This window comes from Cervus canadensis, chromosome 22 (assembly GCF_019320065.1).
Source record: "Cervus canadensis isolate Bull #8, Minnesota chromosome 22, ASM1932006v1, whole genome shotgun sequence".
NCBI classification, from domain to species: domain Eukaryota; kingdom Metazoa; phylum Chordata; class Mammalia; order Artiodactyla; family Cervidae; genus Cervus; species Cervus canadensis.
The window spans coordinates 3,039,508-3,182,283 of record NC_057407.1 but is presented as its reverse complement, the minus strand read 5'-3'; the positions used below and the strand labels follow the sequence as shown (position 1 = coordinate 3,182,283).

General features: G+C 49.9%; 3 protein-coding genes across 11 annotated transcripts in view; all 3 read right to left on the bottom strand.

Annotated features, from left to right (window-relative positions):
• FGD5 (FYVE, RhoGEF and PH domain containing 5) overlaps nucleotides 1–10,597 on the bottom strand; it is a 130,983-nt gene extending 120,386 nt beyond the window's left edge. For 3 of the 5 annotated variants that reach the window (XM_043442610.1, XM_043442614.1, XM_043442613.1), the window contains exon 1: nucleotides 10,413–10,596. In XM_043442610.1, the coding sequence (XP_043298545.1) occupies nucleotides 10,413–10,425 (13 nt within the window). In that variant the 5' untranslated portion in view covers nucleotides 10,426–10,596. Of the gene's footprint in view, nucleotides 1–9,312; nucleotides 9,421–10,412 lie in introns of those variants that run through there. The other 2 variants (XM_043442612.1, XM_043442615.1) reach the window with 2 other exon arrangements.
• Nucleotides 10,598–45,199: 34,602 nt separating this feature from the next.
• On the bottom strand, nucleotides 45,200–96,886 carry C22H3orf20 (chromosome 22 C3orf20 homolog). Of its 5 annotated transcripts, XM_043443215.1 has the most exons (17): nucleotides 96,465–96,884; nucleotides 96,242–96,298; nucleotides 95,390–96,040; nucleotides 94,369–94,509; nucleotides 90,206–90,325; nucleotides 80,291–80,435; nucleotides 79,042–79,326; nucleotides 73,249–73,401; nucleotides 72,357–72,477; nucleotides 68,359–68,490; nucleotides 63,506–63,629; nucleotides 61,972–62,224; nucleotides 57,048–57,351; nucleotides 54,899–55,006; nucleotides 53,719–53,861; nucleotides 46,928–47,062; nucleotides 45,200–46,308 (listed from the first exon to the last, which is right to left on the bottom strand). In XM_043443215.1, the coding sequence occupies exons 3-17, from the start codon at nucleotides 95,859–95,861 to the stop codon at nucleotides 46,212–46,214; spliced, it is 2,733 nt and encodes a 910-aa protein (XP_043299150.1). In that variant the 5' UTR covers nucleotides 95,862–96,040; nucleotides 96,242–96,298; nucleotides 96,465–96,884; the 3' UTR covers nucleotides 45,200–46,211. The 5 variants fall into 5 exon arrangements, with proteins under 5 accessions (XP_043299150.1, XP_043299151.1, XP_043299149.1 ...); XM_043443216.1 differs by having other exon boundaries at nucleotides 94,369–94,506; nucleotides 95,390–96,298; nucleotides 96,465–96,886; XM_043443214.1 differs by having other exon boundaries at nucleotides 95,390–96,298.
• Nucleotides 96,887–105,902: 9,016 nt separating this feature from the next.
• CCDC174 (coiled-coil domain containing 174) lies at nucleotides 105,903–125,136 on the bottom strand. The gene is made up of 11 exons (XM_043442801.1): nucleotides 125,001–125,136; nucleotides 122,086–122,190; nucleotides 121,440–121,540; nucleotides 117,110–117,168; nucleotides 114,729–114,906; nucleotides 111,473–111,568; nucleotides 110,639–110,781; nucleotides 110,042–110,136; nucleotides 109,357–109,489; nucleotides 107,498–107,650; nucleotides 105,903–106,215 (listed from the first exon to the last, which is right to left on the bottom strand). Exons 1-11 carry the CDS (start codon nucleotides 125,040–125,042, stop codon nucleotides 105,917–105,919), a joined length of 1,404 nt encoding a protein of 467 aa, XP_043298736.1. The 5' UTR covers nucleotides 125,043–125,136; the 3' UTR covers nucleotides 105,903–105,916.
• Nucleotides 125,137–142,776: the final 17,640 nt, after the last annotated feature.

Genomic DNA, 142,776 nt, shown 5'->3' with positions numbered 1-142,776 from the left:
ATTATCACATAATCAAGGAATCATGTCTGGATCAACATGTAATTGATACACAAAGCTCATTCTGAAGATATCCGACATTCTTTACGATGCTAAGTCCTCGAAATTTAAGGTATATTTCACACTTGCAGCGCGTAACGACTCAGACCAGCCTCGCCGCAGGTGCTCAGGAGCGCACAGGGGTGGCGGCCAGCACAGCTCCGGCTGACTTCAGCCCACCTCCACGGGGACTGTCCCGCTGGCCCCTCCATGCCAGTGTGTGTGTGTGCGTGCATGTGTGCGCGCATGTGTGTGCACGCGTCTGTGCACGCGTCTGTGCGCGCGCGCGTGTGCACATGTGTGTGCGTGTGAGTTCGTGCGTGCGTGTGTCTGCGCGTGTGTGTGCACGCATGTGTGTGCATGCGTGTGTCTGTGTGTGTGCGTGTGTGGGCATGTGTGTGTGTGTGCGCACGCATGCTAAGTTGATTCCATTGTGTCCAACTCTTTGTGACCCCATGGACTGTAGCCCACCAGGGTCCTCTGTCCAGGGGATTCTCCAGCCAAGAATACTAGAGTGGGAAGCCATTCCCTTCTCCAGGGGATCTTCCCGATTCAGGGATCGAACCTGGGTCTCCTGCACTGCAGATTCTTGACCCTCTGAGCCACCAGGGAAGCCCCCGTTTCAGTATATCTGAGGCCAAAGTCAGTGTCGTCTCCCCCAGCTGGCACAACTATGAAAAATTCAGCTGAGGGGCCCCAAAGGAAATAAAAAAAGGCCCTGGATACCAATAATACAGGATTATAAAGCCCACGCACTCTGTTCCTGGAAGGGCCTGACTCCAAAGCCTTTACTTGTGTGCGGCACATAAATCTAGTGAACTTACTGGCGTGGTTTCCCAGGGCACAGCTAACTGGGAGGGGGCAGTGAGACAGGGACACTGTCAGTTTTAAGATGTGGCAGCTGACAGCAAGAAAGGGAGGGAAGAGGCCAAGCGGTCAAGACTTTAAAGGCTTGGGACTTCTCTGGTGGTCCAGCGGCTAAGACTCCACGCTCCCAACGCAGGGGGGCCGGGGTTCCAGCCCTCCTCGGGGAACCAGACCCCACATGCCCTAAGTAAGACCTGGCGCAGCTAAAGAAATAACCATTTTTTAAAAGGTTTTAAAGAGAAAGCATTTACTTCCTCAATGCCCTAACCCACATCTACATTCACATCTACATGCACCAACAACCCAGTAAAGCCGCAGGCATCCAGATAAACATTTCTTCAAGATGAAAGAAGTGACTTTCCAACTCCTTGTTTCTATACACAATCAAATACATCCTAATTTAGAAAAATTTCTGTTCAATTTAGTTTTTTTTTTCAAGCCCGAAATACTTGGAGCTTAAACAGCTAAGCTTCAGCTCTCTGTCAATGTGGCATAACGGTAACAATAATAAGCCTTTGGAGCCTGGTGATCTGGGTTCAAACCCTACCTTTGCCACTTATAAGCTATGAAGCTGAGTCTCAGATTCCTCATCTGTAAAACGGGTACAAGAGGCTGTTATAAAGATCCAAAGATATACGTTAGCAGGACTTTGCTTAGTAGTTCTCCATAACCTGGTGGCTCAGACAGGAAAGGATCTGACTGCAATGCAGGAGATGTGGGTTTGATCCCTGGGTCGGAAAGATCCCCTGAAGAAGGAAATAGCAACGCACTGCAGTACTGTGCCTGGAAAATTCCATGGACAGAGGAGCCTGGCGGGCTACAGTCCGTGAGGTCGCAAAGAGTCAGACATGACCGAGCAACCCTTTTTCACACTATCATTGTTCTAATAAAGCAAGGCTTCCCCTCCTTGCCGCCTTCTCCTGTTGTTAAGTCTGGATCTACACTGACACATGATGTGATAGGGGCTTCACGGTCTCAACATCAGGCGTCAGACACTGGCGTGAAATTATTCTCCGGGGGGTGGGGACTCTCATTTCTCATCTTTAACAGGTGGCATTTCACACAGGCATTACCAGGCCTGCGAGAGGGACAGATCAGCCATGAAAAATGCATCGCTCCCACCCCGCCCCATCCTTCCTACAATCAAGCTATTGATCTGTGGGCACCATCTCCTCGGAAAAAGGTTACAGTGGGCGTCCGAGGCGTGATCCAGCAAGAAAATGCCTTCCCCACGGGAGCCCCGAGGAGTGACAAGTACCCAGCATCCACGTCCTGCTCCCCGCTCTGGAGTTCAGGGCGTTTCACCCCCTTCTCCTCTGAAGTCCAAGGATGGCAGAGTCAGAAGGGCCCCGCCCGACCCCTCATTGAGAGGAGACCGAGGCGCAGGCAGGGCGGGGGACCGGCAGGGGACTCAGCGAGTCCAGAGCAGGGCCTCTGCAGAACGGAGTCTCTTGCTTCCTGGTCCAGCCCCTTGAACCCCTGCTTTCACCCTTTTGCCATCAAGCATTTCTTCGATGGGATCCCCGGTGGCTCAGTGGTAAAGAATCCGCCTGCCAATGCAGGAGACGTGGGTTCAATTCCCGGGTCTGGAAGATCCCCTGGAGGAGATGACAACTCACTCCAGTGTTCTTTGGCTGGAAAATTCCATGAACAGAGGCGCCTGCGTGGCCTTCACGAGTCCACGGGGTCGTGAAGAGTCAGATGCAACTGAGCATCTCTTCCACAGAGCAGACCAGGGCTCCCGGCTTCGAGTGAAGCAGAGAAAGGCAAAACGCGGGGAGACTGAGGCCAGAGAGACCCGGGACAGCGAACCAAGTGAGAAATTCCCATAAGGCTGAGTCAGAAGGACGGAGTGACCACAGAGTGAATGACTGGCTTTCCTTCGCTCCCATCCAGCTCTCTTTAATCCAGGTCCACTACATCAGTATTGATGAAGCATCTAGTATTTTCCAGGCCCTCGTCCAGACTCTCCGCATACATCAATAAACATAACAAAGAGCACATTCCTCCTGGCCCTTACATTCTAGCGGTGGGAGAAGAGCGATAAAAAGCCTAAGTTTGTGATCCATCATATGTTAGATGATCATGAAGTTCACAGGAAAAGATCAGGAGTTAGGAGTTTGGAGGAAAGATAAGAAGTTTGCAACTTCAAACAGACAGACCAGGACGGGTCTCAATGAGAGGATGTCAGAAAAAGGAGAGGGGAGTCAGGACTCACCCAGCGTGTCCAAGGACGTCTGAGCGGTGGGAAGGGAGTGAGGCCGCGAAGGAGGGACAGGAGGTGAGGGCAGAGGGGTCCTGGGGAGAGTGCAGATGACAACCCGGTCCTGAGCAGAAGGCCAAGCCCACTCCAGCTAGTGTGCTGAAAGCGGCAGCCGTGCTGAGCATGAAATCAGGGAGGCCAGGGAGGGGGCACCTGCGATAATGATGCAGGCCAGAGAGGATGGCGGCTTGGGCCAGGCTGCAGCGGAGGAAGTGATCAAAAAAAGAAAAAGAAAAGGATCAGATTCTGAATTTGAAGGTAGAGCTGGTGGGATTTACAGACGGTTCGGATGTGGGGTGTGAGAGAAAGAATAATCACGGGCAACGCGAAGGCTTTGAGTCAGAGCAACCGGCAGGGTGAGGTTGCCAGCAGCTGAACCCGGGAAGGCAGCCGGTGTCGCGGGAGGAAGCCAGAGCTTCAATGTGTGCCTGTTGCGTCCGAGTTCCCCATCACAGCCCTGGAAGGAGCTGTCGGCGGGCTCTTGGATGGACCAGCCTGGATTCCTGGGAGCGGATGGCTGGAGGCAGCCATCACAGAGATGGGATTAGGGCGCGAGCCGGGTAAAATCACCAAGTGACCGCGTGGGGGGGCAGAGAAGAGAGCAGAGCCTGGGATGGAGCCCCACTGGCCCCAAGGACGCGAGAAAGAGCCGGCGAAGGAGACAGGACGCGGGAGGTGAGAAGAGGAAGGAGGTGGCTCCCAGCTCTCCTCCCTCCCAAGGAGGAACCACACAGGGCCCCTGCGTGCAGGGCCGGGTGACCTGGGTCTCAGACCAGTGCTGCCTAGAGAAGGCCCAGGGGACAGATACACCAGAGTGCATGCTGAGGGACGGGGACAACTTTCATAATAAAAAAAATGAAGTTGGATATGATCCAGCAATCCTACGCCCGCACATCCATCTGGAGAAAACCTAATTCTAAAGATACGTGCACCAGAATGTTCACTGCAGCACTAGCTACAACCGCTAAGATGTGGAAGTGACCTAAGAGGGGTGGATACAGAAGCTGTGGTGCGTATATACAATGGAATATTACTCGGCCGAGAAAAGGAATGAAATCATGCCATCCGCAGCAACACGGATGGGCCTAGAGACCAGCACACCGCGTGAAGTACGTGGGACAGGAAGAGGCAAACACTGTATGACATCCAGATCTAAGCTTCCCTTGGGGCTCGCCTGGGAGGGAATCCACCTGCAATGCGGGACACCTGGATTCGATGGAGAAGGGAGAGGCTACCCACTCCAGTATTCGGGCCTGGAGAATTCCAAGGATGGTTGGGTCCATGGGGTCGCAGAGTCAGACACAACTGAGCAACTTTCACTTTCACACTTTCCTCTAAATCTAAAAAAAAAATTATACAAATGAACTTATTTACAAAACAGAAACAGATTCACAGATTTAGGAAAGACATTTATGATTATGGTGGGGGGGGGAGGTGGGGGAGGAATAAATTAAGAATTTGGAATTAAGAGAGACAATGGGCTGGAAGAAGCACAAGCTGGAATCAAGATTGCCATGAGAAATATCAATAACCTCAGATATGCAGATGACACCACCCTTATGTCAGAAAGTTAAGAAGAACTAAAGAGCCTCTTGATGAAAGTACAAGAGGAGAGTGAAAAAGCTGGCTTAAAACTTAACATTTAAAAACCGGAGATCATGGCATCTGGTCCCATCACCTCATGGGAAATAGATGGGGAAACTGGAAACAATGGCGACTTTACTTTTCTGGGCTCCAAAATCACTGCAGATGGTGACTGCAGCCATGAAATTAAAAGACGCTTACTCCTTGGAAGGAAAGTTATGAACAACCTAGAAGCATACTAAAAAGCAGAGACATTACTTTGCCAACAAAGGTCCGTCTAGTCAAGGCTGTGGTTTTTCCAATGGTCATGTATGGACGTGTGAGTTGGACTATAAAGAAAGCTGAGCTCTGAGGAATTGATGCTTTTGAACTGTGGTGTTGGAGAAGACTCTGGAGAGTCCCTTGGACTGCAAGGAGTTCCAACCAGTCCATCCTGAAGGAGATCAGTCCAGGGTGTTCATTGGAAGGACTGAGGTTGAAGCTGAAGTTCCAATACTCTGGCCACCTGATGTGAAGAGCTGACTCATTGGAAAAGACCCTGATGCTGGGAAAGATTGAGGGCAGGAGGAGAAGGGGACACCAGGGGATTAGATAGTTGTATGGCATCACCGACTCGATGGACACGGGTTTGGGTGGACTCCGGGAGTTGGTGATGGACAGGGAGGCCTGGCGTGCTGCGGTTCATGGGGTCGCAAAGAGTCAGAAACGACTGAGCGACTGAACTGAACGACTATGTATAAGAAAGATAATCAACATTAAAAAAAGAAGAAAAAAAAAAAGAAAGATAATCAACAAGGACCTGCTGTACAGCATAGGGAACTCTACTCAAGATTCTGTAATAACCTATATGGGAAGGGAGTCTGAAAAGAATACACACACACACATATGCATATAAATACTCAAACGTGCGCAGTCACTTCAATCACATCTGATTCTTTGCGACCCATGAAGCCTGCCAGGCTCCCCTGTACATGGGCTTTTCCAGGCAAGAATAGTGGATCGGGTTGCCATGCCCGCCTCCATGGGATTTACCCAACTCAGGGATCAAACCACGTCTCCTATGTCTCAGGCAGATTCTTTACCCGCTGAGCCACTGGGGAAGCCCCTATATATATTCCATATATATATATATACACACATATGTATAAATATGGTTGGTCAAAGATGTTATGAAAAAACATGAACGAATTTTTTTGCCAACCCAATATATATATATAACAGAATCATTTTGCTGTACACAAAACACAAAACTGTAAATCAACTCTGCTCCAATATAAAATAAAAATTAAAAAAAAAAAAAAAGAAACCAGGTTAGGTGTTCCAGGCAGAAGGCACAGAAAGTGCAAAGGCCCAGAGGCAGTGAGATGCAAGGCCTTTGGAAGCATGACCAACAGTCCAGTTTGGCTGAGCTTTAGAATATGGCGGGGATGGATTAATAACAGGATAAATCAGAGCAGGGGCTTCCTCCTCTGGGTTCAGTGTAACTTTCTGACTCTCTAGAACCCAGCAGTCATGTATGGATGTGAGAGGTGGACCATATACAAAGCTGAGTGCCAAAGAATGGATACTTTGGAACTGTGGTGTTGGAGAAGACTCTGGAGAGTCCTGTGGGCTGCAAGGAGACCCACCCAGTCTATCCTAAAGGAGATCAGCCCTGAATATTCACTGGAAGGACAGATGCCGAAGCTGAAGCTCCAACACTTGGGCCATCCGATGTGACAAGCCGACTCATCGGAAAAGACACTGAAGCTGGCAAAGACTGAGGGCAGGAGGATAAGGGGGTGACAGAGTATAACATGGTTGGACGTTATCACTGACTCAGTGGACGTGAGTCGGAGCAAATTTCAGGAGATGGTGAAGGACAGGGAAGCCTGGTGTGCTGCAGTCCATGGGGTTGCAGAGTCGGACACGACTGAGCAAGTGAACAACCACAGCAAGAACTGAGCGTGGATGGACCTTCTCTCTCCCCGAAACACACAGCCTGGGGGGCACACCCTCACCACCCTGAGGTACCAATGCCCAAGACCTCCTGGCAATGCGCTACCCCTGAGGATGACCTGAATGCAGAATACCCGTGAGTCAAGATGCCAAGAGTTAACTGAGGGTGGGGGTGGGGAGCCACAGTGACAGGAGGAAGAGATTTTTCACAGCCTCTGGAGATAGAAATCATCCACAGCCAGCCAGCCCCCTGGTACCAGCTTGTATTTTCTCTCTCTATTTTAATTAAATATCTGCCACTCACACATTCATGCTGCTGGTAGCCATTCCCTTCTCCAGGGGATCTTCCCAACCCAAGGATCGAACCCAGATCTCCCACATTGCCGGCAGATTCTTTACCAGCTGAGCCACAAGGGAAGTCCAAGAATACAGGAATGGGTAGCCTATCGCTTCTCCAGGGGATCTTCCCGACCCAGGAATCGAACCGGGGTCTCCTGCATTGCAGGCGGATTCTTTACCAGCTGAGCTATCAGGGAAGCCCCCCTTGTCAGCTATGCAGAGGTTAAATGAGAAGAGGTACTTGGAGGAGCACTGGACTGGAGCTCTGATCTCCATGGCTGCCTCTGCCGTGAGTTGAAGGGACACCTTGGGCAAGGCCCCTCCTTTGCCTGAGCCTCAGTTTCCACATCTGCAGCGTGAGGGGACTGCACCGAACAGTCAGTAAGTGCCTTCTCCTCTGGCCGGCGACAGTCTTTTAAACTTGTGGCTTTTCTGATGACGTTCCCTGACATCCCCAACTTGGGCCCCTGCGTCTGTTGCAACTGCGGTTCACTGTTCTCCCCCTGGAACTCTCATAACCATATGTTCCAAGAGTAATTATCTTCCAATTTCACCTTCCAATTGCATCTGAATTTACATTTCATTCCTGGATGCCTGCTGGAATGTCCAAGTCAAGCCTGATGATTTCTAATGAGGCTGCGGTTAGGTGAGTCCAGCGACCCGTGACGGGTGTGGGACCCACGACCCACGTGGGAAAGGCCTGGCTGGGACAGACCTGACTCCAACCTCAGCTCCGCACACGTCAGCTGTGTGATCTCAGGCACATCACTGTGCCTCTCTGAGCCTCAGTTTCTTTCTAGAGAAAATGGAAGAAATACTCTGCTTTTTTCATAATGCTGTTCCTTGTTGTTCAAGGCAAAAATGTTTGTTCAAGGCAAAAAAACCCACATAAGGTACCTAACAAAGTCAACTGGCAGACATTTCCTGACCACCTACTATGTGTTATGCACCGGATAAATAAAGCAGGCTCTCAAGCTGGACAGTCTGTTTCACCCCTGTCTCAGCTCCTTATTAGGTCAGCAACCACAAAATCCCTGCAGCTCAATTTTCCCATCGATAAAATGAGGATGGCAACAGTACTCAGGATGAAGTTACTGTGAAAACTGATACAAGTATAAAAGACTAAAGACCAGCATCTGCTTCAATATTAACTAGTAATCTGTTAGTTACGTATAATGTGATGGGGGCTTCTCAGATGGCCCAGTGGTAAAGAATCTGTCTGCAATGCAGGACAGTTGGGTTCGATCGCTGGGTCAGGAAGATCCCTGGAGGAGGAAATGGCAACCCACCTGGGTATTCTTGCCTGGGAAATGCCATGGACAGAGTAACCTGGCAGGCTACAGTCCATGGGGTCACAAAGAGTCGGTCGGATACGACCTGGGAACTAAATAACAACAACATACGGTGACAGACACCGTGCTAGGCCGGGGACAAGCTCTGTTTAATTATGAGAACTTAACAACAAAGATCTCATTATCCCCATTTTCAAGATGAAGAAATAGACATTGAGAGGTTAACCAACCTGCTCAAGGTCAAATAACTAGGCATACGGTGGTTATGGGGTTCAGTCCCATGGAGTATGAACCACTCGGCTGCATAATCAAGACATTCAGAGCCAAGCACATACATATCATTACGTGAGATCTATGACTGCCATCACACAGAAAAAGTAACCAGATTTACGCTAGACACAAATTAAAGGATGCTGGAACCCAAGAGTGGTAAGTGCTGAGATTTCCTGAGACCAAACCTGCCGCTCGCTAAGCGTTTTCTGGCTCACTCCAAACCCTGGAGTCTCCGAGAATAGAGGGCTTGCCCAAGTCTCCTGCAGGGAAACGTGGGAAAACCGCACGGGGCTCTCACCATTGTTTTCCAGCGAGTTTTATTAGGCTGTAGGAAAGACTTAGCCTGGCTCTGTCTGCGCTAGATCTAGCAGCAGGCCACCTCCTTCCTAGAAGGATGGGGCTGGCTGGGCACTGGGACCCTGCCCCGGTCTTCTCTCCACTCCACCAAGGTGGCACCCCGCCCCCACCCCCAGCCCCTACCCCCCGCGACCAACACTCACGGAGGGTCCAGCTGTGTGCTGGCCACAGCCGAGCCTGGACACAGGGAGGCGGCCACTGCCTTCCTAAGCCCCCAAGTGTCTCCTTTGTCAGATCAATGAGCCAAACGTCTCCCACCCGCACCTCACTCCTCAGACAAAGATTTTATTCATTAAAAACACTTGAGAAAGGAAAAGCCCACAACGCACAGACGCACACACACACACACTTTTTTACACCCACCCAGGGCAGCAGGATATGGTTCTAAGACAGCCAAAATGGTGGCTTCCTGTTTCTTTAGGGATGTGTGTTTTGGAGTTCGGATTCGGACAAGGGTGTTGGCCGGGGAGGGAGCTGCCTTCTGCTAAATTCTATGAGAAAAAAAAAAATATGAAAAGAGCGATAATCGCTCCTTGGCAGGCAAGTGAAGTTAGCTGGGACGGCTGCCTCCTCGTAAACTCGCCTCTTGGAGGCAACTTTCTGCCCTCCCCGCGGAGGAGTCAGGACACCGAAGAACTGGGGTCCAGGCACCGCCCATCTCTGGGTCTCAGTCAGTGAGTCTGTTAAACGGCACTCCTCGGAGGGGATCGCTCTGTACCGTCGAACGCATTCGGGATTTCACGGACGCCCCGGGCGGGCAGAGGCAGATTCTCAGGGCAGTGACGCGAGGGCTGGGAGGGAACGCCGTCCCCTGGGCGTTCGGTCCCGCCGGCGAGGCACAAAGCGGGGCCCCGGGCCAGGGCCCCGCAGGGGATGGGGGCGCGCCGCTGCGGGGGGCGGGGGCGGGGTGTGATCATTTAGGGCTTTTTAATTCCAAAGGAGAGCGAGCGCCAAGTCTGGGGGGGGGGGGTGTCCAGGAGAGGCGCGAGAGGCCGCCAAGGGCGCGCCGCGCAGAGTGAGGGACCAGGCATAGACCCGGCGTGGGGAAAGCGCGGACGGATCCGGGGGGCCAAGAGGGCCTCTGGGGGGCCAGCGAGAGCCTGAAGGGGACCCCAAGGAGCAGGAGGGAGGATTCAGGGGCGCTACCAAGTCGCTTTTGCGAAGGGAGCGTCTTTCCCCGTCGCGAGGGGACCCCCAAGCCGCGGGCCGCGGTGGGAGCCGGAGGCGGCCTATCGGGGGTGGGGTGCGGCCTCGCCGACACCGAGGAGGCATCCCCGAGGTGGGGCGTCCCGGACGGGACTGAGAGCCCCCGACGCTCTCAGCCTCCTCAGGACCCGCCCGTCCCTCAGCCCAGGCGGAAGGTCGGGGGGTTTCTGGGCAGCTCGCTCCGGAGAGCCTCGCGGGCTCCAACTTGGAGCGCCGGACGGGGCCCCTTGGCGCGCGCGCCCCGCGGAGCCTCCTACCTGCTCTGTTCATCTTCCAGCGCGCGGAGCCCGGGGCCGCCCGTCGGTGCCTCCGTCCGTCCGAGCGCGAGTCCGCGCGCCGCCTCACTCCATGGCCGCCCCGCGGGGCCCGCACCCCCCGCCCCGGCGCCTGCCCCGCCCCCGGCGCGCGCCGGACTCCGCGCGGCGCGCAGGGCCAGTGGGGGCGCGGGGCGCCGGCCTCCGGGGCTGGGCGGGGCCGGGGAGCGGAGCGGGTGCGCGGTCGGGGCGCGGGGGGCGGCGGCGCGCTCACTCAGGCCGCGGCGCGGCGCGCGGGGCCGGGGGGGCGCGAGCCTCGGGGGGCGGGGCCGGGGGCGCGGGCGCGCGGGCGGGGGGCGGTGGCCGGGCCGGCGCGCGGCGTCGTGTCCGCTCCGGGCGCCCGGCTCCGCGCGCGCTGCGCTCTGGCCGCCGGGCTTCTGCCGGTGCCGCCGCTGCGGCCGCTGCGCCTCCGCCCACTCCGAGACGTTTCCTCCCGCTCTCCGAGAGGAAGGCTTTTAAAATTTCTCCTTTCTGCTCCGTCAGGGATCGAGGGAGCCGAGGGGCGAGGCGTCCCCGCGCACATTTAAAGGGGCCGTGGCGTGGGGCCTCGGGGAGCTGCGCGAGGTTCCAGGGAGTAGGACGGGGGGCGTGGTGAAGCGGCGAGTTGGGCTTCTAGGGGGTCCCTTCGCCCAGCGGACCGTCTGTCACTTGATTTTCAACCTCAGGCATTCATTCATTCAGTCCCGGGCCCAGCCCTGGGCCGTGCTGGGCGCAGAACAAGACAACCCAAAATTCTTGCCCCTCGTGGAGCTTAGATGGGAGGTCTGTGGCAACACAAGACAAATAAGCAAAAAACATTTCAGAGAGTTACGAGTGCCTTGAGGGAGATAAACCAGGGACGTGGGGGCAGAACAGGAGCGCGCGAAGTGAGCCGATCAGCGCTGTAATTTTTAAAGTGCGAATTCTTAGGGCCCTCCCCAGACTTACTGACTCAGAAATCCCCTGGTAAGAAATCCTTCTGATGCCAGCTAGCTTGACAACCTCTGGAGGACAGAACAGGTGATCAAGGAAGGCCTCCCCGAGGCAGTGACATGGAAAAGGAGACCCTGTAAGCAGGACCTTTGTCTGCTCGGCGCAAACCGGTCAGCACCTCGCTGGGACCCGGGCCTGGCGCTGGCAGACGTGGATGACGCAAGCCTTTACCCTTGAGCCCCTGTCGGATTGGCCACGCAAACATAGGCATTTTTGTTTCCCTGGACGAGCACTGGTATGAGGACAGGTGTGCGCAGGAACTTGGGGGAACTTAGAGGTGACCCCTGAATGAAGTGGGTACCAGAAAAAAAAAAAAAACACAAAACCTTTCAGATGGAGGGAGTAGCTTGGGCACAGACTTAGAGGTGTGAGAAGGTACCACCTGATGGAAGAGCCAGGAGGGGTTCAGCGAGGCAGGGTGAAGGGGAGGCAGCATCTGTTAAGAGGCACAGACAGTGGGGTGTTTTGAATGTCATACCAAGGCTTCCTTCTATCAGCTGTTGAAAGCTGTCTTGTATATAACTGGCAGTCAACCCTTCCGGAGCACCTACTGTGTGCCCGGCAAAGTGTTAAGGTCTGTATCTGCACGCTGACCCATTTAAGTCTCCCCACAGCCTTACGAAGCTGGTAGCAAAACTCTTCCCATGTTACATTTGAGGAACACGAGTGAGCTAAGAGTTAAAATGAGCTTGTCTGGTGGTTCTTGCCCTGGTTGCTCCATGTCTGCATCTCCGGGGCCCAGCTCAAGCTGCGGCTTGGTCATGGAGTAGTTTGGTTGTGAGCCTTCCGTGTGCCAGAGTGCAGGCCAGCGGCAACCCCGGCGCTCTGTGGAAGGAACTCGGGCGTGGGGCAGCTTGGCAATTTAGCCGGCTTTCCTGGTGGCTCAGAAGGTAAAGAATCCACCTGCAATGCAGGAGACCTGAGTTCAATCCCTGGGTGGGGAAGATCCCCTGGAGAAGGGAACAGCTACCCACTCCAGTATTCTGTCCTGGAGAATCCCATGGGAGAGGAGCCTGGCGGGCTACAGTCCATAAGGTCACAGGAGTTGGACACAACTTAGCAACTAAACCACCAACCACCAGGCAATTTAGCCAGTGTATCCACTATGTCCCTTCCTGTCCCTCATGTGGGGAGTAAAGGCCCAGAAATGACCCCTTGCCAGGGTGATGGCTCCAGAGCACAGCCTATGTCTGCTCTGCTGACCCCTGCAGCCCTGGCGTCTAGTATAGAACCCAGCACTTAGTAGGTCTTCACAAGATATGTGTTGTCCACAAAAATAAAGGCCTGGGACAGAGCTTCAGACAGTTGTTTGGGATTTTCTGGGACTGAAAATGGCAGAGGCTAGAATTTTTGTGACTTTGACCAGCTGTGCTGGGAGCTTGCTTGTGAGGAGGCAGAATTCCAAATGGACATGAAGCTTTTTGCAGCCGTGGCTGTCCTCCCTGAACCAAGATGCCTGTGGCCCAGCCTGTGGTCCAGGTGGTCCCCAGAGAACCAGATACTTAGGTTTCATAGATGAAACACCTCACTGCTCTGAACGACGTCCATGGAGCCCCGCAGCAGCATTCAGGTGCTTCTTAACAATGCAGAGTTTCAGACCCCAGCCCAGCCCCACTGAACCACAGCCTGCATTTTAACAAGCTCTCCAGAGCATCTGTTCATCCCTCTGGAGAAACCCTGCCCTGGAAAACTCAATCCATTACCTTTTGACCAGATGTGCTGCCAAAGTCCAGAGAAGTAGAGAAGACTTCCCCAGGTTCTCATCGCAGGGACAACTTAATTCTCTGACCTCTGTCTCCTTATTAATACATTATCAGAAGGTGGGCAGGTTCGTAGAAATCTGGGGGCCAGCACCCAGCAGAACCCCAGGTGCGTATTGTTGCATAGTCGCTCGGTCGTGTCTGGCTCTTTGCGACCCCGTGGATTGTAGCTCGCCAGGCTCCCCTGCCCATGGGATGCTCCAGGCAGGAATACCGGAGCTGTATACCAACAATGGGTGGCCATTTCCTCCTCCAGGGGACCTTCCTGACCCAGGGATCAAACCCCTACTGCTGAGCCACCAGGGAAGACCCCTGGTGCCTATTAGGTGCTCACTCAAATATACACAACCTGTATGAAGGTGTGATTTGAATTGTTTCATGAGCCAGTTGATGCCTAACACACAGAAGGTGTTCAGTGCACACATAGTGAAGACAGGAATCAATACATGTTTCTCTCAATCACGATAAAAAAAATCTTATATAGTGTTTTCACACTCACCAAGCACGTTCATACACCTAGCCAGGTCTGTAGGGTTTGTTTTTTCCATCTTTTAACCCCACAGTACAGAATCAGATGATGCACACTTTCAGGCAAGGGTTCCAGGGTGTACCTCCCTGTTTCTCCAGATTCAGAAATGAATTTGACCCTTTCAAAGGATGTATTCGCCTCTGAACTGCCACAGAGTCCTTAAGCCTCTGGCCTTTTGTGGGGAAATTCTTTTGCCTCTGAAATGGGAAAGTGATGGCAGTCTTTGTGTTACTTAAGACAGGCTGTTCGTAAACTTTATGGATCCCTGTGTGGAAGCGGTGGAGGTGATGGAGGTGGTGAGGTGTGATGGAGGTGAAGGAGGTGGGGTGAGGGGAGGTCGTGAGGGGCTGGGAGTAGCTGTGAAAGTCATAGCGAGGGTGGAAGGCGTGATGTCGTGGTGTTTCAGGAGGAGATGATGGACGTGGTGGTCCGGAGGGAGGGAGGTGTCCACTTGAATATGGGTGCAGAGGAGGGAGTGGACCAATCACTGCGATATTTGATGCAAGAGGAAAATACGTTTTAAAAGCTGAGATCGTCTCTGAGAACTAGCAGTAAAACCCAAAGGACCAAGGACCCCCCAGGCAGGAGCAGAAGGCTCAGCTGACTCAGTCAACGGCCCCCTTACCCTTCGCTCTAGGGCCTGCGGAAGGGAGAAGGGAGGGCAGGAAGAGACCTTGGTGCTTGGCTAAGACCTTGTCACGACTGTTGAATTTGGGATTTGAGACTAAGCAAAGTCTACTTTAAAAAGATCATAGCACCACAGGCAGTTGGGGGAAAAAAAACCCAACAACCCAGGTCTGAACTTGTTTAGCTGAAACCGCACGGTGGTGAGGAGTGATGGGCTGTGAAGTTGAAATGCTTAGTGCTTTGTTTGCTTTTCCTAATACGAGAAAATGGATGGGAGAGACCAGAGGGCTCTACAAACATCCGGAGCTAATACTGGTGGTTGGACTTGCTTAGTCCGCGTGGAACCGAGCCATAACCGCTCTCAGAGCTCAGGAATGGGGGTGAATGTTGTGTGGCGGTGATGACCACCCTCGCTCTGGTTTTGAGCCTTTCACGCACATATTCTTCCCAGGAACCCTGTAAAGGGTTTATTATCTGTCCATTTCACGCATGGGAAAACCAAGGCCCAGGCTGGCGAACTGACCGGCCCTTTCGGTCCAGCCAGAACTCCCACCGGCTTCACCCTGAGAAATTGTTCTTATCAGGCTGTACTGCTTTCTCTGTGACGGGCACAAAGGCTGCCTAGACTTCACGTTTTGGGAACCGTTCACCATTTTACTTCCTCCTCTCAGCAGACATGAGCCACTCACGGTAGGTGTTATGCCCGCTTGACAGGTTGGGAAACTGAGGCCCAGCGGGAAAAATATGGTGAGTCAGGGGATTCCAAGGCTGGGAGCCACACCCCCTGACCTCCAAGGCCCACGTCGGAACACGGTGGTGCCCTGCACACGACTTAGGTGGCCGTAGATCGAGACCGCTGAAATCCAGCTCCTCGCTCCCGCCTGCCTGCAGCCTCGGCCAAGGGCAGAGCCAGCACCGAAGCTGGGTGTGCAGAAACAGGGAGCACCCAGGCGGTGAGATCTCCAGGTCAAGCGTCCTGGACCGGCGGTAGGGCACGGTGGTCGGGAGCCACGCCGGAGTGACCTGGTGGGGAGGGCAGGTCCCAGCCTCAGCGTCCCCTCTGATATCTGAGGGGTATTTGCTGAGCGCTTAGCTGGTGCACGCAGTAAGTGGCACTAGTGGTAAGGAAGCTGCCTGCCACTGCAGGAGACACAGGAGATGCGGGTTCGACTCCTGGGTGCGGAAGATCCCTTGGAGGAGGGAATGGCAACCATTCCAGGATTCTGGCCTGGAGAATCCCGTGGACAGAGGAGCCTGGGGGCTACAGTCCATGCGGTCGCACAAACTCAGACACGACTGAAGTGACTTTGCACGCACACACCTGAGTCTCTTTACTTATTTGGTGTCTCAGTAGCTCATTTACTTTTCTCAACAAGCCTATGAAGCAGTCAATGTTATGACCCCCGGGTTACGCAGGAGGCCCCCAAGGCCCAGAGAGGCTGAGGCGTTCGCCCGAGGAGGCGCAGCTAGTGAGTCGTGGGGATTGCGCCCTGGCGCAGGGGCCGGCTTTCTTACCCACTTCTGACGCCCTGTCAAGGACATGATGATGGTGTCTGGTCGTAAAAGGAGATAAATTATCTAAAGCATTCAGGAGCGGGGAAGGGGAGACGGGAGGTGCTCCAGAAATGATCATTAATCATTTAGAACGCGTACGACAGAGTTGGTGTCCAAATACTTCCAAACAAAGTACTTGGGGAACGGGGGGCAGGCACGCCCCACAATCAGCGCCAAAGAGGGATGGGAGAGAGCGTTTATTGAGCAGCCTCTGTATACCAGGACGGGTGAGAGGGAGCAACGCGGGGGCCCCCCAGGAGCATGGGGGGTGGGGGGCCGGGGCCCTGCTTCCTGCTCCAGCCCAGGGTTTTGTTTCTGGCCGAGATGGGAAGTCTGGCATAAAGCTGGGGCGTGGGCCAGCCACCTTCACAGCCTTCTCTATAGCAGACACCCCTGGTTTCCCGGGTTCCACGTGGGCAGGCACGCCTTGTGCATGGTATTCAAAAGGAAGTGACGCCGGGCCCTGCCGCCTTTTCGGCCTCTTGGGCTGCCCACCCCATAACCCGGCGGCCTCGACAGTAACTGAGTTGCCTTCTTGGCTCCAGGGGTGGCCAGGTCTGAGCCAGACACCTGCCGGGGGGGACTCGGCTTGGCAAGGCCACCCCTCCCTTCCTGTGCCCCAGAGATCAGCCCGCAACCCCACCCCACTACACCCACCAGGGCTAGGTGTGAACCAGGGAGGAGGGGGCATCCTGAAGGCCCCTAGTTTCACCAGTCACTGACCCTGTGGCCTTGGGGTGGGGGGGACACCTGGACTCCGTACACCTCAATTTTGTCCTCTGTAAAATGGGAACAGTGAGACCTTTCTCTCGGGTCGTGGTGAGGGCTGAAGGATGTGAGTTCCTCTCTCTCTTCCCTTTCCTGTCCTTGAAGAGCTCGCGGTTTGCTCCGAGAAAAGGGCTTGGGTCAGCTCACCGTGACACGGTAGAGCTGGGGGTGAAGGCAGAGGAGTGAGTTGGGCCATGGGGCTAGGGAAGGGCTGGTGACAAGGGGCTGGGCTTTTAAGGTCAAGTGGCATTTATGGCGGAGGGGTAAGTTTGCCATTCCAGGTGGGGATACAGCCTGTGGGGATGCAAGAGGGAGGGCCTGGGGCAAGATCTCCAGTGGCCGGCCAGAGAGTCTGAACTGTACCCTGCAGGTGATGGGAAGCCTTAGAGTATTTACAGGGGAGGGAGGGGGTGACAGGGCCAGACCTGTGTGGTAGCCGGAGTGGGAGAGGAGCCAGAGGGACAAGCGTGGAGGCAGGATGACCCACGGAGGCTGGGAGCAGGGCCCCCAAGAGAGATCAGGCCTAAGTTCATGCATGCCCCTGATTCAAGTTGCAGAGTTCAAATGCATGCAAGGAAGGCTTCCAGGAGGAGGCAGACTTTGCTCTGCACCCTGAAAAAAAAAAAATCACACAAGCAGACAGGAGCAGGAGAGAGCGGCCGCGCGGGGTGGGAGTTGGGACTGGGGGCTCCCGGGAGCCCAGTGGGGCTGATGCGTCTGGGAGGCACGTAGCTGAGGGGGACAGGCAGGGGCCTCGAAGGCCTTTGTCCAGTGGGCCTCTGACGCTCTGAGGACGGGCTGAGCGTGGGGGGGAGCAGAGTCCGGGGCCGGGCAGGGCCACTCAGAGTTTTTATCACCACTGGGTGGGATCCAAGGTCTGTGGAGGAAGTGACCGCCCTCTTCCGGCCAGCCATTTTTTTTTTTTTTTCCTTTCTGCTGCCCCGTTGGCTTTCTCCCGAGGCCGCATTTCCACAACGCCCCTCCTGGCCGGCCGGGTGTGGGCATGGCTCCACCACACACCCAGCGGCCGGGGTGGCCCTGCCCTAGGCTTCCTGCCCCTCTCTGGGCAGGCTGATTGGAGGAAAACAGCCCTCGAGCCTTCTTCAAAACAGGAAACTGCTCTCCCTGCTTCCTGAAGGACAGGAACTGTCCCCATGGCAACCGTGGGACAAAGAGGCCAGGTTAACCCTTCTGAGGTCCGGCCTGACGGGGGCCCCTTCTTCCCAGCCCCTTGTGGGGGTGGCGCTGCGCAGGTCACACCCTCCAAGTCTCACCACCACTCTGGGGCGGGGGTGGGGGGGCAGGGCCCGGACTTCATACCCATTGGATGGATGGCAACGTGGAGGTTATTAACTCCGAGGGCGAGTCAAGTGCAGCGGGGCACAGGGAGGAGTCAGAGGTTGGCCGGCTCCGCTGAAGCCTGGCTCTGGGCCGGCTGGGTTCCTGGGGGTGCGGGGCGGGGGCTGGTGGCTGAGCCTTCGGGCCTCGGTTTCTCTACCCGTGAAACAGGCGACAGCACCCCTGGCGCCCACGCGCTCGGGCCCTTCCAGGCCTCGGGTGTGGCTGCGACAGCACTAACCTCCTGCCTCGCAGGCTGAGTGTGTAGAGGGGGGTGGGGGCGGTCAAGGCCCACACGTCCACGCAGACCTGAGACTCACGGGGAGTGACCGGTGCTGTGGGGGCAGCGGGGTGGCGGCTGTGCCGTCTGGGGACACTGAGGCCCGGGGGAGGGCGAGGGGGCAGCCGGGAGCCAGGTCTGTCCTCAGAGCTGGGCGGTGAGGCAGGCGGGGCACGTCCGCGTGTTTGAAGGTCTGCCTCTGGCTGGAGGGGCCACCCCGAGTAACAGCATTTCCTGGGTGTCCTTGCCCTGGGACCCCAGAGAGCCCTGAGTCTTGGGGAGAGGCCGTCTGCACTGGCGCTGGGGGCAGCCTTCTCCTCGTGGCCCGCCAGGACACACCCGCCCTCCCCGCCTCGCATGCCCGAGGCCTGCTTCGAGGAGGACGCGGTGTGGCATTCGCTGTGACCCCCGGCCCCCGGGCCCCTCCCCACCCCGGCCCCCAGCCCTCACTCCGGCCGCACTGGCCACATGGCCTTCCTCTGCCTCCCAGACCCTGCCTGGCCCCCTCCGGCCCCTGGGACTTCTCCTGCTCTCGAAAGTGCCTCCCCAGGAGGAGGGCACGGCAACCTGCTCCATTATCCATGCCTGGAGAACCCCATGGACAGAGGAGCCCGGTGGGCTGCAGTCCCTGGGGTCGCAAAGAGTCGGACACGACTGAGCGACTCACACGACCACCACCACCACCAACGCGCCTTCCCACATGAAGTGTGTCTCCGTGCTCCTCTCCCCGCGGACCCCTCCCTGTCCTCCCCGCGGGGTCCACACTCTGTTCTGGGGAATGTGCTGCGGGACACAGGGAGCTCGACCCCCGTGACAGCCTCGAGGGGCGGGCTGGGGGCGGGTGGGAGAGGGGCTCAAGACGGCGGGCGCACATGTGCGCCTGTGGCTGACCCACGCTGACCACGGCGGAGACCCAGACGACACTGGAAAGCAGTCGTCCTCCAGTTACAGATAAATAAATATATACATATATATATGTATAGATATATATTTTTAAAGAAATGTGAACGATTTCAGAGTAAGTTAGGATCGGTCCAAGAAAGAATGGCTAGGCTAACCGTAAAAAGAAAATAAAATGCCTTCCTATATCCTCAGCACGGGGCTGGGCGGACCCCCACCCCACCCCCCGCCACCTGTCAGCTCTCCCGTGTCCCCTCTTCACAGGCGCATCCCTCGCTGACCCCGCACCAGGGTCCCGTCTCCGCCCGCACTCACCACGCCTGAGACGGTCTCAGGACCTCGCCTGTCTCCCTACGTGGCGTCCACCTGCCCACCGGGAGCGTCCTGGGACGTCCCCCCGGGAGGACAGGGCGCCTGGGGCGGAGCCTGGCAGGGCCCACGGCGTGCCGCTCCCAAGGGACGACAGCGACAGAGGCCCGCCTTCCCGGGCCCGCTCACCGCCACAGGCTGAAGACGCGTCTCTCACCCGGAAGGCAGCTCTTGGGCAGAGCCGGTGGGAGGCGAGGGGACCTGGGGTTAAACGTCGGCCCTGTAAAGAAGCTGACTTGGTTCAGCAACTGAGTCACCAGGAACAGTATGGGGGCAACCCTGCTGGCTCAGACGGTCAAGAATCCACCCCCAACGCAGGAGACCTGGGTTTGATCCCCGAGTCAGGAAGATCCCCCGGAGAAGGGCACGGCAGCTCACTCCAGTCTTCTCGCCTGGAGAATCCCACGGACGGAGGAGCCTGGCGGGCTACAGTCCACAGGGTCACAAAGAGTCGGACACGACTGAGTGACTAGCGCTTTCATTTTCGCAAGAACTGTGTCGGGGGCTAGTGCACTGGGAGGGAGCTAGCAGTCTCTCCACTTTTCAGGTGAGGAAACCGAGGCTCAGAGAAGCAAAGTCTTGAGCCTGAGACCACACAGCTGGGAGGCGTGGAGTTGAGGGAAACCCGGTGGGCCTCTGCCGTTCCCCTTTCCCCTCCGCACGCTGAAAGGGAAGGTGACTGACTTTCTGAAAAGCCTCCGAGGGTTGGTGCAGGCCACCGCTATGGGCCACGTCACTGGGTTAACACAGGGGAGACACAAACCTCCTGGTCTGAAGTGGTTCTGGGCTGTTCAAGGATGACTTCCAAAACCCCATTCCAGGCCCGGTGAGCTAAGGGTCCCGGGGGTTGAGGCGGAGGGACTTCCTTTTGGGAAACACGGGGCTGTGGCTGTGGAGGCCCCACTGTGAGTTGGAGACCAGGCTGGGAGGAGCACAGGGACCCTTTCCAGACGCAGAGCCTGAGGTTCCAACTGGGTCATCAGACGAGAGCCGGTCCATTAATAACCCAGCAGTGTGCAGGAACGTCAGAGGGGGCAGGGGTGTGTCCAAACCCCGCCCCGGCGCGCTGGGCAAGCCCCCAGGAAGGCCTGCCAAGTGGCCGAGTCCGACCTCCAACCCCCGACGGCCGCCTGCTCCTGACTTGCCCCCTGCGACGGGGAGCTCACATCCTCACAGGGCCGTCGTCCCCTCGCGGGACATCGCTGCAGGACTGAGGTGGAGGTGTCACCTTCCCTGACGGACCAGCGAGGCTGGTGATTGTAAAAGAGGCATTCTGATGAGCTGCAGGGCCTGACTTGGGGTTTATTTTTCCCCGTGGAGCTCCGCAATGGAGCTGCCGAGTCTCTCTGCTGGCCAGTGGCAGAGGCCGGGGGAGACAGCGGCTCTGGAAAGGCCATATGAATTAGCTTAATGAGCACGTGTGCACCTGTGCGGAGGGACCCGGAGGCAATGTGACCCCCTGCCGCTGACATCATCAATTTCTGGGGGGTGAGCCTCTCCTACCAGAAATCCAGACACAGAGAAACAAAGCAGGTTCAGTCTGGGAACACTGTCTCCGGTGTTCAGTCTGTCCCGGCGCTGGGGTCTCCATCCTTCCAGCAGGGGCTGCGGTCAACACACAGGGCGCCCTGCAGGAGATGCCTCCTAGCTGCCCTCCAGCAGGGGGGCTGCCAGCTGGAGCCTGGCCCCCTCCAGTTGAGGGGAGCCCCTTGGCAGGCGGGGGGGACAGCATATGAGGGAGGGGACCTTCCGCACGTGGTCTGGTGGATTCCCGTGATCTCGCCGTGTGAGCCGGGGACAGAGCTCAGACTTTGGAATGTGGGTATGGACCACGCTCTGGGGTCTGAGCCCCAAGGCCCAGCCCACCTCCCAGCTCTGGGCCCCCAGCAAGTCCTTGTCCCACTGGGTGTTCCTCCTCATTTATAAGAGGGGGCACTTCTAGCACCTACCCCACATGCCCACTAGGAGAGGTGAAGCAAGACAATGACCCTGCAGCGCTTAGCCTGGTGCCTGTTAATACATAATAAGTGTATGTTAGATACTGTCCAGGCCAGCAAGGAGAGCCAAGCTGTCCATCCTACAGGAAATCAACCCTGAATATTCGTTGGAAGGACTGATGCTGAAGCTCCAATACATTGGCCACCTGATGCAAAGCACTGACTCACTGGAAAAGACCCTGATGCTGAGAAAGATTGAAGGCAGGAGGAGAAGGGGGCGACAGAGGATGAGATGGTTGGATGGCATCGTCGACTCAAAGGACATGAGTCTGAGCAAAGTCCAGGAGATGGTAACAGAGATGGTGAAGGAACAGGGAAGCCTGGCGTGCTGGAGTCCATGTGGTTGCAGAGTCAGACACGACTAAGCGACTGAACAACGACGACGTTAGATATCATTACTAAGTATTATTAGTGAAGAAGTAGCTGGTGTGGAACAGGCCATCAGTTACGACTTGAGGTCTTTTAGCAGGCAGACACGTGCTTGTGTTTGTGAAGGTCTAATCCATATGCCACTCCTCTCTGACTTAAGAGTTTGACTAATTTTTAGCTATTCATAAACACACTGTGTTCACATTTCACTGGTGAACAGGCAGCAGCATCCAGACCTTGCTCCAGGGTCTGGTCAAACTTACTTTTAAAGGCCGAGGAGGATTTGTCTCTCTCGGGTGCAGACCCCCCCCTCCACCTGCAGAGACTCAGTCCCTCCTCAAACTGGTGGAGCTGTGGTGCTTCACACGTTACGTTTAATCATCACAGGCACTGTGTGTGACAGGTATGTACCCATTTGACAGATGAGGAAACTGAGGCCCGGGGAGTTGCTCAGGAATACAGAAGAGCAGCAGAAGGCTGTGACCCCAGCTGATGCTTTTCCCACGGTCCTATCTCAGGACCTTCCCAAACAAGAGGGAGATAATTTCCCCCTGAACAGTGGCAGGGATGTGGGTTGGAGGGATCCCTTGTGACCAGGGCACACACCTGGGACAGCGGCGGAGCAGTATTTGTAACCGCGGCCTCTCTTCTGACATTCATTTCAACCCTGTGTATCAACACCCTGTCTGTGCCAAGCCGTGGAGGGGACCCTGGGGTCAGACACACTCAGAGCACAAGCAAAAAGCCAGGCCCGGCCATGCAGCTGTGGGGCCCAGAGCAAAACGAGACTGCAGTGCCTCCCGTCCAAACCTCAAGAACTTCACTCGGTGACAGTAGAACACGGGGGTTTAAACCAAGCACGGGCCCTCCTGACCCTGGGTCCCTGCACGCCTGCGAAGGCCACGCGCCCGTGAAGCTGGCCCTGTGCACGCCAGAGCTTCTGGGGCAGCGTCTCCGAGTGCCCGGCCCCCGGCCTGGCAGGGAACGGGAGCCAAGGACACATGGACTGGGCAGGAAGCTCCCGCAGCCTGGTGACGTGGGTGCAGGATCGTGAGCTTGCAGCGGGTGAACCGAGGCTGGGGAAGGCGTCCAGCCCCGCCGGGTCTCACCAGAGCCCGGATCTCGGCCTCCTGCCTGGACTGCTGGCCCACTGTTCCAGGCTGACCCCAATCCTGACCTTTGTTTTCCTGATCCCAGAAAGAAGGGGTAGTGTTTACCATTCGCTGAAGTCTGTTTTATTTTTGTGTTTCCCAATAATTGATTCCAACAGTTCCTACAGACGTCCTGCTGAAGGAAAACATGTTTTGCTCAGGCAACCTTCGACTTCCTCGCGGCGCCTCGGTGGTGGGGGCCCACGGCCACAAGGAAAGCGTGGGGTGACTTTTCCCTTGGTTTTTTTTTTTCCATCTCACTGTCGGGGGACAACAAAACATGTTTTCCTTTTTCTCCAAAGGAAATTGGAACTTTCTTATTGACTATTTGTTGCCCAAAATTCATCTTCCCATTCTTGTAATTATCTTGGACTGGGGGGAGTTACATGAGCAAACTTCAAAATAAAGGACTATCATTTTACTGAAAAGACAACCATTACAGCCGCAATTTTCGTTCACATGAAGCCATCGACGCCTCTGAAATTTGCCTTGGCTTCCTCATCAGAGTCTGTGCACGCTCTTGAAGTGACTTTATTATTCCAAGTTCTCACATTCTCTCATAAGGTTACGTTCTTCAAAGTGCAAGACTGGGGAAATGTTGTCCAATCGCTAAGTCCGGTCCGACTCTGCAAAACCATGGACTGCAGCATGCCAGGCTTTCCAGTCCTTCGCTGTCTCCTGGAGTTTGCTCATATTCATGTCCATTGAGTCAGTGAAACCATCCAACCATCTCATCCTCTGTTGTCCCCTTCTCCTTCTGCCCTCAATCTTTCCCAGCATCAGGGTCTTTTCCAAAGAGTCAGCTCATCACATCAGATGGCCAAAGTTCTAGAGCTCCAGCATCAGGTTGATTTCCTTCAAAATTGACTGTTTGATCTCTTTGCAGTCCAAAGGAGTCTCAAGAGTCTTCTCCAGCGCCCCAGTTCAAAAGCATCAATTCTTTGGCACTCAGCCATCTTTATAGTACAACTCTCACATCCATACACAACTACTGGAAAAACCATAGCTCTGATTAGACCATTGTCAGCAAAGTGATTCACTACTTTTTAACATGCTGTCTAGGTTTGTCATAGCTTTCCTTCCAAGGAGCAAGCATCTTTTAATTTCATGGCTGCAGTCAACTGTCCCCAGTGCCTTTGGAGCCCAAGAAAATAAAATCTGCCATTGTTTCCACTTCTTCCCCATCTCTTTGCCATGAAGTGATGGGACCGGATGCCATGATCTTAGCTTTTTGAATGTTGAGTTTTAAGCCAGCTTTTTCACTCTCCTCTTTCACTGTCATCAAGAGGCTCTTCAGTTCCTCTTCACTTTCTGCCATTAGAGTGGTATCATCTGCATATCTGCGATTGTTGATATTTCTCCCAGCAAACTTGGTTCCAGCTTGTGATTCATCCAGCCCGGCATTTCATATACAGAGAGCCAGTGTTCTGGTCAGGACGGTAGGTGCTCGGAGTTCACTGGCGCAGATTTGCGCGTGTGGTCTGAGGCAGAGGTCAAGGGTCTTTTTTCCTCTATGTGCATGTCCAGCCAATCCAGCAGCATTTATTTAAAATTCCTCATCACATTCCACTCCGCGGCAGGGTCTGTGTGGTTATCAATCTGGCGATTGCAGCGGTGCTGCTCTAGTTCTGCGCTCGCTATTCTTTTCTCTCAGTCCAGCTGTTTGCATTTGTGCCAAGACCCCCTGTCCTAGTCACTACCGTGTCCGCCGAAACTGATAAATCACGGTTGGCTTAATAACTCCTGTACTGCTGAGCACTGGGGTTGTTTCCAATGTTTTATTTTTATGACTTGCTTGTTCTAAGTCATGGTCATAAAGAAAGCAATAATAGCTGAGACCATGTGCCAGACTCTGCTGCAAGTGCTTTCCATATATTAACGCGTTTAATCTCTACAGCTAGCCTTGGAGGGAGGTGCTCTTGTGACCCCCTCTTTGAGAGACGAGGCCCTCGGGGCACAGAGAGGGAAGGCGGGTCTGTGGTCTGGACCCAGGCAGGTAGGCTCTGGGACCTGCACTTTCATCCACTTCCCTCTAGAATCAGAGAGTGGAGGAGAGGGGAGGTGCAGACAGGGAGGAATCAAATGCAGGCTGGAATGCCTTCCTTGGCCAGAGAATTAACGGGGCAGCCCGGTGGCTGTTGAGCCTGAGAGTCCTGGGACACGCCCCCCACAAGGCTGCACCACTCACAGGCTGGGTGACTTGGGGCAAGTGACAATTCCTCTTTAAGCCTCAGTTTTCCTATCTGTAAAATGGAGATACTAGGCCTATTTATCTGGGCTATTGTGGGGCTCACGGGAGTTTCCCTGTCCTGTCTTAACCATCTTAACTGGTGACCCAGGGCCCTCAGTGGCCCCAGAGGGCTCTCCCCAAAGAGGTTTTTGCTTTGCAGGCATCCTGGATTTCCTGTTACCTGGAGCAGCTGAGGGCATGGCCAGTGGCACCCCAGAACCTGCTTCTTGCTGCCTCTCTCTGCATCCGGAGATCTGAAGCTCGGGGTTTTCCTAAGCATCAGCTCCCCAGGGTGGGTGCTATCCTGAGACCGCACCCCCATTCACTGGGTGGCAACTCCTCCCCCTTCAAGGACGGCTCTCCTGACCTGCAGGCCCGAGTGAGATCTGAGGACACTGCCGGCCTCCCGGAGCTGGGAGGAGCTCTGTGAGGCGGAAGCTGACCGTGACTCCACTCAAAGAGCGGGGCACAGGCTCCCGCCAGGTGGAATTTGCGGGATGGATGAATGATCGCATCAAGCAGTCACCAGCGACCAACCACCCTGGCTTGCCTAGGACCGAGGGGGCTTCCTGGGTGGCAGGGTTTCTGGTACGAGAAACACGGATGCCGTGGTGAAACCAGACAAGTCGCTCGCCCTGAGTGACCGCTGAGCGGCAGGCCTCGGGTTCAGCCGTTACCGTCACTGTTGGACCTAATCCTCGTGTCTTAGGTCGGGTCCCCTAGAAGCGAGAGCCCCACGCAGGGATCCACGTGAATTATTGAAGAAGCGCTCTCGGCAGGAGCGAGGGAGGCCGGGGCAAGATGCCAAGCAAGGCTGTGGTCCCCGCTGGAGACTGGCCTCTGCCCGGCCCCTCCCCCTCCCCCCACCCCACCCCCATCCCAGCTCTGGAGCGCCGAGGGCACCGCAGAGGTGGCCCCACCTTGAGGGAAAGGGTCCTGGAAGGGTGGCACCGAGGGCAATGCTCGGGAGAGGGGCAGCTGTCTGCCGTTAGCGGCCAGCATCCCTGCGGCTGGGAGAGGACTGGGGCTTCCTCCTGCAACAGGGCTCAGACCGCGGCCCCCCGTGCCCGCTGCACTTCATCACAACCCTGGAGAGAGGCGAAGGATGGGAACATCCCTGACAACGCTTTTAGCCCCAAACCACTCTGTGCAATGCCATCTGCGGTCCCCCAGCGGCTGCGGGCCGTCTCTCTCCGCCCTCGTCTCAGGGAACGCCCAGGCCCCCACCCCGTCTCCCGTCCCCGCGCTCCGCTGCGTGTCCTCCCGGTCTGCTCCCTCTGCCCGGCCTCCCCTTGGCCGAGCTCTCTCCCCGGCTGCCTCCCGCCCGTCATTCGGGTCTCAGCTCAAGTGCCACCTCCTTGGTGTCCCCCCGACGCCGCTAGTCACTCTCCCCGGTGCAAGTCAGGCTCTTCTCCTCCTGGCACTCACTGCTATCTGAAATGACTCTCTTCCATTTGTGTTCCTCAGCTGCTTCCTATCTGTCTCCATCTCCAAATACAAATTCCCTGAGGGCAGCGACCCTTTCTGTCCATAGGGACTCAATAAATTATCCGTCCAGTGAACGAGCGTGTCCCCACTTTATAGATGACAGATGGCAGCATCTGAAAAGTCACAGGACTTAAACGAAAGGTCACCTGCTGCTGAGCGGCAGAGCCGGAGATTAAAGCGGGCAGACCACAAGGCTGAGCTACCCACCACCAGGCTGTCCCACCTCGCCCACCGAGTGGCCAGTCTGTGACGGTGGAGACGGGTCACACTGTGCAGGCCTGGCCCAGAACACAGCCCGGGAGATGTGTGGGGAGCAGACGAGTGACAGGTCAGTGATGAGAAGCCCTTCCTGCCTCTTGCAAGGGGCAGCGGAGGCTGCCTGCGCTCTGCTTGCCTTTCCTGGGGACTCGGGACTCCCTTCAGCCACACCACCATCCTGCCATCAGAATGCACGGCCGGCTCCGGGCTGGGGTGGCGGCTGCTGTCTGCCGGGTGATCAATGTGAATAATAAACGTTTAGAGTTAATAAGCTCGAGTTAACTTCTCTCGCTTCGGTGACTAATGGGCTTCCCGGAGCCCATAACTCACGCTGTCCACAGGCCTCCCTTCCCTCCGTGGCTGCCCAGCCCCGGCCTGCTGTGAAATGTTGCTGAGGGAGGAGGAGGGACGTGGCTAGGCTGCGGCCTTATTTATGGCTGGGACAGAGGGTTTTCGGGGAGCAGCAGGGTCTTTCTGGCTGGTTTCTGGCTCCAGGAAGATGGTTGGGAGTGGGGGAGGTGGGCAATCAATCTGCCACCAGCGACTGGGGGTCGTGGGTGACGTCTTTCCCCGCCTCGACCTCCTGCTTCTCGTCTGTCAAGGGAGATGGTAATAACCTGGGATGTTCCAAGGATCAGAGATGTGATGGATATAAAAAGTGCTGGACAGTGGGGAGGGCTTGGTCAGTTCTGTTCGCAAATGTGTGAAAAAACCTGAGGGAGAAGAGAAGGCAGTCATGAATAGAGAGTGCAAAGATCTAAAGAGTGGGTCAGACCCACAGTCCCAGATCTCCCGGGGGCTTGCTAGAAATGCAGACTCTTGGGCCCTGCTCCAGACCTGTCAGACCCGAATCTACGCGTTAAGGTCCCCTGTGAATTCTGTTTCCCAAGTTTCAGGTTGGGAATTGCGGGCCTAGACCAGGCATGGTGCCTCAGTATCTGTGGCATCCGTCCACCAGTCCCCTGACAAGAGCAGACATTGCTAATCAATCACAGCGCTCTGGCCAGTGGAGCCTGGAAATGGCCTCAGAATCCCTTTCTCCTCAGCAGCCTCTGCCACTGCTCAGAGCTGGCATGCCAGGGGGGAACCTGAGTACTGTCTTGGTCCCCCAAACGTTTCACTCAGGTTAGGTGAGGCGTGGACACCAGATTACTCCTCGGAGGGTCTGCGGTGAGCCTGGCTCCCAGCTGGGCGGACAGAGGACGACCTCCTGGCCTACTGTCCTTTGTTCATTATGATGACGTGGTAAGAACCACTCAAAATGGCTTTTTTTTTTAAGAAAAAGCGTTGATATTTACTGCTTTAACAATTGGAGCTATAAAAACTTACTGGGAAAGTCAAAACAATACAGAAGTGACATAAAAATACAGTAATCTTGCTCCTAGCAATCCTCTTGCCCTGGGCGGGGGTAAACAATGTTAGCCGTTTGGTGACGAGTTCTTTCCATTTTACTCTTTGCTCTTTCAAAACATGTTTACAAAAATAAGATCACGCCATGTACCTGACTTTGCAACTTGTTTTTTTTGTCCAGTAATATAAACAAGCAGGGTTCCAGGTCCGTACATACGGCTGCCAAATATTTTATAGAATGAATGTCCCAGGATTCCTTTAAGCAGTGCCCGTAGATCAACACGTAGTACACCCCCCTTTTTTGAAACAAATATTCTTGAACATAGCACCTTATGTGTCTGTATGGTTTTGCAGGATAAATTCTCCGAAGTGGAATTGCTGGATCAAAGGGCGCACACATTTTAAACTTTAATAGAAACTGCAGATTATTGTCCCAAAAGATTGTGGCAACTCACGTCCCGCTGGCGGTGTCAAAACTGTCTGACTGCCCCCCACCTTGCTGGCGCTGGAGGTCATCAATATTTAATATTGTTTTCCGATCTGATGGGAGAGAAATGGCTTCTCACTGTTCTTTTTGTTTGCGTCTCTACCATTGCCTGAGGAGCGGCTGTGCATTCATTTATTGGCTATTTGCATTTCTGTAGTGAATGGCCTGATCAGAGTCTTTGCCTGTTTCTCTTCCTTGATTTTTGTTCTGTGTTTTCAGGCACTCTTTGTATGTTACTATTAACTCTTTTTTTCTCATACGTGACCCACCTCTGTGCCAAAAAAAGAATTCCGAAAGAGGAAGCAAGAGGAATAAATGCAAATTCTTACTCTTGGGTCTGCAAACCCCCATGCACCTTGGACATAGGAGGTGGGGCTTCTTGGCTGCTCAATGCCAGCAAGGAGGTGGGCAGTCAGTCTTGACACTGCTGCTGGGAGCGTGATTGGCCACAGCTCAAGAGGAGGTGACAGGGGGATACAGCTTCTAAAACAGCTAAATGGGGACCGAGGTGCACCCAGGGAGAGAGAGGGGGGGTTTAAAACACTGTGCCCGCTTTCGGGGAAGGCACTCAGCTCGGAGCTGCTGGAGAGGGGCGAAGAGGGGGCCAGAGCCCCCATCGCAAGAGGAGCTGACCCTGCGCAGCTGGGAACCGAGCAGGGCTGTCTCAGGACGGAAGGAGCAGACCGGCTTATAGGCCCACCGGCAGAGTGAGGCTGCTCCCCGCTGAGAGGAAGGAGGAATTTTCTCTTTAACTTTCTTTTTCAAATTGTATCTCAAGCACCTCTTGCTTCTTTCCCTGATTTACCTTCTTATGAAAGTGAAAAGGGAAAGCATTCCTCGCTCAGCTGTGTCCGACTCTTTGCCACCCCATGGACTGCAGCCCGCCAGGCTCCTCTGTCCATGGAATCCCCCACATAAGAATTCTAGAGTGGGTAGCTGTTTCCTTCTCCAGGGATCTTCCTGTCCCAAAGATCGAAACTGGGTCTCCTGCATTACAGGCAGCTTCTTTCCCATCTGAGCCACCAGGGAAGCCCCTTCTCATGGTGCTTATGATTTCTACCAGGTTTCCCAGGTGGCGCTAGCGGGAAAGGATCCCCCTGCCAATGTGGGTTGATCCCTGGGTAACATGTCTAGTCAAGGCTATGGTTTTCCCAGTAGTCATGTATGGATGTGAGAGTTGGACTATAAAGAAAGCTGAGCGCAGAAGATTTGATGCTTTTGAACTGTGGTGTTGGAGAAGACTCTTGAGAGTCCCTTGGACTGCAAGGAGATCCAACCAGTCCATCCTAAAGGAGATCAGTCCTGGGTGTTCATTGGAAGGACTGATGCTGAAGCTGAAACTCCAATACTTTGGCTTACCTGATGCAAAGAACCGACTCATTGGAAAAGACCCTGATGCTGGGAAAGATTGAGGGCAGGAGGAGAAGGGGACGACAGAGGATGAGATGGCTGGATGGCATCACTGACTCAATGGACATGAGTTTGGGTAAACTCCAGGAGTTGGTGATGGACAGGGAGGCCTGGCCTGCTGCAGTCCATGGGGTCACAAAGAGTCAGACACGACTGAGCGACTGAACTGAACTGAACTGAACATGCTATAAACATATTCATTTTGTCTATTGTCTGTGTCTCCTCTGTGTCTATTGTCTCCTAGAATGTCAGCTCTCTGAGCACAGACATTTATGTCTATTTTGTTCACCACTGTGTCCCCTCCAGAAGTATTTTTTATTGTTTCTCCAAGCCTGAGTTGTGCAGAAATAGGTTAGTATGACCATAGGTAGTGAGCTCCCCATCAGAAGAGGTGAGCAAGCAGAATCTGCCTGGCCACCTAGCAAGCTTTCTGTGCAGGCGACCCCAGCATTCATGTGTGGTCCTCTCATTAAGGTGAGATCCGAAAGGCCTCTGGATCAACGGGAGGCCTCCTGGGCCTCCCAGGGCCGAGAGGGGCCTGCACCTCAGCCAGCTGGGACAACAGAGCGCTCCAACTGGGTCAGCTTCTGTTTATGTCCTCGTCCTGGCCCATCCTGAGCCTGGCCCCACCCCCGGTCAACCCCAGTCCAACCTCAACTCTACCCTCAGCGTGAGGTCCTCATGTTTTGGAAAATCCACGGGCATCACACCAGACTGAAAATATCTCAGAATATCGCTTTCGACTTCCTCCCGCCCCCGAGGCCCCCGGCCTGGGCGGGCAGCAAGCTTTCCCCCGCTGTTGATTTTCAAGAAAGGCTCTTCCATAGCTGCAACACAGGGAATTTCCAGTATTTTTCTTCCTCTGCTCTATTTTTTTTCCCCCTTGGCCTTCAGACGCTTACATTGTGTTGTCCTGACGCAGCTCAGGCAGTGTTTGGCCCCAGAGGCCTGGGCTGGGTCAGCGAGGCTGGACTAGCAGCCCCGGCTCCTTGGGCGCAGGAACAATGCCTCCATAATTCACTGAAAACTCCCCTCGGATGACTTTTTCCTGTTGCTGATTGTCTCCGCGGTCCAGGCCCGCACAAACTGCTTTTTCCTGCAGCTAAATTTAAAAGAGCCGGACCCTGGAAACAGTGCAACCAGGCTGGCCTCGCCGTGCGGGCAAAGTCGGGGGGAGGCTGGGTGGAAGCGGAGCCTACCACCTGGAACGTACACATGACAGGTGGCCACAGCTCATGATAATTCCATCCTTGGAGCCTCTCAGGCTAGAGTCACAGACCTTGGGGTTCAGAGGAGCCTCTTGGTTCCGCAGCAGTCAGAGAGGCCCCCACGCGCTGTCCCAGAGCAGGGCAGTGGGCAGGGCTGGGGTCCAAGGGGCAGTGCTAGACCCCGGCAGGCCCTGGATTCACAGGTCTCAGGCGGAGTGGAGCACGGGGGCCCGGGCGGCCAGGAGGGGTGAGCCCTCTCCACTGGGGGTGTGCATAAAAAGGGGGCAAGGCACCTACCAGGGAGGCTGCCAAGGGGTGACGGGCCAGGTGGGAGGCAGGGAGCCCAGGGCCCTTCCGGCCTCTGGAGCTCTGGCCTTGACCCTTCTGCACCAGCAGCCTCGGAGGTTCAAGCGGGAGTGGAGACCACAGCGTGGCTTGTGACTTTTTTTTAACATTTATTTATTTGGCTGCGTTGGGTCTTGGTTGCAGCACTGGGGACCCTTCGTTGAGGCGTGCAGGCTCAGAAGTAGGGGTGCACAGGCTGTCGCCTTGCAGCATGTGGGGTCTCAGTTCTCCGATCAGGGATCGATTCTATGGCCCCTGAGTTGCAAGGCGGATTCCTCACCTCTAGGAAAGCCCCAGGCCTGTGACTTTTGACAAGAGGGGAAGCCAAAGTCTCTGGCTTTGATTTCCAGCTCTGCCGTGGACCTGCTGTGTGACCTCAGGCGAGGTTTTCTGCCTCACGGAGCCTCAGTGTCCCTATCATCAAAAGGGGAATCATGGAAGCACCTGCATCATAGGGTTATCAGGAGAAGCAAGCACAAAGTCGTTCAGAATCGTGCCTGACACAGAGTAAATGTGAAAAAAACATGACGACTATCAAGGGATTTCGAGCGGAGCCCTCACCTTTCAGAGGTCAGAAACGCAGCCCTGCGTCCCAAGCGCCGCCCTCTCTGCGACTCACAATAAGTCCCCCACGCCTGGGGACCTGGTTTTGTCCTAAACAGGCTAGATGTGTGGTGGGGCAGCCGCGGGGCTGGCAAGAGGCCCCGCCCCAGCCCCCCGCCTGTTAAGCCCCCTTCCTCCCGCCCCCTTTCCCACGGGGCCCGTCCGTGGGGCCTGGGAGCCCAGCCTGGCACTGGCTCACTCTGCCACCCTGGCTCGCCCGCCCGGCCACCGCGCAGCCCCATCACCTCTCAGGGTTGGGCCCTGTGTCCCGGGGCTGCTGAGGGGCAGAGGGCCACAGACGGCGCCGTGACGCAGCAAGCTCTGGCTCCCCAGCCCTGACGAAGGATCCGGGTGGCCGGCGTGAGGTCAGTGCGAGCGTGGGCAGGTCGGGCCTCGTGGAGACGCCCCCCAGTGGACTGGGGACCACAGGACACCGACCCGAGGTTCTCAGACAGAGAAGAGCCCGCCGAGATCAGAGGGCAGGGAGAAAAGGCGGGATCCCACCGGCTCCCACTTCCTAGAGGAAATGGCCAGGGGATGAGAAACAGGAGGGGACAAATATCACAGACAGAGGCAGACTCAGCGAGTGCCCCAGACAAAATGACAAACCTCTCAGCCACCCTACACACATGCCGATTAAGGGACCTTCCCCAATCGCTGGATACTGATGCATCACCGCCAAGATGTTCGCCACATTTATTTATCAAATCTCTATTTAGTAGACCCATTCACATTTTCAAATCAGTTGGAATGAAGAGAAACTTCGATCACTGTTTGATTTGCCATTCATACGAGGTCACCGCAGACTGCGGAGACGGAACATAGAGTGACCCTGTTAAATTCTAGCCAAACACTGTTGCTTGCAAAGACCTTGAGCTTCAGGCCAAAGTCCCTTGGTTAAGAAGGGAGAAGCAAGTGTGAGAGAGGTGTTAAAGATGGGGTCACCCACTGGACACTGGCCTTGTTGTAATGGGAGGGCGGGAAGGGGAAGGAAGGAGTTGCTTTCCCGCTCTGCGCTCTGCCTGCTTTCACCCAAAATAAACCGCTTATAGCTGGTGACACAGCTGAGAAGCATCCTTGAAAGCACTAGCGAGGTGAGGGCTCCAGTCATCCTCAGGGGGTCCCCTCCTGAACTCCCACCCCACGTGACCAGCAGGCCAGCTTGGGGGAGGGTCCCGGGACTCAGGCTGGGAGAGCCCGGGATCTGAGCACGCCCCAGCTCTCCTTACCTCCTTCACAGCCTGCAGCTCCAGCGCCGTGCAGGCCTCCCGAAAGCTCCTCCTGAGCAGACAGGTCCCCGCGCTCCCTCCTCACCTGCGGAGCTGACGCCCGCCCCTGGACCTGGGAGAGGTGGTGTCAGCCCATTCCCCCAGGCGGCTCCAGGGCACGCTTCCTCACCCTCGCCCCCAGGCAGCCTCTCCTCGGAACGGCACCTCCATCCTTCCAGAACACTGGAGTCACACCTAATCCCCCTCTCCTCTCTGCAGCCCAAACCCAGCCTGTTAGGAAATCCTGTTGGCTTCATCTTCAAAACACATCCATGCTCTCCCAGCCTCCTCCTCGCCCCCAGACTGTTCATCCCAGCACTGGAGGAGGAGGGACTCACGTTAGTATTTCTGGGGGAAATTGTTGCTATTTATTCTTCTGACACTCTCCTCTCCTTCCCTGTTTTATTTTTTTCCTCTTTCCCCTCTGAGTCTCTTTCCCCATTTCCAGCATTTTAATCTCTGTCCTAAGCACAAACTTTGTATTCAAAAGGCTTGAGTTCAGATCCTGGCTCTGCCATTTACTGTGTGACTTTGGGCAAGTTATTTAGCCTTTCGGTGTTTCAATTTCCACTTCTAAAAAACACAGAGACTAGAAAAGTAAAGTCAGAGATACTACCTGAGGTCAATACTTACTTACTCTAAAGCTACTGAGATCGAGACAAGATGGGACTGGCAAAAGAACAGACAGATTGGTGCAACAGAGAGGAGAGCCCGGAACAGACCCACAAAGTATAATCAACTCATCTTCGACGAAAGAGCCAAGGCAACACAGTGGGGGAAAGACAGCCTCTCCAAGAAACAGTGCTGGGACAACTGCACATCTACACACACAGAAAAAAAACTAGACCCAGACCTCACATCCTTCAAGAGAATTAACTCAAAATGGGGATGTCCCTGATGGCCCCGTGACTGAGACTTGATCTGGGTACGATCCCTGGTCACGGGACTAGATTTCACACGCCGCAACTAAAGATACCGCTTGCCACAAGTAAGACCCAGTGCAGCCAAATAAATAAATACACAACAATAAACATTAGAAAAAGGAAGTAACTCACAATGGGTGACTGACCTGCATATAAACTGCCAACTATAAAACTCCTAGAAGGTAACAGAGCGGAAAATCGGGAAGACCTTGGGTGTGGTGAGATCTTTCTAGACACAACAGGAAAGGCAATATTCATGAAAGAAATAACTGATAGGCTAGGTTTCACTCAAATTAAAAACTTCTGCTCTGCAAAAGACAGCGTCAAGACAATGAAAAGGGACATTGGGAGAAAAATATTTGCAAAAGACACCTAGAAAAGAGTTATTCAGAACACGCAAACAACTCTTAAAATGTAACAACACATCAACAACCTGATTGAGTAACAGGCAAAGGGGGCTTTCCTGGTGGTCCAGTGGTTAAAAGTCCGTCTTGCCATGTAGGATACATGGGTTTGATCCCTGGTCCGGAAAGATCCCACCGGCCGCAGAGCAGCTAAGTCCGTGCGGCACATCTAGTGAGCCCACACTCCAGAGCCTGCGAGCCACAAGCGCGGAGCCCTTCGCTGCAACGACTGAAGCCCGAGGTTAGAGTGTGTGCTCCGCATGAGAAGTCAGCGCCTCGGGAAGCCCCCGCCCCACAACCAGAGAAAACCGGGCACAGCAAGAGACATCCAGCACAGTCCAAAGCAGATAAAACAACGAAAGCAGGGGGAAATAGGCAAAACATCTACAGCGACACCTCACCAAAGAAGATGTGCAGAGGGCAAGTAAGCACATGAAGAGATGCCCAAGATCATACGCCATGATGAAAGTGTACGTTAAAACGACGACGAGATGATACTACACCCCGAGAATGGCCCAGGTCGGGGCGCGGACACCACCCAACGTGGAGCTACAGGAGCGACCAGCCCATTGCTGGTGGGAACGCAAAACGCCACAGCCCCTTTGCAAGACAGTCGGAGGTTTCCCACAAAACTAAACATACTTTTACCATATGACTGAGCAACCACATTCCTTGGTGTTTACGCAAATGAGTTGAAAAATTGTTTTCGAAACATAAATGAAAACCCGCACGTGGATATTTACAGCAGCTTTACTACTCATAACTGCCAAAAACTTGGAAGCAACTAAGACGTCCTTCAGTGGGTGAATGAATAAACTGTGGCCCATCCAAACAATGAAATATTATTCAGTGCTAAAATGAAGTGAAGCGCTGAAGAATTGATGCCTTTAAACTGTGGTGTTGGAGAAGACTCTTGAGAGTCCCTTGGACTGCAAGGAGATCAAACCAGCCCATCCTGAAGGAGATCAGTCCTGAATATTCATTGGAAGGACTGGTGCTGAAGTTGAAGCTCCAATATTTTGGCCACCTGATAGGAAGAGCTGACTCACTGGAAAAGACCCTGATGCTGGGAAAGACTGAAGGCAGGAGGAGAAGGGGACAACAGAGAATGAGATGGTTGGGTGGCATCACCATCCAATGAGTTTGAGTCAACTCCAGGAGAAGGTGATGGACAGGGAGGCCTGGCGTGCTGCAGTCCACGGGGTCGCAAAGAGTCAGACAGGATTTAGGGACAACAGCAAAAAGAAATGAGCTATCAAGCTATGAAAAGATGGGGAGAAACCTTAAATGCATATAATTAAGTGAAAGCAGCCAATCTGAGAATGTTACAAACTGTATGAGTCCAACTACATGACATTCTGGAAAAGAAAAAACCCCGGCTGTGAGGATGGAGGGGAGAGAGGGAGGAACAGAAGGAGCACAGAGGGTTTTCAGGGCAATGAAACTACTCCGTGATGCTATAATGGTGGATTTGGCATCATCACATCTTCGTCCAAACCCACAGGATGTACATCACTGAGAGTGAACCCCAATGTACACTACTGGCCTGTGTGATACAGGCGTGTCAGCGTAGGCTCACCAGTTGTTAACAGATACACCACTCTGGGGGGTGGGGGTCGTGGGGTTGGGGTGTGGGATGTTAATGGGGAGCAAGGCTGGGCCTGTGTGTGTGGTGGGGACTGGGAGGGGGTCGGGAGTAAATGGGAACTGTCTGTACTTTCTGCTCAGTTTTGCTGTGAACCTAAAACTGCTCTACAAAATAAAGCTTATCTTTAAAAAAAAAAAAGATTAGAGAGTCCCTTCCTTCTGGGTCTAATGTCACGCCTGAACGGGGGCACATGAGGACAGCTCCTAGTGCAGAGTCTGAAAGAAGCATTTATTAATTTGAAGGCCAAAGGAAATTATTTGAAGACCATTAATTTGAAGACCAAATGGTGGGGGCTTCTGATCGGGCTGTGGAGGGCTGTGCACACACGGACAGGCCTGCCTCTGGGAACTCTGGTTTTTCTTTTTCCCCCAAGAAACCCTCTCTTCTCTTTTGCTACGAGCAGACCCCCTTGCTCAAGCCTGTACCCCAAATCCTCACTGTAGACAGGTCCTGTCCCCAGTCCTCAAATCCAGTGGCTTTCTACTTTCTGTGACTCATCTCCCAGGGAAGAATGCTTTTACACCGTGAGGACAAAGAGCCCACAGCCATGTGGCTGCTCGGCTCCCGATCGCGCCAGAGCTCCTGCTGTGATCTCATGACCACGGAGGCGTGGGAGCGGCTCTTCTCCACGGACAGACAGGGAGACCGAGGCGCAAGGCGGCACGATGCGTTTGCAGTGACAGGCCTGGGCCAGTGGGCTCCGGGTCTGCGTTTCTGACCACTACACGCGAGGTGACCGAAATAAAGCTTGAGGCCTCGCTAGCCACCACGCACCCTGTGTCCTATCCCAGCTCTCTGTTTAAAAATGCGGATCACAGCCCCGTAATGGGCTTCACAGCTCACTAGTGGGCGCGGGTCGTCACCTGCGGTCCCCGGAAGGACGTGCTGCTCTCTGAGACTCCGAGCGCCCACGCCCACTGGGTCCTCCCCCACCCACCAGCACCCCCTCCCCGCTCCCCCTGCCCCATTTCACTTTCCTCCAGCCCCACAGGGCCAGGAAGGGAAAGACCCCATTTCTCTCCTGCATGTGAGCTGACAGCTCTGGGGCAGCTCCCCGTCCCGAAGCCCCGGAACTGCGGAAACAGCGGAGGGTCCACCCCCGTCTCCCCGGTGGGGAAAGTCATTGTGATGCAGCCCGCGGAGGAGCCTCGTCTAGAGGGGCTTTCATTTCCGCAGACTGAGCTGGGGGCGGGAGGAGATGGCTCACAGATAGGGAGCAATGCTGGGCTGGAGCTTTAGTCCCGCTTCCAGCAGCCAGCCAAGCTGATTAACTCTTGATGGAGCTGGAGGCTGGGAGGCAGCCGGCAGGCGGGCCCTGGGGTGGGGGTGGGGGGCTCTTCAATTACTTATTAATAAATATTCTCGGCCACGTGCACTGAGCACGAGCTGAGCCTTTCCTCCGCATTATCACATGGAATCCACCCACAGGCCTGGAAGGCTGTAACTGGGATCGTCCCCACTTTACAGAGGGGAAAGTGAAGGCCCAGAGACAAAGTCATCTGCCCATAGTCCAAAGGCTTGGATGGGAGGAGCGCAGGGTTTTGTTTTCTGGAGGGGGAGACACCTTCAGGCTCCCAGGGAGGGATGTCAGGGACCTCAGAGGACTCCCCCCACTTAACCACAACCTCTCTCTCCCGGCTCTGTCTCCCGCCTCTCGGAATACCTGGCATTAATGCTGCTGTCCCGTGCATCTCAAGCTGGTTCTCATCCACTCCGGCTGCATTTTATGACCCCTGCATTGCTGCGCGGGCAGCCTGGCCCACTGCTTCTCACTGAGAGACGGCTGACTTCACGTATTGTTCTTGTGTCCGGCACCTCGGTGAAGCCATACTAGGTCTGTTATTTGTCTATCGATTCTCGGTTGGCTGTTCTATGCAGATGAGCGAATCACCTGCAAACAGTGATCATTTCATGATTTCCTTTCACATCCTTGTAACTCTTTGCTATGTACATTTGTGCTTCTCCTCAAAGTTTATATGATGGAGCCCTAACCTACAATGTGGTGGTATTTGCAGGTGGGCCTTTTAGAGGTAACCGGGTTTACATGGGGCTTCCTAGGTGGCCCGAATGGAAAAGAACCGCCTGCCAATGCAGGAGACCCAAGCGATGTGGGTTCGATCCCAGGGGTGGGATGATCCCCTGGAGCAGGGAATGGCAGCCCACTCCAGTATGCTTGCCTGGAGAATCCCATGGACAGAGGAGCCTGGCGGGCTGCAGTCTGTGGGGTCACAGAGTCGGACACGACTGACTGACTGAGCACAGCACATACCACAGGCTTAGACGGGGTCATGGGGTGGAGCCCCACCAGGAGACTGGGGCCCCTAAAAGCGGAGGAGACCAGCGGTGTCTCTCTGCATGCACCCACCAAGGAAAGCCAGGCCCAGGAAGAGGAGCCTCACAAGAACCCGACGAGCACGCTAGCACCCTGACCTTGGACTTGCAGGCCCCAGACGGTGAGAAGTGTGTGTCTGTGGTTTAAGCCGCACACCCCGCGGTGTTCTGTGAGGGCAGCCTGAACTGACTAGGACGCTCCTGTTTCTACTTCTCTCCACAGAGTGTTGACAGGGGCTCCGCTGGTGTCTCGGGGGTAAAGGATCCACCCGCCGGTGCAGGGGACTCGAGTCCCATCCCTGGCTCAGGAGGATCCCCTGGAGGAGGAAACGGCACCCACTCCAGTACGCTTGCCCGAGAAACCCCAGGGACAGAGGAGCCTGGCGGGCTGCAGTCCGTGGGGTCACAAAGGGCCGGACACGGCTGAGCTTTGGACAGCAGTTTACTCATCTTGCTCCTAGCTTTGCAGAGCAGCAGTTAAAACCGGACGTGGAACAAAGGACCGGTTCAAAATAGGGAAAGGCGTACATCAAGGCAATATACTGTCACCTAGCTTATTTAACTTATATGCAGAGTGCACCATGCAAAATGCTGGGTCGGATGACTCACAGGCTGGAATCAAGATTGCTGGGAGAAACACCAACCGCTTCAGATACGCAGATGACACACACCACCCTTATGGCAGAAAGTGAAGAGGAACTAAAGAGCCTCTTGACGGGGAAAGAGGAGAGTGAAAAAGCTGGCTTAAAACTCAACATTCAAAAAATTAAGATCATGACATCCAGTCCCATCACCTCATGACAAATAGATGGGGAAAAATTAGAAGCAGTGACAGATTTTACTTTCCTGGGCTCCAAAATCACTGCAGATGCTGACTACAGACATGAAATTAAAAGATGCTTGCTCCTTGGAAGAAAAGCTATGACAGACCTAGACAGCATATTAAAAAGCAGAGATATCATTTTGCCAACAAAGGTCCATCTAGTCAAAGCTGTGGTTTTTTCCAGTGGTCAGGTACGGATGTGAGCGTTGGACCATAACAAGCCTGAGCACCGAAGAATTGACGCTTTTGAGCTGTGGTGCTGGAGAAGGCTCTTGAGAGTCCCTTGGACTGCAAGGAGATCCAACCAGCCCATCCTCAAGGAGATCAACCCTGGAAGTTCATTGGAAGGACTGATGCTGAAGCTGAAGCTCCAATACTTTGGCCGCCTGATGCAAAGAGCCAAGTCACTGGAAAAGACCCTGGTGCTGGGAAAGACTGAGGGCGGGAGGAGGAGTGGGCAGCAAAGGTTGAGACGGCATCATCAACTGAATGGACATGAGTTTGAACAAACTCTGGGAGACAGTGATGGACAGGGAAGCCTGGAGTGCTGCAGTCCGTGGGGTCACAAAGATAAACTGAATGGACATGAGTTTGAACAAACTCTGGGAGATAGTGACGGACAGGGAAGCCTGGAGTGCTGCAGTCCGTGGGGTCACAGAGAATCAGAACAACTGAATGACTGAACAACAGCAGCAACATGCTAACATCATACTCAGTGGCAAAAAGCTGACAGCCTCGCCCGTAAATTCAGGAAAAAGACAAGGATGCCCACTCTCACCACTTCTATTTAACACAGCACTGGAAGTCCTAGCCACAGCAACCTGACAAGTGAATTCAGTGAAGCTGTGGGATACAAGATTAACATACATTAGCAGAAAAAGATCCCTTTTCTTTTTTTTTTCAGAATGAGAAAGTTAAAAAAGCAAGTTCATTTAAAATCACATGAAAAAAAATAAAATACCTAGGAATAAACTTAAACAAGGAGGTGAAAGATCTATACTCTGAAAGCTATAAAAAACTGAAGATGATACAAAGAAATGAAAAGATATCCTGTGCTCCTGGACTGGAAGAATTAATATTAAAATGCACACACCACCCAAAGCAATCTACAGATTTAATGAAATCCCATTAGAACACTCATGACATTTCTCACAGAACTAGAACAAATAGTCCTAAAATTCATATGGAACCACAAAAGACCCTGAATTGCCAAAGCAATCTTGATGAAAAAGAACAAAGCTGGAGGTATCCGCTCCCAGACTACAAAGCTACAGTAATCAAAACAGCATGGCACTGGCACAAAAACAGACAGAGAGATCAGTGATACAGAATAGATAGCCTAGAAATATATCAACGCACCTGCGGTCAATTCCTTTACAACAAAGGAGGCAAGAATATACAATGGGGAAAAGACAATCTCTTAAAAAAGTGGTGCTGGGCAGCTCCATGTAAAATAATAAGATGAGAACATTTTCTCAAACAATATACAAAAATAAATTCAAAATGTATTAAAGTCCTAAATGGAAGACTGAAACCATAAAACTCCTAGAAGAGAACATAAGCAAAATACTCTGACATAAATTACAGCAATATTTTTGGGGTCCATTTCCTATGGTGAAAGAAATAAGAACAAATATAATAATGGACCTAACTAAACTTAAAAGCTTTTGCACAGCAAAGGGAACCATTGACAAAACAAAAGACAACCTATGGAATGGGAGAAGTTATGTGACCAACAAGGAGTAAATATCCAAAATACACAAACAGCTCTTACAACTCAATGCAAAATAAAATAAAATAATTTTTTAAATGGGCAGAAGATTTGAATGGACCTTTTCCCAAAGAATATAGATACTAAGCACATAAAAAGATTCTCAATATTGCTAATAGAGACATGCAAGTCAAAGCCACAATGGGATGTCACCTCACACCTGTCAGAACAGCTAGCACCAAAAAGTCGACAAGTAACAAATGCTGGAGAGGATGTGGAGAAAGGGAACCTCAGCACACTGTTGGGGGGGCTGGAAATTTGGGCAGTCACTGTGTGAAACAGCATGGAGGTTCCTTAAAACACTAAAAATAGGAACACCATATGATTCAGCAATTCCACTTCTGGGTATGTATCTGGAAAAAATGAAAACACTGATCTGAAAAGATACACGCACCCCAGTGTTCACAGCAGCTCTATTTACAACAGTCAAGATACGGAAGCAAAACCCAAGGGCTCAAGAATGCATGAAGGTGTGATATACACACAGATGCACACACACACAGGAGTATTACTCGGCCGTAAAAAAGAACAGAATTCTGCCATTTGCAACAATGCAGATGGACCTGGAGGACATTATGCTTAGTGAAATAAGTCAGAGAATGACAAGTGCTGTGTATTGTTTATATGTGAAATCTAGAAAACACAAATGAATGCATATGCAGGGGAGGAAAAGACTCACACGGGAAACAAGCCGGCAGTTTACCAAAGGGGAGCGGGAAAGGGGAGGGGCACACGAGAGGTAGGAGAGGAGGAGATACAAACTACCACGTGTAAACTAGGTAAGAAATAAGGGCATACTGTACAGCACGGGGAATTATAGGCATTATCTTTTAATAAATTTTAATGGAGTATAATCTGTAAAAATACTGAATCACTGTACCGTACACTGGAAATTAATATTATAAATCAACTATACTTCAATAAAATTAAATTTAAAAAACAATACTGAGTCTTCTAATACACAAATTATGTATTTCTATTTATTTGTCTTTAATTTTTCCTGTTTTTTAAAGAATTAAAGTAAAATTCACAATTTTTACCACTTTAAAGTGTACGGTCCAGTGGCTTTCAGTATACTCAGTGTTACACACATACACTACTAACTCCAGAACATGTCCATCACCCCTATAAAGAAGCCCATACTTTATAAGTAATCAGTCTTCACGCTAAATCCCCCAGTCCCTGGCAACCACTCATCTGCTTTCTGTCTCCAGCGATTTGTCTACTGCGTATATTTAGTGTATGTGGATCCATACAATATGTGGCTTTTTGGGTTTGACATAATTATTTTGAGGTTCATCCACGTGAACCTTGATCCTTTCAAGGCTTGTTTTCTTATAATTCTAAAATTAAGGTGCAATTTATATATAGCAAAAAAAAAAAAAATCACTGCGGTATACACTTGCATGAGTTCTGACAAATGCATACAGTCAGGGAACCTCTGCCATCATCAAGATATAAAGTAATTCCATCACTGCCCCCTTCCGAAATACCCTCATGTCCTTTGTTGTCATCCCCTTCCCCCTCCCCCCAGACAACCACTTACCTATTTTTTCTGTCCCTATAGTTTCGACATGGGTTGTTTCTAAGACTAGTTTATTCCCATTCCGACGGCCTGGCTTTTCTGGGGTCTCCAGGTCTTCTGATTGAGAATCTCCCACTCCTCAGTTCACAGCGCCCTGGAGTTCTTCTTCTTTTTTTTAAAAATTAATTTGCTTATTTTAATTGGAGGCTAATTATGTTACAGTATGGTAGTGTTTTTTGCCATACATTGACATGAATCAGCCACGGGTGTACATGTGTTCCCCATCCTGGAGTTCTTTATCTGGCTTCATGAAGCCACGCCCTCAGCGTGTGCAGTTTAGCATTCTGTAGCGATTCAAGGAAACCTCTGTGCAGACTTCTAGAGCCCTCTCTGCATGGCTAGCTCCCTTTGATAAGTCTGCACCCAAATTTCAGTCCCCGCTGTCTGCCCAAACTCTCATCTCTCTCCTCAGTTCGGCAATACTGGCGCACTGTGCCTGAATTCTCCTTCCCTGGACCATGATCCAGAAGGCATCTTTGGCAGAAAGCTGGGGTTGGGGGGGCGCCGTGTCTGGAGGCAAAAATCAGTCCATCTCTCTCTCTCTTTTTTTTTACTTTTTAAGAAAAGACTTATCTATTTTTATCTTTTGGCTGTGGTGGGTCTTTGCCACTGCACACGGGCTCTCTTTAGCCGTGGCGAGCAGGGGCTATTCTTTGCTGCAGTGCGCAGGCTTCTCACTGCGGGGGCCTCTCTCGAGGAGATCGGGCTCTGCAGGTCTGGCACAGCAGCTGTGCACGGGCCGGGCTGCTCCGAGCCACGTGGGATCTTCCCAGAGCAGGGATCCAACCGGTACCCCTAGCACTGCAAGGCGGGTTCTTAACCATGGGACCACCGGTGCTGGAAGCCCCCGTCTCTTTCTGTTTCATAATATCTTGGTCCTTGCATACATTTTCAGATCCTTCTGTTTATTTAAACGTTGACATGTATTCACTTTACATTGCCCGGCACTTCCAGTATCCAGAGTCACCACTGGACCACCGGTGCTGGAAGCCCCCATCTCTTTCTGTTTCATAATATCTTGGTCCTTGCATACATTTTCAGGTCCTTCTGTTTATTTAAACATTGACATGTATTCACTTTATATTGCCCGACACTTCCAGTATCCAGAGTCTTGGCTGTTTCGGTGTTCAGTATATGTCGTCACTCACTTTGGCTGGCATTTTTAGAGTTTAGATCAGCAGCTCACATTCAGCTGGACTCTCTGAGGAAGCCTGAAGAAAATACCTTCTATTCTAGTCACACGAGAGCTACGACTTCCTCAGAGAGTCTCACACCTTCCCACCACACCTGGTTTGTGGACGGCACTGCTGTGGGCATGACGCCGTAGCCCCCTCTCCTGGTGTTTCCACGGAGAAAGGGGGCTTCCCCTTTCCTGGCTCCTCCCAGGAGACGGCTGGATTGGGTAGCACTGGACATTCCTTGAATGTCTGGACAATCCCCTTATTAACAGGTTAAATTCAAAAAAGGTTCTAACTTTCTGTATTCAATTCCTGTCTCCACACCTCTTCCTAGTTGAGTTACCAGAGGCAAGTTACCCATTCCACCAGCGGAAGGCACGCCTGCTCACGCCAGCTCACTTTTGGCCCCATTTTGGCATGGCCAGCACCCCGCGTGGGGTCCAGGGCCACCCTTTACAGACAGGTGTGTGTCTCCTGGGCACGCAGCCCTGAAGCGCACAGCTGAGCACGCAGGCCCCGCAGGCAGATCTGCGGTGGAGGTTACGTGGTGAGCCGACGTCTCCATTACACCTTCACCAGAGTTCCGCCTGGGAGGCAGGAGGGTGCCTCTGTGCCAGGACAGGGGTTGACGGTGCTTCCCCGTGCCTTCCGGTCCTCCTGTGTCCTTGTGCTCAGGAGGGGGGGACGGGGGAGCGGTGAGATGCCCGGGACCCCTGACAACTATCAGGCCCTTAAAGTCAGAGGATGCAGGCTTAAGAACACAGAAAATCATTTCAAATCCATTTTTAGCAGAACAAATGTATAATTCAAAAAAAGCCTTTGAATGATACAAAGGATAAAAATTAAACGTCAAAGAATTGAACATAAACAGCATCTATTCACAGAGGGAGCATGAGGAGTTACATGTAGAGCTCATCACGGGCCAGGGCCTGAGGTCTCTTCTGGGCTTGCAGAACAAGGCAGAGCCTCGGGGGTCCTCGCCCTGCTGGGGAGTGGCTCTCGAGAGCCTGTGACAAGTGGACCCACAGCTGATGTGCCGTTGGCCCCACTCGGGGACCACCGGGAAGGAATCGGAACCGCAGAGGGCACTGCCATCTCTGAGCTCAGGGGAGGGGCATTCAATCCATCAAAGGGCACGGGGCTGGGCTCACGGGACGCCCGCACGTGGAGGCCACGGGGCTCTGGCTGTCCCAGGGCCGCCAGAGGCCCCAGGGTACGCCCGTCACTGCCCTGCCACCTCCCCCCAGGCCCCTCCCCTGCCCCCGCCCCTCAGCCTGCCTCATGCCTCGTTTCTCTCCTCCCCCCACCCACTCTGCCTTCTTGGGTGCTCCCGTCCGGTCTCTTCTCCCACCCGCCTGGCTTTCTCTCTCTCTCTCTGCTCCCTCTTCTTCCTCTCACCCTGTTTTCCACCTGGGCCAGAACCTGGGCCCTTCCCCACCCAGCAAAGGCCACTTGGCCCCACACTAAGCAAAGCTTAGTCCCACCCGAGACCTCCCTGGGATTCACGTGTCATCGGCTCGGCCCCTTGGAGACCTTCGTTTCCCTGGGAGGCCACTGGGCTGATTGCACTGGCCACAGAGGAAGCTCTGGGTGGGAGGCACTGTATCTCTAAGGCCTTGGCCTGGAAAGGGCTGTCAGGGCCTCCAGCTTCGTAGGAGCCAGTGCGTCCCACGGCCGCACCCGGATGCTGGCGGCATGCTCGTTTATTAGGCTGAGTTCAGAGAAGGGGTGGGAGGCTGGAGAGGCAGGGCGGGGGTCCGGGAGGGGCGTGGGAGGGGCTGCGTCCAGGCCACGCTCTAGGTGGCTGAGGGGGTGGCATCACTTCTTGGAGGCCTGCTTCTTCCAGGTGGCTGTCTTCTTATTGCTCTTCCAGGCTTTGTTGAGAGCACGCAGATCCAAATCAGGCTGGATCATTCTAGAAACCAAAGCAGAGAGAAGCAGGCGCTGGGAGACGGGTGGAGTGGGCTGGTCTGCCGGCACCCAGACCTCCCTGGCCTGAGCCGGGGAGGGCGGGCCCCGCCGCCTCGCAGCTGAGGCCCCTGGGTGTTGCTCCGATCGGGGGTCCTGATGACACCTGTGACCTTCCTGGATGCTCAGTTTGGCTTTTCTGTCTTCATGAGAAATAAGCGGTTTTCATGCAGAACATGACTTGCTTCACCGTTACCACGGCCAGCGCACTGGGTCTTGAAGGCCTAGGATGTTTCTTGCCAGGAGGCAGCAGGCAGTCTCAGAGCAATGGGCCTGGGCCGTGGGGCTTCGCCGAGAAGTCTACCAAAGGCCTCCATCTCCACCACCCAGACCACTGCCGGCAGCGCCAAGGAGCCGCCTCAGGGCCAGCTGGACGTCGTGCTGATAAAAAGGGCCAGTCGGGATTCCTGGAGGACCCACGCCCGGGGGGCAGTGACCTGCCCGAGGCCACTTGGCCCCACGTGGCCCCTGCGGCCTGCGGTGGAGCCGGGAGCCCTTTCGCAAGCCACACCCATTCTGCCAACCACAGGGGGGTCCCTGAGCCCCAGTCCGGGGTGGCCACCTACTTCCTCTCGGCTTCGGTGGAGGGCTCCTCCAATTTGTCCCCCAAGGCCAACGAGGAGAGGCTTCCTTGGACGTCCCCCGAGACCGCTTTCTTGGCTGAGGTGGGGTCTTCCAGGCCCTGGACGGAGGCTAAAACGCTGCAGGGGAGGCAGGGAGGGGAGGGAGCGCTCAGTGGAGGCACAGCGCGGGGAGAGGGGGCCTGGGCCAGCCGCCCTGGCTCGGCGCCAACCCGTCAAGGTTCCGGTTCCGAGAAAAATGGGCGCTGGAGCTTCTCCTCCCGAGGTGGATGGAGGGAGGACCCCCTGGGACCCGAGACTCCCTGGAGCTCAGCTGCCCTGGCTTCTCTTTACAGCTGGACCTGCCCTTAGCCCTGTGTCCACCACATCGGTCGGCCCAGTGCTGACCACTGGAAAAGTCGGCCGAGGGGGCTCCGCGGGGCAAGCAGAGGACAGAGGCACGGAGGCCCAGCAAGTTGGACCCGTGCACCGGGTTAAGGGTTGACTGCGTCCCCCTGATCCTCAGGTTGGAGTCCCAACTGCTGGGACCCCCAGAACGTGACTTCATTTGGAAATGAGTGGAGACGGACTCACACCAGAGCAGCGTGACCTCTCGTCTACCTGGGGTCCTCACCAAGGGGGGAGTGTGGACGCAGACACGCCCGGGGGACGCCTCGTGAGGACAGCCATGCTGCCCGGCCCGGGAGCCCCCAGGAGTGGGAGGGGGGCATGAACAGACCCGTCCCTGGCGCCCGCGGAGAGAGTGCGGTGGCCGCACCTCTGTCTGGACTCCGGCCCCGAGACACGCTCGGCACCTGGTCAGGGCTCACCCCTCAGCGCACCTCGAGGCTCTGCAGCCATCACGGACGACGAGCACTCTCCTTGGGGAGCCCGGCCTGCAGAGGCGGCTTCCTGGTGGGCTCCCCGGGGCCGAGGGCAGATGGCAGCGTGAACGGAGGGGGCCCTCCCTCCTGACAGCATCAGCGGAGGGCCTGGCGGGGGCGGGCTTCTCCCCGGCACTGGGCCGGCCCTTCACGGCGCCCTCCTTGGATGGAGCCTGGGGGCACAGCTGAGAGGGAGAGGCTCCTGACACTGGGCCCTGCCCGCTGCCAGCTGCCCCTTCGTCCACCACTGGGGCCCCTCCACCTCTTCCGACGTAGGCACGCTGTCAAGCGGCAAGCCGGGAAGCGCTTCCCCTCATGGACAGTGGCACTTCAGAGTTTACAAAGCCTCTGCTTCAGTCTACACGGAACACTACAGTTTACAGAGCCTGGCGAGGAGTCCCTGGGCGCTCACTGCACTGTGCTCCCTGTCTGAAACGCACTCTTCACAGAGAGCTGGTCAGCTGAGAAGCGGCGCTGGCATTTGCGAGTGTCTTGTGGTTGACAGAGAGCTTCACGGGGTGCCGGGCGCCTTACAGTTTGTGGAGCACTGTCCCAGCTCCCAGCCCAAGGCCGTCTTGGTGTCCGGGCAGAGGGCACGCGGGGTTACAGGGCGCTCTGGAGTCCACGGGGCACGTCAGCGTGCACGGCCCCCGTGGCTGGTGGGGCAGGCGACGCCTGGGAAAGGCCTTGGCCTCTTAGATCTCACCTCACTGTGCACAGCACTCCCGGGCTGACCGGGCCCACGACAGTTTAGGTGGGCTCGGCAGTTCTACTGGGCAGACGCAGTTTACCAAGCACGATGCCATCGCAGAGCACATCCCCTCCCAGAGCTTCTCGTTTTCTCGCCTCCCTGCTCCGAGACGGTCCTGGGAGCGCGGGCTCTCCTCCCTGCCGGCAGCGGCAGGTGGCTGCCTGATGCCGTGTGCGGGGCGCTGCCCGGCCCCGCCTCTCCCGGCACTTGCCTGCCTCCCCTATGCCAATGGAGCGGCTGTGGGAGGGGCTCCTCGCCAGTCAGGCCTCTGTAGGGGGCTCACCTCCCGGACACGTCGCCCAGCGGCTGGGCCGGAGCCGCAGCTTCACTGGCCTCTCCCCGCCGCCCCGCCAGGGCCTGCGGGCAGGCCCAGGTGGCAGCAGCCACGACAGCGGCGAGTGGATCTGGGTCTGGGGGCCGGGCTGCCTCCCTGGCCCCACGCCCTCTGAATCCAGGTGGCAGCAGGGCTTCCCCGGTGGCTCAGGCAGTAAAGAATCTGCCTGCGATGCAAGAGACCTGGGTTCGATCCCTGGGTCAGGAAGACTCCCTGGAGAAGTAAATGGCAACCCACTCCAGTATTCTTATCTGGAGAATCCCATGGATAGAGGAGCCTGGCGGGCTACAGTCCATGGAGTTGCAGAGTTAGACAAGTTTAGCAACTAAACCACCACAGACAGAGGTGGCAGGAAAGCAGACCCCAGTGGGCGCATCTCCTGAGACTTCCTGCACTGGACACATGGCGGGGTCCCCTCGCCATCCAACCTGGCCCTGTGCCCGGGAGGGGCCGTGGCTTATCATGTCTGAGGAACTCAAAGCGGGACCAAGTGGAGAGGCGGAGTCAGGCAGAGCAGGAAGGACCCTGGGTGAGGGGTGACCAGGGGAGGATTCACGACAAGAGTGGGGTGACCCTGACAGGGAGGCGCCCCCCCCCCCCGAGCCCTCCACTGCCCCCAGCCACGGACCCCACCTTGAGGAGACCTTAGCGCCTGGGGCCCATCAAGGGCTCCACCTGCTGCGGCCTTGCCCTCAAAGCTGCCTGGGCTACCCTCCTGCTCAGACCACTGCCGCCCCTGGCTGCCAGCGGCACCCGCGGTCTGGGAATCTGGTGGCCCTGCCTCCATCACTCCCTACCGCCACTCCAGGGCGGGGGTGAGCACCCGGCACCCGGAGCCTCTAGGTGTTTCCAGGAGGACCTCACTGCTCTCTCCTGGGGGAGGGGGTCCTTCCTGCCCCGGGCTGTGGCACCGCCCAGCCCTGGCCGCCTCTGCAGCCCAGCGTGCCTCTGCTCACAGGCACCCATCGCAGGGCCTGCCTGTCACCGCCCGGCCCGGGCCGCCTCTGCAGCCCAGCGTGCCTCTGCTCACGGGCACCCATCGCAGGGCCTGCCTGTCACCGCCCGGCCCGGGCCGCCTCTGCAGCCCAGCGCGCCTCTGCTCACGGGCACCCATCGCAGGGCCTGCCAGAGGCGCAGCCTGCTGTGGCCACAAGGAGGCCTCCCCGAGCCCCGTGAGGGCGGCAGGAAGAGCAGCTGCCAAACACCCAGAGGGCAGCAGCTCAGACTCACGAGGCGCCACCTCCCCAGGACGCCACCCTGCGTCCTTCCAGCTGTCCTCTGACCCAGATGCTGTCCCCCGGCGCTGAGCCCTCCCGCGGTGGGGGCCCCTCGCTCGCCAAGCCCTCTGTGCCACTGCCTGAGCCCCACCCCAGAGCCGCAGCGTGCCAGAGCTGCGGGGGTGAGGAGCGGGCTGGGCCGGCGCGGACGCGTGCTGAGCGCAAGGCTGCCGGGGATGGAGGCTCACTCTCGGCCGCGTGTCTCTGGTCTCCAGGCTGGCCCTGGCTCCCAGCTGGGGCTCTGTGTGCTGGGCCAGGAGCCTTCACCGGGCCGTGCGTAGGTGGCCCTGTCCGGGGGGTCAGAGACGACAGCTGGGGCCATGCCCGCAGTGTGCCTCTCCTTCTCTGCCTCCACTCAGCCTGGCTGGCTGCGCAGAGGGGTTCGGGGGGGCTCCCTCCTGGGGGGCCTGTATGGGAGGAAGGAGCCGCGGCACGGAGCACCCAGGAGACCTGAGGGAAGGCAGGCTCACCCTGTGAGTGCGGGCTGCGGGACTGATGTGGACCGGTCGGTGGGGCAGGGAGGGGACGATCCTGTGGCCGGAGGGAGAACGGGGCCTGGTACTACTGGAGTGGAAAGGGGGGGCTTTGAGACCAAACCAGCCCTCGCCCCCAGGAGCCCACGAGCCGAGGAAAACACGCCCTTTCTTCCCCACTGCGGCAAGCACCCACTGAGCATCTCCATTCCCCTCTTTTAAAACTGGTAAAAAGTGTGTAACGTAAAATTTATCACCTTGACAGTTCAGTGTACAGTTCAATAGTGTGATGTGCAGCAGGACGTACGTTCACATTGCTGGGCAATAGATCTCTTGAACATTTTCATCCTGCAAAGGTGAACCTGTCCCCGTTAAACAAACCTCCCTGTCCCCCAGCCCCTGGCAGTCACCGCTCTACCCTCTGCCTCTATGGACCTGACCGCTGTAGGGGCCTCACGAAAGTGCAGTCGTAGAGGATTTGCCGTGTGTCTGGCTCACTTCACATAGAAATAAGCCGCCCAGTTCATCCATGTTGCAGCAGGTGTCAGAATTTCCTTCCTTTTTAAGGCTGGATATACTCCACTGTGCAGACAGACCACGCTTTCTTCATCCACTCATTCATCGATGGGCCTTGGGATGCTTCCATTTCTTGGATACTGGGAACAGTGAGCTACAAACAGGGTGTGCAAATCTCTCTTTGAGACACCTCCAGCTGTTTTAGTTGCATACCCAGAAGTAGACCTGCTGGGTTGTACGGTGATTCTATGTCTGTTTTAAGCACCTCCAGACTGGTTTCCACACGGCTGCACCCTGCACCAGGGCTCCAACGTCTCTCCATCCTCACCGACACTTGCTGTTTCCTGCTTGTTTGTTGTTTACCGGTGGGCGTCCCGAAGGGAATCGGGTGCTTTCTCCAATGCTCAGTGCTCTTCACTCCCTCTCACGGCGGTTTCCAGCCCTGCGGAGCAGCGACGGTAGTGTAGACCAGGTCTTGTCCACCTCCAAATCCCCAGGGCCAAGCGCAAGGCTGGGCAAGCAGCCGCTGATTAGAAACTGACCGAGTGGCCTGACTTTCAGGCTGCAAAGGGGTGGCCTCTGGAGAGAGGGCTCTCCCACCACTGCAGGCGTGCAGAGGTGGCCGGTGATCAGCAGACACCCTGCGTGCCAGCCTCTTCTTGCTCTGACCCAGCCTCTGACGCCCTGGGACAAAATCAGCCCTCGGTCTTCATGCAACAGACACTTCCCAAGTGCTGGCCCTGAGCAGAGGATGTGAAGACAAGAAAGCAGGGGTCCAGGGCTTGTGCGGCAGGGCTCGCAGCCCTCCGATGGCCTCACACACACCAAGACCTGCAGCCACTTCCCACCCACTGCCTGGGCCTCCGGCCCCAGGCGGCCCCGCCCCCCAGGGCTGTAGGAGTCTGGGGCCTTCCCAGGAGCCCTGCAGCACCGCCTCACTGACCATGCCCTGGGCACCCCAGTCTTAGACTCTGTCACAGTCAGCCTCTGAGAGGACCCCAGCCCCAGCCCAGGTCTGACTGCAAGACACGAGAGACCCCAGGCAAGAACCACCGGGCTGAGCCCAGTCAGAGACAATAACAAATGATTCTCTGGCTTCACACAACTAAGCTGGGGTGATTTGTTTCGCAGATACAGACAGTAGGAACTGTTGTTATGGCAACATCTTCTGGTAGAGATTACATTCCCTTTTTCCCCTGAGTGCTTTAAAGCTGTCAATGTTAATAGGCCTTTCGAGAATTAGGAGGTGTCCTACTGGTTTACAGTGTTTTCAGGGATCTGCCCCATTCCAATTTCAAGAACCTGGACTGTGTGCGTGTGTGGGGGGGTGTCGGGTGGGAGTGGGGGTGTGTGTGAGAACACACACATGAGCACACACGTGTGTGATTCTTCTTTTCCCATCATTTCTCAAAAAATGTTGTAAACACAGCATTGATGCCCTTCAGAGCCCTTGAACATAACAAAGCAGGAACCTGGAACTCATTTTAGTAATAACAAGAGCACTGAGAACTGTCGCTTGCAGCCTCTCAGGAAATGCTGGTGAGCATCTGACCCCCACCGTCCAGGTCGGTGAGCAGTGTGCTCCCTCTCACCTTCGGACTTTACAGACACATAAGCAGAGGCCGAGAGAGCCTAAGCGCTTGGCCCAGATCACACATAGAGGTGGTCTTTCTCCTGCCTCCCCCGCCCCTTTCTATCTCAGGCAGATGCTGCATTTTCCCTTCGTAGCTCATCCTTTTGAGGATGGCTACAACTTGTTTAACGGTCTTTGGCAGCTCGAACACCCCTCAGTGGAGGGCCAGCCTTCTTCTGAATGTTTCTGAAAGTGCCTCCGCCTGTGACCTTGGCTCATCTTCCGTTTGGCCCCTCCGGCCATGTCTCCCCTCCTCCTTCTGTCTCAGTGTATTTCTTACTTAGACCTCGCTGCCCCACTGCCTCCATCTTCCCTTCTCCCCGGATTGCTGATGAGCTGGTCTCCAAGGACCTCCAAGCCCCCTGCTTTGAGTTTCAGCCACGACTTTCCTCTCCACACCGTCAGCGTCTGCCCTTCCACAGGCTCCTCCAGTTCCTGACTTCCCCACTAAGCATTCCAGGATTCTGGGGTCACGGCCTGACCTCCACGTCCCTCCAGGAGTGAATTTCTCCCCAGACCTCTTTAGGGTCAGGCAGACATTCTGACAAAGCCCAAACTCAGCGCCCTGGGGTGACACTGGCGTCAGGACTCCTAGGAAACTGAGGGCCTGGTGGGAGGAGCGGGCTGCTGGACTCAGCGCAGTGGGGCGCAATCACAGGCAGGCCCGTGACGGCGGGCAGGCAATGCTTCTCAGGCAGGTGCTGCCCAAGCACTCTAGAATCCGTGCAGGCTCCCAGTACCGTCGTCAGCAGCGTCATAAACCCCAGGCTCCATCCCTGGACCAGGCGCGTGCCTTTGCCACCGACAGACCTAGCTTTGTCTGCCCCTCCCGCGCCAGGCGGGGCCCAGGCGCCTCCCACAGCGCCAGCCCCTCCTTCCAGCCGCCCTGCCCTGTGCCCAGCCCTCACCCCACACGCTTCACGTGTTACCTGAATTTGTAGTTCTCAGGCAGGAAGTAGCCCATCTTGCAGTTCTGTCGAGCCTGGAAGATCTGTTTTAGCAGATTCTGCCTGCTGAAGCCATAGCCGTTCAAAACACAGCCCCCAAAAAGTAGCTTTCCCCCAGCGAACATCTGTTGACACGAGAAGGAAACAGTGTGAGCTGCCCTCAGCACTAAATCTCAGGACGGGCTGCTGGCTCTCAGAGCCTCTTCCCGGATCCGAGCCTCCCTTTGGTGGCTCCAGGGAAGGGCGTGCTCTCGCCCAAGTACCCCAGTGAGTGTGGCCGAGCCTGTCCCCTAGCCAGACTTCTGGGTCAGAGGGCGGCCTCAGCGTCCCAGCCTTTGCTCCCTGCAGCCCTAACCGGCTGAAATGCCCCTTCCCAGAGCCCTGGGGCAGGAAAGTGTCTTTCTTCTCAGAGGTCACTGACCGGCTCGGACGGGGGCCCCGCGGGCAGAAAGCGTAGTTCCTCCTACTGCTCTCTGAACCCCTACCCTGTGTGTGTCAGTCTCAACCTGAGAGGCCTGTCTGAGGTTTCTGTGCAAGGATGCCTGTTTGTTACGGCCCAAGCCAACAAGGAAATACAGAAACATTCAACCGAAGGAACACGAGTAGAGAAATAGAGAGATTCTTATGCTGCAGATAAAAACCATAATTAAAAAGCAGGATCTCAAAGTCAGAACATTCTTGGACAGGCCAGATACCAAAATGTGAGCAGGGTGTGCCCCAGGGCTTCCCAAAGCATTGGTGCCTCCAGGCGCCCAGTGGGAACAATGAGGCCACCTGGGGGAGATGATACAGTGATTCTTTTTCTAAACGGCATTTTCCAAAATCTCTACAACAAATATACATGCTTACACGATATCCTGTATTTAGATAAACAGTACTTAAAAGTAAACAGGTGAAGAGGATTTGTTTCTCCCGGTGAAGCATCCCCTGCCCCTTCAGCCTCCTGGGATGGGGGACACGTGGGGTCAGCCTGGGGTGGAAGGCCGGGCTCGGGGGACGAGGGTCCCGGCTGCAGCCCCAGCTCATGTGCTGGGGGCCCCTCGGTCTGTGCTCCTCTCTGGGCCTCGGCCTGGCCCCTACGCCTGCGATTCTGCGAGGGCAGCGGCTGCAGAGGCCAGGGTGGCGGGCAGCGGGCGGCGGGGGCCCCTGGGCCCTGGCTCACCAGAATCATGCCCTGCATCACAGCGTACTTCTTCACCAGCAGAGGCGGGTCCCTCTGCAGCGGCCCGTCCAGGTCATAGCGCAGCAGGCGGTAGGGGTCATGCTGGCACTGCCGAGAGAGAAAGGAGTGCCTGTCGCCCCCACGCCAAGGAGACGCACTGAGATTCCCATGTTCTCAGCCAGGTCGGGCTCCCCTGAGCCCCGAGCCCCGCACCACAGCCCCCCCAACTCCTGCCCAAGGCCCCTTCAGCCCCTGCTGTGCAACCGTCCCTTGACCCCTCCCTTGACCATCCCCAGAGGATGTCTTCGGTCCATTCAGGGCCCTCTACTGGTGAAGGTTATCGCAAAGATGACTGTTTACACCACGTGACATCCATGAGCCAGCCTCCTGGGGTCTGCAGGATTTGTTTCTCCCCTTTATGGGAGAAGCCCTGCAGAGATCTGCAGGTGAGTCCTATTCCCAGGGGTCCCCCTTTCCAGGACTCCTCCCTGCTCTATCCAAACTGGCTGGCTGTCCCTCTGAACACCCCCAGTCACCTAATCCAGCCAGAACCTGAACTGGACATATACTTCTGGGTACAGCCTGGTCAGTCCAGAGTAAAGCTGGTCTCTCTCCTCTCCTCCTTGATGCTACAGATCCAGTGATATGACTACTGTGTGATGTGACATCTTCTGATTTTATCTGTCTTTTGCTCCAGGTGCCCCTAGCTGTCCTGTCTGCCCTTTCAGTTTAAAATGTGAAACTCTGCACCCAGGGTTCCAGTTATCAGAGCAGGAGAACATCAGGGAACATTTCTGCCTTAACCGAAGACCCCAGAACGGTGGAACCAGAGTCACCGTGAGACCCAACGCCACTCCCGGGCCCGTCCTCTGCCCTCAGACCCCGCCGCTCGCCCCTGCACTGCTTCAGTCACCTCAGGCCAGACCTGTGCCATTCACACTGCCCATGCTGGGCCGCCGCGCCTTCCTGTTCCTCCAGACAATTATTCGTGAGCAGCAAATGGCCCTGAGATAAACTAAAGTCAACGCTAATCTCCCACATGGCCAGGGATGACATCCATACACGGGCAGATGCAGTAATAATGCTGCATCTAATGAATCTAATGAAACTGGAACTGGCTCCAGAAAACACACATGGCTTTGATGTATGAGCCCCATAGGAAGTCTTCTGGCACCCGATCAGAAAGGTTCCATTGCCAAGCCCTGGGCCCTGGCTGGCATGCAGACCCGAAGGGGGACACTCAGGGGTCAGGGAGGTGGCACCCTGGGGAAGAGGGCTGGAGGGGGCATGCCCAGGGCACACGTGGAAATTCAGCACTCAGGGTTGCAGCTGGAAGACAGGGCCACGCAACGGGTCTGAGAGGCCACAGGGCACCGAGGCTCTGCAGGCAGTCAACAGGAGGACACGGAGCTCTCGTGCCCACACGTGCCCACACCTGGGCCCTCCGCTCCTCATGGTCTGAGGACGGGGCCACACCGTGGAGTGTGCCAACCCTGCCGGGAACGGCTAAGGCTTGGGAACAACTCTGCAGCAAGGGGACCGGGTGGATTCCACGCACCCCGGACTGACTGACCCCTCGGACTTCAAGCACAGTGAGCTGGAACCTGGAGCAGCCACTCCCCACCCACCTTTGCACAGGCCGCTGCCTCTGCTGGGAACACCCACCCACCAGCAAGAGCCTCTCTTCCTGGGAGACGTGGGCTGACCCTGAGGCAGGCGGCCCTGTTCTGGGATCCTACAGGCCCTGTCCTCTCACGGCCCTCGCTGGGGCCGCCATGAGTGCCCCCCTGGGCACAGGACCCACACTAGGGTGCTCGGCCACGAATAGGCCAGAGCCCTGAGGGCCTCATGGCGAGCGCAGCTCCTCTCAATACTCAGTCTAGTGCGTGACCACCATGTGCAGCTTGTGGTCTGGGAGAAAACGGCAGCACCCTGATGGGTCTCAAGGTCAGAACAGGCCCCCACCTCGAGTGGCGACATTCCTCGGGGACAGGAGGATGAGTGGGAGAGAGTAGGAAGAGCGTGTGCGAAGGCCCAGGAGAAAGGCGATGGAACAGGGCCCCCGGGCGCTCAGTCAGAGGCCCAGCCCGTCCCAGCCCCAGGCGGGGGTCTCCCCTCCACCCGCCTCCTGGGCCGGCCCGGGACTCACCTGGATGCAGGGAGAGGCGCGGCCCTGCTGCCGGTGGCTGTAGAGCGTGTCCAGCAGCCACTGGAGCTGCCCCGACTTGGTGGGGTTCCGGCCTGACACGATCCCGAACACCAGCACCTGGCTGGGGTCTCGGGGCGCGGACAGGAAGCGCTCCAGCTCCACGTCGGACACCAGGGGCACCTTCACCATACACTTGCAGCCGGCCTGGATGTCCTCTTTGCTAATGAGCTTCCGCAGCACCAGGGGGCAGTCGGAGAGTGAGGCCGCCCACCTGGTGGGGCTGCGAACCTCTCTGGCCTTCCCTCTGCCAGGAAGAACAAACAGTGGCACTCAGCGGGCGGGGCGCAGGTTCCAGCAGCCCAATCCCAGATCCAGGTGGACAAAGGCCACGTGACCACAGAGCTGGAGTCGAGATCCAGGCACTTCTAGCCTGGCCTCCGCCACCAATGTGCAACTGTGCCTTCAAGGGGCCCCCAAACCTCTCTGTGCCTCAGTTTCCTCTGGTGCAAGGCAGTATTCACAAGGGAATTCATTCATCCAACAGACTCTGGAATCGTCCTGAACGCCTTTCTTTCTCACACATCTCATGTCCCATCCAGTCTATCAGCAAGCCTGTCCACTCTACCTTCAAAACAAATCGAGGATCCGATCACTTTCCCGCCTGCACTTCTAGTAACACATCTAAACCTTCAACTGCTCTTGCCTGGCTGTTCACTTATCCTGTTATAACCAGGTGGCTCAGCTGGTAAAGAATCCACCTGCAACGGGTGGGAGCCTGTTCGATCCCTGGGTTGGGAAGATCCCCTGGAGAAGGGAAAGGCCACCCACTCCAGTACTCTGGCCTGGAGAATTCCAAGGACTGTGTTACAGTCCATGGGGTCGCAAAGAGTTGGACACGAACTGAGTGAATTTCACTTCACTTCCTAACCAAGTCACACCCAAACATAGACAACTTATGATTACCAAAGGGGAAAAGAGTGTTGAGGGATAAATTAGGAGCTTGGGATGAACGTATACACACTACTGTACATAAAATGGGGTTTCCCAGGTGGCCCAGTGGTAAAGAATCTGCCTGTCAATGCAGATTCATGGGTTCGATCCCTGGGCTGGGAAGATCCCCTGGAGGAGGAAATGGCAACCTACTCCAGTATTCTTGCCTGGAAAATTCCATGCACAGAGGCGCCCGGTGGGTTAGAGTTCATGGGGTTACAAAGAGCAACTGCACATGCACGTATATACAAAAGGTCCATAAAAAGACAAACAACAAGGACCTATTCTATAGCACAGGGAACTCTACTCAATATTTGGTAATAACCTGTAATTCTGTAATATCATTTCAGGAAAATAACCTGAAAAGGTGTGTGTGTACTTTGTTGTATGCCTGAAATGTTATTAATCAACTAGGTGGTTGTTGTATTTAGTCACCAGGTTGTATCCGCCTCTTTGTGACTGCATGGACTATAGCCCGCCAGACTCCTCGGACCATGGGATTTCCCAGGCAAGAATACTGGAGTGGGTTACATTTCCTCCTCCAGGGGATCTTCCTGACCCAGAGATTGAATCCTTGTCTCCTCCACTGGCAGGTGGATTCTTCACCACTGAGCCACCAGGGAAGCCCATTAATCTATTACACTGTAATTAAAAAAAAATTTTTAAGAGCCAAGTCACACCATGTCACTACTCTCTTCGAAACCCTTCAGTGGCTTCCCATCTTCACAGGATAAAAGCCAAAGTGCCCGCAACGCCCTCCAAGCCTGTGCTTGATCCAGCTCCTTTCTCAGCCCCGTATTCTCCTCCGGTAGTCTCTGCTTTGCTCGCTGCACCAGCCGCGCTGGTCTTTTCTCACCCTCCAACCTCAGGGCCTTTGTGCCTGCTGTTCCTTCTGCCTGCCTGGCTTTCCCCCCAGACACCCACTTTCTCACCTTCTTCGTGTCTCTATGCAAATGTCACCTTCTCAGTGACACTTTCTCTGACCGTCCTGTTAGCAACTGCATCCTTCCACCACCAACACATGTCCCCGTCCTTGCCTATTTTCCTGAGCATTGCTCACAGTCCAAAACGATATACGTTTTGCCTATTTATTTTGGTTATTTTATTTCTCCATCCCAACAGAACAAAAATTACATGAATCCATGAGTTTGGAGAGTTCTACTCAGCAGGATAATAGCAAAGATTCAACTGTTGCTGTTCAGTGGCTAAGCTGTGTCCGACTCTCTGTGACCCCATGGACTGCAGCACACCAGGCTCCCAAGTCCTTCACTGTCTCCCAGAGTTTGCTCACATTCATGTCCCTTGAGTCGGTGATGCCATCCAACCATCTCATCCTCTGTCACCCCCTTCGCCTTTGGCCTTCAATCTTTCCCAGCATCAGGGTCTTTTCCAATGACTTGGCCTTTTGCATCAGGTGGCCAAAGTATTGAAGCTTCCGCTTCAATATCAGTCCTGCCAATGAATATTCTGGGTTGATTTCCCTTAGGATTGATTAGTTTGATCTCGTGGCAATCCAAGAGACTCTCAAAAGTCTTCTCCAGCACCATAATTCAAAAAAATCAGTTCTTTGGCACTCAGTCTTCTTTATGGCTTAACACTCACATCTGTACATGACTACTGGAAAAACCATAGCTTTGACTAGATGGACCTTTGTTGGCAAAGTATTATGTCTCTGATTTCTAATATGCTGTCTAGGTTGGTCATAGCTTTTCTTCCAAGGAGCAAGCGTCCTTTAATTTCATGGCTGCCATCACCATCCACATGATTTTGGAGCCCAAGAAAATGAAATCTGTCATGTTTCCATTGTTTCCCCATCTATCTGCCATGAAGTGATGGGATCGGATGCCATGATCTTAGTTTTTTGAATGTCGAGTTTTAAGCCAACTTTTTCACTCTCCTCTTTCACCCTCATTAGGAGGCTCTGTAGTTTCTCTCTGTTTTCTGCCATTAGAGTGGTATCAGCTACATAACTGAGGCTGTTGATATTTTTTCCCAGCAATCTCAATTCAAGCTTGTGATTTATCCAGCATAGCATTTCACACAACGTTGTACTGTGCATAGAAGCTACATAAGCAAGGTGACAATACACAGCTTGTTGCACTCCTTTCCCAATTTGGAACCACTCAGTTGTTCCATGCCTGTTTCTAACTGCTGCTTCTTGACCCACACAGAGGTTTCTCAGGAGACAGGTAAGGTGGTCTGGTATTCCCAACTCTTAAAGAATTTTCTGCAGTTTCCAGTGATCCACACAATCAAAGGCTTTAGCAGTAGTCAGTGAAGCAGAAGTAGATGTTGTTCTGGAATTCTCTTGCTTTCTTTATGATTCAATGAATGTTGGTAATTTGATCTCTGGTTCCTCTGCCTTTTCTAAACCCAGCTTGTACATCTGGAATTTCTCAGTTCACGTACTGCTGAAGCCTAGCTTGAAGGATTTTGAGCATAATCTTGTTAGTGTGTGAAATGGGAGCAACTGTATGATAGTTTGAACATTCTTTGGCATTGCACCTCTTTGGGGTTGGAATGAAAACAGATCCTCATAAAATAAAATGGACAGTCTCTGTGGACCTACAGGATCTCACAGACATACACACACTCTATGACAGCAATTTCACATCCTGGAATATTCCAACTAGAGAGAAGGACATATGCAAGCACCAGCATGGTTTGTCATCACCCAAACGGAAACGGTAACCAACCTAAACACTCGGCAACATTAGGATGTGCAAAATTTTTAGTGTAATCCTACAATAGATTATTACATAGCAATGAAGAGAGGCAGTGATTCTGCCACACACAACAACATGGATAAATCTCACAGTATAACATTGAGCAAAAGAGGCCGGACACCAAAGGATACATACTGAATGGTTCTATTGAAATAGTTAAAAAATAAACACTAAGCTATGATGGGAGATCTCTTCCTGTTGGGGAGGAAGGTGGGATTATTGATTGGGAGGGGAAAAAAGGGAAATTCTATTTCTTGGGGCCGATGGGGTATGCTCACTTTGGGATACACACTGAGCTATACACTTAGGATTTTTTTAATTTTTCTGTATTTTATAAAAAATTTTAAAGCATAAAAGAGATACCTTGATCCTAAGTTTTCTTAAAACCTCATGAATCAGATGGTGTCACTTCCTGCCTTACAGTTACGGAACGGCTTCCTCTAAGACTCGGAGATCTACCTGGTCCAGCTCCTGCCTGTCTTTCTGTGCTCACTTTGCATCCCTCTCCCATCTTCCTCACGATGTTCCACCCTGGTCTTCTCACTTTCCCTCATACACACCAAACGTGTTCTTGACTCAAGGTCCTTGTTTCGTCCTCTGCCTCATGTTCCTTCTCCATCCTTTGTTTCCAATCCCTCAGGCCTCCGCTAACGTATCTCTTCAGAACTGCTTCCCCGACTGTCTCCCTAGGGGAACACATCCCACCCCGCTTCCCAGTCACTCCCCATGCTCGGGGCTGGCTGGCCCTTGACCGGATGATAAAAAGCCTAGACTTTGCAGGGCCAGCGGTCTCGGTCACAGTGATGCACCATTTTTGTCCTCAAAGGAAAGCTGCTACAGACCACAGATGAATGAGTGGGCGTGGGCGTGTCCCAATAAAACCTTACTCATGGGTCCTGACATTGGAATTTCCTATCATTTCACATGTCACAAAAAACTCTCTTAATTTTTTTCCTCCCAAGCATTTAAAAACATAAAAATGACTCTTAGCTAGCTCATAAACAAAGCAGGCAGTGAGGGGGCCAGATGTCAGCCCTGGCCGTAGTTTGCCAGCCTCTGCTCTAACCCATTTCTACTTTCTTCCCAGGCTTTCTCCCCATCTGAAGTGTTTCAGCTGTTCCCATGTTTCTCTTCTATCTGTTCTCCCTCGGTTTTGCCCAGCGTTGTGAGCCTCCTGCCCGTCTCAGCATCTGACACAGGAAGCCCACCTGCGTGGGGCCGTGGCCTTGGTGCGGGGCTTGCCCGGCTTCTTCCGCGTGGGGCTCACAGGAGCCGACTCAGGCTCCTCCTTTGGGGCCCCTTCAATCAGGGACTCGGCCCGGGCTGACTGCGACCGCAGTAGGAGCGCATCTCCCGAGTACAGGCTCAGCTTGGTGCTGCGCTCCGGGAAGAGCCCAGACCTCCGCCTGGCCCGGCTGACGTCTGCCTCTTCCTTCACTGGGTACTTGATGGTGAACAGGCCTGTGGACAGAAGACGCTGGGGTCACTCCCCTGGCCACCGCGCCTCCTCGGAGGCTGCCGGGCTGCCTCTCCTCTCCAGCCTGCACTCCCTAGGGTCTGATGCAGGACTGCCCCCACCACTGTTGTCTGGCCCAGCGCGGGCGGTGGTCGGCCAGAGCTGGCGGAATGGAAGAACAGATCAGTCTCCATCCTGGCCCTCTGTCAAGAGCCCAGCTCAGATCCCTCTTGCCCCAGGAGCATGGGTTTCGTTCAGCTTTGTCCTCCTACAGTCTCTGTGGAGGCTGGGTGCCCGACGCGTCCCCGCTGTTCCCAGGGCCTCCCTCTCTGTTACCGGCTGTACTTGTTGTCTTTTTCTTTTGCTTTCTCTGCTAGACTGGCCAGAGACCTCTCATTTGTTCACTCATTTACCAAATGTTTCCTCAGTGTTGGGCACTGGGCAGAATGATGACCCTGCGCAGGTTCCCTGCCTCTAGGGATTCCAAGCAGGGGTTGGGGACAGATGGGAAAACAAAGAAATACACATAATGCTCGGTGGGAAGGCTTATAATTACAGCATGGACGAGTGCTGTGGGGGCCCAGAGGGGTGTGAGACGCTCTGCTAGAAGGTATGGGAGGGCTCTCCAGAGGCAGGCGTAGCTGAGCCGAGGATCTGGGGACGAGGAGCAACTCCCCAGGGAGGCCGTGGGGGGCACTGCAGCCCCTGTGTGCCCAGCCAGGGGGTGGCGTGGGGTGGGAGAACCAATGTTTCTTCGTACCCAGGCCCACGAGCAGTGAGAAGGGGAGCCCAGACGTGGGAGGGGTCTCGAGGCCACCCACGCCAGCCCTGGGGGACTCTGTGGGCCTGACAGGGACAGCCTGGTGACTTGGCTGCTTTTCTCTCTTCTACCAAGACCTTCAGCAATGAGAGGAACAGGGGGTGCAAGTGGATGATGGACGATATGGGAGAGGGAGCCAAAAAGTGAACCCTGTGTGGGTGGGGGTGAGGACAGAGAGAGCAACAGAAAGACCAAGAGAGACCCAGGAAAAAAGCAATCACGTGGAGACATAAAGACACACAGAGAGCTCTCAGAAGCTGAGGTTGGCAAAGGCCGCCACCATCAGCTGAGCAGCCCTGAGGAAGCTCCCTCCCCACTCTGAGCCTGGTCATCCCATCACCAATGGGGAATCCTGCTGCGCCATCTCCCTGGGGTGCTGAAGAGCTGTCCTTGGAGGTGACCTCAAGGTGGCCCAGGATCTGGGAAGCCCTGGGACAGGACTGCACCCCCGTTTCTGCCTCCCTACCTGCCGCCAGCAGGATGGAGTTCATGAACTGGGACACTGTCTTCTGAAACCTCCTCTTGATCTCTGCCAGGGCCCGGCTCATCTTAGATATCTTTTCGTCCATGCCGCTCATTCTGCGGGTTATCTAGGGAGAGGCCAAGGGAAGGGTATCGTCAGCAGCCCCGCCAGAAGCCGTCTGCCTAGCCCAGTGACCACAGGGGTGGCCTTGGCACAGAGGATGTGCTGTCCCTGCAGGGGACCCACCTTGTCCCCTCGGCCAAGTGAATTCCTGCACGCTGACTTAACCCGCCTCAAGTGTCCCCCACCCCCAGGGGCGCCGGTTGGTCCGGGCAGAACTGTTCCTCGCCTTGGACCCCCACTGTGCTCTCCATGCAGTCTGAAGACAGAGGTCAGGTAGCCCTTTGTGATCAGCTGCGTGGAAGACTGCCTCCCCAAAAAGACTCCAACCTCCTGGAGGACAAGCATCAGCTCTCGGTCTTCTCTGTATCTGGGAGCCAATCACACAGAAGGCGCTCAGTTTATGCCTGTTGTATTATGAATAGCTGGATGGACAAATGTTCTCAGGAGCCTCTGCTGCCTGCATGACCCTCAGGACCCTTTTCACCCTGCTGGCAGCTCTCAGCTGAGAGACTGTCGTGTACCAGGGTTCCATAGACTGACTGGTACCCATGGGCACCAGGCCAGGTCTCTAGCTCAGTGTGGGATTACTGCGAAGGGCCACTTTGGCTCCGAGGCTCCTATGAGGCAGTTGAGGCCACCCTGCAGGTCAACCTCTGCGGGCAAGGCTTCCGTAAATAATGCCCTGATTAACAGCAAAGCCTCAACCATCCTTCTGATGGTTGGTCCCAACCTCTGTCTCTGGGCTAATTTTATTTATTTTTAATTTATACCCACTCTTGCTTCCAAAAAGGATTTGAGGCAGTACTGGGTGAATAAAGCAGTTAAAATGAGGCATTTCCTTGCTTCCAAAGTGCTGCCTTGATAGAAATATTTAGTGAGGAGTCTGACTGCAGGGCCATAAAATCTGGGACTGCCACTCTGCCTGTCACTCTGATGGGTAGTTCCATCCAGGGTAATGTGTGTCTGGGGAACGATTTAACAAGTTTTCCAGTGACAGGAACTGTGAGGGAAGAGGCCACCTTACCCGCATCCCTCAGCTTCCCCGGATGGCCACAGGTTTGCTGATGGGTGACAGGTAGCCCCAAACACACACACACACACACACACACACACACACACATGATGGAACTGAACGGAATTTTAAAATCCCAGTAAAGAAGTGTGGGAAAGCTGGGTGGGCCTTTACACATCACTAAACAAATGGGGAATCTGAGACCCAGGAAGGGACGGTAGATGGGATGGCCCGAGGCCCCCTCCTAGACATGGTGCTCTCTCTCTCAAGATTTCACATAAAAATATTCTGAGATGCTTAACCTGCAAGCTAGGGTTGACATTTGAAAATCCTGTTACCCACAATAAGCCTGATATTTCTTCATTTGTTGTTTTTCCTGGTCAGAAGGCTGTAAAATCCAGTACACCACCCTGCATTCTCAAAGAGAAGGGGTTATGACGAGGACGCTCAAGTCAGTTTCCTCTGTCAACATCAACATCTAGACTATCACCTAGAATGCAGCAGTTTTCAGAAGCTGTTTTAATGTATCTATCCCTACACTAAATGTACCCAAGACAGCTATGCATTTAGAGTTATAACATTTGTATATGATTTCAGTACCTTTAGACCATGAAATCTTTGCATCTTGTTTTATGTTGCTGGATATGTTCCAGTGTTTCCTACTTTACAGTCTATGAGAACTTAAATAGAATTTATATCCTGCTGTTGTGTGAAAATTGTACATCTAAATCTTAAGTATGTTGAATTGGTTCACAGTGCTCTTCATGTCTACTCTATCCTTCTACTTTTTCCAGTCTATTCATTCTATTAATTTTTGAGAGTTTCATGTTGAAACTCCAACTAAAATCTTAATTTCTCTACTTAGAAAATAACTATAACATCTAGTAGAACTGTATGTAAGTTTGTTCTGTATTTTTCAAATCTCCTGTAAATGTGTTCTCATACTTTTATAATTTAAAAAAATAAAAAAGAAAGAGTTACACTGTTCTTGTTAATAAACAACTTTCAGCTTCCTTCTGCACCATCAGCCTCTGTAAGCTTCCTGTAGTGGGAATTCCACCTTTAGATTCCCGCTGTAGATCTGCTAGAAATATAAAGTGAGCTGCACATGTGGTTTTAAATGTTCCTGAAACCACATTAAAAAGTTCTCAGAAGATGAAATCAATTCTAATAACATATTTATCTAACACAGTACGTCAAAAATATGATGACTGCAACATGTAATCAAAATAAACGATCAATAAGAACTGTGACATTCTCTTTCATACTGAGTCTTTGAAACGCGGCGTGTGCTTTCACTTCCAGCCCATCTCAGCCTCGAGTTGTCACACTTCAAGTGCTCAATAGGCATTTGTGACTCACAGCTACCGAGCTGGAACACAAGGCTCTGGACCTCTGATTCTAGCTCACGAAGGCTGCATTCAGTGAAGGAAACATAAGATGTGAACGACTGTGGGGCTTCCCGAGGCCCAGGGGGCATGTTTGGCATGTGGACTGAGAGTGACTCTCTCGGCTGTTTGACGAGGGTCTTCAGCTGCTCACGTGCTGGTTCTCAGCCCTGCTCCAAACGTGAGAGATGATCAGACAGGAGGGTGCCAGGACAAAGACGCATTACTGCAACTTTACGGGAACAAGCTTTTTCTATTACCTACTGCCTTGATAAGTCAATGCACATTTTAAAAATACAGTATAAAAAGGTTTTCAAGAAATATAGGCGTGGGACTGCATACATTCTGTGTACTTAGTCACCCAACAGTGACATTTAGAGTAAGAGCAGGGGACCAAATTGGCAGAATGGACTCAGTGCTCAGCACAGTCATTTGTCTCAGCCCACAGGGACTCAAAACCCTGGGGCTGCTTTGGTCTTTGGTGTGGGGAGTGTAGGCTGAAGTCACAGGCATCTGAGATTCCTGGCTGCTTGATGAGACCCTTGAATGAACCCAGCACCCCCTCAGCTCCCCTCTCTCCCCGACCCCAAGCCAGCGAAGCTACATCACAACCACAGTGATGCTTTTGCCCCTTTCGTTAGACTGAACATATTTCATAGACGAGAAGGAGTGAGGCTTCTTAAATATCCCTGGTGGCCAATCTAGCACATGGCAGGTGCCAATTTATGTTTATTGAATTAACTAATCAATTAAAAAAGTTGAAACGCTACTGAAATATAAGAAAAAACAGTGCAGCGCTTCCCTCCAGGAGAAACACAGGTGTCCTCTGTATCTTGTTCAGATAACACTGGTCTCCAACAATTGTCTGCCTCTCCTGTGCCCACAGAAAGGGAACCTGGGACACTACTGAGAGTGAAAGTGAAGTGAGAGTCGCTCAGTCGTGTCTGATTCTTGCCACTATGTCCGATTCTACATAGTCCATGGAATTCTCCAGGCCAGAACACTGGAGTGGGTAGCCGTTCCCTTCTCCAGGGGATCTTCCCAACCCGGGGATCAAACCCAGATTTCCCACATTGTAGGCGGATTCTTTACCAGCTGGGCCACAGGGGAAGCCTGAGAGTGAAAGGGATGCTACTAATAATTTCTGGGCTGACAGGTGTAAACCGGGACTGGGCCGGGGAAGCCTGGGAGGTGTGGTTCCCCTGCTTCCACTCCAAGCAAGCCAATCCCTTGTGTGTAATGCCAGTGGCTGGTGCCACAAGGAGTCCTTGGCTACCCCAGTGTCTCACAGTGAATGTCAACTGTTCTCCTCTAGACTTTAAACTCCTGGGGGATCAGGGACTTTATCCCCTTCATCCTATCCATCTCTCTGCAATACTACGGACCAGGCACACAGGAGGTTCCATGAAGACCCAGTGAATGAAGAACTGGGTTTCTAGACTCTGCCACTGTCTCACCTGCCCCCTCAGCGAGTACTTCATCTAAAGCAGTCCTCATACTGAGTCCAGGGGCAACAGACACAGGCAGGAATCCCCAGTTCAGTAGAGAAGGCTGGCTTATAAATAAAGCAGTGTTGGAATGAGGTGAGTCACGGCTGGAGGGCTGAGTAAGGGGCCAGGACTCTACCTGGGATGGGCAAGGAGGTGGTGGAGAGGATCAACACATGGGCAGTGATTCTATCCAGCACCATTTCTCCCTCTTCCGGCAACAGCACCAGAATCTCCCTTCAGGAACACACTCCTGCCTAGTCCTTTGCCCAAGTGGTATACCAGGGACTGATCACACCCCTCGGCTCCTGGGCTGGACATGACACTCAAGCCTGGCCAGTGACAGCATCACACACTTCTGGCCACAGAGAACATTCCAGGCATGGGCACCAGATGGGGCTAATGATGTTGCTGTTGGCACCTCTGCTAGAACACATAGCAAAGAGAGGTTCTTTTTCTCTTGGGAAAACCAAAGCTGGAAGAACAATGAGCCCGGAGAGGCTCAGGACCATCTGGTCACCATAAGGTGAGAAAAACTCCTTGAGGACGAAGCCAACAGAGGGCAGAGCGAGGGGATGGGAAGACCTTATGGATCTCTGCGGGCGGATGCAGTGGTGTCTGGCGCCGCCTAGCTAGACTGACTTCGGTTTGCTCAGCCAGTGCTGCCTCCCGTGCTTAAGGTGCCTACGCTGGACTCTGAGGCGCCTGACAGACAGGCGGCACAGGTCTCACAGAGGAGGCAGCGCCGAGGTCTGACACCCGACGGTGAGCAGGGGAAGAGGTCAGGCCTGCCACGGGGTGAGGTGCTCTGGGCTCAGGCCCGGGTGACTGGTCTATGAGCCTTACCCGCTTATCGTGCGATATCCCGTGGGGACAGTTGCTGGCCGATATGGGGAGCGTTACTGTCTCGTTCATGGAGGTGAAGGTGACCGTCATAGAGTCCTGCCCGAGCACCGTCAGCTTCATTTGATCATTCACCTGCAGATGAAGGAACCAGGACTCGGTGGGTCCCTGCTTCCCCTGTCCCGCCTACTGCTTCTGACACACCGCAAAACACAAAACCCCTCTTGGCCTGGGGCTGAGGGAGCCGCGAGATCTCTCTGGTTATGACGTTAGAATCTTGCTTTTGTGGAGAAGACAGAAGAATCCCCATTTCTCTTTGAGGGATTAGTAGAAAAAGTAAGGATGTTTCTTTACCACTTCCCCTTCCCTTTCCAACACAAACCTGTAAGCAGCTGTGAAGGAGATGGAGGGATCCAATAGCCGAGTCAGCTCTTACCAGGTTGATTTCCCCCACAGAAATGGGAAAAAATACAACAAAACAACTATCCAAAGGATCATAAGAGTGAGCAAAAGCAGGCAGATTTCTGAGTCAAAACTTAAAAGGACCAACATGGGATGAGTTCTTTCTGGCCCAAAGACCCAAAGGACAAAACCTGGAGCAAATGACAGTCTCAGAAAAGTAAGGAGAGATTTACACAAGGGATAGAGAAATAGAGTCCCAGATGCTTTAATAATCAGTCCACAGCTCTAGCTGATCCCTGGACCATGTGTGAACAGTGCAGACTCAAGGCAGCTTACTTCCAGGGAAACAGAAAACTGAACTGAGATTTGAGCTGCTGCCCACTACTGGTGAGACAAAGTTTGCACTGTAACTCTAAGTCCACTGCCTATTGAAACAAAAACAATCAACACATCAGAACTCAGAGACTCCAAAACATAACATCCACAATGTCAGCAATCCAAAACGACTCAACGTGTGAAGAACCAGTGAAGTGTGAGCCATTCTCAAGGCAACAAATAACCAATCCTTTCTGATATGTCCCAGATGTTGAAATTAGCAGACAAAGCTTTATAGCAACTAATTTAACTATGTTTGATAAAGCAAAGAAAGATATACTTACAGTGAAAAAATTAGGAAATCTCAGCAGAGAAACAGAAAATATAAAAAACAGCTAAATGGAAATTACAGAGTTGAAAATAAATACCTGGAATTTCTAACTTTCACAGGATTAGCACAACAGCAGAATGGAAATGACAGAATAAAGTCAGTGAACTTGGAGATATGTCCATGTAAATTATGTAATCTGAAAAATAAACAGAAAAATATGGAACAACAACAAAAATAGCAGAGCTTCAAGGGCCTTCAGGACAATCTTAAAAGGTCTAAAATACATGTAATTGGAGTCTCAGAAGAGATGGAAAGAGATTGGAGCACTCCTGCCCCCCCAAAGTAGGGAGAGAAGACTTCCCAAATTTGATGAAAGATGTGAATTTACAGATTAAAGAAGCTCAGTAAATCCCACACAGAATTTATATGAAGATAACCACATGCAGACATAGCATAGTCAAACTTATAAAACAAAAACAGAAAATCTTGAAAGCAGCTAGAGAAAATGAACAATGATTTAAATAACCACAGATTTCTCATCAGAAACTATGGAGGACAGACACAATGGAACATCTTTAAAATGCTAATTTTTTAAGAAGTCAAACAGAATTCCATACCCAGCAAAAATGTTTTTTCATAAAAACATTTTCCACATGAAAAACAACAGAATTTGTTGCCAGAAGATATTCATTTCAAGAAATGCTAAAGGAAGTTCTTCAGGCTGAAGAGAAATGATACCAGGAGGAAAATGGATTTTCAGGGAGGAATGAAAATGCTGGGAATGGTAAACATCTGGGCAGAAACAAACTGGCCACTGCAGCCTTCAAGACAGCAAGCAAACTCCTCAGCCTGACATCCAGCGCCTCTTGCCCCCACCCCATGACACACACAGCTCCTGGCTTCTTTTCTTGCACGAAAAGCACCCATGAACTTTTAACAATGCCATACTGATGCCTAACTCTGGAGAAGCTGTTCCTCTACCCAGAGTTCTTCCCCTCCTTCATATCTGTATCTCTGAAAACAGTATGCACACTCGTGTTACACCTCAAGGCCACCTTGTCCTCCAGGCCACTCCTGACTGCACCAGACTCCTGTGCATCTCTGCATGCAGCTCTAGGGCCTAGAAGAATGAACTGAAACACACTGCTGAAACGCGTCAGTGATGTTGAAGCACCCTCCCCACCATTGTTTCATTTAGTTCTCACAAAAGCAGTGTGAGGCAAGGACGGAGGCTCTGGTGACCCACCTTGTACTGATGAGACACCAAGACTCAGAAAAGCTGAGTGGTTTTTAGAAAGCCGCACAGCCAGGGTTCGGCAAGACATTAGCACTTGGCTCCTCAGATCCTCATCCCAGTTCTCTGTCTACTTGGCCACACTGACATATAACATATGGTGCCTGCTTGCGAGCAACTTACAATCTTTTTGAATTGTAAACTTTTCACACAACTACAAAATGTTAAATATTAAGGCAATAACAATACACCTCTGGACTGGGGAGCTGGGACCTGGTCAAGCAATAGAAAGACTTGTGAAAACTACAAAATCCAGAACCTGTGGAAGACTAACTGACTCCGGATCTCTCTGGAGCTGTGTCTGGGGTCTGTATTTCTGCTAAAAGTGTCATGGGTATTCAGCCACAACTTAGAACCTCTTCACTGCATAACTAATTGTCCAATGACTGAAATTCCTCATTTCAGTGTGGACTATCTTTTAATCCAGACAGTGGGCCCTAGAAGAAGAGAGAAATGGGTGTGAACTGGAGAGCCACAAAGATAGGAAGTCTGAGTAGGGCTTTGAAGGAAGAATGATTTGGATTGGCAGAGAGAGAAGACATACTTCAGGCCAATGGGGTGGGAAAGATGAGTCATGTTCAAAGACTTGAATGTTTCTAAACAGAGGTATGGACTACAGGAATTGACTTATAAGAATGAGAATCCAGTGGCCAATGTAGAGGATGAACAGGAAGGGCATGAGATAGGTTGCGTGAGCCCCACCATAAACTCCAAGAGTGACTCTGTCTGTAACTCTTACCTTGGGTGGATTCTATGTTCTATGATCTTTCTCTGAATCCCAACCCAGGAGCTAATCCCTGCCTCACAGTGCTTAGCGTCCTCTACCACATATTATTCCCCTAGGCTTCTAAGTTCCTTGAGGGGTATAATCTATCTTTCTATCCCCAAGGTTGGTGATTTTACGCAATGGGTGATTTTCGTCCCTCAGAGAACCTCTGGCACTGTCTGGAGATATTTTTGGTTGTCATAACTAGGAGAGTGGGTATCACTGGCATCTGGGGTGATACTGATAAATATCCTACAATGCACAGTTATCACAAAGAATTACCCATCTCAAAATGTCAGTGGTTCCAGGGATGAGAAACTCTGCCATAGGTAAAGTGATAAGCACACCTAATTTGCTTTATTAGTAAATTAATGTAATCAGTTATTATTTAGTATTAGTAATTCAACATTAACTTATTACCCAGTAAATCTTTGAAAAATAGCTTAACAACCAAAAGAATGAAAAAAGGATTTTTGTCTATCAGCTACCTTTAATGCTCAGGTTTCTTTATTTCACAGATAGTAAATTACAAAAACAAACACTGACAAGGACCAACATAATATTAACTTTTCTTACTGCCACATTAGACATTAAAAATAAAACTACATTTAAAATAAAACTATCAACTACTGTAACAGTTAATTCCTAAAATAAAGGACATTTTTAACTATAAAACATAATATTGTTAATAATAAAAATACAATAGGAAGAATATTACTAAGAAAGGTCGGTACAACAGTTTCTGCAGGCAACTGAAACTTTCACTTCAGCCAATCGTGGGCCCATCAACGTGGGAACCTCTGGATGAGATTACAAGCTCCTAGAGGCCAGGGCTCCCGTCACACAGGCAGCCTCCTGGCTCTTAATGTCCTACCTCTGCTGCCCACCCCTACCTTGTATTCCAGAGAGAGTAAAGTCTCCGTCTTGGAAGTCCAGCTCCACTTGTGGACTACGTAGCCCTTGTGGTCGTTGGTGATCCCACCTTCCTCGTCCAAGACCAAGACGTATGGGCAGCTAGGAGAGATACATAAATGAGGAGCTGCCTCCATGCCCTTGAAGGAAGCCCTCATCACTACAGGCTATCAGCAGGCAGGACGCTGAGACTCTGCCCTAGATGGAGGAACTGTGGACTCTTGCAAGTAGCCCCACTTCCCCTGCCTAACATGGTCTGAGGTCCCTTCACATCTGTTGATGCTACTTGGGGGAGTCTGCTAGGAAGCGCAGGTCTGAGGGAGACGGTGGAGACTCAGGCTAAACCCAAGGGAGACAGAAATGGAATGTGTGCCTGCAGCCCAGGAGCTTGAGCATGTTAAGAAAGATCTCAGGCACTAAAATGGGAAATGGAACATATGTCTCATGAAAGTTAAGTCATTCCTTCCAACACAGCTCCTTAAGAGTATCAAACAAAATGCATATTTGGCTGCCAAGAATATGTGCTACCCATGGCCTCTCCTTCACTGTTTCCTAGTATAAATCACTTCTCTTCCCTAAAGAATTCTTCCATGAACCTAGCTGCCAGTCAAGATCTCAGTGTTCTGGGGGAACAAGTGGAGTAGGACTTGGGGAGTTTCTCTTCTCGTTGGCTGTGACATGGATCCAGCAGGGAAGGGCCTCAGGGCATCCGTGTCCTTGAGGCCCCACTTGGGCCCTGCCACGCTGCCTTCCTAGACTTCTGGATGTGGCCTGGCCCCTCCTTTTACCAGGGGCTCCTACTTTCTACCTCACTGCCCCACTTCATTACCCTGAGATTCTTCCATGGGGCCAAGATTCCTCCCACCTACTCACCGGGCCTTTAAGTTGTAGTGAACACAGCCCTGGCCTTCAGCATTGAACAGGGCCAGGAAGGAGAAGCTGGGTGTGTCATTAAAGAGGCAGGTGATGGCTCTCCCTCTGCAGCATGTGGGGATCTGACACACGGCGATGTTTCCAGAGGGATAGCTGGCAGAAATGGTTAAGCAGAAATAACAGAAACTCTCCAGGTTCTGCTCTCAGGTGCCTTACGGAAAGCACAACATTGTAAAGCAACTTTCCTCCAATTAAAATACAAATTAAAAAAAAATCCCAATGTATGCATCACAGGAGTCCTGAAGATCAAGTAGGGGGACAGAAAGAATGTTTGAAGATATAACAGTTAAAAACTTTTCCGGGAAGATATGACTGTATGTGTTCAAGAAACTCAACAAACTCCAAGTACAATAAATTCAAACAGAGCTACACTGAGACACATTATTATCAAATGGCATAAAGACAAAGACTCTTGAAAGCAGCAAAAGAAGAGACCTGTCATGTACAAAGAATCCTTAATATGACTGGCCAATTTCTCATCAGAAGACAAGGAGGCCAGAGGTACTGGGATGTAATATTTAAAGAGCTGAAAGAAAAAAAGCTATCAACCAAGACTTCTATATTGAGTAAAACTATTCTTCAAAATGAAGAAGAAATTAAAAGTTTCCAGATAAACTAAAGCTGAGGGAGTTAACCACTAATACACCTGCCCAACAAAAAATGCTAAAAGGAGTTCTTAAGGCTGAAATGAAAAAACCATTTATTGTTGTTTTTCAGTCACTAAGTCATGACTGACTTTTTGCGACTCCATGGACTGCAACACACCAGGCTCCTCTGTCCTCCACTGTCTCCCAGAGTTTGCTCAAATTCATGTCCATTAAGTCAGTGATGCCATCTAACCATCTCATCTTCTGCCTCATCCTTCTCCTTTTGCCTTCAATCTTTGCCAGCATCAAGATTTTTTTTCCAGTGAATCGGCTCTTTGCATCAGGTGGCCAAAGTATTGGAGCTTCAGCATCAGTCCTTCCAATGCATATTCAGGACTGATGTCCTTTAGGGTTGACTGGTTTGATCTCCTGGCAGTACAAGGGACTGTCAAGAGTCTTCTCCAGCACCACAATTTGAAAGCATCGGTTCTTCAGCAATCAGCCTTCTTTTATGGTCCAGCTCTCATATTTATACATGACTACTGGAAAAACCACAGCTTTGACTATATGGAACTTTGCTGGCCAAGAGATGTCTCTGCTCTTTAATATGCTATCTAGGTTGGTCACAGCTTTCCTTCCAAGGAGTGTTTTTTAATTTCATGGCTACATTCATTGTCTGCAGTGATTCTGGAGCCCAGGAAAATAAAATCTGCCACTGCTTCCACTTTTTCCTCTTCTGTTTGCCATGAAGTGATGGGACCGGATGCCATGATCTTAGTTTTCTGAATGTTGAGTGGTAAGCCAGCTTTTTCACTCTCCTCTTTCACCCTCATCAAGAGGCTCTTTACTTCCTCTTCACTTTCTGCCATTAGAGTGGTATCATTTGCATATCTGAGGTTACTGATATTTCTCCTGATAATCTTGATTCCAGCTTGTGATTCATCCAGACTGGCATTTTCCATGGTGAACTCTACATATAAGTTAAATAGGCAGGGTGACAATTTACAGCTTTGTCATACCCCTTTCCCTATTTGGAACCAGTCCATTGTTCCATGTCCAGTTCTAACTGTTGCTTCTTGACCCACACACAGGTTTCTCAGAAGAGAGTTAAGGTGGTCTGGTACTCCTATCTTTTCAAGAATTTTCCACAGTTTGCATGATCTGCACAGTCAAGGCTTTAGTGTAGCCAGTGAAGAGATGTAGATGATTTTCTGGAATTCCCTTGCTTTCTCCATGATCCAATGAATGTTGGCAATTTGATCTCTGGTTCCTCTGCCTCTTCGAAATTCAGCTTGTACATCTGGAAGTTCTCAGTTCAGGTACTGTTGAAGCTGAGTTTGAATGATTTGGGACATAATACTGCCAGGATGTGAAAACACACTTGACAATAACTCAAAGACATACAAAGGAACAGAGAGCTCTAGCAAAGGTAACTACATAAGTAAATACATTATTCAGCTTTATATTATCTATGGTTTATAATTATTCTTTCCCATATGATTTGAAAGAACAATTACATAAAATAATAATTGCAAATCTATGTTAACAGTACACAATGTATATATAAAGAGTTATTTTCTGTTAATAACAAAACAAAGGAGGAGGAATGGAGCTGTATAGGAGCAGAGTCTTATATGCTATCAAGGTTATGTTGGTATTTACTCAAACTAATTTGTTGTCAATTGTAATTAATTTCTTGCGGCTATTGTAACTAAGTACCACAAATTGGATGACTTAAACAGCAGAAGTTTATTCTCTCATGGTCTGGAGTCTAGAAATTGAAATCGAGGCGCTGACAGGGCCATGTTCTCAGAGGCTCTGGGGAAAAACACTTCCTTGCCTCTTCCTATTTTTCTGGTGGTTACCAAGAATCTTCAGGATTCCTTTGTTTACAGATGCATCATTCTAACCTTTATCTCAATCATCACATGATCTTTTTCTCTGTGTGTTTGTTTTCTCTTCTTATGGGGACACCAGTAGATGAGGGCTCACTCTAATCCAAAATGACTGCATCTTAATAATTATATCCCATTATACCAGGGAACCACTAAGAAAATAACTAGAAAATACGGAGAAAGATAAATCAGAGCGCTATAATTCAGCAATTCCACTCTTGGGTATATATCCGGAGAAAAACATGGTCCGAATGAGCACCCCAGTGTTCACTGCAGCATTGAGTACAATAGCCAAGACATGGAAGCAACCTAAATGTCCACTGACAGATGAATGGATAAAGAAAGATGTGGTACATATATACAATGGAATATTACTCAGCTGTTAAAAAGAACGAAATAATGCCATTTGCAGCAACATAGATGGACCTGGAGATTATCATACTAAGTGAAATAAGTCAGAGAAAAACAAATATCATATGATACTGCTTATATGCAGAATAAAAAAAAAAACAGTACAAATGAACTTATTTACAAAACAGAAATATAGCCACAGATGCAGAAAACAAGCTTGTGGTTACCAGGAGGGAAAGTGTGTGTGGGGAGATAAACTGGGAGACTGGGGTTGACATATACACATCACTAGATAAAAAGTAGAAAACTAAGGACCTACTGGGTGGCACAGAGAATTGTTCTAAATACTCTGCCATGACTAATACGGGGAAAGAATCTTAAAAAGAGTGGATATAGTAAATCAACTATGTATCAACTTTTAAAAAGATGAAAAAAATTAAAAAGAGTGGAGATTCACCTCACTGTACAGCAGAAACTACTAACATTGTAAATCAATTATGTTCCAATAAATTTTTAAAAAATATTTAAAGGAGAATGATGTCAATTCAACAACTGAACCTTCCACTGTAATGAACTATTAAAAGAAGAGCAAAGTAAAACTGAAGCTAGCAGAAGAAGGAAATAATATAAGAAGAGAAAACAAAGAACAGAAAAAGACAATAGAGAGAACCAACAAAACCCCAAACTGTTTCTCTGAAAAGACCTGTGACATTAACAAAACTCTAGCTAGACTGGGGCGGTAGCGGGCGGGAGGAAGACTCAATCCAACAGCCGCACTTGTGTTTTGGCCATTTGGTCACAGTGACACAGACGCTGTCCTTCAGGATCACTGGGTCCCACTTCGTCATTTTATAATGGAGAGGAGTAAGGCCCAGAGGGATGCAGTGGCTTGGGCAGGGTCACCAAGAACTGGGCCTAGAATCCAGGCCTCCTGGGACTCCCACAGTGGAACTACATTAATGGCCAGGATGTGATGATCATGGGGATTAGGTCAGGCACACCGGCGTCGATGGCTCAGGTCTCCAGCAGGAGACCTTCAGGATTCTGCAGCAGGGGAGTGAGTATGGATCCCAGCAGGTTGACCTGCGGTCCCCCAAACCCCTGATCTGTACTAGTTCACCCCCTCTGATGGCAGCTTAACTCACAGATCCAGGCTTCATGAGCTCTGGGGAACGCTCCCATTCCATGCAGTGTGGCGTCAGAGAGGGGAGCAGCAGCTGCCTAAGAAGGAGTGTGCTGGGTCAACATACAGGGTGCCCTGGAAGCGGGGCTGAGCAGAGGGTGATGAATGCACTCATTTATGGCCAGAGAAACAATAGGACTCCTGTGACAGGCACTGTAGTTCTGGATGCCCAGTTCAGTGGAGAGGAAGTCAAAGAAAATGAGGGGGCCATGGCCGGCAGACCTGCTGAGCCGCCTGTTGAGACAGCTCAGAGAGCCACCCCCTCTGCCAAAAGTGGTGGACCCTGTATGCTTAGTGGTTTTATTAGTAAAATGAGCTTTCCCTCTGGCTTCCAGAACCCCTGTCCTGCTCTCTGTGGGAGGGAATATCCTGAAAGGCATAAAAATGGTGCAAGGAAGAGGGCCCTCAATAGAGGTCAGGAGACCCTGGACCCAGGCCTGGCTCTGCCACCAATTTCCCCTGTGGCATTGGGTGAGTCACCCCTCTGGGTCTTGATTTCCCTGTTGCTGCAACGAAGGGACAAGAATGAAGAGATTGGTATCTCTCTGCATCTCGTCCAACTGAGGCTGCAGAGTCTGGAGTAAACACTCTGCCCTCTCTGGCCTCGGAGCCTTGCTGACAAACAGGCTGTACATCTGAGTCCAGTCCAGCTCTAGAGCATGTTGGGGAGAGGACGACAGGGCCCCCGTAAGGAGCATAGGGTCCAAGGTGCCTTCCTGATACACTGTTTCTCCCCCGGATTGTTCTCCAAAGGGAGCCCTCTCTTACCATCCACACCCAAATTCAAACTCCCTTCCCTCATTTCAGAAGAAAGCAATATTCAAGTTGCTCCCTCTAAGGTAAAGTGGCACCTTCATCCTATTCATCATCACATATGATACTCGATAAGCATTTGTGAAAGAAAAAAGCAATCTGACTCCATTCACTCTAAAATATGCATAACCCTCAGTATTTACCCGCCAAAAAGGATTTGCATATTAGACTCTCAGTTTTCCTCAACCTAGCGTTCGAAAATCCAGGTATACAGACAGATTGTGGAGGTCTGCAGACCCCCTGCAATCACAGCGATGTTTTTCATGCATGTCTCAGTGCATGTTTCTAGGAGAGGGTCTACACCTTTCACCAAATTCTCGAAGAGACAGTGTCCCCCTGTGCCACTCCCACACCCCTAGGCTGGGACCCAGCTGCCCATGTGCCCATGAACGTAGACAGGCTTCTGCTGCAGAGCAACCTGGGCAGGCACATGCCAGGTGGGGTTCTGGGGTGCGGGTTAGACTCCACAAATACATGGATCTTGTGGGCAAAGTATTCAAGAACCACAGGGCTCACCCAATGAGCCTGGAACAGAAAGACGAAGACTCTCCCACCTGGACTGAGGGGCTCCCTATCACCTTGTCTCAGCTAGAGATGCTCTGTGTCTCTAATCCCTTCTTCCTGGGGGAGCCTCGAAGGCAGAGACCATTGCTACACCCCCAGCCCAGACTGACACGCCATCACACACAGCTGGCTTTGATGCAACCTGCTTGACAGGACCTGAACTGGAGGCTTGACTCTCAGGACTTCTTCCTCTGACCTGGGCAAATTCTTAACGCCCTGGAGCACCGGTCACCAGGCTTCTCTGATCAGCTGAAAAGCCAAAGGAAACACCCCGGCTTTGTCAAACCCTGGAGTTCTCTGGGCTGAGCTGCTGGGGAGAAAGTACCGAACAAAAGGATACTAAACGAAGGAGGACCCGTCGTAGAAGGAGTAGTGCAACTTGATGAACTTCCTGGGTCCCTTCCACTCCAGAGAATGCCGGCCGAAGTGGAGGTGGTGGGCGGAAGGCTGGTGAGGGATGGGCGCAGAAGTCTGAGCACCTGGAGGGTGAGGGTGGTGGGAGCTGTGGGTCTGAGCATCGCCTTTGGGGGTCGACATTAGATGCGGGGGCATCTTTGCCCTGTAGTTGCGTATGACGATGGGGTAGAAGATATTCCTCCCTTTCCATGAGACCCTTTCGGCTTCTCTGCAGGGAAGGAGATCAACATGTCTTCTAGCCACTTGGCTCTCACTCACCCTGGAGCCCCTCCCCAGCTCCTGAGACTCCCATCCCATCTCTCTGTCCCCGGAGGACCTTTTCCCACCCCAACACCTCATCCTCACAGGTAATGCTTTTAGGAAGAACTGGGAATTACTGTACCCCTGTCAGACTAGTCCTGGCCTCATTTCCACCTTTTGCACAGTGGTGGAGACCCATGGGGTGGGCCTGTGTGCAGAATGGGGTGGGAAGCTGGAGGCTTTGATCCCCTCCCAATCCTGAGGTTACAAACGAAGACAGCTTCCTTCTGAAATGTCACAGTCACGAGCAAACTGGGTGGCTGCCCTCTACCCCAGCTCTACAGCTGCAGAGACAGTCGCCCGGAAGCTCCAGGACACATATATGCTTAGATGTGACTACATTTGAAGTCCTTCATGGGCCTTGTTCCAGGGAACAAGGGAAATGCAGGCTCACTTGCTAGGACTCGTGACCCACAAACTCATAAATATCATTAATCACCCATGTAGATATGTTTTGAGAGGTGTTTCTTTTTTTTCCAAAGAGAACATCTAACAAATTATGTTAAGAAATAAACATGCTTAACTATAAGAGTGTGTAAATTATAAGAAGCCATGCAAAGCGGTCTCACTGGTGAGGAGGCAAAAAGCATTGCCCTGGGTCAGGCTCACTGAGTGGGAGGACCTCAGACAAAGCTTGACTACCATGCACTTGGGGTAGTACCTCAGTTTCCTCATCTGCAGAACGAGCATAAACCTACCTCTCCATAAGGTTATAGCAGGACGGCAAAGGACTAGGGATGTGCGTGTGAGGGATGACAATCACCCCTCCACTGGCGCTGGGGGCACTGGGTGGCCAACTTGCCCAGGACCCCCTTCCGCACACACAGGCCATGCCCTCCTTTCCCACCTGCCCCAACCACTAAGGCACTCACATAATGCGACACATCTCCTGCAGCTTCTCCCGGGCTTCAGGGCAAGGGTCGCTCAACTCGGTAACCTCAGAGCTAGAGGTTCCCACTCCTGCTCCTCGCTGCGGGGATGCCAAAGCATCGTCCGTAGTTTTGGGTTTGCCTGTAGCTGGAGACGAAGAGGTTAAGGACAGTTTGAGACAATGGTTTCTCAAGATGTCTGGGGACAGCAGGAGAGCTGCATCCTTTGAGAGTCACAATAACTGGGAATCATTTATGCTTCCAGAGATAGGAACTCCCAGCAGGTCTCATGAAACAGGCGTCACTCCGTGAGTCAACCAACTGTGTGTCAGGAACATTCATGCAGGGTGGTGAATCCAGCGACGTTTCCCCAAGGGCGGCCTGGTTCTGGATAGGGAGAGGACACCCATGGCTGCCGTGGATACAGAAGGGATTCCTTGTGATACTTCAGACTTAAGGCAAAAAGCCTCAATTCCAGTTCAAGGAACAAGCTTCAACACTTCTGTGATGCTGGCTTATCTCAGCCTTCAGCAGAGGGCAGAGTGTATCGACTGAGACTTGGAATGTGATGTTTTGGAGTTTTCTGCTTGTGTTTCTGGTAAAATACATGTAACAAAAACTTGCCAACTTCATTTTTAAGAGGCCAGTTCAGAGATATCAAATACATTCAAGGTGTTGTGCAACTGTTATCATCATCCATTCCCACAACTCTTTACATTTTGTAAAATTTAAACTGTAGCAATAACTCCCCATTCTCCCCTCCCCTCAGCCCCTGGCAACTGCCAGTCTAACTTTGTATCTTTGTGATTTTGACTACTCTAAGGACCTTGTACAAGTGGAGTCATACAGTATTTGTCTTTTTTGTGACTGGAATATTTCATGTGGTATAATGTCCTCAAGGTTCACTGATGTTGTAACAATATTGCTTCCCTTGTAGCTCAGTTGGTGAAGAATCTGCCTGCAGAGCAGGAGACCCGGGTTCGATCCCTGGGTTGGGAAGATCCCCTGGAGAAGGAAATGGCAACCCACTCCAGTATCCTTACCTGGAAAATCTCATGGACAGAGGAGCCTGATGGGCTGCAGTCCATGGGGTCACAAAGAGTCGGGCACAACTGAGCGACTAACACTTAATTAGTCGTTCAATAAATACTAAACTAAACAATACTGCAGGATTCCCTTCCTTTTTAAGGCTGAACAATATTCCATAGGTACAGACAAAATTTTATTTTTTGACCGCACCATGTGGCATGTGGATCTTAGTTCCCCAACCAGGGATCAAACTCAAGCCCCCTGCCCTGGAGGCATGGCATCTCGACCACTGGATCTCCAGGGATGACCCATGACCAACTATTCTTTATCCATCATTTACTGATGGACAGTTGAGTTCCACCCATGTTTTAGCTACTGTGGATAAAGCTGCTATGAACACTTGCACAAACATCTCTTTGAGACCCTGCTTCTAATTCTTTTGGGTATATGCTGACAATTGAAATCACTGGATTATATGGTAATTCCATGTTTAATTTTTGAGGAACTGCCATACTGTTTTCCACAGTAAACCTGGCTGTGCCATTTTACATTCCTACCAACAGTGTACAAGGGTTCCAGTATCTCTACATTTTCACCAGCACTTGTTTTCTGGTTTTTGACAGTAATCATCCTACTGGGGGTGAGGTAGTATCTCACTGTAGTTTTGATATCCATTCTCCCAATAGTTAGTGATGTTGAGCATCTTTTAATGTGTCTATGGGCCACCTATATCTTCTTTGGAGAAATGTCTATTCAAGTCTTTTGCCCATTTTTGAATCAGGTCGTTTTTTCGTTCTTGAGTTTGAGAAGCTCTCTATATATTCTGGATATTACTCCCTCATCAGACATGATTTGCAATTATTTTCTGCCATTCTGTGGACTCTCTTTTTTACTTTGTCAATAGTGTCTTCTGATGCACAAAATTTTAAAAATCCATGAAATGCTATGTGTCTATGTTTCCCTTTCTTGGCCAATGCCTCTGGTGACATACCCACAGGAATGAGTCACTGGATCAGGGATTAGATCACGGATTCACTGAGCCATGAATCATTGTGAAACCCAATGTCATCATGTTTTTGTCTCATTTTCTTCTAAGCGTTTTATTGTTTTAGGTCTTACATTTAAGTCCTTGATTCATTTTGAGTTAACTTTTATATATGGTGTTAGGTAAGGGTCCACCCTCATTCTCTTGCATGTGGATATCCAGTTTTCCCATCACCATTTGTTGAAAAGCCTATCTTTTCCCCATTGAATGGTCTTGGAACCCTGTCAAAAATCATTTGCTCATATATGTAAAAATTTATTTCTGGGTTTTCTACTCCATTTCATTGGTTAATATGTCTGTCATGGTGACAATATTGCACTATTTTGATGAGTTCAGCTTTGCAGTAAGTTTTGAAATTGTGTGAGTCCTCCAATTTTACTGTTCTTTTTAAAAATATTTATTTGCTTTTACTTATCTATGTGGCTGTGCTGGGTCTTAGCTGTGGCCTGCAGGATCTTTGGTCTTTGTTGCAGCATGCACGATCTTCCAGTTGCAACATGTGGGATCCACTTCCCTGGCGAGGGACTGAACTCAGGTCCCTGCATTGGGAGCACAGAGTCTTGGCCAATGGACCACTAGGGAAGTCCCCTGTCGCTCTTTTCAAGATTTTTTCTGACTACCCAGTGGTCTCTTGAGATTTCTTATAACTTTTAGGACGAGTTTTTCTATTTCTTCAAAAAAACATCTTTAGGGGACATCCTTAGTGGTACAGTGGTTAAGAATCTGCGTGCCAATGCAGGGAACATGGGTTCCATCCCTGGTCAAGGAAGATTACATGTGCCATGCAGCGACTGAGCCCATGTGTCACCACCACTGAGCGTGCATTCTGAAGCCCGTAAGCTGAAACTACTGAGCCCGCATGCCGTCACTACCAGAGCCTGCATGCCCTAGAGCCGGTGGCACCAAGAGAAGTCACTGCAGCGAGAAGTCAACGCACTACAACGAGGAGCCTCCACGTGCTACAACCAGAGAAAGTCTAAAAAGCCATGAAGAACCAGCGCAGCCTAAATAAACAAATAAATTAATTAAAAAAAAAATCTTTGGCATTTTGATAGTGATTATATCGAGCCTTAGATTACTTGGGGAAGTACCGACATTTTAACAATGTCATATCTTCCAATTCATGAACATGGAATGAATGTGTTTCCATTTATGTCTTCTTTAATTTCTTTAACCTATGTTTTATAGTTTTCATTGCACAAGTTTTTCACCTCTTCTGTTAATTCCTAAGTGTCTGACTCTTCTTGTTACTATTGTAAATGGGACTGTTTTCATAATTTCCTTTTCAATTGTTTACTGTTCGTGTATAGAAATAAAGCCAACTTTTGTGTTGACTTTGTAGCCTGCTACTTTGCTAAATTCATTTATTAGTTCTAATAGCTTCTTTTGTGTAGAATATTTAGGGTTTTCTCCATATAAGAAAAGCTATGACAAACCTAGACAGCGTATTTTTAAAAAGATATTACTTTTCTGACAAAGGTCCATCTAGTCAAAGCTATGGTTTTTCCAGGCGTCATGTACAGATGTGAGAGTTGGACCATAAAGAAGGCTGAGCACAGAAGAATTGATGCTTCTGAACTGTGGTGTTGGAGAAGACTCTTGAGATCCCCTTGGACTGCAAGAAGATCAAACCAGTCAATCCTAAAGGAAATCAATCCTGAATATTCATTGGAAGGACTGATACTGATGCTGAAATTCCAATACTTTGGCCACCTGATGTGACGAGCTGACTCATTGGAAAAGAACCTGATGCTGGGAAAGATAGAAAGCAGGAGGATAAGAGGATTACAGAGGGTGAGATGGTTGGATGGCATCATGGACTCAATGGAGATGAGTTTGAGTAAGCTCTGGGAGTTGGTGAAGGACAGGGAAACATGGTGTGCTGCAGTCCGTGGGGTTGCAAAGAGCCAGAGACAACTGAGTGACTGAACAACAACCATATAAGATCATATCATCTGCAAACAGGTAATTTTAACCCTTTCTTTTCAGTTTGAATGCCTTTTATTTATTTTTCTTGTAATAAGTTGAACAGAGGTGAAAGCAGACATCCTTGCTTCATTTCTGAGCACAGTGGAAAAGCTTTCATCTTTTGCCACTGAATACGATGTTCACGGTGCAGGTTTCACATACGACTTGTATTAAGTGGAAGTAGTTTCCTGCTATTCCTAGTTTGTTGAGTGCTTTTTTTTTTTTTTATCATAAGAGGAAGTTAAGTTTTGTCAAATGCTTCTTCTGCATCAATTGAGAAGATCATGTGGATTTTTTTCCCTTCATCCTGTTAATGTGATATATTACAATGATTGAGTTTTATCTGTTAAATCATGCTTGCCTTCCAGGAATAAATCCTGCTTGGTGTCTTGTTATATAATCCTTTTAATACACTGCCAAATTCTGTTTGCTAATACTGTGCTAAGGATTTTGACATCAATGTTCATCAGGTATACTGGTTTCTTGTAGTTTTCTTACAGTGTCTTTGGCTCTGATATCAGGGCAATACTGGCCTCATGGAATGAGTTGGGAAGCATTCCCTCTTCAATTTGGGGGAAAAATTTTAGAAGGATTGGCATTAGTTCTTCCTTTAATGTTTGGTAGAATTCATCATTGAAATGTTATAATTTTCCATGTGTTACCTTTATGGAGACCTTTATTCTCCCTGTGAGTTTGTGGTTCTGTCTACTGTCCTTTCATTTTATTTTGCAGGACTCCCTTCAACGCTCTGTTCATTTTTCTTCAATCTTTTTCTTTTTGTTCTTCAAACTCAGTAATTTCCATTGTCCTGTCTTTGAGTTCATGGATTTTCTTCTGTCTGCTGAAATCTGTAGTGGAAATATTTTATGCTTATTTCATTTAAGTGTTAGGTGGCATGAAGATATGACGATGTGAAACTGTGGAGGTGATCATCCGTGGCTGAATTTCCAGAAACACCTATTCAGATCCTACATGCTTCTGAGCCTCTGCTGCCCACTCAGCTGGAACCATATGTTCTCCTTTGATAAATGCAGGCTCATTTTCACCTTGGTCTCAATAACAAAATGTGACTTCAGGCAAGGGGCGCTGCTTAGGCTCCACCTGAGCCATGAAAGCTTCAGAATGGAGTCTTCCTCACTGCTAGCCAAGATTTGAGGTTTCTGGTTGGTGCCTGGGTACCATCTCTGGTACTGCTACCTTCAGTGGTTCGTAGCCCCTTCCCTGACTCCTCCAGCCACCAGACCAGAGGCCCAGCTGCCAGCTGCTAGCCTCCTAGAACACCTGCTGGCCTGTGCACTCATTTCTGGCTTGCCCCTGGTTGGTTATGATCCCAAAGTATGACAACCAGGAACAACTGTTGACAGACTTCTCTGAGTCCTCTGCCTGAAAAGCTGGGCTATGCTCCAGAAATAGCTGTTGTCCACTCAGAGAGTAGGTGCAACTCCCTTTCATGTCTGTGTGACCCTAGAATGTCAAAGAGGGCCAGCTGGGAAGGTGTGACAGCATGAGTATGTGGAACAGGTAGCAGAGGTCCCAAACCCAAAGTGACTTAAAACCACAATCACTCTACAATATGTTCTTTAAAAAAAAATTTTTTTTTAATTTGGCTGTGGGATCTTTTCAGTTAGTTCAGTTCAGTCGCTCAGTTGTGTCCGACTCTTTGTGACCCCATGGACTGCAGCATGCCAGGCTTCCCTGTCCATCACCAATTCCTGAAGCCTGCTAAAACTCATGTTCACTGAGTCAGTCATGTCATCCAACTATCTTATCCTCTGTCGTTCCCTTCTCCTCCTGCCTTCAATCTTTCCCAGCATCAGTATTTTTTTTCATTGAGTCAGTTCTTCACATCAGGTAGCTCAAGAATTGGAGCTTCAGCATCAGTCCTTCCAATGAATATTCAGCACTGATTTCCTTCAGGATTGACTGGTTGGATCTCCTTGCAGTCCAAGGGACTCTCAAGAGTCTTCTCCAACACTGCAGTTCAAAAGCATCAATTCTTCACGCTCAGCTTTCTTTATGGTTCAACTCTCACATCCATACAGGATGACTGGAAAAACCATAATTTGACTAGATGGATCTTTGTCGGCAAAGTAATGTCTCTGCTTTTTAATATGCTATCTAGATTGGTCATAGCTTTTCTTCCAAGGAGCAAGGTTCTTTTAATTTCATGGCTGCAGTCACCATCTGCAGTGACTCTGGAGTCCAAGAAAATAAAGTCTCCCATTGTTTCCATTGTTTCCCCATCTATTAGCCATGAAGTGATGTGACTAGATGCCATGATCTTGGTTTTCTGAATGTTGACTTTAAAGCCAGCTTGTTCACTCTCCTCTTTGACCTTTATCAAGAGGCTCCTCAGTTCCTCTTCACTTTCTGCCATAAGGGTGGTGTCCCCTGTGTATGAGGTCATTGATATTTATCCTGGTAATCTTGACTCCAGCTTGTGCTTCATCCAGCCCATCATTTCCCATGACGTACTCTACATACAGAAGGAAATGGCAACCCACTCCAGTACTCTTGCCTGGAAAATTCCACGGACTTAGGAGCCTGGTAGGCTATAGTCCATGGGGTCGCAAAGAGTTGGACATGACTGAGAACTTTACTTTACTCTACATACAAGATAAACGAGCAAGGTGACAATATACAACCATGACATACTCCTTTCCCAAATTGGAACCAGTCCATTGTTCCATGTCCAGTTCTAACTGTTGCTTCTTGACCTGCATAGAGATTTCTCAGGAGGCAGGGAAGGTGGTCTGGTATCCCCATCCTTTTAAGTTAAATTTTCCACAGTTTGTTGTGATCTACACAGTCAAAGGCGTAGTCAGTGAAGAAGTAGGTGTTTTTTCTGGAACTCTCTTGCTTTTTTATGATCCAACGGATGTTGGCAATATGACCTCTGGTTCTTCTCCCTTTTCTAAATCCAATTTGAACATCTGGAAGTTCTTCGTTCACATACTATTGAAGCCTCGCTTGGAGGATTTTGGGCATTACTTTGCTAGCGTGTGAGATGAGTGCAATTACGCAGCAGTCTGAACATTCTTTGGCATTACCCTTCTTTGGGATTGGAATGAAAATTGACCTTTTCCAGTCCTGTGGCCACTGCTGAATTTTCCAAATTTGCTGGCATATTGAGTGCAGCACTTTCACAGCATCATCTTTTAGGAACTGAAATAGCTCATCTGGAATTCCATCACCTCCACTAGCTTTGTTCATAGTGATGCTTCCTAAGGGACACTTGACTTTGCATTCCAGGATGTCTGGCTCTAGGTGAGTGATCACACCATCATAGTTATCTAGGTCATGAAGATCTTTCTTGTAGAGTTTTTCCGTGCATTCTTGCCACCTTTTCTTAATTATCTTCTGCTTTTGTTAGGTCCATACCATTTCTGTCCTTTATTGTGCCCTTCTTTGCATGAAATATTCCCTTGGTACCTCTAATTTTCTTGAAGAGATCTCGAGTCTTTCCCATTCTATTGTTTTCCTCTATTTCTTTTCATGGATCACTGAGGAAGGCTTTCTTATCTCTCCTTGCTATTCTTTGGAACTCTGTGTTCAGACAGGTATAGCTTTCCTTTTCTCTTTTGCCTTTTACTTCTCTTCTTTTCTCAGCTATTTGTAAGTCCTCCTCAGACAACCATTTTGCCTTTTTGCATTTATTTTTCTTGGGGACGGTCTTGATCACTGCCTCTTGTACTATGTCATGAACCTCTGTTCATAATTCTTCAGGCATTCTATCAGATCTAATCTCTTGAATCTATTTGTCACTTCCACTGTATAATCGTAAGGGATTTAATTTAGGTCATATCTAATGGCCTAGTGGTTTCCCCTACTTTCTTCAATATAAGTCTGAATTTTCCAATAAGGAGTTCATGATCTGAGCCATAGTCAGCTCCTGGTCTTGTTTTTGCTGACTGTATAGAGCTTCTCCATCTTTGGCTGCAAAGAACATAATCAGTCTGATTTTGGTATTGACCATCTGGTGACGTCCATGTGTAGAGTCGTCTCTTGTGTTGTTGGAAGAGGGTGTTTGCTATGACCAGTGCATTCTCTCAGCAAAACACTGTTAGCCTTTGCCCTGCTTCATTTGGTACTCCAAGGCCAAACTTGCCTGTTACTCCAGGTATCTCTTGACTTCCTACTTTTGCATTACAGTCCCCTATGATGAAAACGACATCTTTTTTTGGTGTTAGTTCTAGAAGGTCTTATAGGTCTTCATAGAACTGTTCAACTTCAGCTTCTTCAGCATTAGTAGGATCTTTTCCTTGCAGCATATGAACTCTTATTTGCGGAGTGTGGGATCTAGTTCCCTGATTAGGGATTGAACCCAGGCCTCCTGCACTGGGAGCATGGAGTCTTAGCTACTGGACCACCAGCTACATGTTCCTTAAGACAGAGCACTTTAGAGTGAACATGGGTATAATTAATAGTTACGTCAGGACAACAACATAAACTGGGACTTCAGTGGATAAACTAGGACACGTGGTTACTTATAAACTATTAGGGAAGGTTAACCACCCATCCTAGCACTCACGTGTGAGAATAATTTCTGAACAACATCAGGAACCTGTAAGAAAGGCAGCATTGTTGAACATACATCCTAGTGAGAGTGATGCAATGTCATAGGGTGATCACATCCTCAGGTGGCAGAGGAAAACAGCCACGTCGACAAAGAGATCAACAGACATATGGAACTTTTGTTTTGGAACAACCTTACTCAAGGCATCACCCTTGAACTGAAGTCATTAGGGAGAAAAATCATGAATTCAGTAAGTGTCCTGAGGAGACTTTGTTTCCCCTCAAAGTAACTGCACTGATGGAGGGCCAGCTCGGGAGGAGATACGATAAACCAGGGGAATAAGTGGGATGCTGGAAGTGATGCTCAGAGGGGAAGAAAACGCATCAACAGGGGGAACAAGAAGCCGAGGATGTCAGCTCCAGCAGGGAAGTGTTCGTCTTAGAATCCACACGTGCAGCCCTGGCATTCAGAAGAGTGACTGACAACTAGCGATTGTTCAAAAAACATCTGTTCACTGACGGAAAAGTGAGAGGATTGGCTTGATATGAAGAGTGAGGCCTGGAGGAAGGCAAAACTCGTGTCCATCCGAGGTAGGCTCAGGAAAAAAACCCAAGCTTCTCAACTTCCAGCCTGACCTCCAGGGTCCGTGGGAATCACTAGACAGTCTTTGAGCTTCCCAACCTTCCATGCGTTCCTCCCCTACCCCACCACTCTGCCATCACAGCCTGGGGGCCCTGGGAGATCCAAAGGGAGCAAAGTTCCTTCCCCGCCCTCTCCAGCCCCAGTTTACTCCTCCTCTAAGCTCTGGTTGCGTGGTCAGTGAGACACGCTATAGTCTCACCTGCCACCAGTTCTTTCCTTCAAGCTTTTCCTTCTCCTCTGTCTTCTTCAATAGAATAGCAGCAGCCTCCATGTCTGTTTTCTGCCCACATAAACTGGCCCAGCTAGGGACACATGCTAAGGTCTGGTATCCAAACACCTCTGTTCAGGCACTGGTTCCCCTACCTTCTGGGTGAGTACACAGGTAAGTCTCCGGGCAGAGGTGTGAGTGTGGGGTAGCGCAGTAGGTGGAAGATGTGGGTTTGGTGGGGTGCTGCCCGAGGTAACAGGAAGCACATTAACAGAAGTGGAGGGCTTGTAAATGTCCAACAATGAGACTGCAGGGTGGAGGGGCTGGGTTGAGATATGTCACCTGGTGTGGCACACAATCTGTTAACAGCCGCTGGGTCTCCAGCCAGGGCAGCTACCTATCCTTCCTATCAGAAAACCGAACCATCTCATCAGCCCCACAGGAAATCTTCTATCCGCCTCCCCACCCCACCCCCACCACCAAAGATATGGGGGTGGGGATCACCGTTACCTGTTTTCTTCTTGAATTCCCTTCCGGTTGAGAGGGAAAAGCTCAGACAGCCAGAAGAGGCATCGTAGACAAGCTGGTAAGGCGAGTTCACACCCATGGCTGGGATACTCGTAAAGGAATCTGGAGTGGGACAGACAGGGATGTTGCTTTCAGTTTTTAATTTTAATTTTTTAACCAAGAGCACAATAATGAGCTTTCTGTCCTAGTCATATGGTAGGCCAATATTCTAAAGTGCCCTCTTGTTACAAAACCACCTAATTCTGGAAGAAAAAGATTTTTACTGCTGGAGAAGGCTCAGAGTGATTAAGAGAAATCTTTCAAAGTATCCTCTACAGTGTCCCCCCTGCCTGGCCCCCAATATCTCTCAAGAATGAAATGGTATCAGAGCAGGGAAGAGAAGGCAGGCACAAAAGGTGATGTTACTCTAAGGATAAATGCAGATATAGCTGCTATACTAGGTCAAGAGACTAAACATGGGACTAGCTAGAAGAAAATTTAGAGTTCTCTCTTCCCCTTCTCCAAGTCACAGAAATCAGATGTTTCTACAACAACAGATCAGTCTCTTGCAGAATCACACTGTCATGTACAAAATCACTTGATAGCAGACCACTTAAGAATTAAACTTTAGCACCCCTTTACTTGTGGAAAATCTTGGTCATTCTTTCACAAACTTCATCAAATCATTTGCTTATTCTTCCCCCAAGTACAGTCATTTCACATGTTGGGCATGAAACTGTCAGGAAATGTCAAGCAATTCATCACAGCTCATTCAAATTCATAAAGAAAATGGCAAACACGACCTTCTAAATAGACAAAACCTGTACCCAGAGACTGCACATTGAATGATACTAACCAAAGACAATCACCTTCACTGGTAACCCAAAGCCGGAAATTAGGACCACATGAAAAGAACTAATAATAGCCAATGCTGAGAAAGATGGAATAAAACCAGTCAGTCCAAGAAAAAAAAAAACAAACCAGTCAGTCCTACTGGTGCAGAGAAAATTCATCAAGAAAGCAATATTTAACAACAACTATATACATCCTGAGACCTTCTGCCCAGTAATCCTCTCTCCTGGGAGAGTAATCTTAATAACCAACACAACAGTGATAAGAACCAATATGCATGAAGTTGCGTATCACAATGCACATTATACTAACAGCAAGAAACCTGGAAGCCTGCGCCTTCTGTTAATTATGGAGCATGAACGTCAGAAGAACTCTACACTCACTCAGAGTGACCACTGTAAAGGCACAGTCATGTTGGACTACACTGTGTCTGTTAAGGAAAGGAAACTGAAAAACAGAAAAACTATAGTATTCTTAGGAAAATATATATACATACACAAAGACACACACAGAGAGAAGAACCACAAAGGTAACTGCAAAAGTAAAAAAATAGCTATTGTATAAAAGTGGCAAGACTATCTGTTTTCTTTTTGCTGTTTTATTTCATAACATGGCCATCAACTAAAAATCAAGGAGCAGTCCAGTTTTCTTTCCTGATATGTCAGGACTAGACAGGAGAAGAGACAGGAAGTAATTTCATTACTAAGGAAATGCTGCCTTAGCAGTGGGTATACTCTAGTTACAGCACTCAAGGAATACCACTCCAGACTCAGTCACAACTTGGGTCTACCTCAGCCATTAGACGGCCCAGAAAAGCAAAATTCACACAAAACAAATCAATAGGCATTTGAATCTTCTTTTTAAAGCACTCCTAGGATGAATGCTTTCCCAAAAGAAACAGACTGCTCCCTCATTTATATTTTGTCACTCAGCGTTTCTTTTCAAACTCTAGGTTTATTTGAAGGAGCATCAGGAATAGAGGTGCCAACAAGTGAGAGGGATTTCCTGGGGGAGCGTGATGCAGGGGAGGCTTGCTCAGCGCTCCTCGGATGCAGACAGACAAGCATCACCAACTGGCTCTCTGCAAAGTCTCCTCCAGCAGGTTCACCACAAGCCGGGAGGGAAGCCACTGCATCACCGGTGAAAGCCTGTGACCCTGAGAGGTGCTTAAACACCCTGGGAGGTGGAGCGCTAAAGGGATGACTGCTTCACTTTCAGGGTCGGGGAACACAACGTTCAGGCAGGAGAGCCCAGCTCGCAGGCTTGAGGGTGGGTGGCTGGGCCAGGCTAACTGTTCCCTCCCAAGGACTCGCCTACCCGCGTGACAGACCATCAGGCAGCTGTCTCCCGAATGAAGCGGAGTTGCAATGGAGTGGGGCGCCAAGCCCCATGTGGAGTGCAGCGTGCAGAACTCCACGTCTGCTGGCAACCTTCTGCATAAACAGGGCATAATCAGAGGGCCTGTGTCATCAGAGCAGAGCTGACCCTGAACACAACGGGCAGAGTGCATTCTCTTAAAACAGAAAGAAACCCATGTGTGTGCACACTCAGTTGTGTCTGACCCTTTGTGGCCCCATGAACTGCAGCCCGCCAGGCTTCTCTGTCCATGGAATTTCCCAGGCAAGAACACTGGAGTGGCTTTTCATTTCCTCCTCCAGGGAATCTTTCCCACCCAGGGATCAAACCCACATCTCTTGTGTCTCTTGCAGTGGCAGGTGGATTCTTTACCACTGTGCCCCCTGGGAAGCTACTTCATGGTAAACAGTTGGGGTATGCTTGATCGGGACTTTACCTTAGGAAAGGAAACCAAAGTTTATCAAAATAACCTTCTCTAGCTCATATTTACCATAAGTCCACTGATATTGTAAGCACATGCCTAATTCTTATAAGAAATAAAAACAACTGTCGGTTTTTTCAGATGGTGTGATTTTTTTTTTTTAAATGGTTATATGACAGCAATAAAACATGAGTCCCTTCACATCTGCCTTTTGCGAAAAGGTCCAAATTTGTTTGTATTGTCAACCCTTTGATATCCAAGTCATCCTTTCTCCATGGAGCGGTCGCCCAGGTCAACTCTCCTGCCCTTGGCAGTAACTAATTTTGCCTCTCTGCATCACTCACGGGTGGCTTCACGTGGACAACCAGCAGCTCTCTAACATCATTCTCACTGAGTTCATGAAATCCCACATTTCCCCCCAAGCCTTGCAATTTTACTGTGTAATTTATTTGCCCTGTGTGTTCATGTATTATCATCAGATGTTTAGCCGCTGACCATCAAGGGAAGCCTGACAGTCAGTCAGAGGACAGGGAGAAATGCTAAAAAGGGGATGGATTTTATAGGTTAGGGCAAATGGTTATGGGTTATAAATCTATTATGCTTCCCCATCAAGGTTCCTAACAGCGACGACTTTCAGGCATTTGAAATGAATACCTCTATATCCACCAAGCTTAAGAGACACAACAGTACAGATGTGACTAAACTGCTGTCTCTTAAATCATAGCTGTTCCCCTTCCTGCTAGCAGAGACCATGTCCTCTAGCTCTGTGTCTCTTATTTCAGGCCCTCTGATTATTCCCACTCAGCTTTGGTCCTTATACTTTGTATAATGTGCTCAAGAGCAGTATGCTATAATTTTCTTATTTTACACTTTATTTAAATGGCATTATACCAAACGTATCCTTTTATAACTTTTTTTTTTTTTTTTGCTTAGCACCATTTTTTGTTCATCTGTATTGATATGTGTCCTTCAGTGCTTGATTCATTTTCACTTCTCATCCATTTTTTTTTCCCATCCCAAACAATTCTGCAATAAACATCCTGATATGACTTCTTATAACATGTATGTGAGTTTCTCTAGGGCAGTGCAATTCTCAAGTGTGGCCTGGTGAATACACCATGACCAGGTGAATACAGTAAATGAGAATAAACATTTAGAAGTCTATGTACCAATCTGATGTTCCTGTGACAATATCATGTTTGGAAATGGGGTGCTCCACAAGGGACTGCAAATTTTACAAAGTGGTCCTTCACCGCAGAGCGTTTAAGAAGTACAGCTCTAGGGAATGACTCAGCAGAGAAACTGCTGGGCGGTAAGATGTTTCAGCACTCCCCCCTCGCAGACACCACCACCCTGTTCTCCACGGGAACTGCACCAACATGCACACTCACCTGCAGCATGTGAGAATCCCCGCTGCTTCGCATCCACCTCAACTCTTGGAAACGTCAAACGTTTAGGCTGGGGACTTGACCTTTCCACTGCACTCTTGTTGGTATTGTCTGACCTTTCACCTAAGAGCTGAGACTCAGGTACCCACCTTTCCCCATCTGGCCGGCACTGCCACAGTTTCTCCCGATGGTGCCAAGCAGGAAGTCAAAAGCCATCTCTTTGGCATTGAGGTGCAGGAGCTGGCTGGCCTCCACGAAGCGCTTTGTAATGTCCAGGGGGTTGGCACCTACTAAGAAAGTCATCAAAGGCAACGACTCACTTTTCTCCAGCATGGGGAAAGTGCTTCTAGAAAAGGACTTCCCTAAGTGGCCCTGGAAGTAAGAGGGGGTGAAGATCTATTCCCGGGTGAGGAGGCGTGAGGGCGCTCCTAGCGAGAGGCCTTGAGCTCTGACGCTCTCCAGGTGGCCCCTAGCTCTCGGCCCCCGCCCCTCTCCCCACCCACAGGCTGGGGACTGACGCTTTCGTTGCTGTTGTTCAGTTGCTCAGTTGTGTCTGACTCTTTGCCGCCCCGTGGACTGCAGCACGTCAGGCTTCCCTGTCCTTCACTGTCTCCCAGAGTTTGCTCAAACTCATGTCCATTGAGTTGGTGATGCTATCTAAGCTGATGCTACTGGTATTTAAAATAACAGCACCCAGAAGGTTTCACCAGTGATGAGTCCCAGGTCCCCGATAGTGGGATGAGAGACCCTTATCGTGGACAGACCCCGGTTCTCACGACTCTCCTGGTTCTGGCTACCAACCAACCCTCCCAATTCGCCCCCTCCTCCTGGGTGCTGCCTCTGTCTACCACTGCATCATTTTCACAAACTGGGCCCTTCAATACCTCGGACCTCACGCTGTGTTCACTGTCAACCTCTCAACCTGGGCTTGGCAAAGCTGGAGGGATGGGAGGACAAAGTGGGGAACAGAGTGGGAGAGAGATGGATGATTCCTGGGGGTGGTCTCAGGAAGGAGTTGAGTTGCAAAGCAGACCCTCGGCTGCCACCTCTCCATGGCACGTCCTTGTAGACCTGTCTGGGGAGAGTATGGTGGACACACACACCCAGGCCAGACCCTCCGGGCCCAGAAAAACGAGCCACGCTTCACAGAGCCAGCCTTGACCAACTTACCAGACACAGACTCCAGCATGGCCCTCATCTTCAGGCTGAGGAGCTCGGTCAGCAGGTGGATGGACTGCCGCTGGAACCTGTGCAGGGTCTCCTGGTTGGACTGCTTGCGGTGGCCGTGAGTGGGAGAGTGCGTGAATCTGGCCGGCCCGCCGGAAGCGGGCAGCATCGGCAGCGGGAGCGCTGGTGGGGGCAGCTTCTTCTGGATGGGGGCCTGCACAGGAGCTGATTCCATAAGCACCACGGGCGGGGCGCCAATGCTGATTTCCAGGCCCAAGATGTCGGAGGGGGTAGGGACCATGGGGTCGGTGATCAGCTCCTCCCAGGTGAACTCAAAGATGTTTCTGATGCCCTTGGGTACGGAAATGCCTGCGTTCCGGCAGCCAACGAGCAGCCTGGAGACGTGGGCCAGCAGCTTGGGGGCCGTGGCGGTGTACTGCAGGTACAGTTCTCGGTTACTCTTGAGGTCGTTCATGGTACTAGAGCACGCATGCTGCTAGGTGATGCTGTCCATTCTAGACAAGAGGGACCTTCAGCTGTAAGCAGCCAGACAGCCTGAGGGCTGAATGGGAGCCTATGTTCTCACCTAAGGTCAGGTCTCGGGAGAGATGGACGTGCTGAAACGGCCCTTACAGGTCATTGAGCCGGTGCATCCTATGTGGGAGGGTAGATGTATCACTGGTCACTCTCCCTGGCAAAGGGATGCCACCCGCACCCTGCTTCCCTTCCCGGGGACATGTCAGAGACCAACTTAGTGAGTCACAAGGGGAGGAGCCTGGGGATAAGCAAATTCCCCACATGGCCCCTGGGCTGCAGGAAGGGAAAGGAAGGGGAAGAGAAAAGGTTCCATGGCACCTCTAGGAGTCAGAGATCTGAGGATGGAAGTTCTTCTTCTGGTCTCTCAATAAAAACCTGCAAAAATAAAAAAGATGTTTCATTGGTCCCTGCTGAGGGAAAGTGATGTGGAAACTTCCAGCTGCAAGGCAAGGATGGACCTGGATTCAACCTATATCTCCAAGGGCAGAGGGGAGAGAGCAAGGAGGATGAGTTTTTTAATCCAATAACCAGTATCACTTACCACATCTCATCAAATCTAGAATTTCAGGCAACTCCCACTACTGAGCCTTCTCATCATCAGTTCTACAACCGGGCACCCTGACAAGCGCTCCCCACGTCCACGCCCTCGTCTCCTGCCAGACAAATGTCACCCTTTCACTCCTCACTCTGTGTCCTCGGGAGCCAGCCTGAGTTTGCCATTCCAGAACCGCGCCCCTGGTGCAAACCCTGTGTTTACAGTACGCTGCCCTGGTGTGATAAGGCTATTATCACTCCGGTTTCACCAATGGAGGAATTGGAGGCTTATGGAGACGGAGCTCTCGGTCGGGAGTTGTCTGTCTGCAGACTCTTGGCAGGGAGACCTTTCCAAACATGACTCCCCCACAGCCTTCCAGCTGCCTGCCCATCCGTCAGCAAGAAAATCTCCAAAGAACAAGGGTGCCATAGAGCAAACCCTTCTGACATTCTGCTGGTCTGCAGATAAAGTGGCTTTCTACATCTATTTGCTGACCCTCTGGCAGCTCCATTCCTCAGCTTTGGAGACTCAGAAAAATAGGTTCGTTTTTGAACTGATAAGTCTACAGAACAAAGAGACCACTCAGAATCGTGGTCATCTGGGCAACCAGCCAGAGGGATCTGACCCTAGCAGGCAGGGCAGATCTGTTTTAAAGCCAAGACTCAAATGAAGAGAAGACGAATACAATCCGTGAAATGTTCACTGGTTTGAGGAACCCCATCCTACCCCCTACCAGTTCCTTTCTTGTGACATTAATTTGGAAGACATGCCTTACAAACAGATAAACTCTGGCTTTTAAAAGTTTTATTGAGATACAATTCACATACCATACATTTCACTCTTTTCATAGTGTACAATGGTTTTTAGTATAGGCGCAGTTGTGCAACAATCACCACTAATTTTAGAACATTTTCATCACCCCCAAAAGAAACCCATTAGCACTCACTCCATTCCTCCTCCCCCCAGGCAACCACCAATCTGCTGTCTGTGTCTACATATCTGCCTGTTCCGGACATTTCACACGGATGGAATCATATACTCTGCGGCCTTTTGTTAACTTGCTCCTTTCATTTACAGTCACGTTTCTGAGGTTCGTCCATGTTATGGAAGTGTCAGTCCTTCACTCATATATCTCATTATATGGAGAGGCCACAATTTGTTGATTCATTCAGCTTGACGACACTTTGGTTGTTCCCACTTCTGGCTGTGACGAACAGTGCTCCTGTGAACATTCACAGGACTTGAACATCCACACAAGTTGTTGTGCGGATGGAGGCTTTCACTCTCTTGGGTTGGGAGCCAGGAATGGAACTGCTGGGTCATACGGTAACTCAACGTTTAACATTTTCAGGAACTATCACAGGCTGCTTTCCAAAGTGGCTGCACCATTCTACAGTTCTTTTTGCAAAACCAGTAATGTATGAGGGTTTCAATTTCTCCATGTCCTTGTCAACGCTTGTCACCATATTGTTTTGATTCCACTGACATCCTAGAGGGTATAAAGTGCTATCTTATTGTCGTTTTCATTTGTACTTCCCTAGTGACTAAGGATGCTGAGCATCTTTTTGAGTTTATTGGCTACTTTTGTTATCTTCTTTGGGGAAAAGCCTTTTCAGATTGAAAATTTTTTTTTTAAAAGAAATGTCATTTTAAATTAAACGCACAAATAACTTCCATTTGTTACCATATATTTTTTCTCTCTTCAGAATTCAGCTGGAGGGGACCACGTGACTCCGTTCTGGCCTGTGAAAGGCACGTGGAGCTGCTGGGTAGGGCTCCTGCTGACATCATGGCGCCCCCACACCAACGCTTACCCTCCTGCCTCCAAACGTGTGTCACGTGAGGGAATGAACCCCTGATCTCTTTAAGCCCCTTTACTCGGATCTCTATTCCTGCAGCCAAATGTGATTCCTGCCAGCCAGCCAGTTGCGCGGGGACAGCATCACTCCCTCCTGCCCACATATCTTATTTTCACTGTCACTTGTTCATCTTTCCATCACTGAGACATGGGCCTTGCCCTCAACTTTCATCAGGCAGAACAGACTTGCAAAATCTGTATCATAAGGGTCACGCCGCCAGAAAAAAAAAAAGACAAAGGCCATGAAAACCCAAAGACAAAAGCCTAAAGGAAGCCACACTGAAGGCTGTCATAGAAAACAGTAAGAAGCCACCAGGCAGGTAGGGAGGAGAAGGCATTCTTGGTAAAGAAGAGGATGTAGAAAGGAACAGAGACATTTAAAGCATGGCGGGTTCAGGGAACCACAGAACACCTCAGGATGCTTGGGGCTTGGGGCTCTAGGGGGCTGCAGCAGACAAAGCTGAAAAAGCGTCTAGAATCAGATCCTGAAGGCCTTATATGCCATACCAAAGAATTTGCGTGTTATATAGTTATCCTCAGTACAATACTCAAACGTATTGTCTCTGATTGCCAGCTGCCTCCCATGTGGCCTCTGCAAACCATGGCAGGCTCCATGGCTTCTTCCCCTTTCACAGTCTCCATGACTCTCAGTAAGACACCAACTAAGCTGCCACACGGCAGAAAGTGAAAAATATTTATAGCATCAAAGTCCAACAGATAGCCTAAGAGACCCAGAGAGACAGCTATACACAAAGCTGCAATGAAGATTCCCACAAAGAAGTGAAAAGAGCATGGAAGTTCATAACGGATATGAAAAATGACCATCTTCACTCCAGCATCTTCAAAGTTTTGCTGCCCATCTCCTCTGTCCCAGGCCAGGGGAAGGACAGAGATGAGGGGCACACACATTGCAAATCAGAGTGCTTTTTGCCAGGGAGAAGGAAAATCCAGAAAAGGCAGTGTCACTGGGTAGCTAACAGCTCAGTCCCCATGACCTCAAGCCTGGAACCTGTGGATTCTAGACCCTGCTTCCCAGGACTATGAGGATTAAATGAGGTCACGTGTTAAGGGCTGGTACAATGTCTAGCAAAGTGCTCAGTGAATGTTAAGTAGAAAAAGATGATTATTTGAAGCAGTTGAAGAAGGCTGTATGACGGAAATGACAGAAACTGGTCCACAAGTTGAAGCTGACTAGTGAGCAAGGACAGGAAGAGCACTCCAATGATGGGAACAGCCCTGGTTCAGGCTGGAGGCTCTAAATAGCCTGGCAAATTTGGGGAACTGCATGTAACTCAAGGATGCCACAGATTATTGGCAGGGTTGGGGGTGGGCAGCAGCCTGCTGAGAGGAGCTGGTATAAACCACTGAACGTGCACTTCATTTCACATGTGATGGGAAACCATGGAAGGACTGCAAGCAGAAGTGGCATCTGTACAGAGGGCGCTCCTCCCGGGGGGCCAGCAGTGTGGTGGGGCAGAGTGAGACATACAACTGCAGTGGGATCGGCCGAGGAGAGCTGTGCCCACAGCACCCCGACATCTGCGTACAGTGAAAAGGCAACTCCCAGCCCCTGCACCTCAAAGAGTACCTCAGAAGGCACAGACCCAGTAACCTCCCAGGGGTATACCATGGAGCGCAGCAGAACAAGGATGAAAAGTGGGAAAGTCCTGAACAGGCTCTGGGAAAACCAAGGGCACCTGACCAAGAAGGACGCCGAGGAGGAAGTTCAGGCATGGATATGAAAAAAGAGAAAAGGGCATATTTCCCTCTTGTTAGTGGCACTGACTCAAGAATACGTTTTGGGGTAGAAGTTGTATCCAGCTGTATATTTAAAAACAAAACTAAACTCAGCCCCCTCAGGTGACCTGGTCCTGGCTTTCTTTGCCCTTTTCTCTAGTTTCTGCCTCTCTTTAGTTTTAACCAGAATGCTTTTGGTAAGGATGGTGAGCAGTCCAGATGTAACCGTGTGACCACCACCTGTGAGTAAATGCAGCTTCAGGCTGGGACAGGCAAGAGGAAAGAGGCGGAAGTGGAAACAGGAACATTAACAGATGCTATCCTCTCCATTCAATACATAAAGAACATTCTGGTCAGATCTATGAACTCTCCAGCAGAAGAGAGGAAGAGGGGCTGAGCTATGGAAAGAAGTGGATGTGAGAGGAAGCAGAGTGGGGCCACATGCACACGCTCAAGCTTAACCGCCTGCTGCCGGCAAGGCTTACTTGCAAGACGAGAACCTTGCACTCACCACTTGTCGAGTGGAGCTCACTTGAAAACCACCTCCATCCCCCACCAGCGGTATCTACTGGGGCACCAAAGGGCCCATGAAGATGAGTCTCCCAGAAAGACTCATCCAGAGACATGAAAATGATCAACCCTTTGACCCAGTGATTTCAGTTGTGAAATGCCCAAGGCAACAGTTTTAAAAGGAGGGACGGCAGCTGTATACTTGTAGTTAAGCCAAACAAAAAGATGCTTATAGTCACTTCATTCCCAACAGTGAAATACTGCAGAGAGCCAACAACTGAGGAAGTGCTTAATGACAACGCAGATTCACTTGAACCATCAGCCAGCGAAAAAATAACTGAGTTCGGTTTTGAGAAATGTTAAAAACACAATGTGGATGGCAGGCCTACGTGATGACACGTCCCATAGACGTATGCTGATCGTAACGGGAAGCAGAGACACAAAGTCTTCCTGTTTGAAGGTAAGGATGACACCTCAGGAGAGAAAACAGTAAACACGGGTCCCTGCAAAGATGGCAGCATGTTCTCAGACAGGCTTGTGACCTAGGAGACTTGGGGGGGTGGGGGGGGGGCGGAGGCAGGGCCCACTTGTGTGTTTCCTGGTTTCCGCATCAACTCCGAACAACTGGGACTGTCTGTGCAGAGAAGAACGGTGTGGGGAGTGAGGGGGTCAGGAGCTACACCCATGATCAAGCTCAAGGAATACGACCGGATAGAAACAGAACACGTCGTACCCCAGGAAGAGAGTGACCATCAGGCAAACCCAGGAAGAGAGCGACCATCAGGCAAACCCAGGAAGAGAGCGACCATCAGGCAAACCCAGGAAGAGAGCGACCATCAGGCAAACCCAGGAAGAGAGCGACCATCAGGCAAACCCAGGAAGAGAGCGACCATCAGGCAAACCCAGGAAGAGAGCGACCATCAGGCAAACCCAGGAAGAGAGCGACCATCAGGCAAACCCAGGAAGAGAGTGACCATCAGGCAAACCCACCACTGGGCAGGTGAGCTTAGGACTGGAGAGAACGTGGCAGTTAGAAATGCAGTGGGGAAGATGCTGCTTAAATGGACGGTAGAAAAAAATATTTGTGGACACTCCTGTCCCTGGAGAGATGTACACTCATCGGGCAGTTACACAAACACCTGCGATTTACTGAGAAACAGTAACAAAAGAGCAACACTAGGTCTGGGTGACAGCTTTCCACTAAGCGCCCTGCTTCGCCCGACTCTCCTGGCTTCCCAGTCCTCTGAGACAAGAAGCTCCACCACCCCAGCGTTCTCCCCATGCCCCTCACACTTGCTCTATGTGTGTTAGGCTAACGTCCGGACCCACACCAGCAAACACCTCACCACCAACCAGCCGGCAGGGCAGGTGCCGGGATCAGGGCAGTGCCATCTTCTCTCAAGATTTTCAGCAGGTTAACCGATTCAGCTATCACCACTTACCTTAGCCATATAGTTTCTTACAGGAACTGCTTGACATCTAACTGACTTAGTTCATTTTACTGGCTGAAAAGAAATTACACACATATGGCGTGGCTGCTCTGTGTTGTATTAACTGTAAAGACCAGTACCCTCATCCATTCCAGATTCTAAATTCTACTGCCTCATCTGTATGTCACAACAAGGTCAGCTGGGAGCCATCTCCCAGGCTGCACCAAGGCTTCAAGAGGAAATAAATTATACTGCAAGTCTTTGGCAAATGTACAGCTAAACATAGCAGGAATCTCATGTATATGGATTTAAAGTTTCTCCTTTGGGACTTTTGCAAGCAAACAAAATGATTTATTTAGCCAATTCAAACGAACTGTATTAAAACACACAAAGGCCTGGAGAAAACATTACAATGAAAACAAATAATTCAAAGCAATTTCTAATCCAAGACATTTTGCTTTGCTCCACAACGCCATGAACAAGGTGTGGTCAGGCTTTCCGACCGGAGATATCAGCATTGGTGGCTCCCAAGTCAAACACAGCCAAAAGGGTAGCGTGAGTGCTTAATGTATGGCTGGAAGAGATTTGTTTGCCGATCACTTAGTTACTAACAGGAGAATTATATATAGTTAAACCACAAAACGTGTAAAAGCAGATCGTTCAGAGCTGCGCTGTGCATTCACTAGCACCAGGTGTGTGTCTTCTGAGCATCTGAAGCGTGGTACTGTATGACAAGGAACTACATTTTAAGTTTATGGAATTTAAAGCTTGATACTTTTATTACTGGCCAACTCTTAAATTTTTTCAAGTGTGTTTGGATCAACTTAGGTATGTGAATCTACTTTTCTCAAATGTATATTTTGTGAAATCCAAATAGAGATCAAGTATTCCTGATGAAAATTGAGCATCTGAATCAAGATGTGCTATAAGTGGACACAGAATGGGTTCTGAAGACTTGGTGTGAAAAGAAATGCAAAACGCCCCATTAAACTTTCTGTACACTGCTGGAATACTGAACTATTTTGGACATTCTGGGTTAAGTGGAGTTGACTCTGAACAGTCTGGGTTTGAACTGGGAGGGTCTACACGTGCGTGGACTGTTCACTAACACTACAGCACCACACGCTCCACAGCCGGCTCAGTGTGCGGATAGGAACTGTGCGTGCAGAGGGCCGACTGGGGAACTCAAGCATCTACAGACTCTGCTCCCCACAGCAGGTCCTGGAACTGATCCCCCCGCACACAGAGGGATGGCATTATACCCAGGAAGAATTCGCTTTTTAAATGTGGCTCCTAGAAAACAAACTGACACACACAGCTTACACCTCACTTCTACCGGGCACTGCCGTTTCAGAGCACGGGTCTGCCGTCTAAGAACGCCAGTGCCATCTGCTGGACACACTCCCACGTAACAGGCCCAAGAGAAACAGCAAGACTGAACTGTGTTAATGCTGAAGGACCCTGGGTCTGAAATGGAAGAGGACGTAACAACTAGGCACAAGACACTCAACTAATTTGTATGCTGTGAAAGGGGAATTCGAACGACGCTTATAGGCTTTTAAATCCTAGAGAAAATCCAACTTACAGTTATTAGCTGACAGTGACCATGAGCCAATGTGCACAGACTGGTCTGCTTTCCACCGAGGGTGCCCTGGGTAAGGACAAGAGGTTATTTGGGTGCCCTTCCCATGACCACTGCCTCCCATAAAAGTGAAAGTGTTAGCTGCTCAGTCATGTCTGACGCTTTGTGACCCCATGGACTGCAGGCCACCAGGCTCCTCTGTCCATGGAACTCTCCAGGCAAGGGTGCTGGAGTGGGTTGCCATGCCCTGCTCCAGGGGATCTTCCTGACCCAGGGAGCAAGCCCAGGTCCCCTGCAGTGCAGGCAGACTCTTTACTGTCAGAGCCACCAGGGAAGCCCCCTGCCTCCCGTACTCGTGGGCTGACTGCTGCCGACCCGTCTCCCCGCCCGCCCCCGACGGCTGCCCCCGAGTCCCTCTGCGCACCACCTTCTGCACCCCCCTCTGCCTTACACACTTTTCCCATCCCCCTCATCTAGCATTTGCCTTCTTCTCTTTTCTATTTTCCCTTATGACCCTAGGATATCTAACAATTCTGTTTTTCCTCTTAGTACTCCAATTTCTTTCTGTCTCCTCTCCATTTGTCCTACAAGCTGTTTCAGCTGGTCTTACAGCTTTATGTCGAAGTCTTTGGTCCACTTTGAGGTGGTTTTATACATGGCATGAGTTAAGTGTCCAAGGCCATTCTCTTGGAGGTAGAGAGTCGACTGTCTCAGAATCATGTTGAGACCAATTCTTTCCCTACTGGATGGTCTTGGCACCACTGTCAAAAATCAAGTTACCACAGATGTATGGGTTTATTTCTGGACTCTCAAAATTGTTTCATTGTTTATTAATACGTCAGAACTACACTGTTCAATCCCGGTAGCTTTGTAGTAAGTCTTAAAATAAAGAAGTATGTCCCCCAACTCTGTCCTTTTTTCTTTTTTGAAATTGTTTTGGATATTCTGGGTTTCTTATAATTCCATACAAATTTTAGGATGAGTCTAACAATTTCCGCAAAAAAGGAAGCTTGGTTTTCATGAATTATTTTTGCTAGGAGATGTATTTGCCTGATCAGGCTGACAAAATGACCTTTCATAGGTCTTGCAACTCTGCCCTTGATCTGGACTTCTGAGGTTAAGTATGTAAGAATTTGGGATTTTTGTCTAATACTGCTCAATACTGGGATTAAACGCAGAGAGTAGAGGGTGCTGGGGAAAGCATGAGTCTGGAACACGCACTTAAACCACCTGCCACTTGGACACCATGTGACGAGTTGCCGACCCTGTGCTACAGCTTGCCATCTGTAGTAAGAACGGGTCCTCGCACCAACACCGCTGTGCTGTGGAGCGGAGACCACGGGCTCCTGCGGGCCCTTGGAGGATCCGCTCCAGAAGCTTCTTACAGGACTCACTGGCAAGGGAGGAAGCTATAACAGCCAGGCAGGCCAGCTGTGAAGAGGACATTGGGAGAGGACACAGATGGTACCCAGGCACAGGAGGTCCTTCTGGAGCACTGCTAACCCACCTGTTGTCAGCAAAAAGGATCTAGCAGCCCCTTACTCTAGCCCAAGTCCATCCCACTCAGGCTGGGATGAGTCGGCTCCCGAGTGAGATGAGGGCCTAGATACGCAGCAGCAGGAGGGCGGGCAGAGCTGAAGAACTGACTGATGGCTAAGAAGCATCTCTCGCACTGACCAGGCCCAGCAGCCTCCACGTGTGCCCGTCACCTAATATACTCTTACTGAACGCCTACTCTGCAAGTGATGTCAACATCTGCTTTTCTGTACTACGAAGTCCTCCCTGGTCTTCCTGATCATTTCAAATGATACCCTAAATTCTCCACCAGTGTCAGGGTCCTCCTGGAGACCAGATCACTTAGTCCCCCAATGTCCCCTTCTGTGCTACCATTTGGCAGGCTGAAATTCTTCCTAACAGATGCTCCATCAACTGACTTGGAAGCTGAATGCTTGGAACAAAGACATCAGCCAGCCAGCACTGGCAAAAGGAAAGAAACACAGCCTTTAAATCTGAGTAAGTCATCGGAGTGGGCATGAGAGACAGGATTACAGACTCCTTAGTATCAAATATTACAGAATATGTCTACTCTATCTCAGCTCACGTGTAAATCCAGATGAACTGGTGTCTCCATACCCATCAGAATGAAATGAACAGCTAAGTGGCCAGAGTTCCCACAGTACCATTCACTTTCTTCCCAGCTGACAAATCCAGCCTGAAGTCTGGGTCTTCAGGGAAAGGACAGGAAGAGAAAGTTACAATTCAGTCCCTAAAGTTATTTTCTCCACTGTGGGAGAGGAAGGCACCATTAACAGTACAGACCCAAGTTATAATGTTTTTAAGTTCATGTTACTTGTTTATAATATGATATCATATCATCCAGAGTTTCAAAAGTGACCGTCGGGGCTTGTGGCGGGCTGCTGGGGGCAGGAGCAGATGATGTCTGTGACACGCAGGGGTCATGGCTCTGGCCAGGGTGCTGCCCCGGGTCCCTCTGTGCAGGGGCAGGTCGGCTCCACGCCTGGCTGCTCAGACACTCAGTTCTCTTTTGGTCCGCAAAGTAATACGATGGTGGCGCAAACTCAGGGTCTCTCTCAGCCCGGAGATCTGACTGCCTCTTCGACCAGTACCCAAAGGAAAAGTCTAGTAAAAATAAAGTGTTATTAGAACTGATTATTGAAGCATTTGAATGTTTTTACTTTTTAATTATCATATGTATTTCTTAAAAGCCACCTTAAATCCTCTGGAGAACTAGACTACAAGGTACATGCAATGCCTACGGAAGTACATGGAAGGAACCAGGCTAAGAAAAAAAAGAGTGAAAAGTTCCACACAGAGAGCTCAAGGAAGGTTCTGTGGAGACAGAAAGTTGGCAGGTTCTGGAGACAATGCCAAAAAAGCACTAAAACAGAAATAACTAAGTGTTTAAATGATTTGCTTGACATGTTATAGGTACTTCATAGCAAAACACAAGTTTTGTTGTTTACTGAGTGTTGGAAGACACCAAAGGCACCGCTCAGAGCTGTCTGCCTCCAACAGTGGCACCAGCCAAAGCCATGTGCCACCTGCATCTTTTACTTGAGTCGTGGATCTCACAGGCGTCAACAATTGCAGCTAATGTACCACTGAAATGATTGTTTTCAAAACGGCATAAACCAGAGTCTATTCCTAAAGAGAGGCTGCTGCAGGTACCACGGTGTATTTGCAGGAAAAAACGTAAAATTTCGCATAACCCAGTGGAACCATATGTGAATCCAAGTTATGACACCTGGACGCAGACTGTTTTTAAGCGAGCATAAAAGAGACTGTTAAAAACACAGAATACATTCAAGTACCAAACTTTCCTAAGACTTTAAAAAAGCAGTTCTGGACAAATAGTATCCCGAAGCTGTAAAACCACAAGGGGGCAGCAGGAATTACCGAAACCTCCCTCAAGTGCGTCTTTAAAATACCTCATCCTTTAGGCATGATGCCTTGCAGACCCTGGTCTTTTATATCACACTTTCCAGTGCTCCTGGTTATTGAGAAGAAGCAAGCTCAAGGACCTAGAGATTCCTTTAAGCTTCCCAGGACCACTAAAACTCACCAGAATCACAGTCTGCTCAGGACAACTGACCCCTCACCTTTCCTCTGTCCCACTCGCGGACGTGTGGCACCCCAGCCCTGATGTCTTTCCCCTCCTGAACCAGAGTCACAGTCTGCTCTGGAGAACTGACCCCTCACCTTTTCCTCTGTCCCACTCGCGGACGTGTGGCACCCCAGCCCTGATGTCTTTCCCCTCCTGAACCAGAGTCACAGTCTGCTCTGGAGAACTGACCCCTCACCTTTTCCTCTGTCCCACTCACAGACGTGTGGCACCCCAGCCCTGATGTCTTTCCCCTCCTGAACCAGAGTCACAGTCTGCTCTGGAGAACTGACCCCTCACCTTTTCCTCTGTCCCACTCACGGACGTGTGGCACCCCGGGTCTGGTATCTTTCCTCTCCTGAACGATGACTTCCACTTTGCTACTCTGGGCGGCTGTACGAGGAGCTGGCATGACCTCTGGTTCTGGGGGCAAAGGGCCAATAACATCTCCACCTATTTTTGTAAAGGAAATAAAGATTTCATCACAATAAAGCTTACGACTACTTTAGAAAGTTAAATAGACATATTTATCCTGAGAGTACAAGCAATAACTGGTGTTCACTGAGCACCTACTATATTCCAGGTTGTGGGCTAAGTACTTTGTACACTGTAGTTCACTTAGCTCTGTAACAACCCAAACAAAGTCAGAATTGGTGCTCCATTTTATCTCCATTTTACAGATAAGGAAAATTAACATCAGAAATGCTACAGAGGTAAATAGTGAAGAGCCAGGATTCAAACCCAGATTGAATGGATTTCAAAGTCTCTGTTTGCCACTATGCCACCCTACCTCCCCTGATCAACAATCGAAGGACCAGAAACCCTTCAATTACTCAAAGAAAGAGTCTCAGGCAAAGCAAGGGTGATGAGAGAGCTGGAGCCTGGTGACAGTCTGCAGGCTATTCAATTCTGGCCATATTTTAAAAGAAAACGGTATTTTTTAAAAAAACACTGGAGGCACTTCACATCTTGTGGAAATGACGTGTTCAGGAGCAGAGCAAAAGCAGAAACAGCACGCAGAGTTCAGCATGTCACGGGAGACAGTGTTTATACGGAGCGGACTGGGCCATCTTCCAGTTTTTAAGTGTCCCAATCTCTTTCAAAGCTAAACTGAAGTGAGTCCAGAATTTAAAAATGGCATGGGCTTACATTAGAGCTGGAGAAGCTTCTATCTGCCCCTAGCTTCAGCTGGATGTGTGACGCCTCAACAATGAGGCCATTCCCCAGCCTCCCCCACCCCTCTAGCTGGGGGTGGTCTGTGGACTCTGGCCCTTGGGATGTAAGTGAGAAGGTTGTGTGTGAATCCCAACGCACATTCCTAGAAAGGTAGCTGGTGCCCGCCCCTTCTTCCCCAGGGCTGAATCATGAGCAGGTCCTGGGGAGATAGTGACCATGCAGGTGACAGCAACCCTCTAGGGAACGGCAGAAGCAGCAAGACAGGAGGAAGCGGGAGAACAGGTGACCATCGGGGCAGAGCTGCTAGCTGCCCTGGACACCCCCCACTGCTGCAGTGCTAAACTAGAGAAGCAGATGTCCCCCTGGTTTGAGCCAGTCTATGCAGTCTGTTGGGGCAGTTCAGCCCAGATGAGCAGTAACTCACACCGTGAGCATGTCTGACCACAGTACTGAACAGTGCTCCCAAGCAATTTAATAGTCTCTTGGTAAACTGTCTCTACCCACATCTCTACCTTAGTAAGCTGTCTCTACCCACATTTGTAAATTATTTACTACCTTTCTGTATGCATTAAACACACAGAAACACAGTTTTAAAACACAGTTATAATAACCAACAAAAACTGCTGCCACAGCCAAAGAAAATAAGCCTAAAATAGGTACATGCACAACTTAATTTTATCCTAAAATACTTTTTAAGCATTTTACCTCTAAGTCTCACTTACTGAACTGTGCTATTATATGAAGCAACAAAATGTACTGCTAACATCCTTGTCTACAACCTGATATTTTCTTGGGAGTGTAATTCCACACCACTTTGGTATAAAAAGCTGTTCCTGTTCGCGGATGTACCTCTGAGGTGCGCTCAGAGGTACTCAGAAAATAAAACTAGATGGCTGATTTCTACACAGTCATTCCTACTACTGAGATGTCAACGGAACTAAAATATTTCCTTTTCAGATTCAGAAACACAAGCCATGATGTACCTCTGTTTTCTTCCTCTGCTCCATCTTCTTTTGATTTTTTCATCTTTTTCTGTCGGAGTTTGGCAAGTCTTGCTTCTAATATGGCTTTTCTCTTTTCCTTTATGTTTTCTCGTTTTGTTCTCTGATCTGTTGTCTGAACAGGACAAAAAATTAGAAAACGATTAGTCCCATTCACAATATTTCTGTTGAAAAGGATGAAATAATTTTATTCTAAAAATAAACTGACTTTTCTGCCACCTCTTAGAAGCCATCCGTTGAAATGTTCAAAATGAATATCCTTGTATATACAAGGGCTCTTATACAAGCCCTCTGATGTTTTCTGAAGTTCAGTTCATAGAACATCCCAGAAGCATTAACATTTTAGGAAACCAACCAATTCTGCCAATTCCTTAATCCCCCTCTAATAACTTTCCATTTTCTTACCCAGGCTGCTTCAAAAGTGCCATACTGGAAACTAAACTTAAAAAATTAAAGTCACACAGGTTACTTTTGAACGACTATAATCTTAAAGTCTGAAACACCAAAATAATATGGCAATTATCTTTATGAAACCTGTAACTGAATTCTGAATAGCTATATACATTTCTAATTAATTTTACTAGGTTTTTTTTTTTTTTTTAACAATATGATTCAATGAGAAACCCAACTGTTCAAATCCTTCAAGTCAACTGAGTTTAATCTGTACCTGTTCACGCAGCATTTCTAAGGTTTTCATCTGCTTGTTTCTCAACTCTTTATCTCGGGCAAAAGCAAAGTATCCAACACCAAGTTGCCGGGCCTCTGAAATAGGTAGAAATTACCCCAAACCCAAAGATTAGATTTCCCTTCTCAGTGAATTAGATTTAGGCCAAATTTCTAGCCGGGCCTCTGAAATAAGTAAAAATTACCCCAAAGATTAGATTTCCCTGCGCAGTGAATTAGATTCAGGACAAATTTCTACCAAAGCAGAGAGGAACACAGGGATGTCTTCCACACTTTTTTTTTTTAAAGAAGCAGGTAAAAAACGTTAGAAGTTTCTTCCACTCTGTTTGCCAAGTGATAAACGCAACAAGTATTCATTAATTTTTTAGTCACAAGCTGTCTCCACTATTCTTGGGGCACACACTTGGATTAACAGACCCTTTGTTAGGCTAAAAAGTGAACAAACAGTTATTTTCAGTTCCAAAAGTAAAATTATTTATTTATACAGAAGAGCTGCTGCTTTGTGAATACTTCCTTTCCCACCTGCTATTTAAATGTTCGAGATAAAAAAATGACTTAAAAAGCTGCCAGATGACGGTACCATTTTCACGGATGTCTTCATAATGTACGGGCCCCATTGGCCTTCTCATGGCCTCCCTCTCTTCTTCCTCCCACTGCTGGCGCTGGAGTTCTTTTCTCATATCTTCAGACAGTAAGGTTTTCTCATTTGCAGGACTAACGAAACTAGGAGAATAGAGCAAAAATCATCTTAGGTAAGAGCTGTAGCATAGCAAAGCTTCGGTTCAGACATTTGGGGTCATGATGAGTAACTCTAGTTGTGAAGAGGACAGTTCCTTACAGAGGTTTCTGACTCATAATACCACTGGGAAACTGCAAAAAAAATATTTCCACCTTTCTTTAATCCAAAGAGGCAGCTTGTTTCATCAGCGTAATAGAATCTTGCCTCAGCACTCAGACACATCACTTTCCTTCCCAGCCTGGTCTTTGGCTGAATGGAAGGGGCAGGCCAGGCAAGGAGAGGAACTATGGGCCTTCGGTGGGGGGCCTCCCGTGCAGGGCCTGGTGTGACAAAACCAAATCTATATTCTTAAACACTTTCTATGCAGTGGTTTGTTCATTTACTCTGGGCTCATTCTCTGTTACTCTGTAGACAGACATCCAAGTAAACAGACAGGCTCTAACTCATTCCTTTTAGCATGGATGATCAATCATTCAGGTTGTTCTCTGAATGTGGACTACGTGTGTAAGTGCATGTTAACCACAAAAAAGTGCTTCTGCAAACATTCTTACACATTAAAAAAGTATTCTTACAACAGAGCCCGAAAGATAATTAACTAAAAACACCCTCGCTCACAAAACAATCCCTGCGTCTGCATGTCAGACCTGGGCAAAGCATTGTGTGTCACACACTTACAGCCTCCCCTGAAGATTTTTATCCATTTCCAGCAGATCTGGCAAATCCTTTCTCATACAGCGCCGGGATCGCCCTAAAGAATCCACATAATCCACCCTGAAATAAAAGTGAAAAGACATGAAAAACTGTACATAACATGCAGTTCCCTAAGATAAGGAGTTGTCCACAATGAAAAGTTAACATAGGCTCCATCACAAACCCATCACCAAGGGCTTTCTGGGTAACTCAAACTGTAAATAATCCGCCTGCAATGAGGGAGACCCATGTTCGATCCATAGGTTGGGAAGATCCCCTGGAGAAGGGCGCGGCAACCCACTCCAGTATTCTTGCCTGGAGAATCCCACGGGCAGAGGAGCCTGGCAGCTACAGTCCATGGGCTCACAAAGAGTCAGACATGACTGAGCGACTAACACACATCACCAAGAAAAACCTTCAACCTGAGAGACCACCACCATTAGTACAAACATGCTCTTCAAACTTAAAAGTTGACACACAATCGTTTCATTGCACCCTTGATTAAATCTTAATTTTAGAAACTGTAGAAAATGATTGACCATGTGTATCTCTGATCTCAAAGATAAAAACTCCACACAGACCCCTGCTGCACTATCTCAGAAATTACTTTTATCTGGTTTACACATTTGCAAGGAGATCCAACCAGTCCATCCTAAAGGAAATCAGTCCTGGGTATTCACTGGAAGGTGAATTCACTGTGACATCCATGAGGTCACAAAGGGTGGGACACGACTGAACTGAACCGAATAGAAGTTTTCTGAGAGACTCTTTTTAACTAGGAGGAAGCCAAGGCTACACACATTTTGTACTACAAAAGCGCCTCAACAGTGGGCCAGTCTGTTATTTTTCACTCTTGTTCTTCTTTCCTCATCTTGGCCCAAAGTAAGTACCTTGTTTCATGTACCAGGCAGGGAAACCAGGCAGCCAGCAAGGCCAGTAAAGTACTCTGACGCCCACAACAGGAAATAAGGGCAGGTTTTCATGGATAACATTTCATTTGCATTATGATGCAAAAGATTTTTAATGTTTTAAATTACAGGCAGGGACTCCCCCAGATCCTTTGGCAGGAGGCTGAAAGCACAGAAGGGCCAGCACCACTGCTGGACCAACCCAAGGTCAGATTCCCACGCATGTGGCTTGTGGTTTTGTGAGTCTTTTCTTTCCTGTCACACATGCCAAGTCCAAATGTCAGCTTATGATTTAAAAGGTGAATGCTTGGGAATCCACCACTAGTCCTAAAGCTGATGACCACAGAAATAAAACCTCCAATAGCAAAAAGCAGTTTCTCCCTTTTCTTCTTTTCCTTCAATGAATGGAGAACCAAAACCACCCAACCAGATGGTCTGAGTAATTATTTACAGTATTTTTGCGGAAAGATTTCCCACCACCTGGAACTTAACTGCAAAAGGATTTTACAAGCAGTTACAATTCTGGAACCTAACTTAGAAACAAAGAAAGTGTCAGAACTGCTTGCAGTGCATCTTCCTTCACCCTATGGGGCATGTGACACCTTCAACTGCCCTTCAAGCTCTTCAAATCGGTAACAAATTGGTTGTAATCATACAGGCATTAATAAGGGGGGTGGGGAGACATTAAACCTTTCAAAGGAGATGAGATTTCTGCTATGAAAAGCAATCATAAGCTATTCTGTCTCTGGTGAAGGCCTCTAAAACATGAAGATCTCGTTGAAACAGAAGTGGCAGGACAGCAGCCAGCAACAAAAACCAGTGCGCAAGCTCTCAGGGAAACCATCACCTGAGGCAGAAGGGGACACAGGAGGGCTCGGTCACGCCCTCTACACAGGACGCTGGGGAAGTCAGGGCACAGACCCTTGAAACGCTCTTAACAAGAGCCGGCAGGATATAAAACAGCCCGAAAGTGTGTTTCAATCCTTTTCTGGTAAGGAAGCCAGTTATGTGTCAACATGGGCTTTCCAGGTGGCTCAGCAGTAAAGAATCCAGCTGCCAGTGCAGGAGATGCGGGTTCAGTTCCTGGGCTGGGAAGATCCCTGGAGGAGGAAATGACAACCCACTCCAGTATTCTTGCCCGGAAAATTCCATGGATAGAGGAGTCTGGCGGGCTCATGGGGTTGCAAAGAGTCAGACACAACTTAGCGACTAAACAACAAGACCCAAAGGAGCAGGAAGTATGTTTAATATCAGAGTTCAGATGAAAGAGAGACCGTTTAGACTAGAAATGCTGAAGAAAAGTATGAGGAAAGGGATGGCATCATACCCGCTCCTCTGTGACTGCCCACCTCAGATGTAAGTGTTCTAGAAGGCTGGTAAGAAGACCCTTCTGCAGCATGAAGATGCAAGTTCTCTACGTTCCCGAGCAGTGGGGACCGCTCTCTTCGCTCATAAAAGACTCCTTCCCATGGGGGGAATGGCTGACAAAAGATCAACAGGTCCTGCTGACAACCCTAAGCAGTTCCTAACAAATACTCCCATGATGTAGACATCTGAGCCTTGGGTGGGGAGCGGTGGGCTCCACACCGGCAGGAAGCGTCAGGCAGGGTTACTCCCAGGAACACAGCATCAGTGCACCTCATGCAATCACAAGCCTTTCTGAACACGTTTCTAAATAGTATCTTAGGTACAGAAAAATCACCATGCCATTTCCTCTGCGGTTTCCTTGTAAAGGAAAGGTTAGTTTGGTTTCCCCATCATTCACCTATCAGGCATCACCATTCCTGTTCTACAGACGGGGAAACTGAAGCCAAGAGAGGGTAGGAACATGATCACAACCGTACCACCAGTGAAAGCAGAGCCCGTGCTGTCCAGACGCAGGTCCATGATACCTCAGCCATACTGGCAGAAAATGCCACAGCCAGAGTAAGGCTCACCGGATCAGTCCTGCCAGCCCGTTTTCACCGGAAACAAGAGCTCACGCTATCTACATGACGATGCACCTGGGTAAGGCGGCAGGATGGGTAGAAAGGAACATTCTTCTGCCTAAACAACCCTCTTCTGCCTAAACAACCCTTTCACATCAATGAAAAGGGAAACAATGCCTCCACCCCTGGCACAGTGCCTGGGACATGGCAGGAACACAGTCTATTTGTAATTATATCAAGTAGCAGCTACTACTTCTACATCTATAAATGCAATCCTACTTAGAGTAGAGTCTCTAAAGAAAGACTAGTGAGAAAAGGCTTGATAACAGCAAAATAAATGGCTCTCAAAAAGTAAACCCAAGTCTGACAACATTAACATAACCACATGGCATAATTATCACCAACCACTCTTCACTGGGATCCTGGGGAGGAGGAATATCTTTTTCAGAAAGAGCTGCTTCATCATCGTCTCTTTCTTCGGTCTTTCTGTAATCTCTATTGGCACCACCAGCTTCCATTTCTTTGTGTCTGTCGATCATCTTCTGTGTGAAATCCACAAGGTACATGTCCTCCACCTCTTCATCTAGGACACAAACATCAACGTTCAGATGCACGGAGCTGCCATGAAGCAGTCACAGTCACCACTGGGCGCCACACCACCCGACAGCTCACTAGTTTCCACCCGCCCCTGATGCTCCAAAGACACAGAGCCGCCTGCGGCCTGACAGAGACGCTGCAGAGGCCGCGGGACTCACCTCTAAAAGCCCGGAGTAAAAAAAACAAACAAATAAATAAAAGCCCGGAGTTTCCTGCTGCCTCATCAATAACAAGACGAGAAGATAACAGTGTCTGACTTCAAGAGACTCATCTAGCCAATCAGACAACACAGAGGCAGAACGGCATTGCCCAGTAAGCCTTTGTGACTCAGTGACACCCATCTCTAACCACGTGGGTCATATCCCATAGCCCTGGGTATACTGCTGTGGAATGCCAAGTGTTCAAAGGGTCCTAACACAGGTAAAAGAAGTCATCTGAATTCTTTTCAATCCATGAACACCACCTTCAGGTAAGGCATAGTACCAGGATCTGCAGGGCATACAGAGATGTCTAATGTGCCATCTACTTGCAGGCCTTATCTACTTAAGCTGAAACCTACGCTGAAAGTTAAATAGTAATCCATCATTCTAATTTAACACAGGATAGCGGATGCATTCACAAACAACGTATGCATCAAGTTTCACTCTGCTGGATTTAAGCTCTAAGGAACAGATGGTAGGTTCCCTACCACCAGGAGTTGATGTTACCCTCACTGTACAGTGGAAAATAACTGAGGCTCCAAAACTTGGAGCCCAAACATGCAGGTCCAATAAGCCCATCAGGAGGTGGGTCTGCCGGTATGGACAAAACCAAATCTCCATATCCACACACTCCTTTGACTTGATTCTATATTAACAATATAAGTAAAGTTTGAATTAAATGAAAAAAGACTGTATTTTTAGCCACAAAAATACGTAACTCAATTGGGAAAGAAATACATTTTCCAAAAAAAAAAAAAAGGAAATACATTTTCCCAGAGCTGAGTTAAATAAGACCACAAAACAGTGAGACCTCCTGGCTGGCTGACACCTGCTGCTTCTTCAGGGGGAAGGCAGGGCCTCCCCCAGGGCCCTCAGCCTTGTGAGCACCCAGCCTGCCCCTGCTGGGCTCCCAGCACACAGGAACGTGTTCCTGCTGTCTGGGCAGCCATGATCAGGGTCCCGCCGCCTCCTCTCCTGCTGCGCCCCACCCCCTGCCTGGCCCTCAGCACTAGCCCCGCAAATCAGCCCGGCCAGCTCTGGTCCTCTCCTCCCTCTGCTCGTCCCACTTCCCCCTGCAGGAGCCCTTCTGCAGTTCTCCAAAACCTTTAAGACTCCCATCAGAGCCACCTTCTCCCTAAAGACTTCCACATATGCTTTTTAAAGGCAGTAAGAGATGCACTGCCTTGTAAAATCTCTTTTATTGTTGTTGAACTCTAGGTTGGGTTTCCTTTTTGTGGAGCAGGTATAAGGAGGGAGAATCTTTTAAATATTATCTTAGAAGCAACTATACTGGCTTCCTGGGCAGCAGAGTGGTTAAGGCTCTGAGCTTCCACTTTCCTGGTCAGGGAACTAAGATCCTGTATGCTGCGCAGCACGGCAAAAAAACTTTTACATTTTAAAAAATAAATTACAAAAGCAACTATAAGCACTTCAAAGACTAAAATTAAACACAGAGGAAAAAAACAGGGGAAAGGAATGATAACTCCAGTACTCTGATATAACTGTAATTCCTCTCAGGTTGTTTTTTCTTAAACACAGCCGTAACTGTTTGTAACAATGGCCTATTTAGACCTTTATTCCTAAATTTGTTTTCTTCTGTGCCATTTTCCTCCACTGATGATACCCCCATTGAGGACAGAGGCAGAGAATCTGGCTAATACTGACTGGCTTGTCCCTCTATAGCACCTAACAGGCCCAGCCCCCACGGGGCAAATAAAAAACTATTGCTGATTTTTTTATCTCTGTGCTGACACGCAGGCCTTCCCTGGGAACTCAGCTGGTAAAAGAATCCGCCTGCAATGCAGGAGACCCCAGTTTGATTCCTGGGTTAGGAAGATGCTGACACAGAAAGTCAAATCTATTTAAGTTTCTCCCTATTCTCATAATTATTTTAACAAATAAGAAAATACACCCTCCCCCCAAAAAAAGAAAATACCCCAGAGTTGTATGAATTACAGAAAATAAAGATGCATAAATAATTATATTTACCTATAAAGTCTCCTTTAGTCATTTTCTCATACAATTTGGCTTTTTCTTCCAATTTCTCCCTAGGAGGAAAAAAAAAAAGACAAGTATAAAAATGGTCTTATCACTGCCACTCCCGGTAAAACTGCCCCCCACCCCCACCCCCAGCCTTACTGCTGCAACCTGCCCACGGGGCCCAGTCTGATGACTAGAGCTGAGTCCCCACCCTGAGGGGACCCTCAGACACAGCCAGGTCTGCTCTGCCAACTAAACATAAAGCCTGGCCCATGTTTCTTTCATTCACGACTGTACCAAAGGGCCAAAAACAATGCCTGATGCATAGCAGATGTTCAGTCAGTATTTGAGGAATGAATACATGAATGAATGAAGATTCCAATTTAATTTAAATGCCAAATGCAACAAATTAAATACCAAAAAAACAGAGGTATCTAAACAAAAACATTTTCTGTTACGGATCACCAAATTCCACAGTAACTCTGTATCACTGGTTTTACACAAGGGTCCCTGGTCTCCCCTTAGCTAATCAGGTCTAAGAGCGGCAGAGACCAACCTCCTAGAAATCTGTTAAAAATATGATAATGTCTGTTTTATACAGAACATAGATAAATTATTCATGACAGATAGCTAATTAAAAACAAACATCAACCCTGGCATTTCAATTCAGCAGCCTCTGCTCATGTTAATTCTAGTGACATTTACTCTTTGGTGGCTAAGACCTGATGATTCTTTTATTCTAGAAATATTTATGATGATAAAGAGCACCAAAGAAGTCATATGAGCATTTGCTTGTGAAGGATCGTACTTTATGACAGTGGAAAATTTCATTTCTAGTGGTGAGTATGATGTTAGCTAATAGGGCATTAAGATGTTATGCAGAAACTCGAATGAACATTTCAGTCAATCCAATACAAAGCCATAGTGATCGAAACAGTATGGGACTGGCATAAAAACAGACACACAGATCAACGGGATGGAAAGAGAGCCCAGAGATAAACCCACACACACATGGTCAATTAATTTACAACAGAAGAGCCAAGAATATGCAATGGCAAAAGAGCTGTCTCGTGAATAAATGGTGTTGGGAAAACTGGACAGCCACATGCAAAATGATGAACCTAAAAAACTGTACTACACATCTGAATTAAAAATTCACAATGGAACCATAAAACTCCTAGAAGAAAACACAGGCAACACGTTCCTAACATCAGTGTGGCAATGATTTTTTAGGATTTGACAACAAAAAAAAAGGCAAGAAAAGCAAAAATAAACAAGAGGGACTATATCAAACTAAAAAGCTTCTGCAGAGCAAAGGAAACCATCACCAAAATGAAAAGGCAACCTATCACTGAATGGGAGAAAATATCTGCAAATCATATGTCTGCCATAGACTTAATATCCAAAATAAAGAACTTACAACTCAACAGCAAGAAAACCAAACAGTGCAACTTTAAAAAAGGATCCGAATAAACATCCTGTCAGACATACAGATGGGCAACAGGTACATGAAAAGGTGCTCAGCATCACTACTCATGAGGGGAATGGAGACCAAAATCACAGTGAGATGTCACCTCACATGTGACGGAACAACTGCTACAAAAAGCTAAGAAATAACAAGGGTCAGTTGGTGAGGATGTGGAGAAAAGGAAATCTTCATGCTGTGTAGGGGGGAATGTAAACTGGGGCAGCCGCTAAGGAAAAAGAGGATGAGATTGCTCACAAAATAAACAGAACTACCATATGGGAACTTCCCTGGTGATCCAGAGGTTAAGACTCTGAGTGTCCACTGCAGGGGCATGGGTTCACTCTCGTTTAAGTGGCTGTCCAGAGAACTAAGATCCTGCATGTCACACAGTATGGCCAAAAAAAAAGTAAATAAGTTCGTAGATACGGTAAACAGAATGGCAGTTGCCAGAGGCAGCAGGAGGATGGGAAGGAAATGGATGAAATGAATCAAAATGTACAAACTTCCAGTTATAAAATATGTTAGCAATGAGGATCCAATGTCCAGCATAATGACTACAGTTAATACTGCATTGCATACATGAAGTCTGTTAAAAGAGTAGATCTCAAATGTGCCTAGTAAAGTAAGTGTTAGTCGTTCAGTCGTGTCCGACTCTTTGCAATCCCATGGACTGGAGCCCACCAGGCTGCTCGGTCCATGGGATTCTCCAGGCAGGAATATTGGAGTGGGTTGCCATTCCCTTCTCCAGGGGATCTTCCTGGCACAGGGATCGAGCTGTGTGGTGAAGATGTTAGTTAATTATTAGATCTATTGTGGTGAGCACTTCACAATACATACAAATACTAAGTAACTCTGCTGTACATCTGAAACTAATACAATGTTATGTTTCAATTACACCTTAATAAAACACATATATAAAGCATAAAAAAGTTACAGTATCTTTCAACAAAATTAAAATTCTAAGCATAATGTCCAATAGTGAGAAAAATGTCTCAGCAGTGAACATGTCTTTAAGTAAAAGTCTCCAGCCTGTTGGGGATAGGTCAAACGCTAAGAAAATAATCCCTAAATGGGCTAATACTCTGCCCTTTACTCTCAGACCCAGAAGAGCCAAGCAGTCTGAGCAACCACTATTTTCAACTGCCAACTTTTTATTATGCAATGGATCTAAACACACACATGGTAGTCACGCCAGAGATTAAAACTTGGGATTCTGAATCCAGGGTGATAGTGCAAACAAGGGAAGAGCTCTTCTTTACAGAAGAAGGCCAGCTAGTAAACAGAATGAAAAAATAATACACATGGAATGACAGATTTAGAAAAATTCTAATTTTGAAATCATCAGTGTAATAACTGACTCAGCGATGACTTAATCATCACATGAAAACACACTGGTGAACAGAATATTCACACAGCGTCAGTTTCCCTCCTTAGATTATTATTAATTTCAAATGAGGAAGAGCATCTTATTGGTGGAAAACTACAGCAGATCTACCTTAACTGAGTGATCAAACTTATCTTCACCAATAATGACTTAAGCTGACATCACGAACCTCCTGATGTAACTCAACAGGACGACAAATCATCACCTAGATAGTGTTAACAACCGTTGGTAATTAGTCTGACTCTAATCAGACTGTGGGACACCGCGGAAACAATTGGCCTGGACTTTTCAAACGATGTCAGTGGTGTAACAGACAACAAAAATCAAGGGAGGGATTTCCCTGGTGGCCCAGTGGTTGAGAATCCGCCTGCCAATGTAGGGAGCACAGGTTCTTCCCTGACCTGTGAACTAGGATCCCACATGCCACAGGGCAGTTAAGCCCGTGTGCCACAATTACTGAGTCCGCGTGTAACTGCTGAAGCTTCCTGTGCCCTAGAGCCTGTGCTCCGCAACAAGAGAAGTCACCACAATGAGAATCCCTCACGCCACAACTAGAGAGTGGCCCCTGCTCGCCACAGAGAAAGCCTGCATGCTGCAACGAAGACTCAGGGCAGCCATAATTAAATAAAACTGTAAACATTTTTTTAAACAGGCAAAGGAACTGTTTTCTATTAAAAGAGACTAAAGAGATATGACAACTACATGCAATGCGTACTCTTTAATTAAACGTTTTAAAAAACAATAAAGGACATATCTGCACTAGGATAACTGGTGAAATATGAATATGGACCATATGACACCACTTTAAGAGTGGCAAATTTCTTGGATATGACAGCAGTATTGTGGTTACACAGGGAAACGTCCTTATTCCTGCATAACCACAGTACTGCTGTCATATCCCAGAAATATGCCACTGATGAAACAGTATCATATAGAAGATATATGCTGAAACATTTAGAGGTAAAGTACAGTGATGTTTAACAAAGTTTCTCTACACACACACACACACACACACACACACACACACACACACGAGAGAGGGAGGGGGAGAAAGAAAGCAAATTTTAAAAGATGTTAAGTGGTGAATTTAGGTGAGAAGTATTAGAATGTTCACTGTAGTCTTATTTCAAATATTCTGCTGGTTTAAAGCTTTTCATATTAAAAAGTTGGGAGGAAAATTCAATTTCTAATTACTAACAGCACACCACCTAGTAGCCCTGAACCACACCACATGGACACTTCTTAAACACTTGGGGATAATCTCAGTGCCTAACAGGGGCTCACAGGGGCATTGTTTCATCTTTTAAACTGAGGCTATGTCTTATCTTCTTATAAGATTATAAATATGCTTGCGAATCATATTATTTTCAGGTAAGAGTATCTGGTTAGAAGGATGACAAAAATTAACATTGTAAATGAAATCAAGGTGACCTTCCCCGTCTTTACTCAGGGAGCCCCAGAGACAGCCTCACTTAGAGTGACATTACCTCGCTTTGTCCAGAGTCTTCTGTTCTGCAATCTGCTCTTCAGCATCCTTTTCAGCTCGGTTAGAGACTCCTGCATTCTGTTTGCTCCAGATGCTTGGTTTCTGGAGAATAATTTAAAAAACACAGAATCACCAACTGACTGCAAAAAATCTCTACTTGTACCTCAGAAGGGGGAAAAAAGATAATTAGATCTTGTGAATCAATGGAAATAACTGGACCTCTGACAGCCAACTTATGTCCTGCAAATAAACTATACATAGGGAAGCTGAAGCTGGAAAAAAAAAAAAAGACCCTAAATTACATTTAAAAATTTCTTTATACAATTGCAGTTACTTTTTTAAATCTCCTGAATGATTACAACCTAATTCAAGACGTTAATGAAAAATATATAACAGATTTAGTAATACAAATAATAGATATCATTACTTATAAAATTAGAAAAACATTCACATACTGAAGAATTAGAGCATTTTAATGTGCTTTTGAATCTTACTAATTTCTATGTCAATATTTGAAATAGTTTATGCAGATGTTCAAATACAAGGATTTATAGGTAGCAGATACCTTGGACACTTTCAAAAAACTTAATTATGGTTTAATTCCCTTATGTTTGGGGTCAATGGAGATAATTAGATTTTATTTTTACCTTGTTAGTTGGTTTTGGTTTTCCCAAAACTCCAGCATCTTTTAGAAGTTTTTCTTGTTTGAATTCTTCTTGTTTTCGGAAGAGTTCAGCCTTAAGGTCTACCAACTAGAATAAAGCCAAAAAGCCAAAAAACACACAAAAAAAACCACCAATTAACTCTAATGAGTGATTGGATTTCTAAGTTTTTATAATTCTGAAAACAAGATCACAAGCTCTTATAAATGGACAAAAGTGGATATAAAATTAAATGTTTAAATGTAGAGTCTAGCACAAAATAAATCCAAGTCATATTTCATTCCAGCTCTGTGGTAAACATATTTAATTTTCAACACTTCAAGGCTTTCCTCTGGGCAAAGAGAGAATGATAGGCAAATAAATGAAATCTGCATCTTCTAGATTCAGATTCAACTAACATCATTAACCACTTTCTCTCTGACTGTCCTTGTACTTGGCTTTTTCATGTAGTACAAGTAAAAAAAAAATTTATAATTTCACTTAAACATCACAAACATTTCTTATTTCTACAGGAAAACATCTTTGATCAGCAACAATCTGAGCCCCATTATGTGCCTGGCACTTAACACCGAAGAGCAGAATACAAATGTGAATTAGAGATACTCTTCTGCCTCAAAGAACCTACAATCTAGTAAGAAATGTAACTTACAACATTAGTCAGATGTAATACGTGACTTTAAGAGGGAAATTAAGTGGCATAAAAATTCAGATAAAGGAGTATTTCCTTTTGTCCAGAGTGATCAGAGATGGCTTTGAAATGAGCCTTAAAGGATAGGCAAGATTTCAACTAGAAATAAAATAGACTGAGTGAATTTTATTTCAGCATGTTTTGGAAACCACAAATTTAGCTTAACAACAGAGTCCGAGAACAAGAAAAGTCAGAGCAAAAGGAACAGGGGACTTGGATCTATCATCACTATCTACTCTGCACAAAAGGGTAAAATGGCAGTTTCCTTTTTAAGGATCGAAGTACAGCTGCTTATATACACAGACATTTGTAAACTGAATACTTAAAAAACCCAGCATTACAGACTGACTTTTAAGGGAAATCAAAATGACTGCATTCAGTGATTTCTATTTTGGAAGAAAGTATTTAAAAATAGGTTTGGTACAGATTTTAATAACGTCAAGGGCTGGTTTATCCCAGAACCTAATACTCTAAATTTTAAAAAACAAATTTAAAACTTAAGCCTTTTCTTCTAAGCCTTCTTAACCACATCAATTTTCTAGTCGCACATTTTCCTACTATACTTTTGAATTTTAAAAGGAAGATGCTCAGAGAAGTGTCAGTTCCCAGATGGCATTCACATTACTATTACTAATTTTAACCCATTAGGAAAAAATAATTAACTTTATAGTTTTTTGGTACCTAATCCTCAAACATTATGTGTGTGCGCTAAGTCACTTCAGTCATGTGAAACCCTTTGCAATCCATGGACTGTAGCCCTCCAGGGTCCTCTGTCCATGGGATTCTCCAGGCAAGAATACTGGAGTGGGTTCCCATGCCCTCCTCCAGGGGATCTTCCCAATCCAGGGGTCGAACCCCCCATCTCTTACGTCTCCTGCATTGGCAGGCAGGTTCCTTACCACTAGCGTCACCCGGGAAGCCCTCAAACATTATTAACTAGTACCGACTTTCAGTATGAGACGGGGGCAAGGGGCTCAAATATTGGGATATTTCCTTCATATCCCTCGCACCCAACATTCTGCAGTAAATCCAAGATTAGCCCAAAGGTTGGGCAATTTGCTCTGATATACTGGAAAAGACAACTGCCATGGAGTCAACCAGACCACATGAGCCCAATTCTACCACTAAGAACTCTGTGAGCTGAAGAAAGCCACTTCATTTTCTGAGCCTCAGTGGCATTATCCATAAAGTGGGGATATTACTAGCACCTGCCTCCTAATGCAGTCAGTAGAACTCAGGGACACTGTGCATATAAAGTGCTGGCACAAACAAGTACTGAGAACTGGTTTTCTGCCTCAGTTCAGTTGCGTCCCACTCTTTGCAACCCCATGAACTGCGGTACGCCAGACCTCCCTGTCCATCACCAACTCCCCAAGCTTGCTCAAACTCATGTCCTTTGAGACAGTGATGCCGTACAACCATCTCATCCTCTGTCGCCCCCTTTTCCTCCTGCCTTCAGTCTTTCCCATCATCAGGGTCTTTTCCAATGAGTCGGTTCTTCGCATCAGGTGGCCAAAGGATTGGAGTTTCAGTTTCAGCATCAGTCCTTCCAATGGATATTCAGGACTGATTTATTTTAGGATGGACTGGTTGGATCTCCTTGCAGTCCAAGGGACTCTCAAGAAGTAACTAAATTAACAAAGGTGCTTACATCCTGTTAGACCTTACAGCTCCCAGGCAGCGCATCCTATGGGTGTATTAACAACTGTTCAGCCGTCCTCCTGCCGGGGGACGCTAGGCCTCTCGGACCCCGGGGTACGAGTCACACTAATGTTTGGGGGGTGGGTGGGGGGGCAGGCTGGTCCCTGAGCTCAAGGGGAACGTGTCTGCACAGCTCGCAGAGGCCGGGGTCCCCTACCGACAGTCACGGAGACAAGGCTGCCAAGGAGGCCTGGCCTGTCGTCGCGGAGGGGAGGCAGGGCCAGTCCTAACCCGGAAAAGACACCAGGCTCAGGACGGCGTCTGAGGGGAGAGCCTGGGCCCGCCGCCCCGGCAGAGGGGAGACGCCAAATTCAGGGTTCTATTAGCGAGAAAGTGGGCCCGCTCCCCGTAAGGAAGAAAGCACGCTCCGCTTTTTTTCCCAGGTCCGGCGTCCTCTCTGAGGAGAGGCCAAGTCTGGGACCCCGAGTGAAGAAACAAGCTAGGTCGAGATTCTTATCCTGCGGAGGAGGGGAGACGCGGAGCCCGAAGCATCACCTATCCCCGTACTCACCGAGGACGCCGTGACGTCCAAGGGCTTCTTTCTCCTGTCCATATTCGCCCCGGAGTGTCCTTAGGTGTACGTCTCAAGGCACTAGCCCTGCCTTTTATACCGCCTTCCGCTGGAACCGGAAGTCACTTCAGCAGAGCGACGGTATTTATAGCTCTGGCGCCATCTTGAGAAGGTCAGAGTGTAGCGAGTAATCCGTCCTTCACCATTTTGAGACTGTCAGAGGGTGCTCAGAAGTGAAGCTAATTGCTAAGGCCATCTTGAAAAAGGCAGAAGGTAATAGGGCTGGTGTTTGGTGCCATCTTGAGAAGGTCTCCTTACGCCTGGCAGGGCAATGCACGCCATCTTGAGTGGGGCGGATTGGGTGTGGCGAAGGCGCCATCTTGGGAAGGGCGGAGTGAACTGACATGATTATCTTCCTAGCGAAAAGAAAGAAATGTTAGTAGGACTGGAAAGATCTAAATACCCTTGAACGCCTGACGTTCACCAGGCACTGCTGGTGCGTCTCACAGGTTAATTTATATAAATTCTTACAAGAGTCATATGAGCTAAAGATTAGCATATTAATTCTGGTAGAAATAACAACAATAATAATAGCTAATGTTGATACAGTGCTTACCCTGTGTTAGTTTACATATTTCAGCTGGTAAGAACATGAACTCCAGTAGTCAACTTCCTCAATTTATATCACTCCATTACCACTTAGCTGTGTGACCTTAAGAAAGTTTCTTCCTTTCTCTGTGCTTCAGTTTCCAAATGGGAATAAAATAGTACTACATGGGGCTCAGTGAAAATTAGATGAAGTAAATGAGCTAGTCGATAAAAATATTAATGATTGCGCTATTCAGACTAATGACACCCCGCCATGTCCATCTTCTAATCCCCAGAACCTGTAAAATTATGTTACCTTATTTGGCAAAAGGGGATTTGCACGTGTGATTAACTTAAAGATTTTGAGATGAGATTATCTAAGTAAAGTCCAACGTAATACAGGAGATCAAATCAGTTGATCCTGAAGGAAATCAACCCTGAATATTCATTGGAAGGACTGATGCTGAGGTTGAAGTCCTTTGGTCCGGTACTTTGGCCACCTGATGCAAAGAGCTGATTCATTGGAAAAGACCCTGATGCTGGACAAGATTGAAGGCATGAGGAGAAGGAGTGACAGGGGACAAGATGGTTGGGTGGCATCACTGACTCAATGGACATGAGTTTGAGCAAACTTGGAAGAAGATGAAGGACAGGGCAGCCTGGCATGCTGCAGTCCATGGAGTCACAAAGAGCCGGACACGACTGAGCGACTGAACAACTACACCAATCTCAAGAGTGTTTTATGTAAGAGGGAGGCAGAAAGGTCAGAATCAGTGAGAGAGGTCTGAAGTCACTACACTGTGGGCTTTGAAGAGGGAAGCTAGAAGAGACTAGGAACTGAGTGCTTCTCTAGAGTCTCCAGTGCATCACTGTTGATGCCTAGATTTCAGCCGTGTATGGCTCATTTCAGACTTCCCACCTCCAGAACTTTAAGAGAATAAATTTACGTTGTTCAGTAAACAACGAATGATACGAACGATAACAACTGCAGCAATAGCATGCGTGTACCTCTTCGTGGATTATCTCGTTTAGTACTTGCAAGGATCCCAGAGGTGGGAGCTATTTATCCCATGTTATTGAGGAGAAAAATGAGGCCCAAGAGGTTAAATGACATGCCAAAGGGCATTTGCCAACTAGTAAGTAATGGACCAGTGTTCTTCCTGGAGAATCTGAAGGACAGAGGAGCCTGGAGGGCCACAGTCCATGGGTTCACAAAGAATCAGACACAACTGACCGACTAAGCATGTATGCATGCACAAGTGATGGACCCCAGTGTCAAAAAATCACTCAAAGACAGTGAGTTATTTATTTGCATTCGATTTACTTGTAAAGAGAAGAACCTTTAGTTTCCTTGCCAGCCAGCCACTGGTAGTGAGGCTAGTCAGCGTTCTGATCTGCTGCTGCCAAAAAGAAAGAACATTTAGTCGTTTATGGATACCCCAGAAGACCTGGAGAGTTTAGCTTTCTCTGTGTGAGGCCTGTCAGCGTCCTTGCCAGCATCTCTATGTTCGATCCATAAGCTGAGTCTGACTCTTTCTGACCCCATGAACTGCAGCACACCAGGACAGCACTTCCCCGTCCTTCACCATCTCCCAGAGCTTGCTCAAACTCATGACCATTGAGTTGGTGAAGCCATCCAATCATCTCATCCTCTGTCGCCCCCTTCTCCTGCCTTCAATCTTTCCCAGCATCAGGGTCTTTTCTAATGAGTCAGCTCCTTGCTTATTCATTAGGCAGATTTGTACCATCACCCTCATCTGAAGTCCTCACTACTGTGGCATCCAGCCTGATTTCAGTTGACTTCCAAGGCATTTCAGTGACCAGGAGCAAACCAATGAGTCTCCCCCATCCCCCCGGCCCCTGCACACATCCACGTCTAGAGAAGCACAGAAAACTTAATCTGGATTGACCAGAATGCCCTCCTGGCACTCCAGCCATTTTTCACATACTCCGTTCCTCAAATTCTCCTCTTCCTTTTATGCTTTCCAAATGTCTACGTCTGTCTGGAATTGCCTTCCTCTAAGGGGCTTCCCTGGTGGCTCAGAAGGTAAAGAATCTGCCTGCAGTGCAGGAGACCCGGCTTTGATCCCTGGGTCGGGAAGATCCCCTGGAGAAGGGAATGGCAACCCACTCCAGTATTCTTGCCTGGGGAATTCCCAAGGACAGAGGAGCCCGGCAGGCTACAGTCCGTGGGGTTGAAAAGAGTCGGACACGACTGAGCAGGTAACACTTTCACTTTCACCAGGTACAAAAACTGAGGCCACAGCCCTCTGTTCGTCACCACACTATGCTGTCTTCCTGGGGTATCATGTTCTAAACCGGATGTCAGGCCACTGTCTCTCGAACATGGACCTGGGTTTGTTCTGGAAGAGAGGGGAGGGCAGGCCCCTGGTCTGGTCAGAAGCACAGACGATTTCCTCCAGGCCCCCGCTCAGCCGAACAGCACCCCTCTGGATACCTTGAGAACCTCACGTCACCCCTCTGAGCCTCACTTCTGGCACCCCGCTGCGTGCACGGATGTTTGAGGTACAGAGGGGTGTGGAAATGGTGTGCAAGCCGAAAAGTGCTGTGCACGCATCTCTCTCGGGACACAGACGTTCATTCAGCGCCAGTCTTCTCACCGCAAGACTTGTGCCTGGGGACAGGCTGTGTTATGACGCTGCATATTTTGCAGTGCTTTGAACTCCAGCTTGAGCCCCAACTGCTGTTGGATCCCTGGGGGTGAGGCTGGGTGGGAGAGCAATTATCTTCTTCCTTTTCCCCTCCTATGGACTTTAATGATCTGTCAGATCTCCTAGTGACTGTAAACAAAGGGGGAAGAGAGGTGGCTTTTGGAAACACGGCAATGATTTTCCCCCGCGAGCATGGCCACCCAGGCAGGCTCTTATTTTTAAAGTGGGGCCCTGCAGTCACTTTCTGGCATGAACTTTCATAACGACGGGGTTGCAAGCTGTCGCCTGTGTTGCCATGGTTAATATTTTAATGGGTAATTAAGTCAAGAGGTCTAATTCAGCCCAGGCTCCTTTTGGCACATGAGTGGCCTCTCTCCACACAGTCTCCTGTTTCCTCAAACGGAAAGTGTGTCTCTCCCAGATGCGTTCCACCTGCAGGGTCTTAACCTTTGTCCCATCTCCCACACACTGTCTCTGATCCCGAGTTACTCAGCAGTGTGGGTGGATCAGCCAAGTCCAGTGTGTGAAAAAAAGATTAGGTCAGATCTAAGGAATATTAGGTTCTAAATATGAGCAGAGCATGCGGTATAAAGATACCCAGACTCATGCCCTGGATGATGAAGACGCTCACCTTTATTAGCATCAGGCACAGAATCAGCTGTTGGCATTACCTCATGGACTCCTCACAACAGCCTTGATGGTGGGTGCTGTTATTATTTTATTCAGCAGATGAGGCAACTGAGGCGCAGAGAAGTTGAGTGACTAGTCCATGGTCACGCAGCTAGTCTTGGCCCCAGGATTTGATCTCAGGAAGCCTTGTTCCAGGACCTCACACTGTCCTCCTCCTGTGGGTCTGAGACTATATTCACTATGTTCATTCATTCATTCATGTAATCGTTAATCCATTCAGCTTTACTGGAGAAGGGAGACGTTTTTGGAGGAGCTGGCCCCAGAATATTTCTGCAGTTAGGCACTGTCATTAGATCACTGAAGACAGAAGGGACCCACCAGGTAAATGCCAGGAGGTCTGATGGGGCAAGCTGGGACTGGACAAGGATCCTTTGGTGCCCTGAAAAGCCCAGCTGAGCTTGCAAATCTGGGGTAACTGGATAATTAGTGGGGCTTTTCCAACAGCTTGAGAAATCGGTGCTTGAGGCCATCAGTGAAAACAAGAGGTGCTAAGAACTCTACAACCTTGAGAAAACGGCCAAAAACAGGGCCCAAGTGCTGCCTCCCAGCTTCAATCCAACAGCTTCTTATGAGCAGGAGAAGATGCTCTACTACCTCTTGCCTCTGGTCCTCACCCTTCACACATCCGGAGGTGGATATGATCCAGGTTCCTTTGCGGCCCCAAGTCTGATCTGAGGATGTACTTGGAAGGAAAAGGCCCGGAACCACATTCCTTCCTGCAGATACTCTTGGGTCCCTGAGCTATTTATTGTGGACGCCCTGCTGCCTGCTTTCATTTCCTGCATGGTCTAGATGGACGCAGATAGAGACAGGGCGGGAGAGGTGCCCATGGCGGGTGGACCACGACTCTCACAAGAGAGACGCTAACAATGGCTACGTGCCTCCTGGTTCCCGCAAGGGAGGGGCACGCTGCGGAGAAGCTGCCGCCAGCCAGCCAGCCAGTCAGCCGGGACCATGATTTTGGCGGAAGGGAGCTAGGATCCTGGTCTTGGAAGGTGGGGAAGGCCTAGGATCATTAAGAGAGGGAGACGCAGAGGTTGCCTGGGTGACCAGGGCTGTTTTCATGAGCACACATCCTCTGTCCCTTCATTCCAGAGCCTCCCTCCGCACCCGAAATCCCTCTTCTTCCCTCCCCCAGAGTTCACCCTCAGAACAACACATACAGGGACTTCCCTGGTGGTCCAGTGGTTAAGAACCCGCCTTGGAAAGCAGGGGACACCAGTTCGATCCCGGGTCTGGGAAGATCCTATACGCCTTGGGGTAACCAAGCCCGTGTGTCACAACTACTGAAGCCTGAGCACCCTGGAGCCTGGGCTGAGCAAAAAGAGAAGCAGCTATGGTGAGAAGTGCTCACACCACAGGAGAGAGTAGCCCCCACTCGCCGCAGTTAGAGAAAGACCACACAGCAGCGAAGACCCAGCACAGCCAAAAATAAATTAGTATTTATTTTTTTGAAAGAGAGGCAAAGGCTGCCTGGGTGATCAGGGCTCTGTTCATGAAAGCACCTTTCCATTCCTTCATTCCAGAGAGCCTCCCCCTGCACCCCGACTCCATCTTCTTCCTCCCCGAATTCAGCCTCCACACGACACAGGCAGGGAGTTTAGTGTTCTGCTTTTATCCGAGCATTCTACACCTAACACTCGGCTAACAAGGGCCTGCTCCGTGTTGGGACTCATGCCAGGGGCTCTGCACACGCTCTCCCCATTTACCTGCACAGCAGCCCGTGGGCCTGGGGGGAGGACTTTTTATACCCATATCACAGATGAGAAGAGAGCGACGGTGACTCACAGCTGAACCAGAATTCCATCCAGGGGTGTTGATTGCAAAGACTCTGCTCTTGCAACTCATAACCATCTACTCATTCATTCCAAAAAGAGTTATTTTCGACACGTGCCAGCCGTTGTGCAAGGCGCTGGAGGTATAGAAATAAACGAGACGGACATGGTGCTTGTCCCCGTGTCCTCACATTCCAGGGGGAGACAGAGCCCTCCGTCACAAGGTAACCAGCACGACGGCTCACTGTAAGTCACAGCCGTTGGAAGGATGACAGATACATGCTGTGAGGACAGAGAAACGTGAGGTGGTGGGAGCGACCTAATACAGGCTGTGGCCAGGGAAGCTGTCTCTGGGCAGGGGACATTTCAGCTGTACCTGTGGGACTTCCCTGGTGGTGCGGTGGATAAGAATCCGCCTGCCAATGCAGGGGCCATGGGTTCCATCCCTGGCCCAGGAAGGTTGCACATGCACCACAAGTGTTGAGCCTGCAAGCCTAGAGCCTGTGCTCCACAACAGGAGAAGCCGCTGCAGTGAGAAGCCCACACACCGCAATGAAGGGGAGCCCCTGCGCACTCCAACAGTGAAGGCCCAGCCCCGCCAAAGATAAATGCAATAAACTGTACCTGAATAGCCGGAAGAGCAAGAGGAAAGGTATTTAAAACTGCTGTGTGGGTCGCTTAGTCGTGTCCAACTCTTTGAGACCCCGTGGACTGTGGCCACCAGGCTCCTCTATCCATGGGATTCTCCAGGCAAGAATACTGCAGTGGGGTGCCCTTCCCTTCTCCAGGGGATCTTCCTGACCCAAGGATCGAACCCACGTCTCCTGCACTGCAGGAAGATTCTTTACCATCTGAGCCACCAAGGAAGTCAGGCTGTGCAGTGACTATGCTTTTATCTTTTGTAGGGCGGCTTCCCTGGTGGTTTACTCACTGCCATCACAGCAAGGAAGGGGCTGGATCTGCAGGAGAGATGGCCTGTAGACCCAATTCTGGAATGCTTGGGAATGCCAAAGTTGGAAGCTGAATTCCAGGGCAGGTGGAAATTGTAATTTCTCTCATATCAGGACAAAGTTGCCTGACACGCCGCCTTGACTTAGAAGTCCAAATAAAGAAAATGATATCCAACACTGCTCTGGTTTATGCATCACTCACCTAACCTGGCCATAACCCTCAGAAGCAATTACCTCTGAGATCTCCATTTTACAGGTGAGGAGGCTCAGAGAGGTTAAGCGACTAACCCAAGGTCACCCAGCTAGAGAGGAGAGGATTGAGACCCCAAATCAGACTTCTCTGACTCCACAACCCATGTGTTGCTGTGTGCATGCATGTGTGTTAACACACACATAATAAATTCTAACATCTTTCCCAAGCTTGTTTTAAAAAGTAAAGCCAAGATAATGCTTTACTTTCATCCAAGGCTAGGATTTATCAGGCTGTCCATTCAGGTCACCCAGAGAAGGCTTGGGGAAACCAGCTCACCCCTCCCTGCTCCTCCCTCCCAGAGTCCTGTGTTTGGGTACCAACGCCTTCCACAGACAGTACATATTTAAGCATCTCCAGGGCCCAGAACATCTGCAGCTCGGATGCTCGCGACTCCTCCTGCAGGTGCGTGGTTCTGCGTGGGCGAGAAGACGCGCTATAAATGTCAGCACGATACTCACACCCGACTGTCTAAGAATTGCCATGTCTTTGCAGAAGGGCTTGTGTCGGCAGCCGCAGGCGTGGGAGACACACCCCCTCCAGGGATCCTGCGTCTGCGGTTGGTGGTCTTGGCATCGTGACTGCGTGGGGCTGTGTTTTGGAGCGGTGGGAGTGCACACAGCCCGGCCAGAACAGAACCAGCCTGCGGAACGCAGGCGGGGAGTCCGCCCGCTGCCGCCCAGGGCAGCAGGGTGACGATGTTTTCCGACGGAGCGGGTGTCCGCTTTTTGGGCTGCTGCCCAAAGCGGGGGAAAAATGTCTTCTCAGTAATTTAGAGGGAACAAAGAACCAAATCAACCGACTCTTACCAGCCCTAGGGCGACTCATCAGTGTGAGAAGCAGTTTATCATAAAGGAATTGGGCTTCTCTTCACAGAAGTAATCAACGTGGAAGGGTGTCCAAGTCTCACAACCAGTTCTAAAAACAAGCCAGAGTGAGTTTTAGGAAGGCTTCTGTTTATTCCTCTCCTGGACCATCAGGGAGACAGCTCTTCACGCTCCCTGTCCTCACCGGGGCTGTGTTCCCAGCCTTTGGTCTATCACATTGTCCTGGGATGAGACTGGACACGTGGGTGACTTGCTGGGCCATTTAAGAATAGGGACAGGCCCCTGGTAGCCAGCTCTAGGAGTCCACTGGACACCTGAGGTCTCTCTCGGTCCTGTGTCCAGTCCCCCTTCTGGTGAGAGGACCCCAGTTTATGGGGGCACCCCTATTGCCTCAGGTCTACTTGGTTTGGGAGGAGCTGACCCCCATCTAGTTCTGGAGATGGAGGTGTGACCCAGGCCCAGCCAGCGGGCAGATTCCATTGCCATGGTCTCAGTCACTGGTCTGAGGGTGGGCACGTGACCCAGATCAGTCCAGTGAGAGGCAACTCTGGGACTGTCGCTGGAGCTACTGGTGAAAGAGAAGTTCTGTTTTCACAAGTGTTGCTAACAGCCAAGAGTTGAGGCTGGGGCTGCCCAAAGTCATCTTGCCACTAAGAGGAGGAGGGCCTGTCACAGAATAAAGCTGACCTAGAGGAAAAGAGATCACTTAGATGATATCTGTAGAGCACCTGGATCCAGCCATGCCTGAAGCTGTCATGGCCCTGGAAAGTGCAACATAAGTGAAGTCATATATCCCTCTGTGATCAAGTCGGTGTAAAGTGGGTTTCTAACACTTTCCACCAGGAGAATCTTAACACACGCCAGGCATTTACTTAACCAAGGGATCTGATGCTCCCAAGAAATCAGGGCAGGGCTCAGTTCAAGGGCAGACTGAGGGTGCCTGCTGATAGGCATGAGGCTTGAGCCTGGTGGATGCTAAAGGCCCAAGCCCAAGGCTAGGAATTTTTCTGCATGTTGTGTGGTAATCAAAAGCAACGCTCTGTGTAAAGATGCCCAGCATCATGAGTCATCAGGGAAGCCTAAATCAAACCCACAATGAGATATCACTTCTCACCCCCTAGAATGGCTAGAACTGTTTTTTTAATGGAAAAAAAACACATTGGCAAGATGTAGAGCCCTCATACGATGCTGGAAGGAAGGTAAAACGGGGCAGCTACTTTGGAAAGCGGTCTGGCAGTTCCCCAAACAGTTAAATACAGTTATCGTATGACTAGGAATTCCCCTCCTAGGTCTGTACTCTAGAAAACTGGAAACGTGTTCATACAAAAACTTGTACACAAATTATTCACAGCAGCACTGTTCACAAGAGTCGAAAGGTGGAGGCGACCCAAATGCCCATCAACAGATGACGAATAAACGAAAGACGGGTAAACAAAATCTGGTCTATCCATGCAATGCAATATTATTCATCCATAAAAGGATAGTGTGTTGGTACGGCTACAACGCGGGTGAGTGAGCCCTGAAACACTGCACCAAGAGAAAGCAGACAGACGCTAAGCCAGACAAATATGAGTCCATTTATAGTTAATGTCACGGACAGAGGAGCCCGGCGGGCTACAGTCCATAGGGTTGCAAGAGCCAGACACGACCTAGCGACTCAACCACCACCACCATAGTTAATGTCCAGAACAGAAAAATCAACACAGATGGAAAGTAGATTAACAATTGCTGTGGAGTGGGGAGGTTCCCTGGTAGCTCAGATGGTAAAGAATCTGCCTGCAATGTGAGAGACCTGGGTTCGATCCCTGGGTCGGGAAGTTGCCCTGGAGAGGGACATGGCACCCCACTCCAGTATTCTTGTCTAGAAAATCCCATGGACAGAGGAGACTGGCAGGCTATAGTCCATGGGGTCCCAAAGAATTGGACATGAATGAGCCACTTTCACTTGTGGAATGGGGAAGGGAAGAATTTAGACTAGTGGTTAGGAGATGTGTTATTTCTTCTGTGGGATATGGAAATATTCTGGAATTAGATAGGTGCACAATATAGTGAATATACTAAAAAAAAACCACTGAAATGTATACTTTAAAATGGTGAATTTTACATTATGTGAAGTGTTATCTTGACAAGTGCTATATAAGAGAGAAAGAGAAAAACCTGCCATGCTGGGAGGAGCTGAAAGAATGGGCAGGACCTCGTTCATGTGAAGGAAGTTGGTGAGGGGGAATGGCTCAGGGATGGACACCTAGGTGAGAGTATAAGGAATTTTCAGTTCAGTTCAGTTGCTCAGTCGTGTCCAACTCTTTGAGACCCCATGGACTGCAGCACGCCAGGCTTCCCTGTCCATTACCAACTCCCGGAGCTTGCTCAGACTCATGACCATTGAGTCAGTGATGCCATCCAACCATCTCATCCTCTGTCTTCTCCTTCTCCTCCTGCCTTCAATCTTTCCCAGCATCAGGGTCTTTTCCAATGAGTTAGTTCTTCATATCAGGTGGCCAAAGTACTGGAGTTTCAGCTTTAGCATCAGTCCTTCCAATGAATGTTCAGGACTCATTTCCTTTAGGATGGACTGGTTGGATCTCCTTGCTGTCCAAGGGACTCTCAAGAGTCTTCTCCAACACGACAGTTCACAAGCATCAATTCTTTGGCACTCAACCTTCTTTATGGTCCAACCCTCACATCCCTACATGACTACTGGAAAAACAATAGCTTTGACTAGATGGACCTTTTTCGGCAAAGTAATGTCTCTGCTTTTTAATAAGCTGTCTAGGTTGGTCATAACTTTCCTTCCAAGGAGCAAGCATCTTTTAATTTCATGGCTGCAGTAGCCATCTGTAGTGATTTTGGAGGCCAAAGAAATAAAGTCTCTCACTGCTTACACTGTTTCCCCATCTATTTGCCACAGAGTGATGGGACCAGATGCCGTGATCATAGTTTTCTGAATGTTGAGCTTTAAGCCAACTTTTTCACTCTCCTCTTTCACTTTCATCAAGAGGCTTTTTAGTTCCTCTTCACTTTCTGTCATAAGGGTGCTGTCATCTGCATATCTGAGGTTATTGATATTTCTCCCAGCAATCTTGATTCTCACTTGTGCTTCCTCCAACCCAGCATTTCTCATGATGTACTCTGCATATAAGTTAAATAAGCAAGGTGACAATATACAGCCTTGACGTACTCCTTTTCCTATTTGGAACCAGTCTGTTGTTCCATGTCCAGTTCTAACTGTTGCTTCCTGACCTGCATATAGGTTTCTCAAGAGGCAGGTCAGTTGGTCTGGTATTCCCATCTCTTTCAGAATTTTCCACAGTTTATTGTGATCCACACAGTCAAAGGCTTTGGTATAGTCAATAAAGCAGATGTAGATAAGGAATTTTAGGCTGATTTTATTTTCTGTACAAATGCCCCACATATGCAGGGGTTGAATGTCCAGCACTTAGCCACCAAGAATCCAGCAGCGGATGTTCCAGGCAGTCCATCTGCCCTTGGGTTTGCCTCAGTGGCGGGAAGCCGGCTGGCCCCAGCCTGCCCACAGATGTCAGTTCCCCACGGAGCTGGAGAATTGCCCAGGTCAAAGATGAGTAATGGCATACTTGGGTCCCACGGGAAAGGTGAAAGGTGAGGTGCAGAAACAGGGGTAACAAGTGTCAGGGTTTGTGGACTGAAGAAGATGGGGACCATTCCATGTGATTCCAGCTCCTCTAGAAAAGACAATGTCTTAAAACCATCTGGCTGCAATGTGGGAGACACGGGTTCGATCCCAGGGTCAGGAAGGTCCCCTGGAGAAGGGAAGGGCAACCCGCTCCAGTATTCTTGCCTGGAGAATTCCATGGACAGAGGAGCCTGGCAGGCTACAGTCCATGGGGTCGAAAAGAGTCGGACACGACTGAGCGACTAACACTTTCACTTTTCATCCCTTGGGGGACCTCTGTGGTGATCCAGTGGATAAGACTCCGAGCTGCCAGCGCAGAGTTCTCGGGTTCCATTCCTGGTCAGGGAACTAAGATCCCGAATGCCATATGGTGTGGCCAAAGGTTTTTTTTTTTTTAATCCCTTATGAGTACACAGGGCTCTGTAGTGTACAGATACTAATGGTAACATTTGCAGCCCACACTGTCCCTGCCCCCCTGCCTGTGGCTGCAAACACCTGTGACTTCGCCAGCAAGTGCTTCTCTGGGCGCAGGAGCAAACTCGGCCCAGGCACGAGGCAGTCTGTAAACACCTGGGAGTTAATCCCCAGAAGCGCCCCTCAAGCAACCATCAGTGGCAGCTGCTGCATCAATACCCCAGCCCCGCCGGCGACGGGCACAACTCTGGGGGGGATCCGCAGCCAGCTCTTGGAGTTCTCCTGCAGCATCGGGTCCCACTGCCCACAGCCCGCTCGCTACTGCCCCCTTCTTCCCTGTTCTACTCCCCCTTTCCTTCATCCTTACAGCCTGGAATACCTCCCGGGTAAACTACTCGGGTGGACATCTTAAGTCACAGAGTCTGCTTTGGGGGAACCCAGACTCAGCTAAGAGCTAACATTTATTTGCACGTTTACTCTCTGTTAGGGATAATGCTAAACTTTACACGGATTGTCTCACCTGCCCTCACAGTACCCCTGAGGTCAGCGCTGTTAAACTCATTTGTCATTTAGTCTCTAAGTCGTGTCTGACTCTTTGCGACCCCATGGACAATAGCCCTTCAGGCTCCTTTGGCCATGGGATATTTCCCAGGAGGGGGTTGCCATTCCCTTCTCCAGGGGATCTTCCTGACTCAGGGATCGAGCCCAGGTCTCCTGCTCTGGCAGGCAAATTCTTTACCACTGAGCCAACCCAGGGGAGCCCAATACTCATTTACCCAAGTGAGGAAACTGGGGCTCACAAAGGCGTAGCAACTTGTTGCTGGCTGACAACTCAGATTCAAACCTAGGCTGAGCAGTTTCTAATAAAATCATCTCTTTACTGCACCAGGAACCTCCCTATGGCCTGGATATAAACATGCAGTCGATTTTGCCTTGAGTGCTAACTCCAGTCACTGCGCTGAGAAGGATGCTGAGGCTTCATTCCTGCTCTGTGTGGAGGAGTTGGACTTTATCCAAATAAAGTTGGACTTTATCACTGATGTCTGCCCAGCTTCGCGTTCTGTTTCCTTCAGGACAATGGCTCCAAAAAAAAAAAAAAAAGAATGGCTCTTTCTGACCCCTTGTGATTCCGGAATGGCTCCCAGTCCGGGGGACCAACACCCACTCCCACCGCTAAGCACATGGCCCCTGCTGGTCAATCTGAGACCTTTCCTGAAATGTTCAAATTGGAGGGAGAGGGGCATGCTCTCAACTTTTCCCCCAGGTTCATAGCAGAAAGGAGGTAACCTCAGAGTTGCCAGCTTCCAGTCACCAAAAGCCTAAGAGCCTTGCCTGAGACAATAATGCTAGCAAACATTCGAACACCAAGAGGAGAAATGAAGAGGTGAGACAGGGACCTGATGGGGTCATCAGGAGAGCCCAGAGCTTCCCTGCTGCCTGCAGCTCCTTCTCTGGCTTTCTGAGCTACTCCAGTATCTGTACAATAAATCACCTTTTCCTTAAGCTGATCTCTTTCAGCCAGAAGAATCCTGACTAATGGAGTATCATGATTGATTAGTAACGTCTGCCTTGGGCACGTGAGTAGGGAGCAAAGGTTCGCATGGCAGATATTTCCCATTCCTGGCTCAGGGTTTGTTTGAGACAGTGAGCATGAACCATGCTTATTATTGCTAAAGCAGTAAGAATATCACTCGTGCATGCTAAGCCACTTCAGTTGTGTCTGACTCTGTGACACCCATGGCCTGTAGCCCGCCAGACTCCTCTGTTCGTGAGATTCTCCAGGCAAGAATACTGAAGTGGGTTGCCGTAACTTCCTCCAGGGGATCTTCCCAACCCAGGGATCAAACCCGCGTCTCTCTTTTTTTTTTTTTTTAGAAAACCCGCGTCTCTTAAATCTCCTGCATTGGCAGGCAGGTTTTTTTTTTTACCACCAGCGCCACCTGGGAAGCCCATTACTCAAGGAACCATTAATAAATACTTACTGAGGCCATGTGCACACCTAGTCTGATGCTAAGCACCCAGGGAACAGAAAATGAGGAGGGTAAACAGAATCAGCGTTGAACATCTACAATGTGCTGGATGCTTCATATGTGTGTCCTCTAATTTTATTTCACCATCGTAACACCTAGTCCCCAAAGATTTTATTATCCCCATTTTATAGACAGTGAACTTAGGATCAGAGCTAGTCAAGGGCAAACCCTTGATTCAAATCCAGGCCATCGGTCTCTGGTCTGAAGTCTTTCCACCGGGCCACTTGCTTATTCACTCATTCATTTACATGGTACATTATTCCATACACAGTAATTTGGCTAAAACCACAACAGCATGATGATGCTATCACAGTAGCTACACTTGGCAGTCAGGAGTGGTTCAGAGCACTTAGTACACTGCACTCACTTGCCGGTTTCTCTAACTAGAAGGGCAGGAAAATAGGTGAATGAGGTGTTCTCTGACCTCAAGGAGCTCGCGGTCCAGTCAGTAAAATAAACACATAGGTGGTAATTAATAATTTCATGTTCATGTCCACACTCTTAACCTAACGATGCCAAGACTCAGCTTAGGCATCACCTCCTCTGGGAGGCGCTCCCCCCCGGATGTTCCCAGCCTCTAGGTGCCGGGGAGCCCTGGCTGGTCCATCTCTGATGTCCAGTTGCCAGCACCAGGCCTTTTCCAGAGTGGGTGCTTCAGAGTATTTGCTTCATGAATATATACATGGAAGTCTCTGGGGATGCATGGATGGATGAGGGAAGGGGAGACTAAGGGTATCTCTCCAGGGTCAACAGGAAAGCAAATCTTTGGTAAAGAATCCGCCTGCAATGCAGGAAACCCCCGGTTCGATTCCCGAGTCGGGAAGATCCCCTGGAGAAGGGAAAGACTGCCCACTCCAGTATTCTGGCCTGGAGAATTCCATGGACTGTATAGTCCATGGGGTCGCAAAGAGTCGGACACGACTGAGCGACTTTCATTTCCCTTCACTTTCATTAGAGATGAAGACACTAAGCCAGTCTGATAGAATAAACAGTGAAGAAACGGTGACACAAAGGAATATATTTTACATGATTCAAATGAAAGAATGAACATTTTAAACAACACGAAACCAAAAAAAAAAAAAAAAAACCACAACGAGGAATGTGTTCCCAAAGACCATGCATAATTAAAAACTCTCATAGTTCAAGACCCCCAAGGACCGAACTGAGGCAACTTGTTTACGGTCTGAGCGGCGCCACCGTGTGGCAGAAGGGCAATATGACAGAATTGTCGAGGCCTGCCTGCTTTGAAAATGGTTGACACCTGAATTTCCTTCTTCTCACTGGTGCCTGTGTGTGTGTGCATGTACACGTGCAAAGGCGGTGATATTTATATTCCTTTCCATTTTGCATTTAAAATAGGACTTTGTTAATGTTTTACAAAGCACTGCCTCAACTTCACACAGAATGTGCCCCCCCCCCCATCCGAATGTCACAGTCTGAAGGTGTGAGGCCCCAGTTTGCTGCTCCCTGTCTGTGATGGGTCCCACAAGCCACCATGCTCACTTGACCACCCCTTCTCTCTTGGGTCCAAAACCCAGGACTTGGAGGCACGAAGCCAGGGAAGGCGTACCACCTCATGGGGCGCCATCAACACAGTAACAATGCCCTCCCCCTCAGAGGCAAGCCCCTTGCTCTCAGTTCTGGGGTGACCCCACCTTAGTCTCGAGGTTGGGATCCAAGACAGACTATCCAATCATTTGTCCAATAAATCAAAGCTATGGACTTTTTCAGCAGTCATGCACAGAGGTGAGAGTTGGACCATAAAGAAGGTTGAGTGCCAAAGAATTGATGCTTTTTTTTTTTGTTTGTTTGTTTGTTTTTGAATTGATGCTTTTGAACTGTGGTGCTGGAGAAGACTCTTGAGAGTCCCTTGGACTGCAAGGAGGTCCAACCAGACCAGTCAATCCTAAAGGAAATCAGTCTTGAGTATTCATCAGAAGGACTGATGCTGAAGCTGAAACGCCAATACTTTGGCCACCTGATGCGAACAGCCAATTCACTGGAAAAGACCCTGATGCTGGGAAAGACTGGGGGCAGGAGGAGAAGGAACAACAGAGGATGAGATGGCTGGATATCATCACTGACTCAACGGACATGAGTTTGAGCAAACTCTGGGAGGTGGCGAAGGACGGGGAGGCCTGGCGTGTTGCGGCCCATGGGGTCAAAGAGTTGGACACGACTGAGCGACTGAACAACTCACTGAACACTTGCTGTGTGCTGCTGGTGCAGAGAGGGTCCCTGTTCTCGTGGAGCTCCGTCCAGAAGTTTGCATTCCCACCAGATCCTGCTCCTGACAAGCTCCGCCTCACATCGGCTACATGGTATTCAGGCAATTTCAGCCCTGTACTTTCTTGGGGGCAAAGGGAAATCAATCAATGTCAATCATGTTGCTGAAGCATCTGCTGTGTTCTGATTGCCCACCCCTTGGACCTCTCGGGTTCTGGGAATGAAGAGGCACATGAACTGCCCCACCAGGAAGGGTCTGGGATGGCCCCAATTGCAGATATTTTGGTCTGTGATTCTACAGAGTGGTTCCCAGCTTGGGAGGACAAGGGTCCCAGCAGCCTCTGTCAGTGTCCTGCGAGGGGCCCTGGCCGTCCATCTGGTGGTGCCCGAGGCCTCTTTCTGGCTGCTGGACACGCCGGCAATGCGCCGTCCCCTGGGATCAGCCCCAACCAATGGCTGCAGAGAGTCGGGGTGTAAGTGTGCCAGCCCCCTCGCCCTTCAGGTAGGACAACTCTGAGCTACTCCCTCCCTGGCCCTCAGCTAAGTCTCCATGGCTTTCCGCTCCAATTGCCCTCAGCGGTGTCCACATCTGAGCACTCTTCGCTGGCTGCCTCCCCTGTCTCACCCGGGCTTTTTCAGCCATGCACCCTGGATCGCTTCCCAAGGAAAATGCACGCACTTGAATTCTCCACTCAGGGTCTGCCTCTGAGGGAACCCAAACTGAGACAGAGGAATATTTTTTAAAAGCCCCAAAGGCGATCCCAAGATCCTTCCCTCTGTCCTGCTGAATTAAGAACCCCTCCAGCACACCATCAGGAAGTCAGCTTGCCCGGGATTAACTCCCAGCAATGCCACTAGTCAGCTGTGTTGCCTTGATAAGCTACTTAAGGCATCTGAGCCGCAGTTTTCCTACCTGTCAAGGAGAGTGTCTCCTTTCCCAAGCACTGTGAAGATTCCATGAGAGATACATCGACTCACTCACCTTGAATGGACGTGGACACTGAGAAAACCGTCTATGATCTTTTAAATGTCAGGAAGCATTACCTTAATATACATGTCACAAAAATCCTTGTCAGATTGCTCTGATTTACTTGCTATGTAGGTCACATAGCAAGGAAAAGCCTGAAAAGTACAATTTAATGGCCACTTATTAAGCTCTTCTTCCCTTGGGCTGGAATGATGCTCTGGAATTATAAATGAGAAGGACCCTTGTTCCCTACCAGCTGGAGGAGACACAAATAAACAAATAATTGTATGGTGTGAAAGGGCTCTAAGAGGCATCTATAGTAGGCACTTGTGGGTTTTGGCTGCTGGGTCCTCTCTTGGCCTGGGGGGCACCCTGAACTTTCCCTCCAGAAGTTGCCCCTCCGGACTCTAGTTCTGGGACTTCAGGGAGTGTCATGTGACTCCAGCTAGGCCAATCAGAGCTGTCGATCCCCTGGTCCCAGGGATTGGTCCAAGGACCAGCACGTGACCCAGGACTGACCAATGAGACTCAGTCCTGGGACTTTTACAAGGTTGCTGGGAGAGGCGGCCTTGGACTGAACTTCTGGGAGATGAACACTGAACTTGGAGGGGTTTCTGGGGGCTGCCTGAGGTAGAAGCCCACACAGAGGAAGGCCGAGCCAGTGCATGCTGGAAGCAGAGTCTGGGTGGCTCAGTTTAACCCTTTGTCCCAGCAGTGTTCACAAAGCAGTTCTCC

Bases quoted from the DNA above. Each gene is read 5' to 3' on its own strand.
- C22H3orf20 (XM_043443214.1), bottom strand. From the start codon at position 95,861: ATGAACGACCTCAAGAGTAACCGAGAACTGTACCTGCAGTACACCGCC. The intron at 80,436-90,205 runs GTAACGGTGATC...CTTCGTCTCCAG, and splicing joins GGAATTCAAGAAGAAAACAG to CTACAGGCAAACCCAAAACT. The intron at 63,630-68,358 runs GTAAGGCTCATA...GCCTCTCCCTAG, and splicing joins GGATATCGCACGATAAGCGG to ATAACCCGCAGAATGAGCGG.
- CCDC174 (XM_043442801.1), bottom strand. From the start codon at position 125,042: ATGGACAGGAGAAAGAAGCCCTTGGACGTCACGGCGTCCTCG. The intron at 110,782-111,472 runs GTAAGTGTGTGA...CTATTCTCCTAG, and splicing joins AAAAATCTTCAGGGGAGGCT to TTTCGTTAGTCCTGCAAATG. The intron at 110,137-110,638 runs GTACCGTCATCT...TACCTATTTCAG, and splicing joins TGAAGACATCCGTGAAAATG to AGGCCCGGCAACTTGGTGTT.